The sequence below is a fragment of the Marmota flaviventris genome, chromosome 1 (genome assembly GCF_047511675.1).
Source record: "Marmota flaviventris isolate mMarFla1 chromosome 1, mMarFla1.hap1, whole genome shotgun sequence".
NCBI classification, from domain to species: domain Eukaryota; kingdom Metazoa; phylum Chordata; class Mammalia; order Rodentia; family Sciuridae; genus Marmota; species Marmota flaviventris.
Window position 1 is genome coordinate 137,694,716 of NC_092498.1, and position 143,276 is coordinate 137,837,991.

General features: G+C 41.1%; 5 protein-coding genes and 1 non-coding gene across 13 annotated transcripts in view; 3 read left to right on the forward strand and 3 right to left on the reverse strand.

The window, feature by feature from the left end:
- Positions 1 to 955: 955 nt before the first annotated feature.
- Vps29 (VPS29 retromer complex component) lies at positions 956 to 9,963 on the reverse strand. 2 transcript variants are annotated; one of them, XM_071616767.1, is made up of 6 exons: positions 9,880 to 9,894; positions 8,365 to 8,460; positions 7,548 to 7,626; positions 4,105 to 4,296; positions 1,844 to 2,079; positions 956 to 1,450 (listed from the first exon to the last, which is right to left on the reverse strand). In XM_071616767.1, exons 2-6 carry the CDS (start codon positions 8,442 to 8,444, stop codon positions 1,333 to 1,335), a joined length of 705 nt encoding a protein of 234 aa, XP_071472868.1. In that variant the 5' UTR covers positions 8,445 to 8,460; positions 9,880 to 9,894; the 3' UTR covers positions 956 to 1,332. The 2 variants fall into 2 exon arrangements, with proteins under 2 accessions (XP_071472868.1, XP_027805004.1); XM_027949203.3 differs by lacking the exons at positions 7,548 to 7,626; positions 8,365 to 8,460 and having other exon boundaries at positions 9,880 to 9,963.
- Positions 9,964 to 14,806: 4,843 nt separating this feature from the next.
- On the forward strand, positions 14,807 to 41,416 carry Rad9b (RAD9 checkpoint clamp component B). The gene is made up of 9 exons (XM_027949164.2): positions 14,807 to 14,878; positions 15,074 to 15,188; positions 22,197 to 22,296; positions 25,659 to 25,765; positions 32,652 to 32,758; positions 32,848 to 32,912; positions 33,534 to 33,656; positions 35,431 to 35,674; positions 40,952 to 41,416. The coding sequence occupies exons 1-9, from the start codon at positions 14,822 to 14,824 to the stop codon at positions 41,087 to 41,089; spliced, it is 1,056 nt and encodes a 351-aa protein (XP_027804965.2). The 5' UTR covers positions 14,807 to 14,821; the 3' UTR covers positions 41,090 to 41,416.
- Positions 41,417 to 42,870: 1,454 nt separating this feature from the next.
- Pptc7 (protein phosphatase targeting COQ7) lies at positions 42,871 to 84,437 on the reverse strand. Of its 3 annotated transcripts, XM_071616776.1 has the most exons (7): positions 83,911 to 83,992; positions 69,835 to 70,115; positions 59,950 to 60,129; positions 53,297 to 53,495; positions 49,572 to 49,695; positions 47,919 to 48,048; positions 42,871 to 46,682 (listed from the first exon to the last, which is right to left on the reverse strand). In XM_071616776.1, exons 2-7 carry the CDS (start codon positions 69,899 to 69,901, stop codon positions 46,624 to 46,626), a joined length of 759 nt encoding a protein of 252 aa, XP_071472877.1. In that variant the 5' UTR covers positions 69,902 to 70,115; positions 83,911 to 83,992; the 3' UTR covers positions 42,871 to 46,623. The 3 variants fall into 3 exon arrangements, with proteins under 3 accessions (XP_071472877.1, XP_027804995.1, XP_071472883.1); XM_027949194.2 differs by lacking the exon at positions 69,835 to 70,115 and having other exon boundaries at positions 83,911 to 84,436; XM_071616782.1 differs by lacking the exons at positions 59,950 to 60,129; positions 69,835 to 70,115 and having other exon boundaries at positions 83,911 to 84,437.
- A 20,694-nt stretch (positions 84,438 to 105,131) lies between these two features.
- On the forward strand, positions 105,132 to 133,503 carry Tctn1 (tectonic family member 1). 4 transcript variants are annotated; one of them, XM_027949195.3, is made up of 15 exons: positions 105,132 to 105,421; positions 109,717 to 109,837; positions 114,381 to 114,511; positions 115,816 to 115,967; positions 117,871 to 117,970; positions 119,665 to 119,774; positions 121,300 to 121,320; positions 125,399 to 125,533; positions 126,021 to 126,146; positions 126,510 to 126,595; positions 127,177 to 127,317; positions 128,786 to 128,948; positions 131,700 to 131,825; positions 132,484 to 132,628; positions 133,420 to 133,503. In XM_027949195.3, the coding sequence occupies exons 1-14, from the start codon at positions 105,178 to 105,180 to the stop codon at positions 132,625 to 132,627; spliced, it is 1,800 nt and encodes a 599-aa protein (XP_027804996.2). In that variant the 5' UTR covers positions 105,132 to 105,177; the 3' UTR covers position 132,628; positions 133,420 to 133,503. The 4 variants fall into 4 exon arrangements, with proteins under 4 accessions (XP_027804996.2, XP_071472890.1, XP_071472897.1 ...); XM_071616789.1 differs by having other exon boundaries at positions 128,810 to 128,948; positions 132,484 to 133,503; XM_071616803.1 differs by lacking the exon at positions 105,132 to 105,421 and adding an exon at positions 109,457 to 109,621 and having other exon boundaries at positions 132,484 to 133,503.
- On the forward strand, positions 128,567 to 128,639 carry Trnaa-ugc (transfer RNA alanine (anticodon UGC)). Its single transcript has one exon. It is a non-coding gene; the product is annotated as a tRNA-Ala (tRNA).
- Positions 131,979 to 143,276, reverse strand: part of Hvcn1 (hydrogen voltage gated channel 1) — a 30,131-nt gene continuing 18,833 nt past the window's right edge. For both annotated transcript variants that reach the window (XM_027949196.3, XM_027949197.3), the window contains 5 exons: positions 142,967 to 143,248; positions 138,761 to 138,865; positions 135,900 to 136,131; positions 134,163 to 134,275; positions 131,979 to 133,841 (listed from right to left, as the gene is read on the reverse strand). In XM_027949196.3, coding sequence (XP_027804997.1) covers positions 133,776 to 133,841; positions 134,163 to 134,275; positions 135,900 to 136,131; positions 138,761 to 138,865; positions 142,967 to 143,248 — 798 coding nt within the window. In that variant the 3' untranslated portion in view covers positions 131,979 to 133,775. The remainder of the gene's footprint in view (positions 133,842 to 134,162; positions 134,276 to 135,899; positions 136,132 to 138,760; positions 138,866 to 142,966; positions 143,249 to 143,276) is intronic.

The following is a 143,276-nucleotide window of genomic DNA, read 5'->3' on the forward strand; positions in this document are numbered from 1 at the left end:
AGGTGCTCAATAAATAGTTGCTACTTGATACAAGTTAAAAATGTACAGATTTGCCTTATCTTATAAAAATTAGGCTCTCAAACTAGATTCAGCTGGGAATAGTTGCACTTTTTTTTTTTTTTTTTTGAGAGAGAGAGAAAGAGAAAGAGAATTTCAGTATTTATTTTTCAATTTTTGGCGGACACAACATCTTTGTTTGTATGTGGTGCTGAGGATCGAACTCTGGTTGCATGCATGCCAGGCGAGCGCGCTACCGCTTGAGCCACATCCCCAGCCCAATAGTTGCACTATTGACAGGATTCTTTACATTTGCACTTTAGTGAGCTTCCCAGAGAAACTTGAGTGGTTCTTACCAAAAAAAAAAAAAAAAAAAAAAAAAAATGCTGGGGTTGTGGCTCAGTGATAGAGCACTTGCCTAGCACGTGTGAGGCCCTGGGTTCAATCCTCAGTACCACACAAAAAAAATAATAAGGGCTGGGGTTGTGGCTCAATGGTAGAGTGCTTGCCTAGCACGCATGAGGCACTAGGGTCGATCCCCAGCACCACATAAACAAATAAACAAAATAAGGGTATTGTGTCCATCTACAACTAAAAATAATATTAAAAAAAAAATTGTGAAAAAAGAAAATTTCAAAAATTACACCTTAAAAAAATCAATCAATAAAATAAGGGTATTGTGTCCAAATACAATTAAAAAATATATTTTTAAAATGTTGTTAAATCTTGAAAAATGGGAGTAGCAACAGTTTAAAGAATCACTGCTGATTTAATCAATCAATATGAGACATTATGTAGAAAATAAAATGTGAGGCCAACTTTATGACATAGAATGTCGTAAGAGAAGAGTGCTCTGAGAGGTCATCTCAACTACCCCTTTAATACTTAAATTTTGCGGTTTCATTTGGTCTTTCATTTTTATGTTTTTTAAAAAATTAAACACAGATTATCAAAAAAGTATAAATGAAAGGTAAACATTTATTACTAGAGAAGAGAAAAATGTATACAGAAAGTCTAAATTCTTTCTCTTCATGCACTACCTTTGCAATAAAGTCCAAATACTAACTTTGAAGATAGATATTGTCAAGGATAAATTTTTCTAAACACATGACTATCTACTGTGTCATGGACTTTTTTTTTCATAGAAACTATATACTGCAAATATATTCTTATAGTTTACAAGAAGCTCAGAGCACTTATGTATAAACAAAGAAGACATTTCTTACTGCAAAATATTACAGAAGTTAATACAACTGTGTGGCTCTTAAGCATTTAATTACTTAAACAAAGGAATGAAAAAAAACACAACCCACAAAATCATGAACAGGCATGGCTTTAAGATTTTTTGTATTCAATTCGTTCTACTTTCACATCATCTCCAATTAGCTGATAGACGTAAGTGACCACAGTAGATGCTTGGATATCCATCAACACAAATGAAGGAATAATATTTCTGAAAGAAAAAAAAAAAGTTAGTATTCTGTACTAAAGAGAAACAGCACTATAAATCTCAATTTAAGATAACAATTTGAGGAGCTGGGGTGGTGGCTCAGTGGTAGAGCACTTGCCTAGCAAGTGTGAGACACTGGGTTCAATTCTCAGCACCACATATAAACAAAAAAAAATAGAAGTTCTATCAATAACTAAAAAAATAAAATTAAAAAAGAAAAGATAACAATTTGAACTCAAAAATCTGATTATTACTTACATACTCAAAAGAATAATTACCAAAAGAAAACTGCTAAAAAGTAGTTATTTAAAAGATTACATGTCTTTTATGAAATGTCAAACACACAATCATTAACTTTACTAAAGCCCCCAAATTTCTAAATTGTATATTACTTACGTTTCTAAGGCATTATAAGCACCAGTGGCAGAACCTGGGTTAATGTAGAATTTATTTTCATGCTCAAATGCTTCAAATTTGTGTGTGTGCCCTGAGATAAGAATGTCCACATCAAACTGTCTCTGCAACAGGGCTAAGCTGGCCATATCTCCCCACGGAATAACTTGATGTCCATGGATCAGACCAATTTTGAACTGTCCCACAGTCACAACTTTCTGTTCTGGATAATTCAGATTCTAATATAGGAAAGAGATAAAGAAAACATGAATTTTATTTTTTGGTACTGGGGATAGAATCCAGGGGTATTCTACCACTGAGCTACATCCCCAGTCTTTTTATATATTTATTTTTTGCTACTGGGGATTGAACTCAGGGGCACTCGACCACTGAGCCACAGCCCTAGTTTGTATTTTATTTAGAGACAAGGTCTCACTGAGTTGATTAGTACCTCACAGTTGCTAAGGCTGGCTCTGAACTTGAAATCCTTCTGGCTTAGTCTCCCGAGCTGCTGGGATTCAGGCATGCACCACCATGCCCAGCCTCCATTTATTTATTTATTTATGTATTTATTTATTTATTTAGGCAGGGTCTTGCTAAGTTACTGAGGCTGGCCTTGAACTTGTGATCTTCCTACTTCAGCCTCCTGAGTCACTGGGATTACAGGTGTATGCCTGGCAAAAACATGTATTTTAGAAATGTTTTTTTTAAAAAAATCACTGTATAAATATTCAACCTTTTAAGGATGAGGAAACTGAGGCACAAATAGGTTAAAATAATTTGCCCAAGGTTACATGCCAGTAAGTGACTAAGATCCAAATTCTAGTAGCACGGCTCCAGGGTTTGTGGATCTAGCAAATCAGAGGAAAAAAAAAAAAAAGATTGAATTCTTGCTAATTAGACTTCTTTAAAATAACAGATGGAAACCCTGTATTTAATTAACCAGATCTATATTCTAATTATGAATAAGAAGTTTGCCCCTGTCCTTGTTATTACTCTGGTCTTTGACTTTTATACCACCTATAGTTTTTCCAAACTAAAACCACTAAAAAAAAAAAAAAATAGACCATACTATGTCCATTTCGTCTGGTATAAAAGAACCTTGTTAGAGAGTACCAACCAAGTTAGATATTATGAAAAAGCTTACATTCCCAGAAGTGCAAAATAAAATTTTTATCCCAGAATCAGGTTTGTCTTTAAGTTACATTGGTAAGGGCCTAAAAATTATCTATTCTAATCATATTTACTAAAAGTCAAAAAGGAGAAGTAATTTGTGAAAAATCTCATTAACTATTGGGCAAAATTGAAACTCTAGAACGTTAGAGTTAGATTTATTAAGGTATAATTTACATACAGTAAAATAATCCTCTTTGGTGTACAGTTTAATTTTTTCAACTTAATGGGTTTTGATAAATGCATACAGCTGTGTAAGTACTGCCACATTCAAAATATAGAATATTTCTCTCATTCCATTTTAATTCTCTTATGCTTTATAGCCAATCCCTGTCAATAGAGTAGTGATGGGGTCTTATTTTACTTAAAAAGGATCACTCTGGTTGCTTCTTAGAGAATAAACAGGAGGAAAGAAGGGTAGAGTGAAGAAAGTGGAACACAGGAAAGTGATGTGGTAGCTTGGAATAGGTCAGTAAAGGTGGTGATGGTGGTGGTGAGAAGTTCATAACAACAACAAAAAAGAAACTAAATGATGGCACTACAAAAATAGTAACAAAGCCACTTTACTCAGCATCAATTTATTTAGTAGGAATAATTATTTAAAGTGTTTGTGGGGTAGTCTACATCTGTGTAATATGGGTTGAGCATCCCTAATCTGAAAATCAAAAATCTGAATCTTTTTGAGTGACCCACACAATGACACAGATGGAAAATTCCACACCTCATGCCACATGTTAGGCTTTCCTGAAAATACAGACACACTGAAAACATTGTATAAATTACCTTCAGGCTATGTGTTTAAAGTGTGTATGAATGAAACATAGTGAATTTCATTTCTAGACTTGGTTCATATCCCCAAAGTAAGTGTATAGAAATATTCCAAAATTCAAAACAAACCTGAAATCCAAAATAATTCTGGTCCTAAGCATCTCAGATAAGTGATAATTGTAATTTTATAGTTGGAAATTTTTAAAAAGAGAGATAAGAGAAAAAGACCTTAGCAATATAGATACCCTAGTCTAAAGGAAAAAGCTTATGTAAGTAAAAATTAAGAAGGGGAAATATCTGAGAAGGAAAGGCAAATACATCACCTCATCAAAGTCTCCTCTCACAATGTGAACATCACCAGCCAGAGTCTTGAGATAGTCATAACTCTCCTTGGTGCAAAGGTTTCCAGTGCAGAGAATGTGCTGAATCTTTCCTGGTACCAGGAGTTTTTTGAATTTAGCAGGTAAACTGTTGCACCGATGTGGGATGTGCAGATCTCCTAATACCAACACCAACTTTAAAAGTGTCAAGATGAGATAAAGCATATTAAACATGATGTCAAAAAAAGACATTCTTGGGCTGGGGCCAGTGGCAGAGCACTTGCTAGCACATGAGAGTCACTGGGTTTGATCCTTAGCACCACAAAAAAAATAAATAAATAAACAAAAATAAAGGCATGCTGTCCATGTACAACTACAAAAAAATTTTTTAAAAATTTCTCCATAACTCCCCTTTTAAATTAAATTTATCAGAAATTCCAGAACCTGATAGAAGTTGTTCATATATTTCCTATCATGACTATTCAAATCAAAACACATAATAATACACTCTTTTCTAAATCAATCTTTTTTTGTGTGTGTGTGTGGTGCTAGGGATTGAACCCAGGGCCTTATGCATTCGAGGCAAGCACTCTACCAACTGAGCTATATTCCCAGCTCCTAAATCAATCATTTTATTTTGGTCATAAACAATTAAGTATACACAATACAGATAATCATTCTACCTATCAAGAATAAAATCAAGCATTCCAAAGTGACTTATTTAGAGATCTATAAATTATTCTGAATTAAACAAAACCACAAAATGAAACGTATAATACTGAACCCTATAGAACTGGGCATTTTGAAGGCTTATAGGGCAATTCATATTTCTGTAGTTGTAACGTAAAATTTATATCTTAATTCCAGAAGCATTATTAAAGGGGATTATTAAAAATTTAATGAGGGCTGGGGATGTGGCTCAAGCGGTAGCGCGCTCGCCTGGCATGCGTGCGGCCCGGATTCGATCCTCAGCACCACATACAAACAAAGATGTTGTGTCCGCCGAGAACTAAAAAATAAATATAAAAAATAATAATATGAAAAAAAAAATTTAATGAGAGAGAAGTTAATTCTGTAATTGATGCATATACTAGGTTGACAGTTTGGAGAATAGAAGCCAAAATTTACCATTTTTGTTACTTCCAACTATTAGCTATGCATTACAGAGGTACAAAAACAGCCTATGATTCAGAGTTACAATAAAGATGTGCTTATGAATTATAACCTTTTTTGATACTTTCACTTTCCTTCATTAGAAACTCTCACTATCATGTTTTTATTACCTAGATTAAATTACCTATGTACTGTCAGTATAATTCCCAAACTTAAAAAAAAATTCACAATCTTTCATGTGCATTAGAGGATTAAAACAAAAAAGAAAAGTCAGTTAAATAAGTGATGAATTTAGCAGGAGGTAGTTTAGAGTTGCAACATAGTCTCAAAGGACAAAATCATATTTTGCTCTGAAATATAAAAGAATAAAAACCCCCCCACTTCTGTAAAATTTCAAGATTTGACAAATAACATTATATAATTTAGTCATTTAACAGAATATTGTTAAAAAAGATAATTTAAAAATAATTTCTGTCCTCAGCCAGGCATGTTGGCACATGTCTGTAATCTAGCTATTTGAGAGGTTGAGAGTTGAGGCAGGAAGAATCCAAGTTCGAGGCCAGTTTTGGCAATTTAGTGAGACCCTGTCTCAAAATAAAATTTTAAAAAAGGCTGGGGATGTAGCTCAGTGTAGAGTACCCCTCAGAGAAACCCCCAGTTAAAAAAAAAGTAATAATAATAATAATAATAATAAAATCTGCCCTCAAAAAGACAACATAATCAATTTTTTAATGTTTTAGTTTAAGCACCTTCATTTCATACAGGATGTTTTCCCTTATAGACATCCTATCCATAAAGGTACATGCTTTTTCTCTGCCTTTTTTTCCCCATATATTTTTTTAAATTTTTGTAGTTGTAGATGGACAGACTGCCTTTATTTTTTATTTGTGTGTGGTGCTAAGGATCGAACCCAGTGCCTTGCACATGCTAGGCAAGTGCTCTGCCACTGAGCTACAACCTCAGCCCCCTTTCCCCATATTTTTAAATTGGTGCATTATAATTATATGCAATAGTGGGATTCTTTGTTACATATGTGTTTGCACATGATATAACAATTTGGTCAACATCCTTAACTAAGGCATGACTATTCCTCAATATTATCAAAGAAAACATTAAATACTTAATATGATAAAACAAAATAATTTTGCTCCGACAGACTTTATAAATTAAATTGAAATTAATCAAAAAACAAAATGTGTAAATTAAAATGATTACTAAAGCAAGTTTGATTCCTCTGGCAACAAAAATAAAAATGACTGCAAAGGAAAGGAACTGTTATCAGGACACAAGGTAACTGAAGTAACATGAGCACATTTTAAGAGAAACTGTTAAATAAGTTTCTTCTTTATAGCTTATAAATATCATTTTATAGTTTATAAATATAGTTTCAGTAGATATTTGTGCAATGACCTGTTTCAATGGAGAGCTTAGTGGACATAAACTCTGTAGAACTAAAAAACTCTACAAAGTTTCCACCCTCATTGGTAATCAATATAAAAACACCTTGATACAGAACAATCTTCATTCTGTTTTTTAATATTTATTTTTTAGTTATAGGTGGACACAATATCTTTTATTTTTATGTAGTGCTGAGGAGCGAACCTAGTATCTCACACATGGTAGGCAAGTGCTCTACCTCTGAGCCACAAACCCCAGCCCCTAGAACAATCTTCATTCTAAAGTGGAATCCTTTCAGATATGGATTGAAGTACATAGTTAATGTGGAAGCTGGCATATGAGAAAAAGATAAAAAACAGATTTTTATATTTAAAAAAGAACAAATTCATAACAGGGTATATGTCTATTAGAGGTTGAACATGTTTGGGACTAATAATGAATGAACCATTCAATCAGAATGTACTAGAAAGAAAATTAGTCATGATACTTTATGACTGATGACCTAAATTCTTCAAAGCACTCTGCATTATCCTCACGTATATCCAAGACTATTAATAGTCTAAAGCTACAACTGTATGAAGACCACACTGAAATTATTTCAAATTAATTAAGGATTCTTATTAGGGCAGAATCCTCTGGTTTCCTGCTGGTGACAAAGTTATAAGGGAAAGAGTGTCATATAATATATGTTCAGGAGTGTCTTTGCCAATATTCCACACTTTGACAAATTAGGTTAGATACAAATTACTGAGTCTTTTAAGACAGCAAAAGATCCTGGATATGGCAGTCTTGTTAAATTCATATAAAGAAACAACCCAAACAAAGCATGGGAATTTGGTTACTTCCTATTTGACAGATCTTAAAAGGGTGAGAAACTCAGTCAGTAACAGCCACCCAACCACCATTGTTAGTAGGAGCTAAGAGAAGAAACTTACTCTGTGCCCAGCCTTAGTGGAATGAAGAAGTTGATTGCAGACAGGGGGATGGGGGGGGGGGGGGGAGGATGAAACATGACTAATGTTAAAAGAAAGCAACAAAAGGAAACAAATAAAAAAAAAGAACAACAAAAAAACCCCACACCAAATGAATATGCAAAAAATTGTTAATGATTTCTAATTGTTAAGAAAGAAAATGTTAAAAATCAGCTGTGCTCAAAATAATAACCAAAGAACCATTTGCTGTACTTTAAAACATGACATGAATGCTCACTTTTTAATAAAATTGCCTTATCAGTTTTTCTACTTTTCTACTTGATTTTGTTCTCCACATTGACTCCCATCTCTTTTGTTTCTCTTCTGTTTAAAATTTTAGAATACAGTTTTTAATTTTTAGAAAACAATTTGGAAATTCATTGGCAATAGCCTAAAGGTTAATCTCTTCTGGATTCTTGGGCTCTAATTATCCTTCAGGTATAATGGCTTTAATTCTCTTATGTTCAAAGTTCTAGTAGTGAAAAACTATGCTGCAGCTGTTTTTTTCATAGAGGATGTATACAGTACCATAAATATGTATCAAGTGACAAAAATGTCAACAAAGATAATAAAGACAGACACATTAATCCAGTTAAAATTGGACCTTCCTGGTATCTAAATTTGCTGCCCACAGACTCTGGGCACTGTACAGTGTTAAATGTCTCTAAAATTCTTTGCCAAATAAAATGTTTTTACTCATAACAGAATTAGCTGATGATAAATTTTGTTCAGTTCTTTCTTTTTCATATGAAAAGTCCATCTACCCCCCAAAAGTGTTCACCTTTCTAAACAACTTCTGAAACATGAATTTGGAATCATGGCTGGGAAGTATTTCTTCTCCCTTGGATAATGTCTCAACATTACTGTAAATTGGAGTCTGTTTAGAAGCAAAAAGCCTTTGTTAATAACAATAATAATATTATCATTACATATTTTTGGTACTGGAGGTTGAACCCAGGGCTCCCTACAAGTGAGCTACACCTCCAGCCCTTTTTATTTTTTTATATTGAGACAGGGTCTATCTAAATTGCCAAGGCTGCCTCGAATTTGCCATCAAACCCCTGGGATTACAGGCATGCACCACCACACCAGGCCAGGATTAAAGCCTTTAAAGACACAATTATACAATTCAAATTTTAGACTGTCACCTTATAAACCACCTTTTGAAAGGTACTATTTGTTATAGAATAGTAACAGTATGAAAAATGTAATGATCAGAGAGAAGTTCCTCCAGTTAAACTCCACCAACACAAACATCAAGAATATCAGAGCTCCTCTGCCAACAGTTGACATTTTAGAGGGCCAAAGACACTTTAGAAAATCTGATTACAATTATGAACCCTCTACAGCAGCAGCTCCCCAGTTTTTATGTAGTTTGGTGTTTTGTTTGTTTTTTCGTTGTAGATGGACGTGATATCTTTTTATAATGTGGTTCTGAGGATCGAACCCAGTGCCTCACACGTGCTAGGAAAGTGGGATTAAAGTGGGAAAGTGCTCTACCAATGAGCCACAGCCCAGCCCCTGTAGTTGGGTTTTAAGGTTAGCAACCTATGGGGGTGAGGGGGGACAGCCTGAAGCTGGCTGGGGAATCATGGGGAAATACGATGCAGGAATGCGGTAAAGCTCCCTAAAATACCCCTTGGCGTCAACTATGGCTCTCTCCCCCACCCCAAAAGCATATGTCCACAAAATTTTCCAAATAATTTCATGGAATTCACACACCCATCAAGGAATCCTGCTCTAGAAATTCGCGCCAGGCGCTGCCTTCGGAGAGCAAAGGCAGCTGCGCGTCATTCCAGGGGCGGAGAGATCGGCTCTCGCTCCCTTTGCCTTGATGGCAAACTTGAACGGCCAGTGAGTTCTGCGGAGATAACTTCCCGCTAGGCATTGAGAGGCCAGCTTTCGCCACACAGGGTGGCGGCCAGCACACCCCAACCAGCTGGAAAGGAGCAGGGCACGCCTGGGAGCGCAGGGGGCCGCTGGAGGTGCAGGCCCCAAGGCCCTCCCCACTCCAGCGTGCCGAACTCGTGACAGGGCAGGCAGCTGAGGCCCTGTCCACCCGCGGACATCCTCTGGCCCCTGGGCCAAGGGGCGAGGCCAGCGCCGCCCGCACCCAGAGGTGGCCGCTCCCTTCCTTTCCTAGCCCTCCTCCTGGGCCTTCCCCAGGCCGGCGCCTCGGCCGCGCTCGCCAACGCCTCCGGGATGGCCCAGCCCTCGCCCTGAAATCCCCCACGGCTCCCAACGATGCAGCAACCCCGCCGACAGCCGGGCCTCGGTCGCCAGCGTCGGTCCTCACCATCCTGTCACCGGGCTCCGCTCAGTCACCAGAACAGCAGCCGCCCTCTTCCTCAGGTTCCTCGGTGACCCGCCCACTTTCCCCTCAACCAATGAAAAACGAGGTCGACTGGAGACGGCCCTACGGGGACCCGCACAGTCCTTTTACCGCCGAAAAGCGAACCTGTGCTTTGAGAATTAGTGGAGGCGGAGTGAGAGTGGGAGGAATTGAGGCGTATCTTCGAAAAACGCGGGCAACATCCGGGCATTTGGGGCCAGCAAGCTAACGTGCGCCTTCCAACCCTGCCTTTCAGCAACCGCAGCCATGCTGAAGTGCGGGATGAATGGCAGTCAGGTGAAAGGTGGAGCAGCCTTTTTTGCCTCCCTATGTAGAAGAGGAAAAGTCTAAAAAGCCAATGACGTGCCTTCATCTGTCGCTTCATTCTTCCCCTTTGCCTTTGTGCGCCAGCGCTGAAGTCGCGTCCTGACCACTGCCTGTCCCCACGAGGGCCCTGGGGGCTTCTGACGGCAGGATGAAGGCCCCTCTCCGTTGAGGCGTAGTGTTCAGTACTGCGCAGCGTGTGGGGAGGAGTGGGGAAAAAAATAATGTGTGGACAAAGTATTTTAGTGCCCAGAAAACAAATAAGCCTGATTTTTTGCACAGATTCAATCTTTTTTTTGGTACTGGGGATTGAACCCAGCACTCGACCACGGAGCCACATCCCCATCCCTTTTATTTTTTATTAGAGACAGGGTCTCACAGAGTTGCTTAGCACCTAGCTGTTGCTGAGGCTGGCTTTGAACTTGTGATCCTCCTGCCTCAGCCTTCCAAATCGCTGGGATTACCATGCCCAGCAGATTGTACGATTTTAAAACCACTAAATCACCTTGGGTCTCAGTTTCCTCATCTGTAAAATGGGAACCTTAGCAGCACTTTAGAAAAGCACTTTCATTAATAGGGTTTGTTGTAGGCATGAAATAGAAATTAATATAAACAAAAGGGAATGTATGGAACTGCTCTTCATTGTATATGGCCCTTTTAAAATGGAAGTTAATACAGAAAGCATTTAGAAAAGCAGTGGCTTTCTATAAATTGTAGCCTGAAAATGGTCATTGAAAACTATCTTGTATTGTGACTGGCTTCATTTGTGTTGAAGACAAATATAGGAAAATAATAATGAGCAGGAAAGGGAAGTACAAGTCCCCCCATTGTTACTTGTTCCCAGAGTACTAGGAAATTGTCTTTAGCAGTGTGCACCTTCTTTATTTTTTAGTTGTCAGGAATCTTTATTTATATGTGGTGCTGAGAATCAAACTCAGTGCCTCACACATGCTAGGCAAGCACTCTACCACTGAGCCACAACCCCAGCCCAACAATAGCCAATTTTCTGTGACTATTTAATTTTGCTTTCCTTCCTAGACTGTAAATGTGATGAGGGCAGGAACTATACTTGTCTTGTTCATTACTGTACCCCAGTGCATTGGGCTGTATTTGGAGTCTAGTAGGTGATCAATAGATATTCATTGGGTGAATGAAAGGTCTGCATCAGGCAATCCAGGAAGCAAATGTGAAGAGACACATGCCTTTTTTAAAATTATTTATTTATTTAGGTCATCCCATCTTTCGTAGTTTGCACACTTGTGATTCTTTAGCATTGCAATCTGAATTCTGGGATTGTTATTTCTTTTTTATGTTCTTCAGTAGATTGATAGGTCCATTCATTTATATTACAGCATAGTTTCCTCTGTCTATTTGGATGGTTTTTACTTATTCATAATTCATAAGAACATTAATGGTATTAACCCAAGCCAGATCAATATTTCATCCAGCCCTAGCCTCTCTTTCTAACAAGACATGTAAGTGTGTTTGATGGGAAAGTCTGACATCTTCTATGCTAAAATTTGGTATTTCCCCAGGCTAATCTCAAGCAGAGATGAATACTCTTAATTTCTCTCTCGTAATGCATTTTTTTAAAAAAATTTAATTGTAGTTAGACACGATACCTTTATTTTATTTATTTATTCATTTTTATGTGGTGCTGAGTATCAAACCCAGCACCTCACATATACTAGGTGAGCACTCTACTGCTGAGCCACAGCCCCAGCCCCTCTCGTGATGCTTTTTGACATGACCAGCTGTGGAGTTATTAAAACATTTAAAATCATCCTCTCCATGCCCTTTTTCCATATATTTTTTGCAAATAGATTTATTTAAACCAAGTTGAAAAAATTAATAGTATGGAAATTTCCTTGCCACAACAGCTCCACACAATACTGCAGACATATAGAAGAAAGAATGTCATTGAATTTTATACACTCATTCTGCAAATTTATTGAGCTCCTACTATGTGATGGCATTTTGCCAAAGGCATTATACTGTATTTCTTAAAGCAATGTATCATTAGTCTAGAAAATGCTATATGGATCAGTTGAACAATTTGTCTATCAGATATATTTAATTAAAGAATTTGTCCCTAGATATTTGTATAAAACATGCAAAAACCAAAAGTCAAAACATCCTATTTTGATTAAGGAAATTGTTCCAATATATGCAGGAGAAGGAATTCAAAAGCATTATTTCCAGGTCAATCATACCACAAAAATTCAGTCAAAGATGAATCCAACGTATTGCAATAAACCCCTTTTGTGATCTTGCACTTTGGTTTTCATTTGTTCTGATAGGACTTGACATGAAACAGAAGTTGAGATCATTTTGGCTAACTTGAGTTTATTGGAAACCAAGGAAAAGCTGAATGTTATTACCGTCTATACAGTCCATGAATTAGAATGAATGGTAGAACCAGGCTGAACTATGTGTTGCAAACTAGGCAACAAAGTGTGGGTAGAATCGTTGCCAACTATTTCCATATTACCAATAGTTGGTTGATGTGTATTATCTACAAAACCAAAAGCCTCCATTTCTCTCTCTAGGAATTAGACCCATAGGGCAGGGAAGAATTGTTCAATTGAAGAATCTGTTAAATAATTTGACCTGCAGGAACAAATTGTTCAGTAGATTCCACTGATCTTTATGAATTTATCTTGAGTCCTCTGCTTGATGAAGTAGCCCTGTGGTTTGTTTTTGTTATTAGAGAGAAGGAATGTAAACAGTGCTTTTCTTTTTCTCCATAGTGTTTGGGAAAGCAATCCAGGCTTTATCCCGAGTGAGTGATGAGCTGTGGCTAGACCCATCTGAAAAAGGTGTAAGTGTTACCAAAGTGAAGCTCATCCCACAGAAAAACCAATGTCCCAGAAACGAGTTGGGGAGAAAGAAAGGCTTTATTTAATGTCCAAGAATGGGGCAAGAGGGTGCTCTGCTGGCACATCAACTTCTCAACTCCAGGGGCTTTAGAAGTTTTGGATATAGGACAGGAATAATGAGGGAGAGAGGCTAATAAAAAGAAGAAAATTCATATCTTTTCTGGCAACAGGTAGAAATCTTCCAGGAACTTGGGGTGCCACCTCTTTTTACTTCAGTTATGGTCTGGTGTTTCTGGTGATGGTGTGTCTTTAGCCTTGAAATGGGAGGAAAGAGGCTACACAAGTCTAGTTAATCCTGCGTCATAGTTTTGGGCAAAGCATTTCTCAAGTGAACGACATGTCTACATGCAGAGCTGAGTGAAAACCTGATCCAAGGTTAAGGCAGCAAAGGAGAAAGACACAATTTGGAGGCAGAGAGGCCAGAATCTTTTCATCCTATTCCAGTCACCCATTGGACATAAGCAGGCCCAAGTGAAGAGTCAATGTTTTCAGCAAAAGTGGCCTTCAAGTCCCCGAAAGTAACCTATACAACCTATCATCATAACTCACATGTCAGAGATGATATCTACCCCAAAGCTAATGGAGGCTAATCATTTATTAGCTTTGGGGAGGCTAATAATTTATTTCCATCTCTGTGATCTCCAAAATGAGTGATTTTTTAAAAAGTCAACTAAGAGCAAGAGAATCTGGAGGGTTTATTTAGGTTTTTCTCTGGTAAAATAAATAAGAATCTGAAGTAACAGATCATGAAGTAAGACAGAAATGTTTAAAGATCCTAGTCCAGATTGAATGGAACCAGGAAATTCAGAAATTATCAGTTATCCCTTTCATTGTTCATCTTTATTTTATATATCTCAGTATACTTAGAGCACAGGAAACTTGAAATCATGAAGAAAAACATAATTTATTCAAGTCAGGAGTCATACACTGGTGATCAAGAGACTAGATGAGGCCTGTAGAAATATTCTGTGAGACCTACACCTTTTTTTTTTGGTTTTTCATGGAGGGTCTAGAGATGTAGTTCAGTGGTAGAATGTATCTTTTTCATGCACAAGGCACTGGATTCAATTCCAGCATACTCCCTCAAAAATTGAAATAATTTCTAACATTTAAAAATTGTGAGAGTCCACATAAATATCTGAATTTCCTGCTTCTTTTTAAAATGTAAAAGACCCAGGACTGGGATTGTAATGCAAACAAATAAATAAAATTAAAAGATCTGACAATTTTGGGCTTATAATCACAAATGGAATTAGTTAACCAAAACCAAGTAATGGTTTTCTCCCTTAGTTGAGGTATGAGACCACCAATTTACTATAACTCCTTCTTATATCACCTTCTGCCACTTCATCCATTAAAGTTAAAGCCCCTGTGGGCATTTTCAATTCCCCTGTGGGCATTTTCATTTTCAATTTAATATAGATACATACACATATGTATGTACATATGCAAATTCAATATACACTGAATGGTGTAGTCCATAGTTAACATTTCATGGTGTTATAATTGAACTTATTTAACTAGGATATTAAACATAATTGAATTTAAGTATTCAACTATCACTTAAAGAAAGTTGGTTTTCTCCTAAATAGCTCTCTTATTTTTCCCAGCTTGCTCTAAGATCAGTGAATTCTTCTCGATCAGCATATGGATGTGTCCTGTTCTCTCCTGTATTTTTTCAACATTATCAATGGTCAACCTCAATGAAAATGAATGATAATGACAGAGCATTGAATTTAAAATGCAAATTGGGAATGAAGGTAAATATAAGTAGCCCTGGGTTTCTCTTGCATTGGAGAAATATTTATTATAAAGGATACTTGGTAATTCAGATGGCATGCAGGACAATTCTGCTTATTTATGAATATTACATACATCCTTGTTAGTTTTAAAGAAACAGATAAAACAACCATATTAGGTATGTTCTTAATATGTATAATGTGTTTGTGTTACAGTCAATTCTACCCATCTTTAGATGTCTAACTTCTCTCGAAAGAAATGTAGAAAAGTGCAAAATATTCACCAGCTCTGATGAATGCAAAATAGTTATTCAGTTCTTCTGCAGGCATGGTAGGTGTTCAAAGTGGTTTAAATTTTTGTTCCCCCTCCCCCTCCCCCTCCCCCTCCCCCTCCCCCTCCCCCTCCCCCTCCCCCTCCCCCTCCTCCCCCCCTCCCCTCCTCCCCTCCCCTCCCCCCTCCCCCCCTCCTCCCCTCCCCTCCCCCTCCCCCTCCCCTCCCCCTCCCCCTCCCCCTCCTCCTCCTCCTCCTCCTCCTCCTTGTGTGTGTAGTGCTGAGGATTGAATCCACAGCTTTGTGCATGTGAGGCAAGCACTCTACCAACTGAGCTATATCCTCAGCCCATGTTTGCTTCTTAATATGATTCGTGTTTAGAGTATTCAGACTCTCAAGATGTCACATAAACATTGTTGCTTAGGATTTGTGCAGTTATGTGGTAGGGCAGTTGTATTATCTTAACTGTCTCTGTAGGAGTATTGTAAGATGATTGGTATTAATTATTTCCTTCTTACGACTTGTGAATGGCACAAGCTTTACCTACATACAAACTGCTATTTTAAAATGTTTATTTGAATTTAAATTGGTTACTCTAAAATTGACTGATTGCTCAATGGTATTAGTCACAAATGCTTCTAGGTAAGAACAGAAAAAAATAATGCCTGTTGATACTGAAAGTGTCTAGGAGTAGAATATTATCATAGCTGGGGCTGAGGGAGGCCCAAAGTCACAGAACTAATAGGTCACAGAGCCTGAATTTGAATCCTGCCCACTTAGGGAGCCAAAGCTCGCATTTATTCTCTCTGTTACACCAAGCTTTCACATTTCCTGACGTCAGGCTTATAAGCAAGATATTAAAATGTTGTACTGACAGGACTTTTGCATTCTTTTTTTTTTTTAATTTTTTTTTTAGTTGTTGATAGACCTTTATTTTATTTGTTTATATGTGGTGCTGAGGATAGAACCCAGTGCCTCACACATGCCAGGCAAGTGTGCTACCCAGCCAAGGACTTTTGCATTCTTAACATGTGTGGCATACTGATTCAGAACATGGACTCTGAATGCCACGAAGACTAGGGTGAAATCTGGTTCTGTCCCCTCTGTGGTAAGACCTACAAGAAATTATTTTATATTTTGTGCCACTTTTTCTCAATATGTAAAATGGGGCCATAATATGTGTTAGTATCAGCCTTCTATGATTTTTATAAGGATTCAAAGCTAAGTAAAGCATTCTTTTATTTAGAAGAGAGCCTGTATATTCTGTAAGGGATAGCGTTGATTATATTTATTAGGATCACTCCTATTTTCTTTTCAGTTAACAGGAAGAATTTTATGTTTTAAAAACATTTTGCCAAATGTGATGTTGCACACATGTAATCCCAGGTACTTGGTTAAGGCAGAAAGCTAACAAGTTCCAGGCCAACCTGGGTAATTTAATGAAACTCTACCTCAAATTTTAAAAACTTAAAAAAAAAAAAAAATATATATATATATATATATATATATATATATATATATATATATATATTTAGTTGTAGTTGGACACAATAACTTTATTTTATTTATTTATTTTTACGTGGTGCTGAGCATCAAACCTAGTGCCTCATGGGTGCAAGGCAAGCATTCCATCACTGAGCTACAACCCCAGCCCCCATACCCCTCAAGAATTTTTTTTTAAAAAAAGGGGATGGGGATGTAGCTCAGAGACAAAACATACAGGTTCAATTCCTAGTACTGCACACACACACACACACACACACACACACATCTCAACTTGTGATATTAGTCCAAATCTTTTTTTGTAATAGAATGACCTTAAGGAAGGTATCTTACTGTTACATTTTTCTTTTTTTTTTAACATTTATTTTTCAGTTGTAGTTGGACACAATACCTTTATTTTATTTATTTATTTTTATGTGGTGCTGAGGATGCCAGGGCCTCGCACGTGCTAGGTGACTGCTGAGCCACAACCCCAGCCCCTTTACTGTTACATTTTTCTTAAGTTTATCTTACGCTTATCATAACATATTTAAATTTCATTGTACATTTATAAACCTTATTTTTTCCTTAGAAATACCAATGGTTTTATATTATTTTCCCTTCTCTGAACTTTAGTTCATCTGATAGCAGAATCATGCAGAGAGCATGATACAACACAGAGCATGTCTTAGCATCCCAAAGATGGGGTATGAATTCATTCCACTTCATCTTAGCTTCTTGCAGCACATGAACTCTCCAAACTTTTGTTTTCTTCTCTGGAAAATGGTGATCATCTTGCCTACCCTCACATTACAGGTTGCACTGAAGCTGAGGTGAACTTGCATATGTGAAGCACAGAGCTCGGCAGTGCCTGGTGCAGAGGGAGTACTCCCTAGTTGCTGCTGTCTTTACAGCAGTCCTATTCCTTATCTCCAGTAGATTTTTAAATAGCCAAGTGGCTTGATTAATTTCAAATAAATATTTGTGATTGGTTAATTTTTAATACATTTTGAAGGGTTGTTGAATGAATTAGGACATTTTAGTAACAGAAAAAAGAAAAAGGCCCAGATAATCCAATTAAAACTGGTTTAAACAATAAAGAGGAATATTAGGCTTGTGTACACATGGAGTCTGAAATAGTTCACAGGCAAGGTTCAATCCAGGCTGCATTTTCTTCTGATTTTTTAGAAAAAATTTTTTCAATTCTACTTGCCTTTCCAGATTTTATCCTGAAGTGAGCTTCACTTATAAACTCAAAATAAGGTGACTTCCAGTAGCAGTAGGAGCTACCTGTATCCTCTTTTAGGAGTGAGTGAAATCCTTATCTTGCACATCCATTGAACATAAATGCTTGAATTCTCTAACTGAGCCAGGGGAGTCCTGTTCCCTAACTGTCCTGGTTTACTACAATATCTGGACCACATCCTACTGCAAGGCTAACAGTACATGGATTGGTTTGTGCTAGAGAGAGTCCACCCCTGGAGCTGAAAGAGGAGTCAGTCCTATCCAACCTCCTGGCTGCTACAAACTAGGGAAGGGAATGCTGCAGGAGGTAAGGGGGCAGGACATAGATGCTGCTACAGTAACTGGGTTAAGTAGTTGTACTCTCCAGAATTGTATTGCTCAGTGAATTATGCTTGCAGCTTTACATAAGTAACCTTCAGCTTTACATCAATAACCTGGTGAATCTAACCATAAACAACATTCAGAACAGTGATTTTCTACATTGTTTAGCATCTGCTAATAAAAACAAAGGATGACTTCTATCACCAGTCCTTCATATTTCCTTTTGCCCTGGCCCCAGAGTTGCTAAGAAAAAGTCAGTAGGTTGTCCCTAAAGAACATGCTGTATACAAACACCCTGCTGGTAATTCTGTCCTGGCTCTAGGAGCTAGATCTCCAGTAGAGAGGGGCTTCCAAAAGAGAATGTACTTTTTTTTTTTTTTTTTTTTTAGTTGAGGGAAAATAAAATCTGATTCATGCATGTATATTACTGAAGTGAAGTACAAAGGGCTGGACTCAAAGTCTTAAGCTTTCCTCAAAGGGTACTCTCCAAGTGTACTAATGACTCAAAATGATTTTAAAGAAAAAAAAACATTTGAATAACTTACTAGATTCAAAGGTGTTCCAGATTGTCCTCTGAAATTCCAAACTCCACAAATATAACATCTCTATCATAATGGTTGGTCCTTAGCTGTACTGTGTCAGGTTCAGAGAGTTCTCTGGATCCATTGAGAGAAGTTCTAAGTTGAGCTTATGGAGTAGCAAGAACTCCAGCATAGGATCAAGTACCCATGGACAGGAGCACTGGTCTTTAAAGTGGTCCAAATTATCTGTAACTGGTCTGAGTTCATGGCCTAATAATGAGCTTATGTCAGAATTTAAGACAAATACATTACTAAATCTTCTCTTTAGTTTAGCTGTTGTTTGTTTGATTGTTGTTTTTAAAGAGATGGGGACTTACAATGTTGCTCAAACTCCTGTTCTTAAGCAATCCTCCTGCCTTAGTCTTCCAAGTAGACTGAGACAGGTGCATGCCACAGTGCCTGGCTTTTTTTTAATAGTAAGATGGTATGTGTGTGTGTGTGTGTGTGTGTGTGTGTGTGTGATATGGGGGGCATATTGAGGATTGAGTCAATATCACACATGCTAGGTAAGTACTCTACTATTAAGCTATGTTCCCATCCCTTTTGTTTTTTATTTTGAGACAGGGTCACACCAAATTCCCAGGCTGACCTTGAACTGAGATCCTCCTGCCACAACCTCCACTAGCCCCTGCCAGTACCTGGCATTGCCTGGCTTAATAGTTAAGACCTTTTTTTTGGATTGAACTCAGGGGCACTTAACCGCTAAGCCCCATCTCCAGCCCTTTTTCTTTAATGTGGTGCTGAGGATTGAACCCAGTGTCTCACATGTGCCAGGCAAGTGCTCCATCACTAAGCCACAACCTCAGCCCCTAATAGTAAGATTTTCTTGATGAAGGAAGTAAATTCTGGTGAAAACTCCACACCTTATTATAGTACAGTACTTTGTAGTGTACTAAAGTTAATAAGTGACCCAGAGAGAAAACAAATTTTAAAATTTTTATCTCATTTGCATTCTATGAAGGAGAATTAGTATTAGACTAAAAGAACTAGTGCAGTGAAGCCAAATTGTTTCTAAAAGGACGTAGTGGAATATTCTTTGGGTGAGAGGCAAGGTGGAAAGATTTTCTGGCTAGTGATGTCTCATTTGGCAAGTTTCCAGCAGGTGGCAGTGGAAGGAGGAAGCAGTATGAGCCAAGGGGTAGGTTGAGAACATTCAGGGCCTTTCATAAGGAAAAGGGAAAGGAAGGAAGTATAGGAAAAGGTAGCCTCAGGGATAGCGAAAAAGACACTCCTCAGCCTGAGCCCTCTGCAACACCAGTGTTCACTTGATCCAAATGCTCTGTGGGTAAGAAGGTGGTTTGATACGCATGGGCTATTTCTCAAGACTACCTAAGACACGGTGATGGTAGTGGCTTCTGTGGGGGCCAAGGCAGGAACCAGGGGAGGGCAACTTCCTTTTCACTGGCTGTTCTTTGTTATCTTTGACTTTGATTCTACATGTACCTATTATCATCTCGCCATAAGTGACAAGAAAATATTTTAAAAAACAGGTAAGAGATGTTAGTTTTTGAGCTTTGTGCCTTCCTAAAAAAGCCACCATTTAATATAGGTCAGATTATATCATTCAAACTCAAAATTCTCAAATAGCTCCCGATTTTGCTCAGGGCAAAAGCAAAGATCTTAGAATTGACTCGTAAGTTTGTCCAGGATTCAAAAGCCGTGGTGTACTTCTTTCTGGGGGTGCATGTCCCCCTCCACAGCCTATTATTTTACACATTTATGTTCTTATTGTCAGTCTCCCTTACTAGAATGTAAACTGTGAGGACAAAGACTTTTGTCTGATTTGTTCTCTGATATTTCCAGCTTCTAAAAATCATCCCTATGTGGTATATTACAAAAAAAAAAAAATTCCCAAATTATTTGTAGACTCTTCTTCACAAGCTGGGGCATGTTTCCCCACTTTGAATCTTGGCTGACTGGAAACTTGCTTTGATACCAGAAGAACTCACTAGAAGTGATTTTGTGTGAGTTCCAAGCCGGGACTTCAAGAGGCCTGTCAGCTTCCACCACTGAGAACCTTTCCATCAGCATGAGAACAAGTGTGGTGTGGCCTCCTGGAGCACTCCTGGCTAGGTGGGGAGAGGCCTCACCTGTCCCAACTCTCCCACTTGTTCCTGCTGAGGCCCAGATAGGGAACAAGGCCATCCTACGTGATCCAACCACAGCTAAGCCCAGCCTAGGCCAGAAAAGCCCTCAGCTAAATTGTGGGAAGTAACAAGTGCTGGTTATTTTAAGCTACTAAATTTTGGAGTGATTTTTTCTCATGCAGTCAAAGCTGGTTAATACAGCCAGATACACACTCAGTAATATTAAGTTAATAAATATTGTTTTGTTATTAATTCAGCAATATAAAACAAAGAACAATAAAACACCAAACATATAAGTTAAGAAATGTTTCTAGTGAGCCCTTTGATTTTCACTGCAACATTATTTTATTATTATTATTTGGTACTGAGGTGCTCCACCACTGAGCTATATACTTGTCCTTTTTATTTTTTATTATGAGACAGGGTCTCCCTAAGTTGCTGAGGCTGGCCTCAAACTTGAGATCCTTCTGCCTCAGCTTACTAAGTCACTAGTATTACAGGCATGTGCCACTATACCCAGCTTCAGTGTAACATTATTATGCTATAAAATTATAGCCCCCCTGGATTTTATTGCATGGGTTCTATATGCAAATAGACTCATAGTTTTAATTGTAATTGTTAAAATTGTATCACCTTGAAAAGTCACTTAACCTCACTGAGATGCAGTTTCCTCTTCTGAGATTAAGCCTCTACACTATAGGGATATTGCGAGGATCACAGAGGATGTATGTGAAATGTGTGCTTCCTAGCATATTTATTTGAGGGTCAGACTCATTCTGGAGGAGCATCCCTAACCCAAAAAATCTGAAATCTGAAGGGTGCTGAGGTCTGAAATCCAGTTTTCAGATTAGTGTTGTTCAACCTGTAAAGTTTATGCAAATATTTCAAAATCCCCAAAACTCCCAAATCTGAAACACTTTTGGTCTCAGCATTTGGAATAAGGGATACTCAACTTATATTGCTACCTCTCTTTTTCCTCAAAAGGGAAAATAATTCACAGACCAGATGTGGAGGTCTAACTGCCAAAAGTCCTGTCTGAAAAATCAATCTGGATAAGAGAAGCTGAAAGAGATATGGTCTATAGTGGGCAGTGACTGTTTTACAAATTAAGGAACTGTCTTTCAGAGGATTTGGGGTTCTCCACTGCCTCCCTGGTCCTCCGTGTCATGTTGCCTGGTGTCCACTAGGGAGCGGTAACAGATTTCATTGAGGAACAGTGCTGCTCCGAACTTTGAGCACCTGTCATATAGCAAATGTTACTTTATTTTATTGGGCTGTCAAAGTTAAAGATTCAAAAAAATCTGTTTTTCTTGTGCTTAAAATGATTAAGAGTTCGCTTTGTTCTTTTTAAGGTATTAAAAGAACTCATAATGTGTGTTTTCAAGAAAGCCAGCCTTTGCAAGTTATTTTTGAGAAGAATATGTGTACTAATACACTGATGATTCAGCCAAGGTAATGAGTTTTATGTTGTTTATTTTTCTTTTTTTGAATATAGTATGGCCACAGGATGAAAAAATAATGCCCTACTTACAGGTTTTTATTTTTAAAGCTAAAACTTGACTTAGAAAAATCACTTTACAGGGTCAAAAGGAAATTTGATATAGTAGATGATAACTGCCTAATGGTAGCAGCAATAATTTAGTGGCCAAGAAAGTTCTAAAAATATCCTATCATGATTTTTTACATCAAGTTCTATCAAAGGAGAAGAATATATTATCTCATAATACTTACATTTATATGGTACCTATCTAAATCTTAGAACATACAGCAGCAGGAAACTTTTTAAACATTTTAAATGCAGACTGATTTTATCCCTAAGTGCTTTTTTTCTCTAGATAATGAGTGAAGTATTTTGTCAGTGAAACTATACCCAGTTTTTGCTGTGAGCCAAAGTTTATTTCATCCTTATTTGTGTGTGTGTGTGTGTGTGTGTGTGTGTGTGTGTTTGCGCATGCACTCACGTGTGTATGTGTTACTAAGGATTAAATTCAGGGGTGCTCTACAACTGAGTTATACCCCATCCCTTTTATCCTTTATTTTTTTTTAAGATGGGGTCTCATTAAGTTGCTGGGTCTGGCCTCAAACCTGTGATCCTCCTGCCTTAGCCTCCCAAATTGCTGGGATTGCAGGCATCCACTACTAAGCCTGACTTCTTATTGTTTTGGATTTTTTAAAAAATTTGTTCTGATTAGTTATACATGACAGTAGAATGCATTTTGACACATCATAAATAAATGGAGTGTAACTTCTCATTTGTCTGATTGTACATGATGTAGAGTTACACAGGTTCTTTATTTTTTAAATTACAAAAGTTACACCTATTCCTTTTAATACATCCAAATATATAGAAGTGTGCAAAGGTAAATAATGAAAGTATTCTCTGCCACCTCCTGTCCCACTTGGCAGTCAGGTCCCCTTTATTAACAATTTGGTATTTATCCCTATTATTATGAATATCTATTTCCTTAATATCACCTACTACACATATATAGTTTTTTTGTTTGTTTTAAGAAAATGTTCTACTCTCTGTATTGTTTGGCCACTTGCTCCCCTGCCCACAGTGGTAGAGATGGAACCTGTGGCCTTGTGCATGCTAGGCAAGCATTCCACCATTCAGCCACATCCCCCGCCCATGACTTGCTATTTTTTCTTTTTCTTCCACAACTTACTTTTTAAATTTTAGTATATAATTGTGAGCATATTTCTATATCAGTTCACTTAAATCAATCTTATTCTTTTGAATGATTACATAATTTTTCATTATATATCTGAGCCATGATTTGCTTACTCTAAACTCTTGGTGAAAATTTAGGTTGTTCCAACTTTCTGCTGTCATAAATAATTCTGCTAGCAGGACACAAGATAGTGTATTCATCATTTCCCCAAAACTTAGTGCCTTCAAAGTCAGACATTTTTTATTCTATAGTAACAAGTGTGGCTTAGCAGGGTATTACTGGCTCAAGGTCTCTCATGAGGCTGAAGTCAAGACATTGCAAGGGCTACAGTCTCATCTAAAGGCTCAGTTTGGGGAATTCACTTCCAAGCTCATTGCCAGGGCTGTTGGGAAGACGTGTGGTTGTTGGTAGGCCTGGGATCCTTGCCATATGTGCCTGTCTATAGCTGCCTAAGTGTCTTCACAAATGATAACTGCTCTGAGGAAGATAAAGAACACGAGTGAGAACACAGACAGTACTGGCAAGACAGAGGCCAAGGTCTTTTGATCCTGTAATTTCAGAATTGCCATCTCATCACTTCTTCCATTTTCTCTGTGTTAGAAATGAATGTAGGTGCTGGGGTTGTGACTCAGCGGTAGAGCGCTCATCTAGCACATGTGAGGCTCTGGGTTCGATCCTAAGCACCACATAAAAATAAATAAAATAAAGTTATGTGTCCAACTACAACTAAAAAATATTTTTTAAAAAAAATCTACCCCATGTTATTTAAGGGAAAGAGGTTAAGGGCGTGAACATCAGGAGCTGGCGATCACTGGGGCCATGTTATAGGCTACCTAACCCAGAGTCCTAGAAATGGAATTACTGGGTCAAAGGCTTATACAAATTTTAAATTTGCATAGATACTATTAAATTGCCATTGAATGGGTCAGTCTTCATTCCTACCAAAATATAGGAGAATTCTTCTAAGTAGAGGATGTAATAAATCTTTAAAATGTCTGCAAATCTAATAGGTAAAAAAAAAATGGTATTATTAGATATTCTTTATTGTTGTGTATTCCTTATTAGTAGTGAGCTTGGGCATTTAAAAAATATATTTATTAGCATTTGGTTCTTGTATGAAGATAGTTGGCTTCTTAGCGGCTAGGTGTGTAGCTCAGTAGTACAGCACTTTGCCTAGCACTTGCACAAGGCCCTTGGTTCATTCCCAGAACTGGTCGGGGGAAGGAGAGGAAGAAGAGAAGGAGTTGTATAACACCCCTCACCACCTCTCCCTCAACAATGAAAAAGTTCTCAAATGAACTTGGTTGGTGTTCCTGACATTTAGACATCAGTAAACACTGCTAAGCTAATGTCTAACATCAGGTTGACACCAAGATTGCATAAATTCTAAGAATTTCACTTTTATCTAACAACACTTCAATTTCAAAAGGAGAGAAGAACTTGTAATGCAATCTTTGAAAAAACAACCCAACTAAAAAATGGGCAAAGGATTTTAATAGACATTTCCCCAAAGAGGACATTCAAATGGCCAATACATAGGTAAAACAGATAAAAAGTCATTAGGAAAATGCAAATCAGACTTTAAATCTGTGTGTTGTGTTACCTGTGAGTTATAGCTCAGGAAAGCTGTATTGAGCACTTGGGATATCCAGAGAGCCTTGAAAGCAACAGACAATAGGTTGTCCAGGAAAGTAACAAAACAAAAGAAAATACAGGCAGCAGGCTGCTTATCAAACTCCACCCCCTTAACTGGGCCTCCAGCATAGTTCACCCCAGCTGTATTTAAACAGCTTCATTTTTGACTGTCTCCCTTTTCAGTCTGATCTCAGATCAACTAAACGAATGTACTTCTATATGTATATAAACACACACATAATATATGTAATGTGGTGTTTTTGTTCATGCTGCAGTTGTCAGATGTATTTTGCTATTCTCTTGGACTTCAAATGAAATTACAATTTAAAAATATACTAGACATAGGACAGTTGACATATAAGAAAGAAAACAGGCCTTTTGGGTACATCTTCTTAAGCGCAGGCTAATTATTAATTTCCAGATTAAAGATTCAAGTCCCAATTAACAAGGTTGTCTTTTGTTTGTTTTCCAAGTGATGTTAAGACATTTCATTACATTTTATAGACTGCTTGCTGAGGCGATTGTTCTTTTTACATCAAGTCAAGAAGAGGTCACCCTTGCTGTTACTCCACTGAATTTTTGCCTCAAGAGTTCTAGTGAGGATTCCATGGGTAAGGATAATATCTGTTGCCTTGCTTTGATGGATTCTCCTTCCTGGCTATCTTCATTGCTAGCCTTGCAGGGCATATTAATAGCATAATATATGTGTCTAAAAAGCAGTAAGATGTAGAAAGATCATAATTTTTTAAGAGATCCAGGACATTTAACACAATACTGATTAAAATATTTGGTTTTGAAATTCAGGTTATTTTAAAATGAAGAGAATGGTTACTGAGGGAAATATATTTTCAGTTAAGATTTTAAGGTCTATTTCTTGTCTTCTATCACCCTGTGTATTTAACATAAAGAAAAGCAAAGAGGTCAGCAATCCATAGAGATGATTTGTTGTTGTTGTTGTTATTGTTACTGGGGATTGAATTCGGGGGTACTCGACCACTAGGCTACATTTCTAAACCTATTTTGTATTTTTTAAATTTAGAGATAGGGTCTCACTGAATTGCTTAGTGCCTCGCTTTTGCTGGGGCTGGCTTTGAACTCGCGATCCTCCTGCCTCAGCCTCCCGAGCCGCGGGGATTACAGGCATGTGCCACCGCGCCCAGGCTCGTGGAGATGATCCTGACTAAGCAAAAAGAGACAGTAACTTTTAATTAGAAATGCTAATTACTCCATTTAGCAAATACACGAGGCAAAAATGTGTGACCACTCCTCAAGTCAGCTGTTCCTAGCGTTTCCTGGCGGCGTGGGGCGCCTTGCCTGGAGATGCGGCCGCGCTCCGGCCTCGGGTCTTCAACGCTGGGGCGCCCGCCTGCGGTGAGGTTTTGACCGTGAGTGAAAACCCGCGGGGTCTTGGGAACTTTTTGACCCTAGATCTTTTGTTTCCGGTGATGTGAAGGGAGGAACGGTATCATTTTAAGGGGAAAAGCCAGCAGAACCAGGCTTCCATGGGGTCGGTGTGTGCCAGGGTGGGTCCTAGAGCTGCCGCTGCGAATTCATTTGATTTTCCCAACAACTCTGATGTGGCGCCGTGGCCCATCAGCCCACCTGGAAATGGAAATCACCAAGAGGCACCCGGCACCAGGTGGGCGAGGCTTTGGAGCCCCGGCGCCGGGGAGACGTGCGCTAGTCGGGTGCGGGGCGGCGTTTGGGGGAGACATCGGCGACGATTTCCGCGCCCCACGGCGCGGCCCAGGATTCAGGGTTTGTGCCCACTTCTCTGGGCTTTGCCCTCGGCGCCGGGTCTGCGGCTCGACCTGGCTACTTGCTCACGTGTTCCGGGACTGTTTGCAGAGACGGTGAAGGGCTCAAGACTGCCACCCCAGGAAGGCCAAAGCTGTCAGAGCCGGGCATTCTGCGCAGGTGGCAGTCAGGGAGGGGCCCCTGGAAGCTTTAAAGAAAGCAGGTGGCATAACTGGGGCAAACCAGCTTATTGTTAAAGGTGAAAAACATGACCGGCAACTCAGGCCTTTCTTGTTCTATCTCAGTACTCTTATTGAAGTTGAAGTCCAGAGGAACTGTGGGACCGGCCTGGTGCTGCGTGCGGTGGTAGTGTCCTGTGGTCCACAAACAGACAGGCTTCAGAGAGCAAGCTCTCCCCCACTGTCTCAAACGCCTCCCTCAGGTCCCCCAGATTCTGATTTTAGCAGCTGGGAGTACATGATCTGGAAAACCCATGCTGGGCTAGTGCCATCTCTGAATAGTTGGCCATTTAGTAACAAGTGAGCACTGTCCCTCATAAGCAGCTTTCTAATGAGTAGTTATGGTACATCTCATTGTGTAATCTTATGGAACCTCCTCTATTCTGAAACACTGGGTGTGTGGGAGCCTTCCTGATTGAGATGAATGCATATTTAAGGTATTCGTGGGACCCTTTTAAAAATACATATGATTTAACCTTTGTTCTTACTGTGTATATAATTCATGTTCATTGAAGAAAAAAAAAAAAGCACAAATAAAACAAGTCACCTGAAGTCCTGCTATCCAGAGATAGTTTGGTGTATGTATCTTCTGTACTTCAGTTAGAACAGCAGAAGATTGAATGAAGGTACTGATTTCTAAGAAACTATAAAGTCATGTTATGTGTGTGTGAATTTTATTCATCTCAGATCACTTTAGGTAAGAACTCTGGTATTTTTACATAAGCAGTTTATGTGAAATGTTCTTGTAGTAGTCTCTAAATTGTGGAAGTCAGGAATGCAAGAGGAATATAAAAATATACTGAATTTCTCTTTTGAACAAAGGTACTTACAAAGAGTACACAGATATTGTCAGGAGGGGGAGGGGGAGGAAATGGGATGGGATTTGAGAAACAAACAAACAAATCCCTTTTCCCTCCAAATTCATTCTTCTTCCTCTTCCTTCTCCTCCTTCCCCTCCTCCTCCTCCTTTTTTCTCCTCCTCCTCCTTTTTTCCCTTTAGTACTGGGGATTGAACCCAGATGTGCTCTACCACTGACCTACATTCTCAGCCCTTTTTTACTTTTAATTTTTGGTACTGGGGATTTAACCCAGGGGCGTTTAATCACATCCAGCCCTTTTATTTTATTTTTTTAATTTAGAAACAGTTCTCATTAAGTTGCTTATGGCCCTGCTGGCTTGCTGAGGCTAACTTTGAATGCATCCTCCTGCTGCTCCCAAGCCGCTGAGATTGCAGGCATGTGCCAACACACCTGGCTCAGCCCTTTTTATTTTTTATTTTATTTTGAGATGGGGTCCTGCTAAGTTGTTAGGCTTTCCTTGAACTTCTGATCCTTGATCCTCCTGCCTCAGACTGTCAAGTTGCTAAGATTATAGGTAGTTCCTCCAAATTCATCATGAATAATTTTTAAAAAGATTTATTGAGATATAACTTATATACTATATGAGTGATTCATTTAAAGAATAAACTCATTTTTTATTCTATGTGGATTTGTTCTCATTTCCTCCCAGCCCCAGCCCTAAGTGACAACTAATCTACTTTCTATATCTATGGATTGCCTATCCTGGGACATTTTGTATGAAATATGGAATCATACAACATGTGGCCTTTTGAGTCTGCCTTCTTTAATTTAGCACAATGTTTTTAAGGATGTTCCATGTTATAATGTTTATCAGTACTTCGTTTTTAATTGCTGAATAATATTCTTTTCTATGGTTATGCCACATTTGATTTATTCATTCACCATTTGGTGGGCATTTTTTTTTTTTTTACAAATTATGCATTTCTGTGAAAACATGTTGTTTTTTTTTAATATTTATTTTTTACATGTAGATGGACACAACACAATGCTTTTATTTTTATGTGGTGCTGAGGATCAAACCCGGGTCCCACCCGTGCGAGGTGAGCGCTCTACCGCTGAGCCATAATCCCAGCCCCTAATGGGCATTGTTTTAGTCAGCTTATTCTTTGCTGACAAGAAAAGACCTGACAAGAACAATGTAGAGGAGGAAATGTTTATTTGGCACATGGTTTCAGAGGTCTCAGTCCATAGATCACCCACCCCAGAGCTCTGGGCCCAAGATGAGGCAAAACATCAAGGCACAGAGGAGGAAAACACCTCTGCCACAAGGAAGCAGAGGGAGAGCTCCACTCACTAAGGGAAAATAAAAACCCCAAAGATGCACCCCCAGTGACCTGCTTATTTCAGCCACACCCTATCTGCCTATGCTTACCGCCCAGTTAATCCATATCAGTGGACGATGCCCTGATTAGGTCAAGACTCTCATAACTTAATCATCTCACCTATGACCTTTCTTGTATTAACTCACACATGAGCTTTTGGGAGAAGCCTCATAGCTAAATCATGAAAGACATTTTTTATTGTTTCATATGAATAAGGCTCTTAGGAACAGAGCTAACATGAACATTCATCTACAAGATTTTTTGTGATTATGTGTTTTTATTTATCTGGGTATATAGTTAGGAGTGAAATTGCTGAGTCTTATAGTAATGTCATATTTAATATTTTGAAAACCTGCCATATTGTTTTTCAATGACGAGTGCCCCATTGTACATTCCACCAGCCACATGTGGGGTCTGATTTCTCATATCCTTGACAATACTTGTTATTGTCTGTCTTTTGGATTACAGCCAGCCTAGTGGGTGTGAGGTAGTGCCTCATTCCGGGTTTGATTTGCATTTCTCTAATGACTAATGATGTCGAGTATCTTTTCATGTACTTATTGGTCATTTCTTCTTTGGAAAAAAAAGTCTGTTCAAATCCCTTGTTCACTTTTTTTTACTTGGATTGTCTTTTGATTATTCTGTATGCTAGCTCATTATATATAGATTTGCAAATAGTTCCTCCAATTTTGTGGGGTTTTTTTTTACTTTCCTTCTTTCTTTCTTTTTTGTTTTTTGTACCAAGGATTGAACTTGGGGCACTTGGCCACTGAGCCACATCCCCAGCCCTGTTTTGTATTTTATTTAGAGATAGGGTATCACTGAATTGCTTGGCGCCTCACCATTGCTGAGGCTGGCTTTGAATTCGCAGTCCTCCTGTCTTAGCCTCCCAAGTTGCTGGGATTACAGGTGTGCACCATTGTTCCTGGCTATTTTTTACTTTCTTGATGGAATATTTTGAAGCACAAAAGTCTTAATTTTTTTTTTTTTTTTTTTTGTGGTGCTGGGGATTGAACCCAGGGCCTTGTACCTGCAAGGCAAACACTCTACCAACTGACCTATATCCCCAGCCCTCTATCACTTTTTTTTTTTAGTTGTTGGTGGACTTTTATTTATTTGTATGTGATGCTGAGAATCGAATCCAGTGCCTCATGCATGCTAGGCAAGCGCTCTATCACTGAGCCACAACCGCAGCCCCCCTCTATCACTTAAAAAAAATTTTTTTTAGTAGTTGATGGACCTTCATTTATTCATTTATTTATATGCAGTGCTAAGAATTGAATCCAGTGCCTCACACAGGTGAGGCAAGTGCTTTACCACTGAGTCACGACCCCAGCCCAAAAGTCCTAATTTTTAAAAATTTTTTTTAGTTATAGGTGGACACAATATCTTTATTTTATCTTTATGTAGTACTGAGGATCTAATCCAGTGCCTCATGCATGCGAGGTGAGCACTCTCCCTCTGAGCCACAAATTCAGCCCCACAAAAGTCTTAAATTTTGATGGAGCCAACTCATCTATTTTCTTTCATTGCATGATTTTTGGTACATCATTCAATTTTGGGGGTGGGTTACCAGGGATTGAACCCAGGGGCACTCAACCACTAAGCCACATCCCCAGCCCTATTTTGTATTTTATTTAGAGACAGGGTCTCACTGAATTGCTTAGTGCCTCATGGTTGCTGAGGCTAGCTTTAAACTTGTGATCCTCCTGCCTCAGCCTCCTGAGCTGCTGGGATTACAGACATGTACCACCATGTTCAGCCATCATTCAATTTTTAAATCACAGAAGAATATGTAATAGAGGGAATAATACATAAATCCTTGATTATCTTGAAATGTATATGTAAAATTCCAAACATCAGGGTGTGCTATGATAATACATTGTTGAACTAAGTCAAATCATCTTTTTTTGAATAGATGACATAAGATATGTCTGGAAGCTAGGCTCGGTGGTGCACACCTGTAAACCTGTTTTTTTTTTTTTTACTTTCTTGATGGAATTGGAGGCTGAGGCAGAAGAATTGAGATTTCAAAGCCAGCTTGAGCAACTCAGCAAGGCCCTAGGCAATTCGGCAAGACCCTGTCTCTAAATACAGAAAGGACTGAGGATGTGGCTCAGTGGTTAAGTGCCTCTGGGTTCAATCCCCTGTACCAAAAAAAAAAAAAAAAAGAAGAAGAAGAAGATATGGCCAGACACCATGGCACATGCCTGTAATCCCAGAAACTTGGGAAGTTGAGGCAAGAGGATCACAAGCTTGAGGCCAGCCTCAGCAGCTTAACAAGGCCCTAAGCAATTCAGAAAAGGGCTGTGGACTTAGCTCAATGGTAAAGCCCTCCTTGGTTTCAGTTCTCAGTACAAAAAAAAAAAAAAAAAAAAAAAGTAAGATGTGAAGTTTGTTTCTGTTTAAAGGAACATAAAATTTAAAAATTGTAGGGTATGTTATTTAGAATTATCTTTAAATATGAGTGGCAGAAAATAAAATAATAGTGGTTGATAATGATTATTCCATGTTCATCAAAGCACCAGGCTTTTTCTGTATTGTTCCTTTGCCATCTTTAGGACCATGAGCTCTGCCTCATGGTCCACATGAATATTCATAGGAGCATTACTCATAATAGCCACAGAATGGAAGCCAAATGTTTTCAACTCATGAATGAATAAAGAAACTGTGATCTCTCCATACAATTGAACATCATTTATCCATAAAAAGGAATGAAGTCTGGGTGGAGGCTACAGTATGGATGAATCTTGAGAACATCATGCTGAGTGAAAGAAACCAGACACCAAAGGCCACATATTAAATGAGTCCACATATAGGAAATATCCAGAATAGCTAAATCCAGAGAACAGAAAATAGATTAATGGTTGCCAGTGGCTGGGAGGAGAATGGGGAACGACGGCTATCAGATGGTGGCTGGGGCTGGAATCATTTGAAGATGTGAAGAAGGTGCACTCACGTGACTTCTGGTGGATGCTGGGAGCTCAGCAGGGCCCGTGACCATGCACCCTGGATTTCATATGGCCTGGTAGCTGAGTTACAAGAGTCAGTATTGCACAGACAGGAAGAGGAGACTGCCAGTCTCTTAAGGTCTGGACACAGAAACCGGTGCAGGTCTCTTTGCCATATCCTTTTGGTCAAAGCACTCCGGATCCTACCCTGATTCAAGGGGAAGGGACGTAGACATAGAACCCACTTCTCAGGGAATGTCAAAGACATTCCCTGAGAAGTGGGTTCTATGTCTTAACCTATCCTTTATAGTTATATTTTCACATTAAAATTTAATACATGCCTCTGGGACTCATTTTATTCTTTATTTTTTTCTGTGACATTAAACAGATTTGACAAATTCTGTGTACAGTGAGATGTCTTTTGGCCCAGATGAGTTTGACTTCTTTCAGATTGGATTGGATACAGAAATAACATTTTGCTTCAAAGAATTGAAGGTAAACAAATATTTGTGTCAAATTCAAATTCAGGTTTTTACTGGTATTTTTCATAAAGATTTAAAGTTTTTTTAAATTTTCTTCCTCAGGGAATGCTGACGTTTTCAGAAGCTATCCATGTTCCTATATCCATTCATTTTGATTTTCCTGGAAAGTAGGTCCTTGGGAACTTTTCTGAGTTTCACTCTTTTGTGATAATAAAACCCTTTGAATCATGGTGAAATTAATTAACACCCCAGGATTTCCTTAACTTTACTAGCTTCATGTATCAAAGTAAAGTTTTGAAAGATGCCAAATGGCATTTTTAAATTGGAACTTGATTGAGAAAGATACATGTTTTTGCAGAGTGAAACATTTATAAATTTGACATGCTGCTGAATAAATTGCCTAATTAGAAAACCATATATGGCTTAAGCAAGTTAAAATCCCTATGAAACTATGAGACTTTATATATTTCAGAGCAAAAATTTGTGGGGCTGGGGCTGGAACCCAAGGTCTCACACATTAGGCCAGTGCTGGACCACTGAGTTACATCCCCAACCCCTCCAAACTAAAATTTTAAATGGGATTGGGTTGAGGTATATTTATGAAATTGAATTTAATGATTTCTAAGGGATCTTTCAGCTCTTAGGACTGTGGTTATTTGAGATTATTAAAGATTCCCACATGAAAGGATAGGTACTATTTCTTTTTATTCCATAATTATCATCTTTAATGCATTCTTAATGACCACCAGAAAATAAATGTTATTTTTGCTCTGACTCTGCCCTTTTAGACCAATGGCTTTGAGTATTGATGACATGCTACTGGAAGCTAACTTTATTTTGGCTACCTTGGCTGATGACCCAAGTCGGGCATCTTCGCCACAATCACTGTGTCTCTCGCAGACACGAAAAAGGTAAATCTATGTTTTAAATTTGTTATTGGTTGGGGAAAGCCATGCCATCTTATTCTGAAATAATTCAGTGGCATTCACTTAGGAAACAACTGGGGAGTAAAACATTAGGTCAGAAATTTTGTCCCAATCTAGAAGAGCTAGAGTAACACCAAATCCTAATGTTGAAACTTCACCAATGTTGTATCAGATATTTGTTTTTTTCTCTTCTGATCAGAACTTAACAGGGCTATCTGATTTATCTTTGTTATCATTCAAAACTCATTTTCAATTTCCAGTGTCAAGTTTTGCAGGAAAGTATGTTATTCATTACATAAAACTCTTCTTTCTCAGATACAGGGATAACCATTTATCTTTTTTCTATTTTTCTTTTCCTTAATAACATTTTGGTGGGAGGCATAATTTGTTGTAAAGTCACACAAAGTTATAGTAGAAATTTTGGAAAATACATAAAAGTACAAAGAAGAAAATAGGGGCTGGGGTTGTGGCTCAGCGGTAGAGCGCTCACCTGGGATGTGCGAGGCCCTGGGTTTGAACCTCAGCACCACATAAAAATAAATAAATAAATAAATAAAAGTATTGTGTCCAACTACAACTAAAAAATAAGTATTAAAAAAAGAAGAATAAAATAGAATTCACCCATAATTGCCCCACTCAGAAATAGCTACTATTAACATTTTAACTCACTGAATTTTCTTTCAGACTCCCCCCGGCCCAATATACTTGTATTTTAAAACAAGATTGGGCTGGGCACATAGTGAGTTCCTGTAATCTCAGAAACTACGGACATGAAGGCAGGTGGATCAGAAGTTTCAGCAGCTTTGACAACTTTATGAGGATTAAACAACTTAAAGAATTAAAAATTAAAAAGGGCTGGGCACGTACTTGGCTCAGTGGTAAAGCACTCCTGGGTTCAATCCCTGGTACCAAAAATAAAAAGGAGTGGGATCATGTAATGTGTTGCTTTGTATTCTGGTTTTTCTCCATAAAATATATTGTGAATATGTGTGTTCCAGCATCATTGATTATGACTTGAAAATATAGGTTTTATTTATATTTTTAAGTTTGCATCTGCACTGAACATGTACAGCTTTTTTTTTTTTTTTAGTTGTAGATGGACACCATACTTTATTTTATTTATTTATCTTTATGTGGTGCTGAGGATCGAACCCACAGCCTCACTGTGCTGGGCAAGCACTTGACCACTGAGCCACAACCCCAGGCCCAAAACATAGGTTTTCATGACCTCATGATGTTTCATTCTACAGATTTCTAATAATTTATTTAACTTTTTTTCTCACTTGATCCTGTTAACATATAATATGAAGTCAAAGGAATTTCTAAATGATCATATACATAAATGGTAAGTTTCAACAATTAATTCTGTATTATCTAAGTACATCCTCTAAATCAGCACTATCATTGTCATTCACATTGCTCCATTAGTTATATAAAAGATATATTTCCCCAGTGACTGAGGAGGCTGAGACAGGAGGATTTCGAATTCAAAGCCAGCCTCAGCAATTTAGCAAGGACCTAAGCAACTTAGTGAGACCCTGTCTCTAAATATAAAAAATAAAAAGGGCTGGGGATGTGGCTCAGTGGTTAAGTACTCCTGGTACTTAAATACCCCTGGTTAAATATCCCTGGTACTCCTCAAAAAAAAAAAAAAAAAAAAAAAAAAAAAAAAAAAATATATATATATATATATATATATATATATATTTTTTTTTTTTTCCCAAAGAAACAGCTCATTTAATCTCTGTTAACATCTCAGGTCAGATATGATACGGTCAAATTCGAAGGCTGATAAAAGTGGAACCAGCCAGGCTCCAGAGTGTATCTCAAGAAAATCAGCACCCAAGAGGCTTTATCCTAGGGAAGCTGCCACCAAAAACTCTGCAGGGGAAAACTGTGGCAGCCCTCAAAGGAAAAGAGCAAGTGGAGACAACGTCTTTGAAGTACCTGAAAGCATTGTGAGCGACACAGAGGAAGGGCCAGGCTCTCCATACCTCAGGAAGGTAAGAGGACCGACTGCGTATCAGTCAAGAAGTGTCAGCACCAGTCTCCCTCGGCATCCTGTGCCACAACCCACCCCAGCCTCTTGTGAATTATTATTTTTTTCTTTCTTTTTTGTGTGTGTGGCGCTGGAGATTGAACCCAAGGCCTCATGCATGCTAGGCAAACTCTGTACCCTTGAGCTACCCCCGACCCCTGTGTTGTTTTATTATTTTTTGTTAGGGGAGGTGTGGAGCTAGTCTCCAATGAGAAAAGTCTGATTTATAAACTATCAATACAAATAGTTACATTTCTCAGTAATTTCTAACAAAGCATATTCTAAGTAGAGATGTGGGCATTTGTTTTCAAGAATAAATTAGGATCATCTATAGTATGCTCTATTTTAATTCCAACAACATGCTAAAGTCATAGAAGTAATTTTTTTGGTCACACTTACTGTGCTTACTTTTTCACAGGCAACAACACAAAATCATTTTCCTGGGACTTCAGGACCCTGAAATTCACCAAAATTGCCAGTTTCCTCAGTAGGGACAGTGATGTTTAGAATTGCAAGCTCCGTGACACCCATTTGAGCTCTCTTAAATTCTCTACTTTTAAGGGGAGTTGCTGGCCTCCACATGGCAAGGACGAGGCCGCTGCGCTCCGCCTGGCCTGCTGAGGGCCTGGCCGCCCCGTGGCCCTTTCCCCTCGGCCCTGGTTTTGCACGGTGTGCTGGGACACTTGCTTCAAACCTTAGGTGGACAATGAGGGGTTCAGAGCCCTGGCTCTAGAGTTCAAGTTCCTGCATTCAAATTTCTCTTGCCACTCATCAGCTGTACACCTTGGGCAAGTTACTGATATTTGCCTCAATTTCTTTGTCAGAAAAATGGAGATAATTATATCCGTTGAATGGATCTGTGAAAAACGCACTCACAGACATACCTGGCGTGTCAGTGCTCCGCAAATGTTCGTTACTACTCTCTCGCACTCTCCTGCTTTTAGGCTCTTGGTCATTCCACTTCCCTGTCACATTGCGGTGGAACTCCTTAGAATGGCATTCAGGGACTTTCCCTGGGGAACTTAACGTACACAGTCTTCACCTGGCTTTCCATTCTCCTCCCCGCCCCAAACAGAGCGTGCGTGTGCGAGGGGGCAGCAAATAGGCTGCCTCTCTAGCAATCCCGTGTCTGGCTGAGCAAGCTATGTGGACAGTGGCCTCAGGATGAACCTCTGCTTGGCTCTCAGCGTCTGCCATGCACACTGAAAACAGGTTTGTGAACCTGACAAGGCCAGAGCCATGTGATGCCTATATTTCCATCACTATGTGGCCCACCCTACTATTGGCTTATTTAACATTTTATTTTAAAGTAATTTCAGACTTTTGGAAAGTTGCAAAAATAGCATAAGAATTTCTATATGCCCTCCTCCTCCTCCTCCTCCCCCCCCCACCCCCACTGGGGATTGAATTTATGGGCACTTAATTAGAGAGCCACATCTCCAGCCCCTTTTTATTTTTTATTTCTAGATGGGGTCTTAGTTGCTCAGAGCTTCTCTAAGTTGCTGGGGCTGGCTCCTGCCACCATGCCTGGCTTTGAATTAGGTTCATCAGGGGTTGGAATCTATCTCTGGACTTTTTGTTCTGCTAATCTTGGCCTTTGCATGTGTCAGGGCAACACTGCATTATGACAGCTTCCAGGTGTGTTTTCATGGCTGATGGGTTAGTATCCCTTTGTGGATTGTGTCAGTTTTTTCCTGTTTTCAATTTTGTTTTGTTTTGTTAATACTTATTTTTTAGTTTTAGGTGGATACAATATCTTTATTTTTATGTGGTGTTGAGGATCAACCCAGTGCCTCACATGTGCTAGGTAAGCACTCTGTCACTTGAGCCCCAGCCTCTTAATTTGTTTTTAATTTAAGCTTTGATATCAATTTACCAGATCCATAAAAAAGGGTGTTTTGGGTTTTTTTGTTTGTTTGTTAGTATTTTTTAAGTCTTAATTTACTCTGCTAGGTAGACTGTGAGTTCATTAAGGGCAGACCTGAGTCTACTCATTTCTCTCTTTCTAGTGCATTGCCAGTAGTGTGGACACCTTCAACCCTGGTTTGGGACATCCTAAGAAAGTTTTTAAAACCCCTCTGGTGGTCTCACAAAAATTCCAGATGGTTCACCGTGTGTGTGTGTGTGTGTGTGTGTGTGGGTGTGTGTGCGCGCGCACATGCATGCACATATATGCTAGGTGTGCTACTTTGGGAAAGGGGATTTTCAAAATTAGCTATAACAGAGTTCTATATCCTAAATAATGACTAGTGGCTTCTTCAATGTAGGGAGTTATATACAGTTTTCATGGGCAGTAACATAGGGAACACACACATACACACACATAACATTTATACATATTTTTAATTCTTTTCTTGCCCAGTTCACATGGGATTTGAGGCTACTGTCTGGCTGCCTGGACGCTGTCAAGTTTTCTCACTTAAAGACATGGGGAAGTCTCCATTATCCAGCCATGTGAGATTTAAAGGCCAAAGAGAGATAGAAAATAGCACTTACCCCAAGCCAATGGCAAATTCAGGCAGCTCTCAAAAACCAAAGTCCACCTAAGCTTCCCGGTCTCATGGGGCACCATGAATGTCCCTGAGGGATATGTGCATACGATGATACACATTCAATAGTCCTTGGTCAAGGCTAGACCCATAAAAGGGAACTGAGATTGTGTCTGCAGTTATGGCGAAAGCCAGTGTGTTAGTTTCCTATGCTCCTTCCACAGATTTATTGAACCCAGGGCCTTGTGCATGTGAGGCAAGCACTCTACTAGTTGAGGTGTATCCCCAGCCCTGAATTACCATAAATTTTGTGCCATGAAAACAACACAAACGTATCATCCTACAGTTCTGAAGGTCCAAGTCTGAAATGGCTCACTGGCGAAGGTCAAGGTGTCAGCAGAACTGTGTCCGTTCAGGAGAATTGGGAGTCTGCTTCTTACCTTTTCCAGCTTCTAGAGGCCACTGTACTCTTCTCTCATGATCCCCTTCCATCTTTCTGGCCAGCGCTGGCTTGTTATATCTTTTCCTATTGCTCACTCGAACCCTCTCCATCCTCTTTCCGCCCGTAAGGATCTTTGTGCTCACCTTGGGCCCCCCAGCTGGTTCAGCCATCTGTTCGCAACCCTGGCTCCATCTGTGACCTTTGTTCCCCTTGGCCACGTGACATAACACCTTTACAGGTTCGTGGGCTTAGTCCACAGGGGCACTGTGTGGTCTACCATGCCACCAGCCCTGCCAAGCTGTTTTTTGTTTTTTTTTTTTAATCCAAAGTGTCCTTTGTTTATTGTAATCACTCATTATTAAGGTGTATTTGTGATTGAATTTCAAAGTATATGCCATTTGTACACATTGTACATTTGCTTATAGGGCAGGTGGGCTTAGCTGATATTTTAATAGTAAGTACAGTCTGAAAAGTATCAGGCTGCAGCAGTACAAACAGGATCCTAATTAATTGGCTCCTGGCTGGCCTCTGTCACAGACATCAGTCTATACTGACCCTTATTAAGCTGGAGTTTTCTATGTGGAGTGAGGAGCCCACACTGCTGTCAGAACTGCCACCTTACAGAGAGCATCCCCATCTTCTGATACAAAATTGAAGATGAGCCAAGAATGGGGCTTATTCATTCATTCATGCTACACCCATGGACTTCCACCAGTGTTTCCTGCAGGCAGGTGTCCTGGAGAGCACGTGAGGGAAACTGGTCAGCAAAATAAATAAGGTTCCCAAACTTGTTTAGAGACTAAAGAGGGTATAAGGCATAGGGACTAGATGCAGATATAAAAGTCATGCGACTAAAAATAGGGAAGTTTTTAAAAGCTGTGATAAGTTCAATGAAAAGTTCAGGGTGCTTTGAGATTTAAGGTGCTAAACAGCCTACTCCAGGAGGCCAGGGGGGTCTTCAGTGTGAAACTCGTGCTTAAGCTGAGCTGGAAGGGATAAGGAAGTGAGTTTGGGGAGGCAGGTGCAAAGGCCCTGCAGTTGGAGGGGCATTCTGGTTTTAAGAAACTGAAGCCTGAGTTCTGCAACTGGGAGCAGATTGCCAGAGGCAGACAATGCATTGCTCAAGGGGAAGCTACATGAGGGCCAGCTTATGCTGGGAGAGTCCTGTGGACTGTGTGTAAACAGCCTTATAAAGTACCTTGGTATTTGAAGTCTTTGAAAGGATTTAACAGTTGATGGTGTTGAATGTTTACAAGAGAACTTTAGCCATGTGAAAAATGGGGTGGGGTCAGGCAAGAAAGTTCTCTCAGTTACAGCCTCCGAGTTGGTCACTCCTTAGATGAGGGGTGGAGGGAGTGGTCAGGTGAGACAGCTAACTTAGGAGGTAACACTCTTGACATGGGTTGGTTAGAAGGGGTAAGGAAAAAGGGAGAGATCAGGGGTGACTTAGGTTTTGAGGACCTGGTTCAAGGCTTGAGTATGGCAACTGGTGACACCAACCAGGCAATAGGATGACCGAAGTTCAATCTTGAAGACTCCCTGGCACACAGATGGTAATTTCAAGAGGACAGCCCACATTTAAGGTGGTGGTTCTTAACCAGGGGCGGGCCTCCTCCCCTAGGGGACCTGGGGTAAAGTCTGGGGCCATTTGGATGATACAAGTTGGGAAGGGGGTGCTACTGGCATCTAGTGGGGAAAGGCTAGCAGCACTGCCCAGCATCTCCCAATACAGGACAGCCCACAACAGTCATCAGGTCCCAAATGCCAGCTGTGCTAAGTTTGAAAGTGAGCCCTGGTTCAAGGTTGGGTAGAAGAGGGTGAGCCTGCTGAGCGGCCCCAGGGGTAGGGTAGGGACTGCACTGGAAGGCAGTGTGAGGGGCGACCTGAGTGGATGAAGGCAAAAAACAGCCTCCAACTTTAAGGATGTGGCCATTTTCATTGATCACATCTGAAGCTTGTGAAGTGGTGGGGTCAGAAGCTTTTTAGACAGGGCTAAAGAGCAGGAAAATGAGAAGAGATGGCTCAGTTCACACAGCCAGCATAGGGTCTGGCTCAGCCTGGAGTTCTGATGGCTTCAGGGGAAGTCAGCAGCAGATCTCTGCCCCAGCTGAAGGTCATCTTGGGCCTCTGAAGTTAGGGAAGGGTCTGGTTTTAGAACTAGTTGGGCCAATAATGACATCCCATGAGCCATCACCAATAAGACAGGAGGACCACACTGGCAGCGTTCTGCAAGGGCTGTCACCTTGAGCATTAATTGGGCAAACTTTCACTTTGGAATAAACTGCAGTGTTTTTTTTTTTTTTCTCTCTAGTTTTCTTGCATGTTCTTTGGAGCTGTTTCTTCTGACCAGCAAGAACACTTCAACCGCCCTTTGGACAGTCTGGCAATAGCAAGTGACAGTGACGAGGATGTGATTAATGGCACTGTCTCCACATCTAAAGCTCAGTGATAGCCTCGCCTTAAGCCCCAGTCTTCATGCCTAGTGTACAACAGATATGGAAGTGCATCAAGACGTCTTGAAACAGTTTTGTGACTAGTAGTCCAGTATTTTGTATTTGTGAACATTTTGGAGTTTGGGACTCTCAGAAACTGCAAAAAGTTATGCAGGTTTTTCAAATAACATCACTTTTGTCCATTGGAAAAAAATTCTGATTTTTGAAGTAGCCCTTAGAAAAAAATAATCATTCCCTCACTTTGGAGTCTTTTTGTATTTTGTAAAAGATTTGATTAGCCTTCAGTTAGAACAGATTTTCAGGGATGATTTTTTATTTGCAATGTGATACAGGAAAATAATTTAATGGAAATGATGTCAAACTTTTGTTGTTGTTGTGGTGGTGGTGGTGGTGCTGCTGCTGCTGGGGATCGAACCCAGGGCCTGGTGCATGCAAGGCAAGCACTCTATTAACTGGCTACACCCCCAGCCCTTGATGTCAAACATTTCTGTATTATCTAAAATAGTGTAGCAACCTCCACACAAGAGAGCCTGGGTTTGGAATGGAATGTGGGATACAAATGTCTGTTCTTTGCCCCTTTAAGAATTAGCTTCTTACCTGCATAAACAAGACTAAAAATTTGGTACAAAAACACTGTTATGTAATACCTTATGGTGAGAGCCTCTCCCTCCCCAAGACTTGTTTGCAGTTCTATAACCCCAGGAACCAGCCTTCTGTAACATCTTATTGCTAAGTCTTTGGGAAACCATCAAACAATAAGGAAGTGTTAACTGGCAAGCAATTGTTCTTCAGATTTTGTGAGGAATTTGAAAAGGTGGCTGAGTGGATTAGTATGCTTCAGAACTGTGAACAGAGTTCTAAATGAAACCAGAATGAATTTGGCTCTTGTAGCTTAGTAATGAGTCATAGCTACCCACAATAACCTAATAAAAACTCAAGTTCATCCCAAGATGTTTCTCAGTGAATGAAAATGGGCTTTCACCAAGCTTTTTGTGGAAAGTGGCAATGCCCACATATTTTCAAAGTAGGCCAAATTTTATGTCTCTTATGCTTATACCAATGATTAACACTGAATTCATATTCGTAACAAATGCAGATGACTATAGAGAACTTTTACACACAAAAGTAACCCTGTAGGTCTCCTTGCTGAGGATGAAGTTTCTGATTTCTTCATTGAAATAGGCATCAGTCTCAGGCTGGGGTTGTGGCTCAGCGGTAGAGAATTTGCCTAGCACATGCGAGGGCCTGGGTTCGATCCTCAGCACCGCATATAATTAAATAAAGGTTCTGTGTCTAACTACAACTAAAAAATATGTATCTTAAAAAAATAGACACCAATCTCAGCAGCAGCCTTGATGCAGCATGGCCTGCAGAAGACAGTTATGCTGCTCCACTGTACACACTTTGGGTTTTAGAATTTTGATAGTGTGCCAAGAATACACACACCAGGTTTTGTTTTTGTTTGTTTTTTTGTAATTTCACTCTGTACCATTTAGGAGGTGCAAAGCCTCAGCAGAGAAAACCTCTGTATTCACATTCAGTTATGAGTCCATTTTGATGAGTTTGGAGGGAGCTAACGGATGTAGTAAAGCAGTGGATGAGAATGAGCTATGGCAATTAAAGTATTGTGAAGGACAGCTATGCACAGCCACAAAGTGCAGATTCACTGAAGGCTGACTAAGAGGCCTGGAAATGGAGAGCTTGGACAATGTTAAGGGCTGGTGCCTTGTTTAATTACCATTCAAACCAAAAGAAGTACACAGATTAGTATAAATACTATATTTATTAAATATCTTTACAGTTTATTTAAATGTATTTACAGAACTATTCCTGCATAAGTTATATTTCAGACATCCAATTCAGGTAATTGCCTCTTGGGTAAGACAAAGAATGATAGTCTCAACAGAAAAAAAGCAGCTTATTAGTATACACATATTCAAATTTGCTTCATTATTTAGCCATCTTTGCCACAAACTACCTGCTAACAGTTAAATTCTGACGTGGACATTTTTAGTTGAGAAGTTCAATTTAATTTAATTTTCTTTTAATAAATAAATAGAATCCAAATGTTTTCTGCTTTGTATTTTGTTTTATAAGCAGATTTTGTTTTTTTCTGGTATTGTAAAATTTGTTAAATATAAAAATGTGATTCAGTTTCCAACTGAATTTTGTAGCTTCTATCAAAGATAGCTCATATTAAGGTGACAAGGAACCATGAACTTATCCAGAGGTACAAACATTCACAGTTCTCGCCAATCTTACTGACCATCTCCAGAACACTCAAAACTGACTCAGTAAATTCTCACAATTCCTGCCTTGTTACATGATGTAGTAGGTTGGTGGTACTGAAGGTGGTTTTCATCTTCGGGTTACTCTCTATCCAGAACAAACGCAGCTGACAGGAGAGGACACTCCCATCTGCAAAGCTCAAAATCGCGTTTTTTCTACTCTAGACACAGCCCAAACCCCAGACATGCATACCTGGAATGGATTTCTTTAGGAGTTAGTACCCATCAACCATGTGAGTATAATAATTTGGGACAACTTGTTTTTTCCCCCCTCATTTCTTCTTCCAGTTTTTAAGAGCCTATGGACTCTTATCTACTTCATCTCCATTTGGTTAAAAAAAAAAAGTTTGTTTTTTGTGCGCAGGCAGCTTAAGTTCATAGGAAGAAACAAGGTTCTGATATGTTGAGTGCACATTTTAAAACAGAACAAAATAAAAATTTCAAGCATGTGATAAAAATATTGATTTTTATAATACAGTATTGCTTTATAAATATAGATGGAAAAGCTATAAACTTTACTGGTCTTTGGTGCATCCAGAGAGGGATAAATAATTTGCCATTTGTAAATTAGAAATCCAAATTTTTTCTTTTGTTATAAAAGTCCACTACATGAGGCAAATTGTGTGTGTGTGTGTGTATGTGTGTGTGTGTATGTGTGTGTGTGTGTGTGTTTACACTGCTTGATTTAAAATACAGTTCACACACACACACATCAGGTTCAGAATTAGACCCAACAAGTGGTATAGCTCAGCCACACCCCTGGAAGCTTGGGTGTAAGACTCGGAGAATTCTATTCTGGGTCCCACATAGCCTCTGACCAGTGAGAGGAGGAGAGTTACTTGCTAAGCAGCACTCGCCCTGACCCCTAGCAGTCATAAAATGCAGTGCATAACACAAAAAGGACAGGGGAAAGAAGAAAACAGGGTATTTTATGTACTAAACTACAAGCCAGGTCCAAAGTCAATTCCACCATGAATTCTTGCCCCATTATTTTCAGTGTCACTGGAACAACCACATTGACAGTTTCTAACAATCATTTCTCAAAAAAAGTAAGTTGATTAAACGAGTTGTATAAAACACCACCAATCTAGCTTTACAAAGATTGTTTGATGGGTTAAAATGAGAGCAGAGAAAAGCCAATAACCTGACCGTTACTGCTCCTACCAGGAAGTAAATGGAGGCATTGGAAAATTCATGCAAAATATATCCAGATCATAAGGCTACATACTTCTGACCAAAAGTAATTACAAACCCAAACAAAAGAGTTGAAGTCATCAATCCTAGTTTGAATGTATTCCTTTTAACCAACCCCTTCAGGATGCAACTTTCTTTACTTTTTAAAATACCCAGAGACTGCAAAGAGTTTGTGCAAAATAAATACCCCGCTTGCCACATATGTGTCCATATTCTAGCAGAGCATGATAGTTCCTCCTTATTTAAACAGTCTCCCTCCACATCCCACCCGCCCTCTATCTTCTCTACCAAAGAATTCTGTTTTGTCAAGTTAGGGTAGTTAAGGCATTCTGACACTTAATTAAAGGTGATTCAAAATAGGTATCTAACATTATGCCAATTAAGGAATAGTAGATAAATTATTGAACGGCTTACAAATGAATAACTCATTCTTATTATAAATGAAATGCCTGTTACAAGCATGATGCATTGAAATATAGTAATGACATGTACATGGTACATGTTAAACAATTTTAAATAAAACAAAAGCTTGACAGTTACTCAAATATACAGTACAAATTCACAAAACAAAATCTTTTAAAACAAGTTGAGGTAACCTCAAACGTAAGTTTTAATGCAATAAACCAGGGAGTCAGTATCTCCTCTCGAGAAAAAACTTTCTGTGTTCTCCTCAAGTAGATTCTCGTCAGGTTTAATTGCATTCTCATCTATACACCAATGTTACCTGACGTATATATAAAACATGGCTTTAATTTAAGGATTTCTAAGTATATATATTTTTCTACCACCAAGTTAATGAAGGAAAAAACTGACTCAAAAATATATATCTTTACAGCAGTCAACTTGTACATAAACCTTAAAAATAAGTTTGAGCCTGCAGGTAATGGGAAACCAAATTCAGGGTAGTTTTTATAAGGAAACTATACACTGCAAAATGGCTATTCGGAAACTGTAAACATTAAGCTTGATTCAGAAACCCCTACATTTCTGTTTGGGGCAATTGCAAAAGTCAGATCATCACTAGGAGTTTTCCCTGTGGGCTCTGTGCTGCTGCCATTGCACACGTGCTCTTGCCTGGTGGACGCAGTGATTCGGTGCATGCTCTGCAAAAGCAAGGCTCCTAGGGGAAGGTCTGAGGGCTCCATGGGCAGCACGACTGTGAGCCAGCAAAAACCCAGCTACAGCTGTCCATTCTCAACCTGTCAGCCTTGGGCCCAGAGAGCCCACCCAGGGCGCCTGGCAGACAGCGGGGGGAATTCCAGCCATAGCACTAAGTTTCTAGGCTTTAAGGACTTTTGCAATCTTGAGTAGCATTTCCATTAAAAAATTTTGGTAAGGATACCCCCTTCCCCCGGATATCAGGCAACCAGCCTGTGATTTGGACTAATTAATAAACTGCCAAAACTTTAATCACGGGAACACAATTAAGCATCTTTTAAAAGCACAAAATATTTGCATCCATAGAACTAAAATAATTACTTTTTTCTTCCAATGTGTAACAAAAAAGCTTCTGGGATCAAGATCTTATAACCCAGAGCATATTTATGAGCTCCTGGAAAATAGGAGTTTATAATGAAAACATAAAGCCACACCTGATCACCATAACCAAGATGGTGCCTGTGGAAAACATGTGACATTTCTTTTGATGAATAATGTATGTTTTCTAGCAGACGTATCATAATTTATGACTTGTCAGACTTAAAATCCCTTTAACACACTGTAATTTTGAATTCTCTTTACCAACATTACCCATTCTCAATACTTCAACTGCTTTTGAAAAGTAATAGCCTTTGAAAACCTCCACGAGAATGAAGGCTGATCTTCAAATCTTGCTTCTCTTCAACTGTTGCCAGCAGACATGAGCTAGTGAATGACAGTAGTGGTTCTCAACAAAGATCTCAATGGGTCTCAAAAAGACAGGCAAAAGGCTTACATCACTGGCCATTGAGATCAGTGGCAAAGAAACGTGGTCCTGCCAGCAGGATCAGCACACATGGCAGGGAAATTGGGACAAAGAAAGGAAAGGCAGGAGTCGACAGCTCGGTGAGTCAGTCTGTATACTCGGCCACTATGGAAAGAAGGACGGTGATGTCATCTGGCTTTCCACCTAAAACAAGAATGAAAACTGATCAGTACATTTTAAAAGGAAAAAAAAATCACTCAAAACTGTGGTCTTAAGTAAGTACTAGTGCTGGGTGTGGTGGCGCACTTATAATTTCAGGAGCTTCGGAGGCGGAGGCAGAAGGATCATGAGTTCAAAGCCAGCCTCAGCAACTTAGTGAGACCCTAAGTAACTCAACTTAGTGAAACCCTATCTCCAAATAAAATACAAAAAAGGGCTGGGAATGTGGCTCAGTGGTCAAGGGCCCCTGGGTTCAATCTCTAGTCAAATGCTTGCATTTCAGGCCTGTTTGGCTTATTAATAAGTCCTCACAGAAAAAAGTATTTGATAAAGAGAAACAGTTAAACAGAAAACACTCAAGAAATTTCACATAATTTAATTGAAGCTTAAAAAAAAAAAATCTCCCATGCTCTTTTACAACAGGAGCTCTATGAACACGGCCACCACATCTTCTGTTTACATCATCACAGTAAAGACAAAATCTGTTACAGTAACTTCAGCCTGACAAGAAAGTTACATGCTTCTACACAACCCTAATTTGGACAAACATACCCAATGCTTTTAAACTAGGAATAGCCTTGTACTCTAATCTGCCAAACTGCTATGGCATGTGTGCGTGTGTGTGTGTTTTCTCCTATTTTAACATTTCCTGGAGGGCTAAGAAATGCTCTACATGTCATAATATTACATCAGCAAGAGCCTGACCAATTCCACTAGCTCTGATATGCTAGCACCAACATGTCATCCCAGCTCCAAAACTGGCCTGCTCCCAAAGACACAGCATGCAGTAGATAGAAGGACTCTTCAGTCAAGGGCAGTTTCACATTGCTTCCCTTTTCAAAATCCGCTCTGGCAATTTGGCAGGCAAATACTGTCAACGCGTCCCACAGAGCCAGAGGAAGGGAGAAGAGAAATGTCAGACACGTGAAGGGCAGAATGTTAAACTGTTCGGAATGCACAGGCCCTCCAGGCAGAGCTCAGAGGCCTCTAGGGCTCAGTTCCAAGCAGTGCAGTGGTGGCAATAAAGGGCTTCAGGTTCCATTGGCTGCTGTAGCCGATAAAGTTCAGCTCTGAAGGGCACCCAGTGGGAGGACACAGGACGTACATTTGCTTGTGCTCAAAGGCACAGGCTCAAAGCTAGGAGAGGACACTGACACAGTCTCACCCACAGCCAGAAAGCTCCCACAGTTAGTCCTTATGACATTCCCAAAGAATGCTTACCTCTCACATTCAATCCGTTGTCACATGCAAACTGTGCGAAGGGTGACATATAATTTGGATCATAGGCCAGCTCGTGAGCTTGCTCAGCAATGCTCCTTGCTGTCTGTTGTATACTCTCATAATTTGAGTTCTGATATGAAAGGATAAGAGAGTTATTTTTAACCATAACACCTCACGTGACTTCTGCATGCAAGTATGCTTCTTGCAGACATCACTTTTTAAAGACAGTAACATTTATCTAATTTTCTACCATGTAAGTTTTATTCTGGTCAGAGAAGACAGTGAATGTGATGCTCTGATTAACATGCTGAGCCCATTGGTATTTCCTGCACATCTCTCACAAAGTCCTTTGCTGGGATGGTCTCTGGCCCTCAAGTTTAGGTTTCCATTTTTGCTTCCTCATTTGAAAATTTTAAGGTATTCTTGTTAAAATGGGATGGACTGAAAAGTGGATCCTGATAGCATTTTCATGATGACTTCAAAAGTCTCCCTGCTTGGGAATGCATCCCGGCCAACTATAGTTTGCTCTCCAAGTAAGTCACCAGTTGTACTACTGAAAATATCTTCAGGGTTTTACATAATGACGAAAGACTCTTGCCTAGCTGTGTAACCTTAAGCCATACCCTTGTCTTTGCTGTTTTCAACTTCCTCATCTGCAAAATTGCGATGGGAAAACAAGGTCCATTTCATCTGTAACATTCAAAGGGCTAAAGCATTTCAGTCTAACAGAAATAATAGGTCTCTGCTTTAATGTCACCTCCTCCAAGAGGATTTCCCTGACCAATTTATCTGAAGTAGTGACCCTCCATTCCCTCATCCTGTTGTGCATCATTACTATTTACCACCAACATTCCCTTCTTCGTATTACCTGCTCTCCCCTACTAGAACCTAAGCTTTAGCATAATTTCTGTTCACAGAGCACAGTGCCCATGACAGGTAAGCACCTAACAGTTACTGCACACACAAACATGGTATGATGCTAAGGATTCCCTTCACCTGGTCTGGGTAATTGTCCCAGTAACCCTGTAGACAGGACCTTTATTACTCCCCATTTTATAGGTGAGGAAACTATTGCTTAATAATTGAAGAAGTCTACTCAAAGTCACAATAGTTAGAGGTAAGAGCTTAGAAAAGATTAATTTTTCCCAGAGTTTTTACAAAGCCAGGAGAATAGGGACAGCCTGTTTTCACTTCCTGCCCTCTGTATGGGAGAAGCCTGAATTGTTCACCACTGCTGACAGCTCAGATCACATCAAGGCTCCTAGCTGCCTGCTTTCCTTGGCTGGTTTGGGATGGCTATTTCCTGTCTTTCCCAGTCTCAACACCTGCTGGGTGTATTATAAGAATAAAAAGAGAAAAAGACAACCAGTAGTCAACACCATTAAAATACAAACAGGAAATGTCCTCATCTGGACTTTTCCTACTTTAACCACTCCACTAAATGCTTGGGTAAGAAGCCTCTTATTCCCTTAAGTTCTCTTGTGAATATTTCCATTTATAATTTTTATAATTGCTTGGAATACTAGAAATATTATTTTCCTAAAGTTCACAAAATAGTCCTTTCCAAAACTACTGAGACAACATAAATGACTCAATAAAACTCAGCTATCCAGAGAGGGCCACTTTCCAGAGGCTAACCTTTGAGTTAATTACCTTTAACTTTTTTAGCTCTTGAAGGATCATATAATCAGGCATATTGTCAAAGAGTCCATCTGTCGCCGTCAGGATAATGTCTCCTAACTGGACGTCGAAAGATGTGCTATCAGCAGCATCCGGGCTGTAGCAAGGACAGGGTAGGGTAAAGTTAAGGAAGCCTTTTAGAGATGATATAATTCAAAGGATCCTACAGGCATCATTTATAATGCAATAAGGCTTTTAAAATGGAGTCAATAAAAAAAAAAAAAAAGTCATTCTGAAATTCCTAACTTTAAGAAAAATTAATGGGAAAACAAACTCTGATGTAAGTTTCCAAAGTTTAACCCAGTTAGTCCCGTTGTTCCAGATGTGGTATACCTAAAAAACTTAGTTGAGCAATAAATAAACCATTTATGGTAACTTTGAAATAATTATGTTTGTAGAACCAAAAACTGGGGACTTAATGGGTTAACTGAAACCAACAGAAAAACTGAGTCTGCTGATTAGTTGCACGTGGATTAAGAGGAGGACGCCTTCTCTTCTGAGTCAGACCTAACACGCTCTGCTCTATGACCTTGGGGAAGTGACTCTTCACTTCCTACTTCTTCAGTACCAAATTCCATCCTCTCTTACTCACTTGCACTTGTCAGTTCCCCTGTACACACTCTCAGGATGCTGCATTAGTCAGGGTGGGATGCTGGGCACCCAGGGAGAAGAGCGTGCCTATCTCTAAGAATTCCAGACACCTGCAGTGGTTCTGGCACAGTAAGGACTGTATGTCTCCCAGTGGTCACAAAGTGCTCTGGTATTTATGAGTACGACTGGCATGTACATCTTCAAGAAACATCTGTTAAATGACCGAATGAACAAATGATCAGAGAAACAAAGTATGTCAAACTGAGGAAAAAACTCTTCAAGATGTTGTTAAGGGAAGAAAGCATGGCACAGACAGTGTGTAGCATATGCAACTGTTTCTGTAACAAAAAGAAAAAAAAAGGGAGGAGACCCACAGATGTAGAGACTCCGAAATACAGAGAAACAATGTGAAGACAGTCAAAGAAACAGTGGCTGCTTCTAGAGAATGTGTGGCTGGGGACAGACAGGAGGAAGTTGTTCACTAAATTTTTTGTGCACAGCTTTTAAAAAACAGATGGAAAGCCAGACACAGTGGTGCACGCTTGTCATTCCAGTGACTCAGAAGGCTGAGGCCTTAAACAACTTAAGAGATGTCCTGTCTCAAAAAATAAAAGGGCTGGGTAGGTAGCTCAGTGGTAAAGTGCCCCAGTCAATCCCTAGTGCCAAACAAAGTAAGGAATAACACACACACACACACACACACACACACACACACACACACACACGTAGGAGATCTTTCTCATCACAATGTGTGATGAAAACAGACATAAGAATGGGAGAGAAGGGGGCTGGGAATATAGCTCAGTTGGTAGAGTGCTAGCCTCGCATGTATAAGGCCCTGGGTTCAATTCCCAGCACCACCAAAAAAGAAAAAAGAAGCCAATGGGAAATGTAAATCAGCCCTTTTCATCTTATTCACAGAAGCATTTTCAATAAAAGTTAAAAAAAAAAGAATGGGAGAGAAGCTGGTCACAGTGGTGCACACCTGTAATCCCAGCAACTCAGGAGGCTGAGACAGGAGGATCACAAGTTCAAAGCCAGCCTCAGCAATAGCGAGGTACCAAGCACCTCAGTGATGTGGGGATGTGACTCAGTGGATGAGTGCCCAAGTTCAATCTCTGGTCCAAAAAAAAAAAAAAGGAGAGAACCCCAGGTGGGCCTTTGAGGCTGATTCTCACCCTCTTCTCTGCTGAGAGCCACGGCTGAGTCTGTATGGCCCCTGGCATTTTGCCAACAGTATTGATTGACAGGCGAGGCATTACTATCCGCCTCTGCCGCAACTTTTGAGTTCTCGCACTAGTGCACTCAAAACATTTTTGGTCAATTCTTTGCTTGACTGAGGAAAGAAGTGGCACTTCTAAAGTTCTGCAATGTGCTTTTGTAGGGAAAACTTACACATTTATGTAACAAATATTCTGTAAAAACAGTCACTAAAGGAAAACCTCTAAGTTAAGATTAAAATACTATTTTATGGAAAGAGCGCCCAATAACTAAAGAGATACATGCAGTAGATAGGAAACACACACACTTGTAAAACTACTGGAAACCAGGTTGATTCCTATGCAAGACACTCATCTGCTCAGTCTTTGAAAACCAATCAGGTTCTAGAAGTGTAGATTAATGACCAGGTTGGCACTGATGCTCTATTTTATGCTGAGGTTTTTCTTTCCCCAGGAGTGGCCTTTGCTATTCTGCCTGTGAGAGACTTGCTCCCATTGGACAGTCTGTCCTCTGCTAATACTCCCACCCATGAGCTTGGTGTTCCGCCAGCTGCAGTTCTGCCCATTTTGATTGAACATACTGTGCCGCTGGGAACTTTTGACTGCATTGAAACATGAGCTGCAATCACATGCTAGCAGGCTATCTCTGGGCTCCAGGGGAAGCCACCTTCACCTTGCTGGCAAGCCGGCAGAGTGCGGCTCTAACCAGGGTGTCCCAAGGATAGCATGTGTGATCCAGCAGGGCTGCTCCAGCACTCAAAAGCCAGAACAAGCAGCAGCAAATAAAGGAGAGTTAAAGTGCCATTCTCCAAAAACTATTAGCTGAACTTGGCATCTACTGAGGCGCTGGAGGCTCTGAGGTCTCCCCACTCCAATAAAACTAATATCACTGTGTATTATAGACAATTGAAGAATATTCTTCTAATTATGGTAATCTGCTGAAATCTGAAGGTAAAAAGTACTTCCCATTCTCTAGAAGTCTGCAACAGACATTTTAAATGGGCAACATCAAATACCTAATTATATAATGTGTTCTTTTCATATTTGAAAATGGCAGAAATAATCATTTTATCTTAATTTGGACTTAACATCTGGTTAAATAAGAGCTAGTGAATAGGAAAAAAAAAAAAACAACCTAACAAAAAGGCACTTGGTAGAACGGTTCTATGTTTACAAAAGGTTCATTACCTATTTATGAAGTGCCAGTGTTTGTGCCAGATCCTACAAGTTTGTTAACACAGTGAAACCTGAGACTGTCTTAACCTTACTTCAACCTACAAAAAGATGTGAAAGTTAACTAAAAAAAAAATTCTAACTGTATAGGAAGGTATTAACAATTTAAACATGAACAGAGAGAAGATGTCAGAAAGAAAAAGAGAACACCTCAATGACATTATCATAGACAACATGCAGGACAAGACCACTTCTGACTGTTTCCTGCAGTTCTACTGGATGCATATAAGAAGGCCTGAGAATGAGGAAGTTATTCTGACAGATACAACATTATGTCTGTCTATAAGCTTCCCTAACAATATACGCAAAACCTTGTACAGGCAGTGGCATGTATGAACAATGACTAATGACTCATTTTTCTAACACAAATTAACAGACAAACTGCATGTACTAATGCATGTTGGTATTAAAAATTGATACCTGAAATACTTCATAGTCTTGTCAAATTATTGACTATCGGAATTCAAGTTGACTGTTGTAACTAGTTCAAACAAAATACCTTTCAAAGTCCAACTAGAAGGTCCTCATTATGAAAGCATTCTGAGGCTTCTTTTTTCATAGGAAAATGCCTGTTCCCTACTGTATACAAGGTGTGGGAGGGAACCTGTGGGTGAGAAATATCCTATTCAAATGTAACGGCTGAGGGGAGATTACCTGTCACTTAACACGACTCCCTCGGCTTCTGGGGGAGCAATTGAGAGCTGGAACGGAGTGTTGAAGTAATGCTGCTGCTCATCTGATCGGTGCACAACTTCACCGCCCCTGACAACCAGAAAGCCTGAGTCACCCAGGTTCGCTGTGTGTAAGCGGTGGCTAGTTCTGTCCAGCACCACGATGCAGGCAGTGCTGCTACCTGGAAACAAAATGGATATCATTTATTTTCTTTCCCTAGGGTCTCTACATACACATTTTTATCACAGAACTCCAAAGAATAACATGTCATAATTTGAATGCCTTGCCTAAATAGGATTTTCTTTTTCTTTCTTTCTGTAGTGTGGGGAACTAAATCTAGGGCCTCATGCATGGTAGCCAAGTGCTCTATTCCTGAGCTATGCCGCTAGCCCAGGATTTGTTTTAGTTATGCTCTACACCCCCACAAATGTCAACTAATAATCTGATCAGGGTCAACGTGGTGGGAAAAGAATGGATTATAGGATGGGAGTTTAGCTCGGTGGCAGAGTGCTTGCTTAGCATGCATCAGGCCCTGGGTTCCACCCCACCACCACAACCACCACAACAAAAAAGAACAGATTCCATTATACACAGTAGATGGGTCACTGAGGATCTTCATTCTTCCTTTCGCAGAGATAGGCAAAGAAAAAAATGACTGGTATTTAATCACATCATTTCATTTCACTAGTGCTATCTATAATCTATGCCAAATGCTCAAATGGATGTTGTTATTAAGTTTTAATATTCAAATGCCAGAATCAAAATGTTACACTTTCCCAACACTTCTCATGAGTCACTCAGGAAGCCTTCTTCACAAAATGCACTAACATTTAAGACAGGGCACATAACAATTTTAAACCAGATTTCCATCTGTTGCAGTCATGAAGAACTTTTATTGAAAACTAATAACACACTATGAAGTAACAAGACCAATTTTCAGAGGTAAGCTTGTAGAATCAACCTGTTCACTTTACAGAGACTAGCGTTTGATGGGAAGAGGCCACATTCCAAGCAGTTCCCACAGAGCTCTGTTTACTTCTGTTGCACACAGAGGCTTATCCCTCCTCAGACCAAAAGGCTAACAGTACAACTAGAAAGGACCACTTTCAATTACTACAAGTTAAACCTAGACCTATCTCTACCAGAAAAACATGCAGCTCACCAAAAAATAAATGTAAATGGTCTGTAACATTTGAAAAAATGATCAGCTCATCAGTACATTAGCTTAATAAGAGTTAAAAGAAGGTATTGCATAGTACTGGCCCAAGTGCAGGGAACATGATCACTCTTATTCTGTGATGGTAAAGAATAAAATTAAACCACCTTTCTGCGGGCAATATAGCCCTGAAAAATGTACATGTTTGGGCTGGGACTGTAGCTCAGTGGTAGAGCACCTGCCTTGCACGTGTGTGGCATTGATTCAATCCTCAGCACCACATATAAATAAAGATATTGTGTCCATCTACAACTAAAAAAAATATTTTTTAAAAAATGTACATGTTCTGGGATGGGGATGTATGTAGCTCAATTGGTAGAGTGCTTGCCTTGCATGCACAAGGCCCTGGGTTTGATCCCTAGCACTATCTCACACACACACACACACACACACACACACACACACACAAAAAGTATATGTTCTTTGAGCAATTTCATCTGTGAGAATTTATCCCAAGAAAATAGTAGGAGATGCAAGTAAAACTTAAGTACAAAAAACAATGTTTAGGATCAGAAAGAATTAGAGGAGCACATGGCACATGTAATCCCAGCTACTTAGGAGGCTGAGGCAGGAATATTTCAAGTTTGAGGCCATTCTTTTTTTTTTTTTTGGAGAGTTTTGTTTGTTTTTATTTCACCTTAGAAAATTCATGTTTACAAATCCTGGCTTGGGTTAGAAACATCCTAACCACCATCCTGTTGAATCAGTCTAAAAAATTGAGGCCATTCTTGAAAATTTAGCAAGAAAAAGAAAATTTAGCAAGACCCTGTCTTGTGTGTGTGTATGGGGCGGGGCGAGGCAGGCGGGGGACAACGATTAAGAAACAACTGGAAATAAACTAAATATCTAAAATTAAGAGACTGCTTAAGTTACAGTACACTCACATAATGCAAGGCTATATGCCATCATGTAATACTTAGAGGAACACAGATTCTAGATTTAGCCGGCCTGCATCTGAATCCTAGCTCTGCCACTTACTAGTTATGTGACCTGGAGCAAATTACTTAACCTTTCCATGCTTTAGTATCCTCATTTACAAAAATATGAATGACAGTAACTACCTTATAGAGTTGTCTCAAAGGATTAAAATTAGTTAAGTCATGTCAACACTTAAAACAGAAACCTATTTGATAACCATTAAAATTGTTAAAGAAATATACATGGAAAGGAGGGGCTGGGTTGTAGCTCAATGGTACAGTGCTTGCCTAGCACGCATGAGACACTGGATTCAATCCTCAGCACCACATTAAAATAAATAAAATAAAGATATTGTGTCCATCTACAACTAAAAATATTTTTAAAATATAAATGTGGAAAGGAAAGATTAGGTAAGTTAGGTAAAATAAGTAGATTATAAACTAGTATTAAAGTTTCCTTTAAAAAAAGGGAAATTTAAAGAACTCCATCAAAGATTGAAACTTACTATAAGTAAATTAAAAAACGAAATGCAGCAGTAGGCAAAGTCTAAACTACTAAAATCACAGTTAAAGAGCAAAACAAAGCAAACAGGCTGTGGAACCTGCTGTGTGAAATCCCAGTGTGCCATCGTCTTCTAGCTGTGTGCCCATGGGCAAGCCACCTGTTCTCTGTAGGCTTGTTTCTTCCTAACCGAATGGGGAACAAAGTTCCTTTGTACCTACTTCATGGGGCTTTGTAAGCATAAAGTAAACTCAACTGCATTTACTATTATTCTTTGCATAAATGTGAAGAAAAAGATTTGAGCATAATCATTATAATCTTAAATTTTCTTAGTGGTATTATGGGTATCTAATTTTTGTTAATAATGTCTTAAATGAAAATATATAACAATGTAAACAACTTAAATATAAGCATGCTTCTCATCCTAATGTTCAGAAATTCTATTTCCTTGTTATTTATAGTACATGTGTTGGAACTAAACTGACATTACTGTTAGACCACAAGTCCCTATCCCTTAAATGTCAAAGAAAAAAAAAAAGGGTGTTGTAACTAATTAAAAGTATTGTCAAAACCTACTCCGTAGCTTATAGTAGAGCAAGATCACCGATTTGTTTTCCTTCCTAAGATTGATTAACAAAAACTATTTAACAGTAGTAGAATGCCACAAAAAAGATCTTCTGAAGGTTGATGGAATTAGATCCTAAGAATGAAAAATGACGGAAGAGTAGCATAGTCTTGGAAATTTTACTGCAGGAAGGACTGATGTTGACTCACTGACAAAAACAGGCTTTTTGCTACCCCCATGGCAGTAGTCCTAGAGGTTAAAATAAGTCCTCCTGAGCAATGGAGCTTTATAGTATTTGAAGCAACAGCAACAAACCCAAACTCAGTCTTGCAGGTTTGCAGTGTATACTTCTCCTTTGCCTCCTCAACAGCCTAATATTGGGAGAAGAGCTTATCTTCTTGTGTGTTTGGAGAGAAACAAGCAAGGGAAAAAAATGCAAAAAAAGGAGCTGAGAATGAGTGCTGGATGTTCAGACAATTGACCCACAGACAGGCACTCAGGCAAATCCCTCAGGCTAAAATAGAAATATTTTTATCACTCAGCCCTTATTTTGTAATCTACTACTAAGCCTTTGTGCAGCAGAGAAAGGGATAACCTTATTAGGACTGACCCCTCAAATTCTTCAGATACATTGGCTTCTTTTTTTTTTTAAATACTTTTTTTTTTTTTTTAATATTTATTTATTTTTTTAGTTCTCGGTGGACACAACATCTTTGTTTGTATGTGGTGCTGAGGATCGAACCCGGGCCGCACGCATGCCAGGCGAGCGCGCTACCACTTGAGCCACATGCCCAGCCCTACATTGGCTTCTTGAGATCTCTGCATATGTACTTAAGTTTTCTGAGGAAGTATAACCAATAGCCTGTGATGCCAACCCAGCTCCAAAGCAGCTAGAAATTCAGATAAATACGTGATTCAGCCACTGGCTTGCTCTTTATGTTGGGTTTATTTTGTAGGCTTTTAAGCAATTGCTGGATTTTTTTAAAAAAAATTACTTAATATTGTAATTGTCACTATTTACAAGTACATCTGAGTTTTAGCAAAGCTCAGCAGCTGGTCTTTGCCAAAATTTGCTTGAGTTTAGTTACAAATAGCCCAGAGATTGGGGGGGGGGGGGACGATGACAACGACGATGACAAAAATGACAACAAAGGGCTATTTCAATGCATCTTTTAGGAGAAAAAAATAATCACAATATTCAATGTAGGTAAACCACTTAAAAAGTGTCCTTAAAATTTATTTGACTATTATCTCCATGTTATATGAAGGTAAACAGGAAGAGAAGCAGAGGTAGGAAAAAAGACCTGCAAAATCTCAAAGCTTTTTTTGGGGGGAGCGGGTGGGTATCAGGGATTGACCTCAGGGGCACTTGACCACTGAGCCACATCCCCAGCCCTTCTTTGTATTTTATTTAGAGACAGGGTCTCATTGAGTTGCTTAGTGCCTTGCTGTTGCTAAAGCTGGCTTTGAACTCGTGATTCTCCTACCTCAGCCTCTGGGATGACAGATGTACGCTACAGTGCCCCAAAGCTTCAAGCTTCTTCTTCTTCTTCTTTTTTTTTTTAAAAAAGAGCAGGTGCCCAGGGCTTCATGGTTTTTTTTTTAGTTGTTGATGGACCTTTATTTTTATTTATTTATTTATTTACATGCGGTGCTGAGGCTTGAACCCAGTGCCTCACACATGCTAGGCAAGTGCTCTACCACTGAGCCACAACCCCAGACCTGAGCCACAACCCCAGTCCGCCCCAAAGCTTTTAAAGTACAGAAAAAAAAAAAAAAAAAAAAAAAAGAAGAAGAAGAAAAAGAAAAACAAGATAGGGGCTGGGGCAAACAAGATAGCTCAGTGGCAGAGCACTTGCCTAGCATGTGTGAGGCACTGGGTTTGATCCTTAGCACCAAATAAAAAGAAACAAAGGCATTCTGTCCATCTACAACTATATTAAAAAAATTTTTAACAAAAAAATAAAAAAACAAAACAAGATAGCTGTTTTGTAATTGGCTGTCACAAATCAAAATGAAGGATGGGGGTGGGGGTGGGAAGGTGCCAGCAGAGGCACTCATAGGAACATAGGAGTCAGCAGCCCCCTGGAATTTCTGTCTGGGTGTTCTCTCTCTCTCTCCATTTAAACTTTGAAGGCAATGGGTCACAGTTAAATGCTTTGCCCAAAGTCATATAGCAAATTGACAAAGAAATACTGGAAATAAATCTACAATGTTTTGCTGTGCCAAGCATTTTCCAGATTGCATGTTCAAAACAAGAGATATTAAGAAAAGCAGTATATATTGAAACTGCAAGACATGATTTCTCTTCAGTTAGAAGGAAAACAAGCTATTTAAGCACAGCATGGAGAACACTGAAGATGGCAGAGTGATTAAAAGGAACCCTCCCTAAAAAGGATTTAAACTGAAGGCAAATTCTACAACAACATGGCAATCTTCAGAAACACTGAATAGAGCCTGATTTTAAGTGTGGATGGTGACTGGGTGGGAGGTCTTCTAATAACCACAAAGTGCTGGCAATAAACAGAAACTTAATAACACCCTTTCTGAGAACATGCTCCAAAGGCTAAGTTCCCAGGAAACCATTTAACAAACAAATGCAGAAAGCTGGCCAAAAGATACTACATTAGCATACTAGATAATCAAACGAGAGGTGTCTGTTTTTAAGTTTCCTAATATAAGGTTAACAGGGATCTAATTTGTGCCAAACTATTTCATGGACTAATCAAATGTTAGTAGCCTGGAGGTTCTACAACTTCCACTCCCCACAGGCAATCACCTGAACTCTGCAGGCCAGATCCTAGACCCTTTCTTCCTTCCTAGGACAGAATTATATTTTAAATTTTATAATCTCTTGCTTTTCTTTCTTCTTTTACCTTATTTTAGAATCCATGAACAATACAGTTCTAACTTTTTGTGTTCTGTACATGAAATACATGGAATAGAACTAACTGTCAGGTGGTAATTTGCAAAGTCCTCTTTAACCTTCACAATGTGTTTCTGAGTACTGCAAGCAGCTTTAAGTTGTTCCTTTTCACAATGCATCTTTCTACTACTGATGCATTTTTAGGCTGTTTCCAGTTTTCTGCTATTAACAACAATGCTACTAGAACATCCCTGTATCTAGCTCTTGGCATACAGTTGCACAGGAGTTTCTCACATCTATCATAAATACCTAAAAGAATTGCTGGGGCATACTGTACATTCATGATTAATTTTATTTGATAATACCAAATTGTTTTCCAATGTTGCTAAACCTTTTTACACTCCCTTCAAGCAGTATTCTGAATTTTGGTTAAACCAAAGATTCTTTATCAAACTCTGCCTAGTAGGAAGAGCCTTAGAACGAAGTTAGACTGGTAAATCACTCTCTTGATTTTACTTTTAACCATATAATGACTCTTTAAAGAGGTAACACAAAGGGTATCTACTTACCAAGCAAAGGTACTTTATTTTGCAGCAGCTCACAGTAGCTTGTGGTGAGAATTCCAATGGGATTACTTGGTACAAACCTTCCTTCTTTTACCAAACGTTCACACGTTCGCATTAAAGTCCCTGAGAACTGAGATGGGTCAACTCCATAGTCTCTCCATCCTCCTACACCATCTGCGACCCCTAAAATAAATTACATTTAAAGAATATCATCACCAATTTCTTAGGAACTATCACTCCATCTTCTCCTAACAATTAATTTTACTATGCACTAATACATGCTTACTCCAAATTCAGAATAAAGTGCTCAAGTTTAACGTTTTTATATACTAATATTCCTAAATCACATTCTCTGTTTAAAATTTGGTCTTTCATATATTGATGAATAAACTTTTGAGTTACCACAGGGTGGCAATGCCTACCTGGCAGGAATTCAATTTCAGCAGGATTACCTTGAGTTGTAAGTACTGTTGATTTTATAAGAACAAAAACTGATATTTTAAAAGTGCTGACGCTAGTGATAATACAATTGAATCAGAGCTGGCAATCACTAAGAATACCAAAAGCAGGGCTTGGGTATAGCTTAGTGGTACAGCATTCAATTAATCTCTAGCACCAAAGACAAAAAACCACAAACAACAATTTAAAAAAACATACACACCCAAAAAGCAGTTATTGACAGTGGTCAATAACTGTGAAATTAAAAAAAAAAAGAGAGAAAGAAAGAAAGAAGAAAACAAAACCAAATTTTACACCCTTTCTTCCTTTTTCAGAGACACCACTAACGCCAGCCGGAAGGAAGGAAGGAAGGAAGGAAGGAAGGAAGGAAGGAAGGAAGGAAGGAAGGAAGACCGAATTTTACACCCTTTCTTCCTCCTTCAGAGACACCACTATGCTGTCCCACACAACAGCCATTACCATTTCAAGTGCCTGTGGAACACTTGAAATGTATCTGGTCCACACTAAAATGTGCTTTTGAAAACTTAGGATGAAAAAATAAGAGTGAGGGGGAAGGGAAGAAAAAAAAAAGAGAGAGATAAGTGTCACAGTAGAATGGGTAGAGAGAGGTGAGGGGGGGAGGGGAGGGGAGGATAGGGAGGGCAGCAGAATACAACTGACACTAGGATTGCTGTATGTATACACATGGTTGTATAACCAATGTGAGGAAACTAGTGTTCAAGGACATCAATAAAACATCAAAGTTGGTATCATATAATCTCTTCAACCCCTTGCAAAACACTAAGCTAGTTATTCTTCTCGACATTAAAATCAATTCTTGCCTACTAAATTCAAGGGAACTGAGAGAATACGTCAAACATACATATTATTAAGGCTTTAAGTGTTTTTTTTTTTTCTGGAAGGATCTGTAAGAAATATTAATACAGTTGTTTTGGAAATAAGGAAGTGAACGCAATCAATGAACAAAAGGAAAATATCTGTCTTTATTTCATAGCATTTGGTATTGTTTGAATTTTATTTTTACCATGAGCACCTATGATTTTCTTTTTTAAAACTTAAAAAAGAATTAGAATTTTCTTGTGCTCTATTACTATGTTACACCCTCCACAGGAATTTATTTATTTATTATTTATTTAAAAAATTTTTTTAGTTGTAGATGGACATAATACCTTTGTTTATTATTATTTTTTAATGTGATGCCAGGGTCGAATCCAGTGCCTCACACATGCTCAGCAAGCGCTCTATCACTGAGCCAAAACCCTGGCCCCTCTCCATAGGAATTTAAAACATTTTTAAGACTTCGTGAGCACAAAACTCCTTAACCATAAAAACATTTTTTGTACATGCAACTTTCATATACGTCTTTTTTTTTTTTTTTTTAATGGGAGTGGGAGTACTTGGGATTGAACTCAGGGGTACTTGACCATTGAGCTACATCCCCAGCCTTTTTGTATTTTATTTAGAGACAGGGTCTTACTGAGTTGCTTAGCGCCTCACTGTTGCTGAGGCTGGCTTTGAACTCGAGATTCTCCTGCCTCAGCCTCCCGAGACATTGGGATTACAGGAGTGCGCCATGGTGCCTGGCTTCACATACATTTTTAAAGAGTGCATTTGGTACAAAAGTTGCTTAATATGAGGGCTGGGGATGTGGCTCAAGCGGTGGCGTGGGGTTCGATCCTCAGCACCACATAGAGATAAAAAGTGGAGATGTTGTATCCACCGAAAACCGAAAAATAAATAAATTCTCTCTCTCTTTAAAAAAAAAAAAGTTGCTTAACATGAAACACAAAGCTAATTTTTCTGGTGATAGCAATTATCAAACAAAAAATGGAACACATCCTGAAAAAGAGGAACCAGAACTGGAAGATGAAAAATAGGGTGGCAAAGAACTTATTACCAACCTTCCCCACCTTATGTGGTCAACCAGTAGGCGAAATTTCACTTTGGGGCAATTCCAAACTAGCTGATTAAATGACATGAAGCTAGGATTTGTTTCAAATAACTCCACAGGGCTGTGGGTGATGGAGGAGTAGATGAGACAAGCCTGGCCATGAATGGATCATTGTTGGAGCTGGATGAGAGATACACTCATCTCTCTACTTTGATATATATTTAAAACTTTCCACAATATGAAATTTTGATAATAAAGTTTAAAAAAGAAAAATCCTTCTGAGTGCTGTATGGAGTAAGAACAGAAGGAGGAGGGCCTTAAGAGGGACCGTAAGCAATCAGTTTCCACCTGACTCCTGGACAGAGAAAGGCTTGCAGACATTTGGGATCCAAGAAATGCACAGTGGACTAGGGACTAGAAGAAGTAAGGGAAAGAACAGCATCAGGGATGTCTAGAAATCTACATCACCAGGAAAATATATCATATTTTACTTTGTTTTTCAAGTACTTGTATGGAGATTTGGGCCAACTAGTAAAAGATCTTAAGGTAATATACTAGAAAGTTCTTTTGAGGAATTTTTGCTTTACTGGGGTTAAGATTTCACCACAATTTAAAATACAATAATTTATGTTAAAACAAGGAATTCAATTATAGTCCTTGTAACATCATCTGATGAATCATTCTTTTCTGACTACTGCCTGCTCAAGGGAATAATTTCTTCTTACGCAGTCTCTAGTCCAACAGTCACAATTAACTTTAAATACAATTTGATTTCATCTACAAATGCCCTTCACAAGAAAACCATTAAAATCTGAGATAGCATTTAGAGTCAATCTTGGCACTCGCTAAATAATCTGTCAGCAGGTTGAATCTGACCTGACACAGCCCTAATCAGATTTCTCCCAGAATAGAGCACAACCTTTCAGGCACCTGTTTGCTTTTTACACAGGCAAAGGATCCCAGGCAAAAATTCACTGGTTAAATCTCTTTAGGAGAACAGAAACTCAAAAAGTATATAAACTTTCCAAAAAAGATACAGGAGAGGGGCTGAGGATGTGGTTCAGTGGTAGAGCACTCGTCTAGCATGTGCAAAGCCCTGGGTTCAATCCTCAGCACCACATAAAAATGAATAAATAAAATAAAGGGATTGTGTCCAACTACAACTTAAAAAATTAAAAAAAAAATATATATATATATATATATATGGGGAAAAAAGCCTTAGTATACATCTGCAATTTACGTACAAAAAACAAGTAATATAATAGAAAGAATCCTATTCAGGATCAGAATCTGGTGAAAGCCAGAATAACCTACAGCACATATACATTTGAAATCTAGTTTTATCTGTATTTGGCAGTTAGTTCTATCCAGAAATTAACATGTCCTCTGTTGCATAAGCAAAAGTTCTAGTCCACAAAGAGCAAGAACATTTTTTAAACAGTAGAAATGATCAGATGTAAAGGAAATTTCATTCACAATACACTTCAAAGGCAATATAAAATAACTGTTGATAGACTGCTTAAGATCCCAAAGATGTCAGCACAGCACCTGTCCAACAGCAAAAGAATATCACTAAGAGCAAACAGACCTAGCTTGCCTGAGCTGCTCCCCTCCTAGTGGGGTGCTTGACTACTTGCACAGGAACCAAACTAATGGCTCCCACAAATGCTGCCATGGAGTGTCAAGAATAAGTAGTGAAAACTGGGGGTATAACTCAGTTGGTAGACTGCCTGCCTTGTATGCACAAGGCCCTGGGTTCTAATCTCCAGCACCCCCCCCCACACACACACACAATGTGGTGAGGGCCATCAGGACACCATGAGAAGTGGCATTCAGCAGGCCCTGGAGGGTTGGTCAGATTTCCACAGGCAGGGAGAGTAATGAGAAGCAAAGAATGGCAGGCAACTAGGTGTGGCTAGGGTATGAGTAAGCCAGTAGGCACTGAAAAATGCAGGGCAGCGGCTGATGTTGGAGAGAGCCTAGAATGTCAGTCCAAAAACCTCAGAGTTTATGCTATAGACCTGTACTGTTGAACAGGGAGCTGCTAGCTATTTGAATGTGAAGCATGTCTGGTGTGGACTGAGATATGCTTGCTGTTAGGTATAAAATGCACTCTGGATTCCAAAAACTTAGTACCACCAACAAAAAATTGGAAAATATCTTACTATGTTGAGTATAAAACAAATATAATAAAATTTACTGCATCAGTTTCATGTTACTTTTAAAATGTAACTTCTAGGAAACTTAAGATGACCTATGTAATTTGTCGTACATTCCTATTGTGGACAGTAGAAAGTCATCAAGGTTTCTGGGTAGAATGATATAAACCAATTGATATTTCAGAAGAATAATCCTGGTAGCAAGTGTAAAGGATGGGTTGGGAGAAGAGAGAGGTTCAAAAGTCAGGTATCAACTGTAAGATTTTTGGGGTTGAAGGTAATCAAAAAAGCAAAATAGAAAATGACTGGGCTGGGGTTGTGGCTTAGTGGCAGAGAGCTTGCCTTGCTCATGTGAGGCATTGAGTTCGAACTTCAGCACCACCATAAAAATAAACAAATAATGATATTTTTATAAAAGAATAAACAAATGACTAGAAATACAAAGAAAATAATAAATTTAAAAAGATAGCTGTTCAATATGTCCTATACCAATAGGTTTCTGGATTTGGGGAAGCTGGATGAGTATTGGTTAGATTTGGAAACACCTTTAGAAGACTGAGTTGCAGGTGCCAGCAGGATATTTTTGTGGAAGTGTTCTTTATAAAGTCAGAAACTTCTGAGTCTGCAGCTGGCAAAGCAAGTCAGGGCCAAACATCTCTGGATCTGAGAAATGATACCATACTGGTGGATGAAATGCTCAGGGAGGATATAGAGAGTAATTAAGGTTGGGTGCCCAAGTATGCTTGCACTGACTTTATCTTAGAAATGAGAATTCCTGGCCAAATAACTCATTTGTGAATTTTATCTTGTTCTAGACATCAAATTATAACTGTAGATATGATAAACTGATCAATTTTAAGGAATAGCCAAGTATCCAGTTTGTCAGAATGTCATAATCTCTACAGAGGTAGAGAAGCTGAAAAAGCAGGCTGAATTAATAACTAAAAAGGCCTTGAATGCCAAGATAAAGAGTTTGCAATGAATGTACAAACTACTTTCTTTGGGCTGGGGTTGTGGCTCAGTGGTAAAGTGCTCGCCTAGATGCATGGGTTCCATCCTCAGCACCACATAAATGTAAAATAAAGATATTGTGACCACCTAAAACTTAAGAATAAATATTAGAAAAAACTACTTCCTTTAATTCACTGTAATCATCTTATGTCTCCATTAATAACATTCTGTGAGCACACATCTAGCTTAAGTGTTTCCTTTGACCCAAAATCCAATTACAACTATTATTAGATTAAGATCATGGTTACATATCCAAAATAGCTGAGTGAAAGGCTAAGAAGAGACTTAAGGCACAGAAAATTTCTTTAGTTCTATCATTTAAGTGGAAATGTAGTTTTTTTGAAGTAGGAAATGATCAAATAGCAAATACTTACGATATTTACGAGTTTTTTAGAGAGAATGTGATTAAGTTTGTCATAGACTGCTTTCTAAAAGTGAAGAGTTAAGAGAGAGAAAAGACTAATGCTGGTATGTTTCCTATCATTTAAATGTTATCTTTTTGAGAAGAAAATTCTAAGTAACAACAAATTGCTATTTTTCTAATTATCAATGTTCTTGTTTTGCCATAGATATAACCATCTGAAAATAAAGTTTTAGGGGTGGGGTGTAGATCAGTGATAGAGTGCAAGCCTAGCATGCATCGCCACTGGATTTGCTCCCTAGTACTTCAAACTAACAACCAATCAATCAATCAATCAATCAAAGTTTTGCTGTACTTTAAAAATCCTTAGCTTTTTATTAGTTTCATAATTTTACTTAATAGCTTTGTTCTAGGAAAATTGGTTGAAGAAAAAAAGGTTTGGTAAGCAAACTCAAATCATAGAATTTTTAAAATCCCATCTTCCCAGTTACACGTGGCCACTGACCTGTGTAGCTGCAAAAGGCTCACCTTGAGAAAGACTTCTAAACTAACCACTGTCCTCCATTAACAGCTGTCAGTATGATGTTGCCGTCCTTCTTGAGCCCTGTCTACTACACTCATCTCCAGACGGACATACAATAACTTACAAAACATTTTTTAAAAGAAAGTGGTGCTCAGAGAATACTAAAATTCAATTTTAATATAAATATCAATGAAGAAAACTTAGTTTTCTGTTTTTTTTGTGTGTGTGGTGCTAGGGATTGAACCCAGGGCCATGTGCATGCGAGGCAAGCACTCTACCTCTATGTCTGCAGCCCGGTAGCAATTTTATTATATAAAAACATTTTTAGCACATAGCATCTGAGGTAGTACCTCTCTATTCCTTACATCTTGAAGTGTTTTACATGGAGCCTCACACTCCAAAGAAACAAGCTGGTTCTACAGGGATTGTTTTTCCGTCAGTAAAACACATCTTATCTGCTAGGATGAATACTTGATAATGAACTCAAACTCCAAAGGAGAAACTGACTGAGGATCTGGCTAGATCACGAGAGTTTAGAAATAGCAGGAGTCACTCTGCAGCAAGGTTCTAATGAGAAACTAGTTACATTCTAAGACTCTTCTTCAAATACTACCATCTAGCATTCTCAGACTGAGCCTTAATTGTCTAAAGGGATCACAACATGAAGCATTAAAAACTGGAGAAAAATGACACCTGAGGATAAATTCAATTTGCTACCAAATGGAATAGGTCACCTTTATATTAATATTTTTTAAGCCTCAACTATTGGGATACTTAAGAACGCTCCTCTGTGATTCAGGACTGTGAAATGTATCTGCAAATGATTATCCCAGGGAACAAAAAGCAGGATATTAGGGGCTGGGGATATGGCTCAAGCGGTAGCACGCTCGCCTGGCATGCGTGCGGCCCGGATTCGATCCTCAGTACCACATACAAAGATGTTGTGTCCACCGAATACTAAAAAATAAATATTAAAATTCTCTCTCTCTTTAAAAAAAAAAAAAAGCAGGATATTAAAAAATGTATATTCAACAGTCAAGTTATTTAGAAGTACAATGTGCTTTGACTAACAGTGATTTCAGTTTTGTGGAGATGAAATTATATAGATTATTCTGTTCTGCCTGCTTTAGTAAGCAAGACGTATTTACCCCAACACAAGCGTACTGCATTAATCACTATGAAACCTGCATCTTTTGATTCACCAGAGACTGAGCCTATGTCAAGACCTTTAAATCTCTAAGCAGAACAATTAACTCAAATGAATCTAAAAGGATGGAAAGGAAGAAAGGCTCGATCATATAATAAAATGTGTTAAAATGAAACCTAAGAAATGGAACTCCCCAGGACAATTGATGAAAAATAACATTAGAGTGGAAACAAATGGTCAATTTTATGTTTTAGAATCCTAAACAAAATAGCTATTTACTAGTTAGTAAATGTGAAATTACTTAACAATTAATCAAATTAAAGTGTACACACACACACTCTGACACACCCCTCTCTATTATCCAGAACACTCATTAATTTAAGAGAATTTTTTTTTTAATATTTATTTATTTATTTATATTTTTTTTAGTTTTCGGCGGACACAATATCTTTGTTTGTATGTGGTGCTGAGGATCGAACCCGGGCCGCACGCATGCCAGCCGAGCGCGCTACCGCTTGAGCCACATCTCCAGCCCCCAGAACACTCATTAATTTGAGAAAATAATTTCTGGACTGTCTGAGCAGTTTCTTTGCCTTAAACAGCAGTGAAAAAGGCTTAGAAAACAGGGGCAAAGAAACTTAAAATCGATTTTAAAAAGTTCTTCCTCTAACTTTACCTCTTCTCTTTAAATACCACAGCCTTAATGTGAAATTATCTACTGTGGCTTGGGGAACTTGTAATTTATAGACTTGGCACATTATCACTGGCCTTCTCTCCATAAACTGCAGAGTTGAAGGTTAAGTCACTGAAAGGGTCACTTCATTCCTATCTGACCTGCAACAGTATCTTCTTCACATGATAAATGCTGTTAGCAATGCTGTCTGGATAGGAATAAGCAACAAACCATTTAGGAAGGGGGCAGGGTGTCATGTTGCATTTTAAGTTATAAAGTTATTATAATAAATGACAATACACGAGTTACCAAATTAAGGGCCTCCATTAAAGCTGTGTGGCTTCTGTTAGTTTTTAGGCATTAGGGAATGTTATACAAAACCAAATAATTTAACATTTAAGGAAGTAAAAAGCAATGAATTGCAAGATCCACACTGGCTCTTTAAGCTGAGAGAAAAGTTCTCTCTTTATAATTAGATCTTTCTAGATCTAATCTTTCTGGTCCTTAAGATTAACCTAATATTAGTAACAATTAAGCTGTATCACCTTTTTCTTTTTAAACACGAGGTTCTGCTGTCACCCAAACCCCCTAGGCTCAAGCTACCCTCTTGTCTCAGCCTCTGGAGTAACTGGGACTGTAGGTGTGCAGAACCACATCCAACCTCTAAATTGTACATCCCGACCTAACATCGAAGAGGCTACTATTTACCCTGTTTTTCTTCACCCCTGTATAAAAATAAGGGCCTTGAATGAAATACCACACTCTGAGAGTCACATGTAGCCCTGGCACATGTTCTCTGCCCACCCCAAAAGAACATAATTTCTTTGGATAAATCTGCCAAGTGGAGGACTATCTCTTAATTTGTGAACACTAATCCTATTTTTACTCTACATTTTCAATTAACAATCATTGAGTGGTAGGACAAAGAGTAATTTTTTTCTTTTTATGTCTCATACTTTCCAATTTTTCACAATGAGTATATGTTACTTTTATGGGAAAGATAACAAGAACTAATTAAATCTACATTCTATCTTTACATTCAATATTAAAGTTATCCAACCATGTTGAGAGACACTGTAGTGAAAGACATAAAGGGATTTACATGTGCTAAGAGTTCTGTTCATGGGAACATAAAATCAAGGGATTATGATTGTGGTAGTGGCGGTTTAGAGAAATTTAAGATCCATGACTATAATAAAACAAAATATGAACCAATAAAAACAAAAGCAAGGAGAATCAGATCATATCTAGCTGAAGGAATTAGAAAAGGATTCATGAAGAAGCAAAGGGTCTGAAATGAGCCTTGAAGGATGAAAATGAGTCTGGAAGACGTTGAAGAGGAGGCATTTTGAGTATTTCCCTATGATTTAAACTAAGGATAAAGCACAAGTCAAAAAGGTTAGGTAAGAGCTCTGCTCTAAGCAGAGAAACCTGGCCTCCAGGTAAATGCCTATTAAATCCATGCCAGAAACCTCTCACCATTAATCAGCTGAACAATTCACAGCATGGCTTAGGGCATTTGGGAGGTCCCTTGGAAGGAAAGGCAGGCCTGAGGCCACAAAAGTCAACAACACTTCTATTTGTCTTAATTAAGGGTCTCTGCTCCACTATTAGCTTAGGTATAGCTCATAACTAAATAGTATTCAGACTCAGCAAAAAAACACCTTTATAAAAGAAAGTCTGAAGATCGCTTCTGACTTGAAAGGCAGTGTGTACACAGGTCAAGGGCATAGGCTCTGGAGACAGATCTGAGCTCCAGCTCCAGCTCCAGCTCCAGCTCCAGCTCCAGCTCCAGGATGAGGTGCACACTAGGGCGTCCTTTGACAGCTCTCTGAGCTTCAGTATCTTCGCTTGCAAATGAGAATCTTATCCTTCACAGGGCCGGTGTGAGGAACAGCAAAATGTGTTCCAAGTGTCTGCCACAATGCTCAGCTCAGCAGACATTCTGTAAATGAGAGTTATGCCTATCAGTGAGGAAGTCCAACTAGCAGCACACAGATTAGGCTAGCCTGTAGCAATCAGAAAAAAGGAGTCTTTGACCCATATCTGTATGCCGCCAGCTCTACAAACACTGGTCTGTGGTCACAACCAAAAGACAATGACCACTCACAGAAATGTATAAAAGATGAGTGGTATATTCAGCTTTTCCAGTTACACATATACCACTATGCAATATTCCATTAACATTTAAAAGTAACATTTTCAAGTTCTAAACAATAAACATGTATCTCCAAAAAAAAAAAAAAAATGCAAGGAAAAAAGATTCATCTATACTTTGCACAGATGAATTTTTCCTCCTAGAAGTGACTCTGAAGTAATCTCAATTACCAAACATCTTTTCAGTGCATGCCACCTACTATATGTCAGAATTCAAACTTAGAAAGTCCTCATTTAAAATGGAAATCTTAGGGGGCTGAGGAGATAGTTTAGTGGTAAAACACATGCCTAGCATGCATAAGGCCCTGGGTTCAATCCCCAACACCACATAAAAAATAAAGAACAGGGCTAGGGGATGTGGCTCAAGTGGTAGCGTGCTCGCCTGGCATGCGTGGTGGCCCGAGTTCGATCCTCAGCACCACATACCAACAAAGATGTTGTGTCCACCGAAAACTAAAAAATAAATATTAAAAAATTCAAAAAATAAAAATAAAAAAAAAATAAAGAACAGAGGCAGGGATTATAGCTCAGTGGTGGAGCACTTGCCTAACACATGGGAGGCACTGGGTTCCATCCTCAGCGCCAAATAAAAATAAATAAAATAAAGGTATAAAAAAAGCCAACAAGAAAATTTAATTTAAAAAAAGAGAAATAAATAAATCTGAATAGGGCGCAATGGTGCACACCTGTAATCCCAGCAGTTCAGGAGGATGAGGCAGAAGGATTGAGAGTTCAAAGCCAGCCTCAGCAACTCAGCAAGGCTCTAAGCAAAACCCTGTCAGTAAATAAAATATAAAAAGGTCTGGGGATGTGGCTCAGTCTTAAGCACCCCTGGGTTTAATCCTTGGTACCACAAAAAAAAAAAAAAAAAAAAAAAAGAAAGAAAGAAAATCTAGTTAAACATAAAGTGGACTATTTTCTTTTATCACTACAATAATCCAAGTGCCTCAAATGATTGTTTCATCCCCAGCAGTTCTCAATCCTTGCCACACCTAGAGATGATGTGTGGAGGCCCAGGCTTAGCCTTATAGGGTAAGCCCAGTGTGGGCTAGGTGTTTGGGAACAGGTGACTCTAACAAGCCTCACTGCCCCAGCACTTAGAACTCAATCCAGGTTAGCTGTATTCAAGCACCCAACAAGCCTGATGATTCTGCCTCTAAAATGCCTTTTGCACCAAACCTGTCTTCTATTTTCAAACTTGAACCTTTTCTTGCATTTCCTGGATTGCAACCACCCATATTTCCAGGACAGAAGCCTTAAAGAGTCTGCCAGGTGCAAACCAACTTCAACCTCCCTTTCATCCTTTATGTCCTATTACCACCAAGTCCTATTGATTGTTTGCAATATGTTTGGAGCCCAATGACTTTCCACTGGCCAACTAAAACCCTTTCTAGCTCAGATTATTTCAGTAGCTCCCTAATTGGTCTTTCCTTCTGTTCTCCCATTACACCTTTTTAAAATATATATATTTATTTATTTATTTATTTTTTAGTTTTAGGTGGACACAGTATCATTATTTTACATTTATGTGGTGCTGAGGATCGAACCCAGTGCCTCATGCACGCTAAACAAGCTCTCTACCACTGAGCCACAACCCCGGCCCCTCCCATTACACCTTTTATATCAACTTATCTTTTCGCAACATGGCTATGTCCATGTTACTCCTCTAAACACCTGGCATGTACATGCTATCCTTATTTGCTTGTATGTGTTTAAAACATTCTCTCAACAGAAACATAAGAAACTAGTAATACTAGTTACCTCCTAGATGAGGGACTTTGTAGCTAGCAGACAAGAGTGAGGAGGAGACTTCACTTTGTACCATTTTGATAACCATGCTGAATCATTTGAATGTGCTGCTTCTTCAAAAATAACCAAATCAGGGCTGGGGCTGGGGCTCAGCGGCAGAGAGCTCGCCTAGCATGCATGAGGCACTGGGTTTGATCCTCAGCACCACATAAAAATAAACAAAACAAAGGCATTCTGCCCATCTACAACTACAAAAATAAATAAATAAACAAATAAATAACCCAACTCAACAAAAGCAAAAATATCTTTTATAGCTTCCTACCAAAAAAAAACCCAATATTCCTTAACATAGCAATTGTGGCCTTCAACAATTTGGTCTCAGTCTATTTTTTTTTTTGAGAGAGAGAGAGAGAATTTTTTAATATTTATTTTTTAGTTTTCGGTGGACACAACATTTTTGTATGTGGTGCTGAGGATCGAACCCAGGCCGCACGCATGCCAGGTGAGCGCGCTACCGCTTGAGCCACATCCCCAGCCCAAGTCTCAGTCTATTTTCTAACAGCAATTGTCAATAGCCTTCCTTATCCCAGCTTCAGCATTTAAGACAGCTGTAGTTTGGAGCTCAGCACTCAGTCTCAATCTGAGACAATCTGGAGAGTCTCACCATTCTTCTCATTTACCTCAACTTACAAAAAAGCCCGTCTCTCTAGACCTGACTCTGTGCTTCACACATCTAATGTATGTTCTTTTATACTGTCCTGTCCATCTATTTGCCTTCCCCTATAGACTTTGAAACTTGAGGGTTGAAATCTTTTTCTTTTTCCATCTTAGTCTTTTCACAGCACCTGTTCAAGGTCTAACAGGAAGAAACCAATAAACCATGAATTCAGTTGATTGCAAAGAAAAGTTATAATACCTACACTTTGTGAGATGGGGTTGTGGCTCAGCGGTAGAGCGCTCGCCTAGCACGTGCGAGACCTCGGGTTCAATTTTCAGCACCACGTAAGAATAAATAAACTAAATAAAGGTATTGTATCCAACTACAACTAAAAAGTAAATATTAAAAAAAAAAAAAAGAATACCTACACTTTGTTATGTGAATACCTATGCACTGGTATACAAACTGTCACCTAAAAACTCCAAAGAAAAGGAACCCAGCCTCAAATTCTGGTATTACACAAGGTATTTTGTCCTGGGTGGAGTTCAGTGCGAGATCCTTCACACATGAACTGAGAAAAGAGAAGGCTGTCAAACAGAACGCTGAAGAGAGGTTTGGAGATAACCCCACTCTCTGCTTTCTTTGCTACCGAATGAACCCAGGGCATTAGCCAAATTCTCTAAGCTTTAGTTTCCTCCTCTGTGAAATGAGGGACAAGAGAACAAATTCTCTCTTGAATTTCTTTGTCTAGGTCTAGATTCTGGGACTCCAAATCACACTTAGAGAAAAAGGAGCCTGTTTTAGAAACTCCTGATAAAATAAAGGTTAACAAATACAACTATATATTTCATACAAAATTATATTTATTGAGCTGGGATTGTGGCTCAGCAGTAGAGCGCTCACCTTGCACAAGCCAGACCCTGGGTTCGATCCTCAGCACCACGTAAAAATAAATAAGTGAAATAAAGGTATTGAGTCCAAGTACAACTAAAAAATAAATATTAAAAAAAAAATTATATTTATTGCATGAGCTAGTTTGAAGCAAAGGCTTCATTTCAGACTTTCCAATTTATCCTTTGCCCTTATTACACTGCAACATGTACATATTTCAGAGAAACTTTGATAATGACTCATAAAGCAGAAACACTGTTCCTTATTCTTTTACTTCAGTTACAAAACCTGACTAAAGTGTTGAAAAAGTTTATCTCCCTTAAGCCACTAAGAGTCAAGTCAACTATTTTTCAATTTAAAATCCTGATAAAAGAATAAGATGGTTACAGATAAGTATTAATTGACTTCACTGAATTCAAAAGATCTGTAAATAAATTAATATATATGTATAGGATGTATTTACAACACACCCTATCATTCAAAGACCTTTGATTGTCCAGTGAATTCAGTATACATTAACGAGAAAAACAATGATCAGATCAAAGTGGCAGCTCAAGAACCAAGAGAAATGGTTTTAAAAACAATGCATGAAGGCTGGAGTTGTGGCTCAGTGGTAGAGCACTTGCCTAGCATGTGTGAGGCACTGGTTCAATCCTCAGCAACACATTAAAAAGAAAATAGACAAATAAATAAAATAAAGTTATTTTTTTTTTAATTTTTTATTGTTGGCTGTTCAAAACATTACATAGTTCTTGATATATCATATTTCACACTTTGATTCAAGTGGGTTATGAACTCCCATTTTTACCCCGTATACAAATTGCAGAATCAAATCAGTTACACATCCATTGATTTACATATTGCCATACTAGTGTCTGTTGTATTCTGCTGTCTTTCCTATCCTCTACTATCCCCCCTCCCCTCCCCTCCCCTCCCCTCTTCTCTCTCTGCCCCCTCTACTGACATTCGTTTGTCCCCCTTGTATTATTTTTCCCCTTCCCCTCACTTCCTCTTGTATGTACTTTTGTATAACTCTGAGGGTCTCCTTCCATTTCCATGCATTTTCCCTTCTCTCTCCCTTTCCCTCCCACCTCTCATCCCTGTTTAATGTTAATCTTCTTCTCATGCTCTTCGACCCTACTCTGTTCTTAGTTACTCTCCTTATATCAAAGAAGACATTTGGCATTTGTTTTTTAGGGATTGGCTAGCTTCACTTAGCATAATCTGCTCTAATGCCATCCATTTCCCTGTAAATTCTATGATTTTGTCATTTTTAATGCAGAGTAATACTCCATTGTGTATAAATGCCACATTTTTTTAATCCATTCATCCATTGAAAATAAAGCTATTTTTTAAAAAGTGGAAACTTGGGCTAGGATTGTGGCTCAGCAGTAGAGCGCTCGCCTAGCACAGGCGCAACCTGGGTTCGATTCTCAGCACCACATAAAAATAAAGGCATTGTGTTGTGTCCATCTACAATAAAACAAAAAAAAAAAAGATTCTCCCTCTCTCTCTCTCAAAAAAAAAAAAAGCACTTTATTACCAACTAGTGGTCAATCTAAAGGTCATGAACAGTCTTCCAGCTGTTATGCAAATAGCTCAAACCTGTTTTCCTATCCAACACTGCTATTCAAACAATGAAGTTAAAACAAGCATTTTTGTTTACTTCATTCAGTGCAGCCTTTTGCATCAACCTCAAATGACAGCACAAGTCAAAAAACTACCAATTCAAAAACTTGCTAGACGACGGTATTCTTTAAAGATCAAAATGTACAGTCACAGCAGTTCATAAGGAGATAAATTCTCTTTTTTTTTTCAGTCTGTTAATGAGTAAAAGAAAAATCAGTGCAAAAATGTGGAGGAATTGGCCTGAGTAAAAACAGTACTGGGTCCTTCAACAGAAAGCACTCTTTGTAGGAAGTCACTTTTGTAGTCCCTGGCAAAGTTTTTGCAGTCATTTAGTAGTCCTTGGGATTCATACCAACAATTCAGTCAATTCTAGAACTGTTTAACAAAAATAAACTATTCACACCTCAAAATAACTGTTTAAGAACCTGGAAATTTTGTAAAAGTTAAATGTGACAAACTCAAGATGTACAATAGGCTTACTAATGAAAGAAAGCAACTGAATATCTAATAAATAGCACAAAATAGTCTAAGCTGGAGGGGAATATTTACATCAAAGGCTTCACAAATGCTCATTGCCTTTGACCCAGAACTCCTCTTCAAGGAATATACTCTAAGGAAATATTCAGATTTAAAGAGATATTCACCTGGTGTTATTTATAAGAGAAAATTGGAAACAATCTAAACTAAAAATAAAAATAGAGGATTGATTTAATAAATTATAGACTATACATGCAGGAAAAAATGACCCAGATATGTTTATCAGCACAGAAATACTGCCAACTTATATTTCAAAAAGCACGACAGGGCAGAATACATGTTAATCCAATCTTGTTTAATAGTGTACAGACGTACAATTACACACACAAAAGCTGGAAGGAATCACACTGATTATAGCTGAGTTATGAGTTATAGGTATTTTATATGGTACTTTTCTGAACAGGTGTTACTTTTATAAGCACAAAAAAGAACTGTTCATTTGAAAGCACTAGACATGCAAGAGGATCAACTAGGATCAAGTCCAAACTATGGACATGTACCAATCTTACTGCCAGTTAACTTTATAGATGCAGAAACATTCAGATTAAAGATAAGAGCAGCTACTTCAAAGAGTTATAAAGACTTAAGAGCTGGGGTCGTGGCTCAGTGGTTGAGTGCTTACTTACCTCACATGTGTGAGGCACTGGGTTCAATTCTCAGCACCATATATAAATAAATAAAATAAAGGTCCATCAAACAACTAAAAACAAAATTTTTAAAAAAGATTTAAAAATGTACAACATAAAATATAAAGCACTACATAATGTAGTGGTTGACATGTGTTTTGAGAAATTTAATAGCTGGCTTAGAAGAAACAGCATGAAATACTTTTCACTCTTTTAAAGTACCTATCCCCTCTCCTCAATCCTGTTTGAGATCTTATTCAAAAGTACTTAGCATTTTTTTACCTTTTTGAAATTTTTAAACTGAATTTAAAAAGCTGTTCCAAATGCCAACTCAAGTTTAAATGTTCATTATCAGTCTAATACCCTCTGCAGGAGGTTGGGCTTTTGCAAAAAATCTGAATTTATGTTGTGACTTTGTGAAACATCTAATAGGAAACAAATAATTTTAGATTTCAGGGAAAGAGAAAACAACACTCAAATAAAAGACAGATCCATAAATTTTACTACTAATAAAAAAAATTAGGATCTTTTTTCTTCATAAAAAAAGACCAAAAGGTATCAGCTAATTTTGAAAGGCAAACTCACAAGTCACACTATTTTCAACTGACTAAAGTTAAATTTCATTAGAAATAAAATACTGATAACTTATTTTTCCAAAGCAGTTTCCTGAAAATTCTGAATGTCAAGCCCTAGGTAAGGTCTCTCTAAAAGGCATGGAGATCTATATAAAATGAATTTGACATTTAGCTTGAACTTGACATAAGTTTTTGATCTACTCAAAGGACATAGTTGTAGGTCATATGCTGACCTGGTGTAGTGTTTCTGGAGTACAAACTCCACTTGGACACTGTTAAAACCATTCAGGCTATGGACTGCCTGGTTTCATAAAGCCATGCTAAAGTTCAGGGAACTGCCTCCTACCACCCAACACTCCTCCCCCGCAAATCCTCCACAACCAGCTTCTATATGTATTCTACCTTCTCCAGCAATTTAAAATCTCTTTACAAAAGCGTATCATCTAAAAATTATAAACAGTTATGCTTTTAAAATCCAATTACTTGCTTTACAAAAAGATTAATCCAGTTGGATGCATGAGATGCACACTTGTAATCCCAGCAGGGGAGGCTGAGGCAAGAGGATCAAAAGTGCAAAGTTAGGGCTGGAGTTATGACTCAGTGGTAGAGTGCTCAGCTAGCACGTGTGAGGCCCTGGGTTCCATCCTCAGCATCACATAAAAATAAGTAAATAAAATAAAGGTATGTGTCTATCTACAACTAAAAAAAAAAATTAAAAAGAAAGTGCTAAGCTAGCCTCAGTAACTTGGTGAGGTCCTGAGCAGCTTAGCGAGACCCTCTCAAAATAAAAAAATAAAGTTAGGGATGTGACTTAGTAGTTAAGCGTCCCCTGGTTCAATCCCTGGTATCCCCAACCCTAAAATGAAGATTCATCCAGAATCCTCTAGAGGATTCAGATTAAACAAAGATAAGAGAGAAGCAGTAAAAATTAAGAAAATTTTAACTAAAGCAAACAATCTCTAGATTGCACATTTGTGAAGTAGCTCTAAACAAATAAGAAATAACAAATAAGAAAGTTTAAAAATAAAGGTGCCTTATAAGTATTTTATTTAAAAAAAAAATACAATATACCCATGTAGCAAAATTGAGACAAATATCAAGGAGCAGGAGTTTATTTATTTTGGTACTGAGAATTGAACCCAGGGCCTCATGCATGTTAGGCAAGCACTCTACCACTGAGCTATATCCCTTGCCCAAGAAGCAGGAGTTTGAAAAGCAAACAGCAAACTTCTCTATCCATCAATCCTATAATCTTATTACAGAATAAAAGAACATTCAGAAGTCAGAAAACAACTAGTCAGTAGCTTCCTAGACCCTGTTCTTCTTTTAGTACTACATGGTTCTTTTATTAAACCCAGAATTCTTATACTTCTTAACATTCCACAATTTTCTCTTGAAAACACATAGATTCTTATAAAATCAGGAATATTAAAAGCACCAACTTATCTCAGAACTTAAATATTTGATGACTGCAATTTTAAAAAAATTTCCCTTATATAAAAAAATATTATACATTAAAACAATATGCTTTGCAAAGTTAAACAGAGTTACCATATGACCCAAGAATTTCACTCCTAGGTATATACTTGAGAAAGTTAAAAACTTTTCCACACAAAAGCTTATACATGTGTGTAGAGCACTATATACAACAACCAAAATATGAAAACCACCCAGGGGCTATCAATGAATGAATGGATCAACAAACTGTAGTATATTCACTTAATGCAATGTTATTCAGTCATTTGGGGGGAAACAAAAAGTTTTGACACATGCTCCAATATGAACCTTGAAAACATCATGCTAAGTGAAAGAAAACAGTCACAAAGTGTAACATATTGTGTGATTCCATTTATATGAAATGTCCAGCATAGGCAAATCCAGAGACAGAATCTACTTTGTGTTACCAAGGATTGGGAGACAGAGGACTGGGGAATGACTACTAATGGGTAGTGGATCTCTTCTGGGGATATGACAAAGTTCTGGAATAGTGATAGTGGCTGTACACTGTAGTGAGTGTAAAACTACTGAAATGTATACTTTAAAGGCCTAAATGTTATGGCATGTGAATTATACAGCCTAATTTTTTTTAAAACTTCCAACAGGTAGATCAAACTGAAATTAAGACTTTAAGAAAAATATGACCATGAGAATGGTTTCCTAACACGATTTGAAGTATCAATGAATTCCAAAGCCATCTTCAAAGACAAATTAGTGTGCACACACTCTCCCAAAATGGTTACTTTTTATAAAAAGACAACTTACTTTCAGATACAGAGGTTCTATTAAGTATATTAAAATTATCATAGTTGTCTATAAAACCAAATTCTATTTCATCCTTCCATATCCTAAATGTAATTTAGATCTGTTTACTGCTTAATCTCACATAATCTTTATACCTTAAGATTATTTTTAAGACTGGCAAGATTCAAAAAAACATTTCAAAATCCTGGCCACAGTCAGACTGGAAGGCTGGAATATGAAATTGTTTTATTTTCATGTTTAAGTTCCAAGTTAAATCAAGCTTAAACAAACATCCCACAGTTTTGTAAGAATTGCTTTATAACTCAATATTCAGAGGTCAGATTTTACATGGCAGACCATGCTGCCATTTAAAATAAGTGGTTTCTGTAAACTGTGGTTTAGCACGCAGAGGAGTTTTGGTTGCATTCTGGTATGAGTCAAGAGTGAATAAAGAAGTTACACACACACACACACACTTACTTAAGCGGGAAAAGTAGTACTTAGAGACAGACTGGTTCAGAATTCACATATTTCATCAAGAAAACTTAACAGTGACATAATAGAACAAGAACTGGGATGAGAAGAATAAGGTGCTATCATGGTTCTGTCAATAACTAGTGGATAGAGTACCTTTAAAGTAATTTGACCTGTTTTCTCATTCATAATATGAAAAAACTGGATTCCAAGGTTTCGAAATCTTGCGATTCTCCAGTCTTAGATTCTATTGTTAAGTAGCTTAGTGCTGTGGGAAGCCCAGAGATTACACTAGGCAGCTCTCATATTTTTGTGTACCTAGAAGCCATGCCATATAGAATAAGAAAACTTAGGACTTCCCATAGGAAAGAAGGAACAAGAAAAGTATACAGAGCTCCTGCTGGTACTGATTTACTCCTGTTGAACCTAATAAAGAGAGTACCTTTGCCAGTTTTCCAGGGGATAGGAGTGGTCCTTATGTCTCACCACACCCACCATAGTTAGTTTTTCCTAAAAGAAATCCAGTGGGGACTACAAAAATGGTTGTGAAGCACCAATACTTTTAGTCACTGCATGACTAATAGGACAAATCTATTTTAAATTAAAGAAACAAAACAGCATTTTCTTCCTCACACAAAAGAAATAACTTTCATTCCAACAGTAAAGGAGTCCTAAATGACCACAATGAATAATTTGAGTTGCAAATACTTAGTGTCAGTCCAAAGAAAATAAATTATCTATAGGACTTGAAAGGTTTAAAAGCACTGAAGTTCAACATAAATCTATTATTATTCAAGATAGCCTTTAATACCATTCTGTTTATAACTTCAACTTCTAGAGTAGATAGCAGTATTAAAGTCTCACTGAGGTCGGTGACTACACATGCCCATAATCCCAACCACTCAGGTGGTTGAGGCAGGAAGATTCAAAGTTCCAGGCTAGCCTGGGCAATTGGTGAGACTCTCTCTCGAAATAAAATAAAAAGGGCTGGGGGAGTAGCTCAGTGGTAAAGCACTTGCCTAACATGTGCAAGGTTCTAGGTTTAATCCCTAGTACCACAGAAAAAAATTTTCTTAAATAATATTGAATTCACCATCATATGAACTGGTTCATGGCAGTCAAGGATCAAATGAGGTCAACTTAGGAAGCTATTTCAGATGACTCCCAAGACAGCTTTTCAGAAGAGCTCCTACACAACAGGACAGTCCTGGAGAACTTGCCCCTTATTTGTTCCCCTCCCCTCCCTATTTGCACTTGTGTGTATGCACAATCTTTGTCAAATCTGGGTGATGTCCACTGCTCGATCACATTAAATAACCATCTGTTTGGGTGTGCTTAGTGACATTCCATGCAGGAAAGGTACAGAGCTGGGGATCTCAATCTGATACCCATGTATGGACCTGTAGGCAATGCATGGACAGACTACATGCACTTACTAAAGTTGCTGAAAGCCTATGCAGACTTTTGTCTTTCTGCACATTTTCTGGGAAGAGGAGATCAAAGATCTTCTGAGGCTGTAAATCAAGGAAATTTAAAAACTACCAACTTACTGCTAAAAACAAAATGGAATAAATCCACCAAGAGCGTTCATGTGAATGAGATAGGAAGTAATACATATTATTAGAGCTGCAAAATTATAAAGGGTGCCATCTTTTCAAAACAAAGGAAAATATGATCTTTTGGTCAGAAGCTGTTATTCTACAGGGGCAGGTAGTCCACTCCCTTCATCCTCTAGTCTAGATAAGGAAAATGAGACTAGAAAGGCTCCACCCAAGACCACAAATCACAGAGTTACTAAGTGGCAAAGCTGAACCTCAAACTAGGCCTGGCTCCTGCCAGAATGCTAGCACATGAAATTAAGTTTATACTGTTTTAGAACGGGTTTGAACAAAATTTCCCATATCCTTATAAATATGCCTCTCCACTAAAAAGGCTACATTCTAAAATTTTTAAATCAAACTTAGGCATAGGAATTTGATACACTTAAATACAGTAAATACAGTAGTCTCTCTTTCTCTTGGGGAATACATTTCAAGATATCCAGTGGAGTCAAGAAACCACAGATATACCAAACCCTGTGTATACTATATTTTCCCTCAGACATACCTACCTATGACAGTTTAATTTATAAACTAGGCATAGTAAGGGATCAACAATACCTAATAATAAAATAGAACAGTTAAAACAATATACTGTAATCAAAGTTATGTGACTAGGTCCCTCTCTCTGTTATCTGATAACTAAGATGGCTACTAAGCGACCAACAGGTGGGTAGTGTATACATTGTGAATACAATCAATGAGAAAATCCTTGGGTAGAATGTACAAGATTTCATCCTGCTTGCTACTCAGAATGGCATGTGCTTGAAAACTTACCAACTGTTTATTTCTGGAATTTTCCATTTGGTATTTTTGGACCTCAGTTAACTGAAACCATAGAAAGTGAAACCATGCATAAGGGGGGCTACTGTACCCTTAAATCATTAATGAAACCACATACCTCTCGCAAAAGCCTATTTCACAAGTAGATTTATAAGGTGAACCTTAATGTCTCATTATCTCCTCAATGTCCTGTTGTACTATTGACTGCAACTTTACACTTTTTTTTTTCTTTTCTGCAGTGCTGGGGAAATCCAATGGAGGGTCTCATGCTTGTTTGGCAAGCGCTCTACTATTAAGCTATACCCCCAGTCCAGCTTCAACTTGAAAAGCAGCACAGGTAGGTTAGGGATATGGCTCAATGGTAGAGTACTTCCCTACATGTGCAAGGTCCTGGGTTCAATACCCAGCAACAAGCTAAAAAAGGGAAAATAAATAAATAAGTAAAGCAGCACAGGTTACAAATTCATTGCATAAAGCACTTCTAAGTGTAATAGGGAAAGACAGTTTTTGATAGTCTTTGAAAAAAAATATACTGAATTCCTCATGCTGCCTCCAAGAGTGGATCTGTACAATTTCAATCTGTGAGAACCCTGACCCTAAAGAGTTTTCCTCTCAAAGGTTAACATTGATAGTGTTGCCTAAATGCTAAATGATTTTATTTAATCCAGGTAATTCATAAATTAAACTGGAAACCTTTCCAGTCTCCTGTTCACAAACACTAGAACCAAAGTTACTAGGCAGTTATTCTGAGATTGGATTAAAAATGACTGCTGTCATAAAAAACTCACAGAACCATTTGTTCCAATGCCAAACCTTGCCTTAACATATGACATACTTTAGAGTAACCAAAAACTCAATCTCACTTGAGAAGCAAAATGAAAGTGACATCTGAACCTAAATCCAATGACAGCATGTCCTTCAATTTCAAAGGAAGTACTTTATTCTCTAAAAGAGCTTTAATGACACACAATTCTGTGAAATACACAAAATCTCCAAAGACAGACATTACAGTAGTTTTTGATTGCTTATGAATTCTACTTAGCCCTTTCTGCAAGCTCTTTCCCTAACCTCCTACTCCCCAAAGGTGGAACTAACTGCAACAGGCCTTAGGAAGCACCTGTGGCCTGAAAAGGCTGTGACCAATTCTCAAAGCCTTCTTGGCTGCAGGTTCAACTAATCTATTTTGGGTCAAGGAGACTCTCCGCCACCCCAATGACCTCAAGTGGACAAGATCAGTTTGGGAGAATGCACTAAGAGAATTTTTTTTTTTTTTTTTTTTTTCACCAGGCCAGCAGCCCCGCTACTGGATGGAGATTTGGTCCAGCACGATGCAGACGGTGGAAGAATGCGGCTGGGCTGTCGGGGACTCCCGACACGCAGCTTGTGGCCAGGCCGTGGTGTCAGAAGCACGCGAAGCAGGGATCCTCAGGGCACGCAGAGGGAAGGAACCTGAGCGAGGATAGGAGCCTGCAGGTGTCGCCCAGGGAGAGGACGAGGTCGCCCAGGGCAGACACAGCCAAGTGACTAAGAGTGCGGCTCTGGACTGGAACAGACTGGTCACATTCTCAGGCGGTGACCTTGAGCACCTGGCTCGACCGCTCTGCGCCTCAGTTTCCTCATCTCTAAAATGGGGGGTGGGGTGTTCAAACGGAAAACGCGCCTCGGAGCGCTTGGCACGGCGCCTGGCTGCTAGTAAGCGCTCCCTGCACGCGAGCTCCGCTGGCTCCTCTCTCCACCCGGAGGAACTGGGGAAGCCCCGCGCAGGGGAGTCCCCGGGAGGCGGATCCCGGGCCGGGGCGGCGAGGACCCCCGCCGGACTCACCGAGCACGTCGGCGGAGCGGTGCCGGGCCACGAAGCACGCGTCGTCCCCGTAGCACGCGCCCTTCTTGAGGAGGCCCTTACGGAAGTCCTTGCCGAAGCCGCAGCCCGCCGTCACCAGCCCGTAGTCGCCGCCGCCGCCGCCGCCGGCCCTGGGGTCGGTCTGCGAGAGGCCGCCGAGCACGGCGCGGGCCACCAGCCGCCCGTACGAGAGGACCGAGAACATCGCCGCCGCCGCCCCCCCGAGGAGGCGGGGGGTCGGGGGAACAGGAGGACGCGGAGGCCCGGAGCCGGCTCTCTCCTCAGCTGCAGTCGCACCGCCGCCGGGGCGCTCCTCAGGGCGGCGCGCAGTAGCCGCCGCCGCCCCTGCCAGCCGCGCAGGGCCTCGCACACGCTCCGCCGCACGCACCGGAGCCAGAGCGAGGTCAGAGCCAGCAGCTTCTCCGCCTCAGCCCAAGTGGGGTCCCGGCTGCAGCCGCCGCTGCCGCCGCCATCTTCCGCTCCACTAGCGTGTTCCGGGCCGCGCCGGCAGCTCCGCCCCCTCTCCGGCCCCGCCTCCAGCCACGCCCCCGATTCGCGGTCCAGGTCCAAACCCCGCCCCCTCGGGCTCGCTGCCCTATGCAGTCACCCAGGTCGAGCGTGCGCAGAGAGTGTGGACACAATGTCTCCTGGGAGTTGTAGTTGCTTTGGACTTGGCTGCATGGGGTCCAGGACCTAGGACAATTCACCAGATGTGGGACTTAGGTTGTTATTGAGAATTATAGGTGGGCTACTTTGGCGTTTTCTCCCGTTTTAACAGTATTTCTAACAGTATTTCTCCCGTTTAACAGTATCTTTTAAAGGCTATTTAAAAAATAACAGCAGCATCCCTTTCAACAAAAACCTGAAGGAAACCAGAATTGGAGTCACATTTTGTCTTATACAATACATAATGAAAAACAAGAGATATACAGACCTACTGATGCTTCCACAATTAATATGCTTTAAGGGTTTAGACTGACAGTCTATTTTCAAAGGAGAGTTTTGTTTTTGGCATAGTGGGTCCGTCCCCCGTCCCACCACCCCCCCCCACCCCCCCACCCCCCCCCACCCCCCCCCCCCCCCCCGCTTTAGGAAGAACAGTGTGTTAAATATCCCTATCAGGGTACCCAGGACACTGATAGAGAAAGAAGCACTGCCACTGTGGACATGTCATCTGTAAACATTTCAAACTTTGCAGATGGTTCTGCCTAACTGGGAGTAAAAATTCCAGGCTCCAAATTTCTTTACCCCAGATATTAATTTTCTTGACATTCTCTCTGGCCAAGCAGGTATTTTCCCAGCTCTGGTCTAGGGAGAAGAGGGAGAGCCAAAGCCTGGAGAAATGGGCCCTCTTGCCTCTCTCCTGCCACAGCTGCCACCTCTTCTCATAAGAGGGCAGCGGTTACCAAGAAAGGCAACTCTCCTTTCTTTTTAAGCTCTCAGCTCAGCTGTAACAAAGATATCTTGTAGCTTTCCCCAGATATTGACTATTGTAAATGACTCTCTTCTGAAGTCATTTAGTTGAGTAACAGTTAAATCTAATGGGAAGTTTGTAATCTAATGGGAAGATACAATCCATTTGTAGTGAACATGAATGTATAAGCACCCAGGTTAGGCACCATGCCCTGCAGGGGTAGTAATGTAATTCAGCCCCTGCATATCTTTACCACCACATTTCGTGCCATGTCCTTTTAGCTAACTGGCCTCCAGCCATGCTCACAGCTGCTTGAAGATCTTTACCCTTACTCTTCCTTCTACCCATTATGGAGTAATCCCATTATCTGAGGGCCCTGTGCTTTTCGTTGCTGTATTCCCAGAACATCTGGGCACACAGTAAATACTTCCTTCAATAAATGAAAAAAAAAAAAAAGAAGAAATAGTTCACTATAATCTAAGTTCCCCCAAGGGCAAGGATCATTTGCCATTGTAGTATTAGAATCTAATGCAATGCCTGGCACATAATGGGAAAATTTGTAATTCTTACTGAATAAAAGAAGGAATAAGGAATAGAACCATATGATAAAATGAAGTTTGTTGAATAACAGAATGATTAAATAAAAGAAAATTGAACTTTGGGGCAAATTATCTAATTTGAAATAATTTTTAGTTTAATTCAAATATAAATATATATCACCCAGGAACATTGGTCCTTTTCCAGTTGCTTTTGACAGGAATGCAGTTACTTTAGGGATTCCCATCTGAGTTCTTTAAATTATTCCTTTTTATACTTTTTAAATATACCTACAGTCCTGCCAACCATCCACTCAACACGCATTATTCTGTTATCCTAATTACTGTCATCATTAAACACTTTTGCAGCTCACAGGGTGCCAAGTACTCTATATGTTCTTGTCCTCAAAAAATTGAACTGAGTAAATCACTCCACACAGTGAGTGGGATTTTGTCAAACGTATAGACCAAAAAAAAAAAAAAAAAAAAAAAAAGTTAATTTACCAGATAAAAGGCATACCAATTCCAATAATGTAATCACACCTTGCAATTTTTTATGGCACAAGAATTGGAGAGTGCCCAAAACAGCTGAGGGGGGTGGGCGGGCACCTCTTGGATTTCTCTGCTGAGGTATTTCTGTCTCTGCCAGCTGCACTAAAGGTTGTCCTTTGAAGCATGCACACCACCAAAAAGTCCCAGCAGGCCTGTCAGGTAATTCTACCCCAAGGACAATTTTTTCTTAAATAATGGGTCAACCCCTATTCCTTGCCTTGTCAAACTCCTCCAGACCTTTAGTTTTTAGGGCATATATTACCCAATTTCCATGTCGGATTGGATGAGTAGGAACATAAGATGTGACTGTAAACCGGTAACCTCAGCTCTGATGGGGCTGCTGTTTTCAGTCAAGTGATCTGAGTGCCTTGAGTTTCTGGCAAATGAGATTCTTGCTAATGGGTTGCTCACCGAAGCAAGTGGCAAACAGAATCCTCTCTGAAAGCTTCCTTGCTCTTTTTTGGAAAGGAGAGGAGACAGGGCGTCAGGTTCCCCTGAATCATTGATTACAGGGTCAGCTCTGAAGTTTCAACAGGGTGCGGTGGCCAGGAGAGGGGACTTTTAAAAAAAAATACCTCTTCTGCCCTCGCCTGGGAGCACGATCCATGTTTGACATTTTGCTGGACTTCAGAAGCCCTGAGTTTTCTTCCTTAACGGAGTTACATTCCTAGCACTTCAAGGATTCCTGGGAGGTCAGCTGCCACTCTCAGAGGAGAGCAAGTGCAAAAAATACCATCTGTGCTCCCAGGACACCTCTATGGCATTAGGAAAGAGGTTTGCACTGGGGTCACCACAACCTCAGTTCCTAAAAAAGAAAAGGAAAAAAAAGCATGAATTTTCTGCCACATTAATACACTGATCTCTTCTGAGTTTTTTGCTAACCTAATCAAAAGGATTCGTCTATGAAAAGGCTTCTCAACTTTGACACTATTGACATTTGGGGCAGAATAAGTCTTTGTTGTGGGGAGGCATCCTGTGCCCTTGGAGGGGGCTTAGCAGCATCCCTGCCCTGTACCCACTAGATGCCAGTAGCACCCTCCTCTCCCATACTCACTCCCCTGGAACAACCACAACTGTCTTCAGATGTTGCCAGATTCCTGAGAGACAAAGTTGCCCCTGGTTCAGAACCATCGTGTTATGGCAATGCTAGGCAAGTGGAAAAATACTTCTGAATCTCTTGCTATGTTTTAGGCATTTGGCTAAGGATAAAATAACCATTGGTGACTCTGTGGCAGCTATAGTGTAGTTGGGATAGTAGGAGGGTTCAAATTAAGTAAATGTAGAGAAAAAAATAAGTGCCACCAGTGGAAATAAAAGAGGTATTTGGAAAGGAGTCCATGGTGGGTAGAGAACACTGGGGGCACTTCATCAAGAGGAAACATTTGTGAGAGACCTTAATGGACATCCAGAGGTCTCAGACAGGGGCCTAAGCATTCTAGAAGGAAACAATGTAAATTCAGAAATGTAGAGTGGGATAGGAGAAGGGCAGGCAGTTCAGTGCAGCTCCATCCTAGGATCAGAAAGAGGAATAATGGAAAATGGAAGTAGGAGGTTAGGATTTATTTGGTCATAAAAAGGGATGAAGTACTAATACATGTGATAACATGGACGAACCTCAAAGTCAACATGCTAAGTGAAAGAAGCCAGACACCAAAGGCCGATATCATATGGTTGCATTTCATGAAATGTCCAAAATAGACACATCCAAACAGGCGGAGAGCAGATTAGTGTTTGCCAGGGGCCATGGGGAGTGACCACTAACAGGTACAGGGTTTCTTTTTGCAGTGATGAACATGTTCTGGAATTAAATAGTGGTAATGGTTGCATAACCTTGTCAATATAGCAGTAACCATAGAACTGTATACTTTAAAAGGGTGAATATAATGGTATATGAATTCTATCTTAATTAAAAAGACACAGTAGAGGATCTTATACATCAAGCTGAGGGTGTTTAATGCTGGAGACTCCAATGGGTCACCAAATGCTTTTATTATGCCAGATAACAGCAGTGATGATAAGGGTAATGAGAGATCAGTAGATGTTACAGGCTGAGGGCTTCCCTGTGCTTTGCTGATGCCATCTTTTCTGATTACCTACTGAAACCACCCCCACAGTCCTGTCTGCATTTTTCTTCATAACATAGCATTTTCTTATTTTCTCTGATGCTGACTAAAATGCAAGTTTCATGAGATCAGGGACTATTGTCCATTTTATTCGTTATACTACTTTACCTCTGAAAGGGAATATAACTATTCCAAAAGGAAGAAATGGCAATTCTCACTGTCCAGAACAGTGCCTGCCATATAACAGGTGCTAAATAAGCAATGCTATTGGATAAAAGAACCTTAGTGATCACACCAAACAAGCAACTTATTTACAGCCAAGGGGGCGGAAGTGCATCCCATAGGAAGCCAGGGCTGGGCTCAACTGCAGGTGTTCCTGAGCCTTGTAATGGCACCCTGCAAAACCCTTTGGAAGAACTAGACGTAGATGATTCTTTCATCTTGTGTGATGTTCATATTTTCTCCACCCAGAATTCACTCCCCTGAATCTCTGATTATAATATTTTGATTTTCCTTGAAGACATAATCTACCCTTCCCCAAAACACAAGGTTTGGGTGGAACTGGGCTAAGGCACCAAGAGTGGTGGACCCCTGACCCTAGCCTGGTCAATTGCATCTGATTCTCCTGGTCATAGTGATTGGCCCAGAGAGAAAGCACATGACCCAAGACAGACCAATAAAACCCAAGTATGAGATTTTTTTTTTTTTTTTCTCTATCTCTGAAGTAGATCCTTAGCCAGTGGCCTCAGCCTCCCAAGTCTCTGGGATTACAGGTGGGTGCCTGGCTATGAGATTTTGCTGAAAGTATTAGGAAGGAGAAATTCTCACCAGGGTTCCTCAGATTGGTAGAATGCAAGCTTGGGACCCCTGCTGGTGGTCTTTGCTATTTCTTGGGAAGAATCTACCAGAAAACAGTCAATATGGAGAGCAGCAGAGTCTAGAGATGGTAAGACGCAGAGGCCTGGTGACACCATTCAAACCCCTATATTCAGCTTTGCCTGAGCAAAGATCAGTCTCTGAATCATATGAGTTCCCTATTGTGCTTAAGCCTCTTCTGTTTTGGCTTGCAAAGCGACGAATCCTGACAAACACATCATGTGACCTAGGTACCATGGCTACCATTATTGAACCAAGAATAAGTTCCCAAACCAAAGGCAACTATTAGAAGGGAGTTTATTCTCTTCTAATTTACGTAGAGGAGAAGGAACTTTCACTTTTCAACAGAAAAACCACTGAAGGGAATTTCTGACCTCTTTCTTTTGTCTCTCCATAAAATGAGGAGTGATTGGCTGGTGGGCTTGGGAGAAGATGCTCAGCCTGATGTCTCTCTCTTTCTCCTTTTTCTTTTTGCTGTAGCCTGACCCTTGGACACTCATGATCTCCTCCTCCACCATGGGAGCCTGTCCCTATGGAAAAGGCTTGCAGTAAAAACAGCCTGCGACTGGGTAAATGAACTTGATCCAGAGGGAGATATGTGTACAACTAAGCCACGGTCTCTAATGCTAATTCTTTGGAGCTCTGGTTTCTGGATTCATGCATCTGCTTCTTAGTGGACAAGTATAATTAATGATCATCCCACCAAACTCCAAAATGTTCATTTAAATTTTCTCCTCAGAAAATTTTGAGAGGCAGATACAAGGGCTGACATTTGGGTGGGCTAAAATAACAGGTAGAGATCCAATTTCTGGTGCAGACGGGGCTCTGGGCTTAAAAGTAATTGTGGGTCAAGTGGATTCTTGACCTGGGTGGTTTGTGATAACCAGAGTTGTTCAGCAGGATTTTAACTGGCAAATGCCTGAGTACAAGGGCCTCTGGGGCTGGCCTTGACCTAACCGCTGTGAGCACAGCTTTGACCTCAGCAGGCAGCTGGAACAGGGATTAGATCACTGGGGAAAAAGCCTTTCTGTCCCAGAGAAGGCTTACCTTAAAGCGGGCAGAGCTTCAGCTGACAAACGGTTAGGCTCTGTTGAAAAAACGGTTAGCCTCTAGGAGGCTTTTGCTTCCCGTGATACCTCTTCGTAAATCATTCAGCTGGGCAGGTTGAGTCTGATTTGTTTATTGGTTATGCAACAACCTGATCACCTTGAGTTTGAGAAAACTAGACTCTGACTTCACCCATAGAATGGGAGTATATTTTATTAATGAGTGAGGGGACGGAGAGAAAACAGAGCCCTTAGGTAGAAAATATGCTTTTTTGTGGGTGGAGGTAGAGGAAATGAATGACAGCTGAGAGGACAGTTCATGAGACTTATGCTTAAGAGCTTGTATCTGGGGGAAACAGGTTTGCTCAGGAAATCAAAGAGGACCTGGGTTGCTTTTGAAAATATGCTTCTGTCATATTACCAGGACAAAACTTGAAGAAGAGTGAAAGACAAATAAAGGAAGATTGGCTCTATCAACTGGAAGAAGGCAGATTTTTTTTTTTTTTTTAAGTTTAAACAGTGGTCTCTTGGGGCTGGGGTTGTGGCTCAGGGGCAGAGCACTTGCCTCATACATGTGAGGTACTGGGTTTGATCCTGAGCACCACATAAAAATAAATAAATGAAAAATAAAGATATTTTTAAAAACCCAACAAAACAAAACTGTGATCTCGGTAGATAGACCAGACAGATTGGAAAGGGAAATGAGTTTTTGAAGTCTCAGTGAGGTAGAAAGAAAAGATCCATGATCGTATAGAAACCTGAGAGGAAGCTGAGGTGATATTATAAATTAGTGGGAAAGTTAATTATTTTCAAACAGTGTGATAAGATTGGTGATCCCTCTAGGGGAGGGGACTTTAAATCAGATCCCTAACTTATACCATATACAAAAGTTAAATTCCAAAAAATAAAGGAAGAAAGAATAAATTTGAGGAGTGAAGAGCAAATTGTTAAGACTTTGAGAAAAAAAAAATAGAGACTATAGGGATGAGAAGTAATGGCTTCAATAATTTTGAAAAAGTGCACAAACTGCTAAGGGAAGTTGTGACCAAAGTAATTTACAACATTAAAATAAGTTTATCAAAAAAAAGATCAAAGGCCTCTTGTAAGAGCTAAAATTATGAAGCTCTTAGGAGAAAACAGGGGGAAGCTTCGTTGGCATTACATTTGGCCATGATTTCTTGATGTGATGCCAAAAGCACAGGTAACAAAAGGAAAAGTAGATAAATTGGATAACATCAAAATTTAACACTTCTCTGCACATCAAAGGATAGAATAGAGTGAGAAAGGCAACCCACAGAACTGGAGAGATGTTTGCAGATTATGTGTCTGATAGGGGTTGATATCCTGAATATATAAGGAACTCCTGCAAATCAACAAACACAGCAAAAAAAGAAAAAGAAAAAAAAAAGAAAAAGAAACACCAGCCGGGCACCGTGGCTTATGCCTGTAATCCCAGTGTCTGGGGAGGCTGAGGCAGGAGGATCCTGAACGCTAAGCAACTCAGTGAGACCCTGTCTCTAAATAAAATACAAAATAGGGCTGGGGATGTGGTTCAGTGGTCAAGTGCCCTTGAGTTCTGGTACAAAAAAAAAAAAAAGAAGAAAAAGAAAGAAAGAAAGAAAGAAACACCAATTAAAAAGCGGGCAAAGAACTTGAATAGACATTTTTCCAAACAAGATGAACGAACAAATGGCCAATAAAAAATGCTCAGCATCACTAGTCACCTGGGAACTGTAAATTAAAATCACGATGAGCTCCTACCTCACTCCTATTAGGAAGACTGCTGTCAAAAAACAGAAAATAAGTGCTGATAAGGATTCAGAAACGTTGGGAGGCTTGTGCTCTGTTGGTGGGATATAAAATGGTACTGTTGCCATGGAAAACAGGATGGTGTTTCCATGAAAAAAACACTGAATTACTGTGTGACCCAGTAATTCCACTTCTGGGTGTGCACCCCAAGGAACTGAAAGCAGGGGCTCCAACAGATAACTGCACACCCATGCTAATAGCAGCATGGTGCACACTAGCCAAAAAGTGCATATGATCTGAGCATCCGTTGACAGGGAAAAGGATGGGGCAAATGCAGTCAAGCCATACTACAATCACCAATACCAGAAAGAAGAAGAAGAAGAAAGAAAAAAAGTAACAACTTAGTAGAAAGACATTTTTAAATGCCTAGCAGAAGCCATTCAGAACAGAAAACTGTACTAGCTGGTAAACATGAAAAGAAAGCCAGTCTCACTAGTAATCAGGGAGATGACAGAATGGGAAGGCTAAATTAGATAGGGCGGTGGGGTTGAGGTGAAGCCCTCTGAAAAGGTGTCTTTTGAACTGAGATTTACATGAAAATTTGAGAACAGCCAGACATTCAAAGTTCTGGAGGAAGAACATTCCAGATGAAGGCAATAGCTGCTGTAGATGTCCTGGGGAAGGAATAAGTTTGGCTTGGTCAAGAAGCAAGAAAAAGACCAGTATGGCTCAAGCAGGTAGGGAAGGAGGAGGAGGTAGGTGCTGAGGTTAAGAAGATACAAAAGCAGATCACGTAGGGTCCTGGAGGTGATGGTGAGGGTTTGGAGTTTTATGCTAAGGCAATGGAAAGCCATTAGAGTGCTTTATCAGAGGAAAGATATAATTAAAGTAAAAAGAAAAGTCTGTTCCATATAAACAAAGACACGAACATGTATTTGCTCAGTGCGCCCAAAACTTAAGAGCTCTGTGTGGGACTTGCTTTGGATTTCAAGAGGCCAAGAATTCAGGACTTCGATGCGGAAGTGAAATCCTAGAGATTAAATCTGAGATTGGATAAAACAGAATGCCGCCTTCCATAGGCCATTTTTGGAGATATAAAGAATTATGCCTTATTTGGGGCGGAGAGGAAAGGAATGTAGGGAGAAATCATATGGGGTTTTCTTTTTATTCCCTGCCAAGGCACAAAAAAACTCTGTCCCCACTACGGAGGGTTTCTCTATTTCTGTCCTTTGATTGTGACAATAGAGTGGGAAGCAGTTCCTAATTCCCCCTTTCTTTTCCACTTTCCAGAACACAGAGCTCTTTGTTAGTTAATAGTTTTACTGCGAATTACTAGGGGACAACAAAAGGGATCATAAACTATAACAACAAAAGTATAACATAAAGCTTCCACAAAGTGGAACAGCCCAGGATGTTGGAAATTAAAACATGATTCATCCAAATATAGAATGAAGGCAGGTCAAAGAGTTATTCAGCTTGTCAAAGAACAAACAGTAAGATAGTGAAGTTGGTTCAGAAAGCATTCTGAGGAACTAGTAACTCAATGAGATACAGAACTGGTAATAAAAACTATAAATCTACTGGATTCTTTTGTTGTTGTTGTTTTGTTTTGAAGAGAAATAATTTAAAAAGCTACTGGACAAGAATCTGAGTTGCTAATCAGTAGAAAATAGCAAGGCAAACACAGGTATATGTCTTTGTCCAGATATGTGGCTGGTGGGCCCAATTCAGCCCTGCCATTTGTATTTTTAATAAAGTTTTATTAGAACACAGCTATATCCATTTGTTGACCATATAAAGCTGCCTTTGCTCTACAGTCACTGAGTTCTAGAATCGCAGAGTTGAGCTGCATATTGTCTGCAAAGCCTAAAATGTTTATTCTCTAGACTTTCACAGAAAAAGTTTGCAGACTCCTGCTACAGAATTAAACAATTTGGGGTGAGCTTTTAAAACGATGTTCTAGATGATGTTGAAAGAACTATGCTGCCCTGCTCCTGGTTTTATTTCCAAATTTAGGATAATTCTTCCTAAAAAGGAAATGTTTGGCTTAAAAATTTGGCAGCATTTTGAGAGTGTTATCTCTGGCCCATAATTCCTAAATCCTCCCTCCACCCCCGCACTCCCCCACTCCCTTTCTGCATCGGTGACAATCTCAATGGCCCTCACCATCCCAAACCTTTTCTCTGAGGGTGGAGCTTATGAAAAAGCTTATGAACTTCTCTTTAAGTACAAGTAGGCCTTAAAAAAAAAAAAATCGGCAGTAAGTGATGTCAGCATTGTTTTTGCAAACTCACTGTGAGTGAGGACTCCATTGAGAGGTGGAACCAAAAATAGCACTTAATTGAACATAAATAAAATCTTGGAAACTGTTAGACCTTAGGGCTCTGCTTCATAAAAACACACTTATGGGGAAGGTTTTTTTTGGGGAAAGCCCGCAGCTTCTCTGAAATTCTAGAGCCGTTGCCAACGGTAAGTTCTGCGTGTCTGCTGATGACTGGTGTTTCCCAAGTTCCTGGCACATAATAGTTGCTCAGTAAATATTTGGTGAGTGAAATGCAGCCAGTGAACAAAGAGTTTTTCTCTCAGGGTCAGTCCTGGGAGAGGAACCAAGTTTTGGTGACAAAGGCTGCCACCTGCAGGTATAAGGTGGAACTACAAGATTCGGAACGGCTAACCCCAACAAACGCAAGGCCAAGATTAGCACAGAATTTTTCTTTTTTAGCTTTACATGGATTCATGCACCTTTTCTTGTCCTTCTAAGTTATGGAGCTCTTCACCCTTCCTCCAGTAACATTTTAAATTATTTTTGAGGGCTTATTAAGTACCTAGTGTCACGTCTTGCTTGCTCACATACACATTCTGCAGCAGGCACCCCTGTAATCCCAGAATCGCTCAGGAATTGAAGATCCCAGGTACCTGGGGTGACAGGTGGAACCAAAAATAGCACTTAATGAACATAAATAAAATCTGGGAAACTGTTAGGCCTCAGATTACCCCCGGCCCCCATCCCCTTGTGACTCCCTCTCCCAAATCACTGAGAATACAGGTATCTATTCTCTGGAGAGCTTGAACTAGGTAAGTCCTGGGTTCAAACACAGCAGTAAGAGAAATGAGTGGAGGTGAGCAACATCCTAAAAACAGGGATCAAACAAAAAGTGTGTAGCTATAATAATCTTACCCTTTTTGTTTTGTTTTGTTTTTGTTTTTTGGTATCTGGGGATTGAACCCAGGGTTGCTTAACCACTGAATCATATCCCCAGTGCCCCCATTTTTTTTTTTTAAATAAGAAGCAGGGTCTCACTGAATTGCTGAGGGCCTCACTAATTGGCTGAGGCTGGCTTTAAACTTGAGATCCTCCAGCCTCAGCCTCCCGAGCAGGTAGAATTACAGGTGTGCACCACTGCATGTGGCTTAACCTGTTTTTAACCATCATATGACTGGTGGTAGTATTAATATTGTTATTCTGTTATTGACATTGTACTATAGCACTATGATAAATGTGTATTTTGGGATAAAATAACAAATTTTGTTGGCTTTGCTAAGAACCTAGCTTTATGGCATGGCAAAGAAGAGGCACACGGGTGAGATCCGCTTGGTTAAGGAAAACCCCTGCAGTGTTGATTTTAGGTAGAAACATCGGTACGATGGGCCTGGCACAGTGTGCACACCTGTAATCCCAGCTACTGGGGTGGCTTAGATGGAAGGGACCCAAGTTCAAGGCCAGCCTGGGCAACTTAGCAAGACCCTATCTCAAAACAAAAAAATTAAAAAGGCTGGGGATGTAGCTCAGTGGTAAAGTGCCCCTGGGTTCAATCTCCATCACCGAAACAGGAAAAAGGAAAAGGAATATCAATCTGATGGATTTTATCTTGAAAGAATATGTATTTATTAGTTGTATCCACTGAAATAACCTATAAATAACATAAAATTGTCAGATTTAGCAAATAAAAAAAGGGAACCAGTTAAACATGATTTTTAGGTATTTAAGTATGCCCTATGTGGTGTTTGGGACATGTTTACACTGAGGATGTTTATTGTTGATCTGAAATGCAGCTTTAGCTGGACATCTGTATTTTATCTGGAAACTCTGCAATTTAGGAGCATAGATTTTCTGTTGTGCCCAAATTGTGGTCTCTAACTATCATTTCTGAGTAGAAGAAAGCAGGACTCCTAGGAGAAGTGGTTGATTCCAGGTCTGAAAGTACAAGAATATCACAGAATTTTTTTTTCATACCAGAAAGTATGAAAAAAACCTATTTTAAAACCTATTAGGGTGATGTTAAAAGATCTCAAGCAGTTGGGCGTGGTGGCACATGCCTGTAATCTCAGCAACTCAGGAGGCTAAGACAAGAAGATGGGAAGTTCTAGGCCAGTTTGGTCATCATAATGAGACTCTGTCTCAAAATAAAAAATAAAGGACTGGGGCTGGGGCTCTCGCTCAGTATCAGAGAGCTTGCCTAGCATGTGTGAGGAACTGGGTTCAATCCTTAGTGCTACATAAAAATAAACAAGTAAAGGCATTCTGTGCATTTACAACTATATATATTTTTTTAAATAAAGGACTGGGGGTGCTGAGGATATGAGTTATTGGTAGAACTCTTGCCTAGTATGCACAAGGTCCCAGGTTCAATCCCTAGCTCTAAAAAAAAAAAAAAAAATTAATAATAAGGGACTTGGAATGGAATGTGACTCAGAGGTCAAGTGTCCCTGGGTTCAATCCCCAGAACCATACACATATAAAGTCTCAATCTGAAAAGGCTCCCACAGCCAAACACGGGACAAGATGAACGTCAATAAAGATCAAGATCAAATACATTTAAATCAATATATTCATAATGCTTTAAAAACTCAACTTGTTGATCATCTTTGGAGGATACAAAGGAATTAACTCATTATTCTGAAACCTGGCAAATAATAATTTCAAAATTTTGATTTCATGTCAAACTGATAACATTTTGCATTTATTGGGTTAAATAAAATACATTATTTAAATTAAAGCTGGTCACAGTGGTGCACACCTGTAATCCTAGCTACTTGGGAGGCCAACGCAGGAGGATTGGTTGAACTCACAATTTTAGACCAGCCTGAGCAACATAGCAAGATCCTGTTTCAAAAAAAAAAAATAATAATAATAACTTCTGTGGTTTCTTTTTACATTTTAAAATACAGCACTAGCAAAAATAAATAAATAAATATTAAAAAATTTAAAAAATGCAGCACTAGACAACTTAAACTTAAGTGCTTCTCATTTGAGTTTTGTATTATATTTCTATTGGACACCGTTGGTATAGACGACGATCATCAATCACACCCACTAACATCCCAAGAAGAAATCAAGACGTAGAAGTGAAGCTTAGAGAAGTTGTAATAACTCCATCTTTGAGTGCTCTTTTGGTGTCGGTCATTTATTTGAAGTTGGGAATACAAAGACAAAGTCAGTGTGCGAGGTGGTGTATGGGAGGGACACTTTCAATCCACTATTTATGAAGCAGATACATGCTGCCAGGCCCTAAGCTAAGTGTTTGTGTACCTGAATCTAACTCTTCCAGCTACTCTCCGTGTAGGCATATTCTCTATTTTTCAGATGAGGGATTGAGATTCAGAGAGGTTAAGTAGCTTGCTCAAGGTCACTCAGCTGATAAGGGATAGAACAGGATTAACCCAGATGGTCTTATTCCAGAGCTGATGAAGTTCTGCCTCCTTGGTGGGTGATGGAGGAGGTGAGATTTGAAAGACAAGTAGCAGCAATAAATGGGCATCTCTCCTCTGGTTTCTGGAAGGTCTCCTTACCATGACCCAATATCTTGGGCTGTCCTAGAAAGGTTTTATTTCTGTAACTTCAAAACTGAGGGCCAGACCAATCATGGTGATCAGCAAAGAAAATCATTCAGCCAAGAGATGTTACCTGGGCAGCCAGCTGGTCTCCTTCTGTGCCTTCTGCTTAAAAAGCTTTAATAGCTATATTTTCACTAAGTCTTCAAAGCAAACACTGTCTTACTGAGCAGCTGTAGAGTACTATAGTAGTTGAGTCTAATTTTTTAGAAAGACTTGAAAATAATTCACAAGTTTTTGTTCTACATTTTTGCTTTTAACCTAATTTTAAGCAGATGATGTTGGACAAGATGGGGGTGAGGGGTTGCCCTATTTTCAACTGTTGCCCTTAACGTAACTGGGAGTGCTACCCTACAAGGGAGGGAAGATGGTTCTTAAATTTCATTTTATTGCTGTGCTTATTTAATTTTAAAATTAACTAATTTTCAATTGACAAGTAATACCCCCATAATAAAGAATGATGCCCTTTTCCTCCCCAGAAACTTACAATTACCAGCTTCTGGTGTGTTATAGATAACATTTTAGAAGGACTCTCCCGGGTAGATCACACCTGGAGGGGACAGGTGGCAGATGCTTTGTCCCCCTGTAGTGGGCCTCTGACTTCTGCAGTAGAGCCTGTGGCTGGGGTCCGGTGGGAGAGGAGCTCCTCATTCCCTTTGAGGGATTACAAATGACGTCCACATAAAAGAAGCAGCAATTTGAGTCTTTGTCTGAACAGACCTATCTAAGCCTCCTCTTCTCTCATCAGATCATCTTTTTATCCTCTCATAAGTTGACAATAAGGTAGGGACTTGGAGACTTTGGAGGTTTGGAATTAGGGTTTGTTCCATTCAGATTTCTCATAGCTATGATCACAATAATTCTGAAGTGGCCACAACAGTCCAAATTTCTTTTTTTTTCCCCTTTCTTTTCTTTTTATTTTGGTACCAGAGATTGAACTCAGGGGCACTCAACCCCTAAGCCACATCCCCAGCCCTATTTTGTATTTTATTTAGAGACAGGATCTCACTGAGTTACTTAGCACCTCACTAAGTTGCTGAGGCTGGCTTTGAACTAGAGATCCTCCTGTCTCAGTCTCCTGAGCCAATGGGATTACAAGGGTATGCCACCACACCCAGCAATTCCAAATTTCTAATTGTCTTCATAAATATATCAGACCAGGGCTGGGGCTGTGGCTCAGTGGTAGAGTGCTTGCCTAGCATGCATGAAACACTGGGTTCAATCCTCAACACCACATAGAAATAGAGATGAAGATATTGTGTCCACCTGAAGCTAAAAAATAAACATTAAAAAAATTAAAGGAAATATATAAAGATAAGTAAATGTATCTGACCACAGGGCCTGACTTTTGGGTCTGGAGAACAGGCTTCCTCAAAAGCTGAGGTTTTTGACCCATGTCCAAAGATGGTCACCCTGTCTTGTTTTTGCCTTTTTTCACTCTTTGCCTTCTTTCTAACAAATTTGGATTCACAAAAGATTTAGGCTTTAAAACAAGGTGTGGCAGAAATGCCTTCCCCCAAGACAGGGCCAATCCATGCAGGTTCAGGGCTCAGCAAGAATTCACCAGCAGGTTGCTAGTAAGAGGAGGACGAAAGGGCAACAACTGGCCCCAAGGACACGGGGACAACAAGTTTACAACACAGAAACTGAAACTGAGGTGGGGGAGGACAGAGCAGTGGTCCCACCAAGTCCTCATGAGCAACTCAGCGAGACCCCATCTCAAAATAAAAAATAAAAATGGCTGGGGGTGTGGCTCCGCAGTTAAGCGCCCCTGGGTTCAATCTCCAATGCCAAAAAAAAAAAAAAAAAAAAAAAAGAAGTCATTCAGGAAAAGACTTGGGCAGTTTCTTTTAATTCTAAACATACATGGACATACCATCCAGAAATCTTGCTCTTGGGGATATACCTGAGGGAACTGAAAATGTGTGTTCACACAAAATCTGTGTAATGGCTTTATCTGTAACCACCCCAAACTGGGAGAACCAAAATTCCTCAGCTGGAGAATGGATAAACAAATCTCAGTACATCCATATTTGGAATAGTTGTCAGCAATAAAAAAGGATCAGACTGGGAGAAAACAGCAAACAGGGCTACATGACTGTCAACAAGGGTTCTAAGACTACACAAAAGGGACAGTCTTTTCAACAAATGATGTCGGGAAAACATGCAGAAAAATGAAAGTGGACTCTTACCTTAGAGCCTGAGCAAAAATTAAAATAGATTTAAAACCTATGGTACATCATTGCCCAGCATGCACAAGGCCCTGGGTTTGATCCCTAGCACTAACAAAGGCAGGGAAAGAGATCAAGGTCCTCAATGTAAGACCTAAAACTACTAAACTCCTAGAAGAAAACCTGGGGAAACCTTCAAGACATTGGGTTTGGCAATGGATACAACATTACAAGCACAAGCAACAAATGATACAAACTTCATCAAACTTAAAAAAACTCTGTGTATCAAAGGAAACAACACACTGAAGAGCAACCCATAGAAAAGGAAAATATATGTGCAAATCATATATTTGATAAGAAGATAATATCTAGAATATATAAGGAGCTTCCACAATTCAACAACAGATAACCCAGTTTAGAAATGGGCAATGGGGGGCTGGGGATGTGGCTCAAGTGGTAGCGCGCTCGCCGGGCATGCGTGTGGCCCAGGTTCGATCCTCAGCACCACATACAAACAAAGATGTTGTGTCCGCCAAAAACTAAAAAATAAATATTAAAATTCTAAAAAAAAAAAAAAAAAAGAAATGGGCAATGGGCTTGGATAGACATATCTCCAAATAAGATATGCAAGTGGCCAATAAGCACATTAAAAAATGCAAATCAAAACCAGAATGAGATATCACTTCATACCTGTCGGGATGGCCACCATCAAGAGATCAGAAAATTGTAAGTGTGGGCAAGGATTTGGAGAAGTTGGGACCCCGTGCACCATTGGTGGGAATGTGAAATAGTGCAGCCATCATGGAAAACATTATAGCGCTTCCTCAAAAAATTTAGGATAGAATTACCATATGATCCACCAATACCACATCTGGTTAGATACCCAAAAGAATTCAAAGCAGAGACTTGAGGCCCGTGTTCATCAAAGCATTATTTACAATGGTGGAAGCAGCCCAGCTGTCCATTTACAGATGAATGGACAAAGAAAAAAGATTGTTTTACACCCACAGAGGAATGTTCTACAGCCTTAAAAAGAAGGAAACCAGATATTGTGCTAATGAAATAAGTCAGTCACAAAAGAATAAATACTGGCTGCTTCCACTTATCAGAAGTATCTAAAATAGTCAGAATCATATATTGCCCAACAATGTGAATCTACTTAATACTACTGAACTGTATACTTAATAATGGTGAAGATGGTAAATTTACAGCTGTGTTTTTTCACAATGATAGTAAAAAGGAATGTACTGTTGATAAATGTGACGTTGATGAATCTCAAGGGCTAAGTGAAAGAAGTGAGGCTCAACTCAACAGCTACATACCATGAATGTGACATTCTGGAAAACGGAAAACTGTAGAGACAGAAAATGGATCAATGTTATCAGGACCTGGGACAGCAGAAGAGACTCATTATTCTAACAAGTTAGTTGGTTTTTGAAAAAATGTTTTTGTTTGTTCGTTGGAGACAGGGTCTCTAAGTTGCTGAAGCTGGCCTTCAACTTAGGATCCTCAGGCCTCAGACTCCCGAATAGTTGGGGCTACTCATGTATGCCATTGTGCCCAGCTATAGGACAGGCTGATGGTAAAGGGACATGAGGGAACATTTTGAAGTGGTAAAATTGTTCTATATCTTGATCATAGTTGTGATTATATGACTGCATGTGTTTGTTAAAACTCATAAAACTATATACTAAAAATATCTACACCTTGATGAAAAAGAAAAGCCATAGGGCTGGGGATGTGGCTCAAGTGGTAGCACGCTCACCTAGCATGCATGAGGCACTGGGTTAGATTCTCAGTACCACATAAAAACAAAATAAAAATATTGAGTTCACCTAAAACTATATATATATATATATATATATATATATATATATATATATATATATATATATATAAAGAAAGCCATACACAAAAATTTTATACTGTATTTAAACTATCCCTCAATAAACTTGACTGAAAAGAAACAAGGGCCAGAGTGACACCACGTCAGGATCTGAATAATCCGTGTATAGTGTGTTCTTTTCTACATCTTTCATTGTGATTGGAATGTTTCCATCTGAAAATATGAAAAACAGAAATGTTTTTTTAGAAAAAGCCAGCCATCTTATTTGAGCTGCAATTCAGTCCGATAATAGGATGCAAGTAAAATTATATGCACAACAAAGAATTCTTATTTCAATCCTGTCAGTGGAGGCCCACAACTGTGTGTATGAGAAAAGGTCAAATGTAAATTTGAGACCTTTCAAAAATGTGAATTCTGTGCAAATAGCCCTACTGCCCCCATAATGTTTCAGAAAACACTTGAACAAGAATGGTCCCTGGTTAATGAGGCACCCAAGAAGTGAGAGAGATAGAGTTGTCAAGAGTTATTTTCTTCTGGGCGTTCCAGGAAATCAACTAGATACTTTAGTCAAGTGGTAGGGCCAATCCTTTAAGAGCACACAGCCTTGATATCCCTGTAGCTCTAAACAATCCCTTTACAAAGCTTGGTGATTCTGCCTTTCTATTTGTAACCTATTTGGGTATGATAAATAAAGAAAGGTGGCCACATATAGTGGTATAGTGGTGCACACCTGTAATCCTAGCTACTCAGGAGGCTGAGGCAGGAGGATTACAAGTTAGAGGCCAGCCTGGGCAAATCAGTGAGAACCTATCTCAAAATCAAAGTTGCAAAGGGTTGGGGATGTAGCTCAATGCCCTAGTTTCAATACCCAGTACCAGAAAAAAAAAATCATGTCTGTAACAACAATAATAACAACAATCATTTCACCTCAAGCCACACCAAAGAGCAAAATAGTAGTTGACACTGCCTCGTGAAGTCGGTCTTAGCTTTTTTTCTGTCTAGCTACTCTTCCAGTCTGACTTTTCAAGCTTCTCTGATGTGGCAGTTTCTAAGTGTAGAACTCCAAAGAGCTGTATTGTCTTGATTCCTCCCAATGTTGGCACAGACTCAAGGAATTGTGAATGCCAAAAATCCTAGAGTAACAGATGGACATTTTAAATCACAAACATTTGTGCACAACACAAATGCTGGGGCTTTGCGCAAAAAATGGAACTAAGTCTTAGCCAGTCCTTATGTCCTTCCATACTAAGGAGGGAACTTAAGAAAAGCCAGGGCAAAGGAGGGGAGGAAAAAAATGCTTTCATCTGAAAGATGAGAAGAGCCTGGCAGAAATGGGTCTTTTGTTACGTGAAAAGTTACAATGTTCCTAAAATTTGCAAAATGTATCTGAGTTTATACAATTTTCATTTGACTTTGTAAGAAGTTGACTGTCATAAAATGACTTTTGGGCCATCTACTAAGAGTTTGAAGTTGGACAAAAGAGGGTAGTGGGATTATTTCCCAACTCTTGTCATAGCATGGTTGGAATCGTGGGGAGGTAGACTTGAAGAGGACCTTAAAAATCACATAATCAGAGCTGGGGTTGTGGCTCAGTGGCAGAGTGCTTGCCTAGTATGTGTGAGGGATCAGGTTTGATTCTCAGCACCATGTTTCAATAAATAAAATAAAGGTCCATTGACAACTTTAAAACAATTTTTTTTTAAATCACATAATCTTAAGAACAAAAAATGGTCGGGCTGCAGGGCACTTTATGGAAACATTAATCCAGCCCAAATGAAGCCTAATTTAATTTTAGGCTTAAAATTTCAGAAAAGAATATAAGACAAAGTGATTCATAGACATTAAAGAATTGAAAAGAGGGCTGGGGATGTGGCTCAAGCGGTAATGCGCTCCCCTCGCATGGGCGGGGCACTGGATTGGATCCTCAGCACCACATAAAAACAAAATAAAGATGTTGTGTCCACCAAAAACTGAAAAATAAATATTAAAAAATTCTCTCTCCTCTCTCTCTCTCTCTCTCTCTCCTCTTTCTATCTTTAAAAAAAAGAATTGAAAAGAAAGTAGATGGCTGGAAGTAAAGAGAAGGTTTCAAAAACAAAACAAACAAGTCCTTGATTTAGAAGTCATAAGATGAAAGTTTTGGAAAATATAGTGTTTTTTAAAAAGAGATGTATTTCATCAATTATTAAAAGCAGTCCAGAATTTCACTCAGATGCTAATGCAATCCTTTGCAGAAAAAAATTGGAAATATCTGTAATATACGTTTGAGTGATCCAATTATATATTTATACACTTGTTTCTGGAAGCCATAGGAAGGTGTTGAACTTGTCACTTTGATTATTTCACTTTGTCATATAAATTTAATAAACTTGGTATACGTACTGTTTGGCATTCTTCTCAATGGGTAAAGGAGTTTCTTGAATAAATACCGTGATATGTTCAGCATTTTGACATCTATTTCTTAATTGTAAAGTGGCAAAGTATAGCTAACATTCCCGTGTTTGGATATCTCCTAAATAAGTCATTTTAGAATGGAGCAGCTTTCCTTAATCTTGAGTCTCCAGGTCATTTCATTTGATTTTCCCTTTAAAACTTACAAATTATTCTACTTTATTTCCTTCCAAGTTTATCATCTGTAAAAAAGTTGCAACACGGAGACAGAAGCTAGCTGGTGATCCTCTGAGATGCATCTAAAACCAAAAAGGGAAAACTGGTGCCCACAGAGTCTGGGATAGAGAGAATTCAAGGACGATTGAGCCCCATGCTCTTGGGAAAGACTCATAGTCACGTTAGGACAGCGGTTCCTAAATTTTTGTCACCCACAAGCTGCATCAGGCCATTTGTTAGAAATATTGATTCCTGGGCCCTACCCTGGCTCATTGACTTAGGATCCCGTGAGAGCGTAGCTGGGGCTCCGTATTCTCTTGAGCAAGCTCCGCAGACCCACCGAGAACCCTAATTGGGATTTACGCGCCCCTGAACTCCGCCCTCACTCAGCCCCGCCCCTCTACCAGGCCCCGCCCCGCCTATCTTGTCCAAGCCCCGCCCTCTCCTCGCCGGTTCGTGAGGCCTAGCAGGCCTCTTCCCGTGATCCCTCGCGCCTGGCTGTCGCGGTTGCTGGGCAACCGGCGCTGGCGGCTGGCGGCTCCGGGATCTGCACCACCATGGGGCCGCCGCCGGGCCTCGCGCCACTCCTGCTGGTCCTCCAGGGCTGCTGGGCCTCGATGAGCGCCCAGGACAGGGCCACCCCGGCGGTGACTACTGAGGACCTCAGCTCCACCGAGCCAGCCCCAGCCATTCTTGGACCCTCTCTGTCGCCTAGGACCCCGGGGGCCCCCAGAACCCCGGAGGCCTCCAGAACCCCGGAGTCCTCCGCCTCTGGCCCCAGGCCCACCCCGGTTACGGACGGTGGGTATCAAGTGCTAACTCCTGGGGTTCTACAGGGATCCAATCTGGAAGGGGTAGCCGGGTGAGAAGGTAATAATAGTGATAGCTGAGGCTGCTGTGTGCTGACATTGCCAAACGTTCCATAGGCTTGGATCCCCCAGCAATAACCCTAAGAGGTAATTCTTATTCCTGTCGCACAAATGGGGAAACTAAAGCTCAGAGAGCGTAAGTGGGACAGTGTCAAATCCTTGAAAGTATGAGCAGTGGCCCTGGACAACGTGAATGCTAATGACAATGACGAACGTGTCCCTGCAGCTGAAGTTGAAATTAAATAGAAAGTTTTAAGACAGTGGTGGAAATCAATGCTGAAGCTGCATTGAACTTTTCACTTGTATTAAGAACAGACGCCAACGTTGTAGCTTATTAAGTTTGACTAGGTGAAGGCCTTTGTCAGTTGATTCCAATTTAAAAAACTCAGGATTCCTCCTGCATTTAGTGGAGGTGGGAAGGTAAGGGATGAAGGCTTATGCCTACTTCTTAGGATTTACATTTAGAGATAACTAACATATCTCTTAAAGTGATCTTCTAATCCTGGAATTACAAATTTAGAGAGTATTTTTTATAATCTAATTTGATTCATTTCTTCAGGGGATGTCTGTGATCCCTTGAGATTGAGGGCAAAATTGGGGAATATGCATTTTTCTGGGGTGAGTGTTCATAGCAGTCGAAGAATCTCACAGGAGGTCATCTCAAAAAAAAAATTTTTGTTTTTTTAATCCTTTGTCTGGATTGAGAGTATGCCCAGTAGGTATATATGTATTTTTGTCTCTCTCCTCTCTTTTTTAATATTGTAGTTGGACAAAATACCTTTATATTTTTATTTTTAAATATTTATTGATTTTTTTTAGGTGTAGATGGACACAACAGAATGCCTTTATTTTTATGTGGTGCTGAGGATGGAACCCAGGTCCCGTCCGTGCTAGGCCAGCACTCTACCGCTGAGCCACAATCCCAGCCCCTATAACTTTATTTTTATGTGGTGCTGAGGATCAAAGCCAGCGCCCTGCACGTGCTAGAGCACTCTACTGCTGAGCCACAACCCAGCCCCCTTTTGTCTCTTTTTGAGAGACTTTTAACTAAGGATGAGTATGCGTATATAAAAAAGTTCTTATTAGCCGACATCCTGAACTCTAGAACCTAATTTCAGTTACTGAACCATTATTTCGTGAAAGAGCCTCTTTTGTAAACTAGGAGTAGTCGGTAAGAGAAAGGACAAGGGCCCAGGCTCAATGGTAGAGCAGGTATTTAGTAGGCACGAGGCCCCGGGTCCAATCTCCAGGACCAACAAAACTCCTGGGGGTAAACAGGGATTCAATCTGGAAGGGGTAGCCAGGTAAGAAGGTAATAATAGTGATAGATTCCTTACTTCAATATATAAACAAAGCTCTGCTTTACATTTAACCTGTTGATCTAATAAATTGATAGGGAAGTTAAATCAATGACAAATTGGGACAGAATATAGCCAGGTATTCAGTTTCTGAAAATCTCTAGGGTTTGTGGACTAGACTTTCATTCACATAAGAACCTCATCAGTTATGTACTTTCTCCCCAAAATGAAACAATGCTTGGATCATTATGACTAGGACATATATTCAAAGTTTTTCTTCCAGTCTGGGTGATGAATTTGAACTTGTTTTGATCTTTCTAAAGGACCCTTTAGGCCCCTGACAGTAATAACTAACTGCTTCCCGTGTGGTAGGCACTATGTTATGCATTTCACCTGTGATATATCTTATTTAATCTCCCAATGTGTGGACACTGTTATCTTCATTATTCAGGTAGGTGAATTGCCTAATTTTAGGTTGCACAGCTGCTAAGATTAGAGCAGGGGGCTGGCTCTAGAACTAGATAGAGATTTGCAGAATGGCCGCAGGCTGTGCTGGTGGAAGAGTGATACTGTTCATCTTAGTACCCTGCTCTCCAAGCTAAGCATGCAGATGATAAGAGGCGTGGAAGAGCAGCTGAGTGCTACTTAGGTCTAGTGAGTGCTCAACAGATACTTGCTGGGTGATTAAGTGCACTTGCATCTTAGATGAAGACTTTTTTTTTTTTTAATTAAACACTATTGCTTTATCCTTCGAAGTCTTATAGCTACCTACAAGGGTTTTGCATTTTGAAAACAAATCAAGATTGTAATTTTAAACGCCAAAGGCAGGGAGCCTAGCTACTCTTATTATTTTTTACATTAGTGATTACTGGTTACATCATCATCTTACTCAGCACATAAAGGAGTCCCTATCTAGATATGAGCACATAAACTTAAGGCAGAAAACGTTTGTAAGCATTGTGTATTTATTTGCTGACAAAACCTTTCCCTTATATACTTTTTTTCCAGTGTATACCTTTTTGGGGGCTACATTTTTTTAAAACTCATTTTTACCATGGAATAATTCATATATACAAATAAGAAGGATGCATGGACTCTCTACCAACATTTGCTTGATACCCTTTTTTTTAAAAAAATTTTTTTTTAATATTTATTTTTTAGTTATCGGCGGACACAACATCTTTGTTTTGTATGTGGTGCTGAGGATCGAACCCGGGCCGCACGCATGCCAGGCGAGCGCGCTACTGCTTGAGCCACATCCCCAGCCCTGCTTGATACCCTTTGTTTGCTTATTATTTTTAGGGTTGAGATCCTTTTCTGAAAAAGAAGCAAAACATTATAAGTAAATTCTTGATTTTATTCTTCTTTTTTGTGGTACTGGGGATTGAACCCAGGGGTGCTTAACCACTGAGTTACATTCACAGCCCTTATTTTTAATTAATATTTATTTTTTAGCTTTAGGTGGACACAGTATCTTTATTTTATCTTTATGTGATGCTGAGGATCGAACCCAGTGCCTCACACATGCCAGGTGAACACGCTACTACTTGAGCCATATCCCCAGCCCCCACAGCCCTTTTTATATTTTAATTTTTAAAATATTTTTAGTCATTGATGGCCAATACCTTTATTTATTTATTTTTATGTGGTGCTGAGAATTGAACTCAGTGCCTCATGAGTGCTAGGCAAGCACTCTACCACTGAACCACAACCCCAGCCCTTATATTTTATTCTGAGACAGAGCTTTGTTAAATTACTGAGGCTGGCTTTGAATTCATGAACCTCCTGCCTCAGCCTTCTGAGCCACTGGGATTACGGTGATTACACCCAGCGATTTTATTCCTTTTATTTCTTCCTTCCCAGCAATAATCTCTACCAAAAATTCCGTGTTTTTATTCTCATGCTCTATTTCTTTGAAGAGGATTTTTCCCAGTTCAAAAGAGAATGAATTAGTAGAGAAGTTAAATTGTGATAAACTGGGACAGAATATAACTGAGTATTCAGTGCCCAAAATTCTCAGGATTTTTGGATTTTTTTTCTGATCCTCATAAATACTCAATCTGTTAAAATTGGATCTAAAAATGTAGTGATTACAAATGCAGATAATCATGAATTAATTTAAAATTGCTGAATGGGGAGATTCCTAACCTCCCCCATTTATTGTCTCAATTCCTAACACTCATCTAAGTACCTGAGCCCATCCAACTTTTGGACAAGAGCCTGTAAACATGCGTTTAGCTTCAAAGCTGCAGGTTACATATGAGGAGAGGGACAAGATTGCACCTCCTTTTCCTAGAGGCCTTAAGTAGGCCCTTTCTCTGAATCATCATCTCTAGGAAAGGGCTTGAGAATCTTCGACTGAATCAGTGGGCCTTTTGGTCAGTTAAAGAACTTAGGTGTGCTGTCCTTAAACCTGTGTCAATTATCAACATCACCTGAAAAATTTTGAAAACTGCAGGTGTCTGGGTTTCACGTTCAATTTGCCAAATCAGAGTCCTTATAGCTAGAGCACAAACAGGACTTTCCAAGCTAGTCAAAAGATCAGCCATTTTGGGGAAATCTCTGATGTGGCATCAAACTGACTAATTTCTTTTTTCTTTTTTTTTTTTTTAAAGAGAGAGAGAGAGAGAGAGAATTTTAATATTTATTTTATTTTTTTAGTTATCGGCGGACACAACATCTTTGTTGGTATGTGGTGCTGAGGATCGAACCCGGGCCGCACGCATGCCAGGCGAGCGCGCTACTGCTTGAGCCACATCCCCAGCCCAAACTGACTAATTTCTACTTCACAAATTCCCCCCGAAGTGCAATAGGAAGAACAAAATGGAACTTTTGTATGTTACTAATTTATGGCACATTGTGGTGGCAGGGGGCAGTCATTGCCTGCTGATTGTGATGCTCTGCATCCTACCCCTCCTTTTTTCTGTAGTTGCAGCTCTGTGTGTCTGTGACTTGTCCCCAGCACAGTGTGATGTCAACTGCTGTTGTGATCCTGATTGCAGCTCCATGGATTTCAGTGTCTTTTCTGCCTGCTCAGTTCCAGTTGTCATGTAAGTAGATGACACCTCGTTTGGATAAAATTTGAGCAGGATAATAAAATGTGGGGAAAGAAAGTGAAAACTCACCCAGGCCAAAAACCCCAAACCTGATTTCCTGTGTTTTGCATCGTACAGAAGGGAGACTGTGCAAAGCAGTATTTCCCTCATTTGCATCCTGCCCGGTGATAATGCAGGCCAAAGAGAGCTCACGTTGCTTCTGGGGAGAGTACAGTGCAATCTCCCAGTGTTCAGAGATGGAGTCACATTTCAGTTTCAGTTGTGAACAGATATCACGTCCCATTTCCCTAACAGTGAATGTCTCATGCATCTCATGCATACCTACGTGAAGAATGCAGTTTAATTTTACCTCTTTTGTTGTAGACATAGTACTTGCAACAAAAAGTTAGAAAGATAATCAGCAGTGCTTTGTTTATACTTTTCTGATATATAAATCTTCCAGGAATTCTCACAGTTCACATTGTATAGAACAATGGGAAATGACATTCCCAGCAGATTACAAGTGAAGAAATCATCTAAAGGATTTAATCTCATATTTCAGAGCTTTTGGAAAAAAAATAGCATTTCAAAAAAGGTACATTTATTCAAGATGGAACCAATTTACTATTTAGAGGGAGCTAATTTAAGTTTAGCCTTATAGCACCTTGTAACAATTGATACATGATAGTTTGAATTCTTTTTGGAAATACAATGGATTTTTTCCCATGAGAAACCATTTTATCAATCCAGTGGGATATCAAATAGATTTCTAATATTGTTTAAAAAAAGACTGGAGAATGGGTGTTGTAGTCTGATTACTTTTCTCTATACCTGGTTGTCCTTGTTAAAAGTCATCATCTAAGGAGGCTGGCTCAATGGTAGAACACTTACCTAGCATGCGTGAGGCACTGGGTTTGATCCCCAGCATAAAAATAAAAACAAAATAAAATAAAGGTATTGTGTCCATCTACAAAAAAAATAAAAATAAATAAATTTTTTTTAAAAAAAGTCATCTGCTCTCCTGCTTTGTAAGTATAGGAAAGTTGATACCATTTTCTCAAATGAAATTTTTTATTAGCTAATATGGCAATTTTAGATGTAGACTATAGTATTTAGGACAGGGGTCAGCAATTTTTTTTTCTGTAAAGGACCAGATAATAAATACTTTAGTCTTCCCAAGTCTCTATTGCATCTTCTATATTTTACCTTTGTTGCACAAAAGCAGTCAAAGATAAGTCATTGGATGGGCATGACTGTCTTAGTAAAATTGATAACAAATGGTGTGTTTTGTAGAACCCTATCATAGAAGTCAAGACTAAATCTCTAATACCCTTGAGAAAGGATCTCATTTTTTTTTATGTTTTGTGATTTTCTCCTAAATATAAATAGCCAAATCAAAAGTCCTCTTCCTAATTAACTGAGCATTCTCGTTATATAGGTCTCAATTCAAAAAGTTTACTTACATTTACTAAACTATCAACAATTCTTATGTGTCATCTAATAACTCGTAAATTTATTCATAAGCTGATTGGATGAATGTTTCATGAGCACAAGAAGAATATATATATTTTTAAATCTTTTTTTTTTTTAATCTAAGTCCTGCTTCTGCCACATAACCAGACCTCATTGAAAAAGAGTTGGCTGGGGTGCAACTCACTGGTAGGATACTTGATACTTGACTTGCCTGCCTGCACGAGGCCCAGGTTTGATTAAAAAAAAAAGTGGACTGGATGAATGGATTTCTCCCTGCCACCCCTAAATGTATCCTGGAGGACCCCTGCCACCCCTAAATGTATCCTGGAGGACCCCTGCCACTGCCTGGCCTTCCCTGTGCACTAAGCAGCCTTTGATTCCTTATCATTGGGGATTGAACCCAGGGGCTCTTTACAACTGAGCTACACTCCCAGCCCTTTTTTCTTTTGAGACAGGGTCTCGCTAAGTTGCCTTGAACATGGAATGCTCCTGCCTTAGCCTCCTAACTCTCTGGGATTATAGGCGTGCACCAGTGCTCTTGGCTTCACCATGCCTTTCTGGAGCACTCCTGTGTGCCAGCACCAGGGATATAAAGATAAGTTCAGCCTTATCCTGCCTCTGAGAACATCCCAGTGAGGGAGAGAGACAAATGAGTACATGCAGTTTCTGCTCCTGAATCCTGGGAGAACTCAGAGGACTGGCAGCTCAGACACTAGGCTGAGAGGGCTTTCTACAAAGATGTTGGAAGCTGAGCTGGGTCCCAAAGAACAAGTTAAGTTGGCCAGCATGAGTCTGGGGAAGGACATTCCAGGCCCAGGGAACTGCCCGGACAGAGTCCTGGGGTGGAGGAGGATAGCCTGTGCAGTTATCTGCAGGCAGCTCACGTGGCTTGGGAGGGATGTGGCACAGAAGGTGTGGAGAAGAGCTTGGGACTCAGTCCCGAGGAGCCTGTGTGTGTGCTGAAGGGTTCTGATGTCCTGAAGTCCCACCTCATGTCATTCAGCAACAGTGTGCAAAGTGGGTCACTGAGGCCAAGCCTGGTGGTAGAGAACTAAGTAAGATACCACTGCGGATGCAGGCTCATGGCTCCCGCCCTACCTGGAGGCTGGGATAGTGGGACTAGGTGGAGGTATGAGATGTGAACTGAGATACTGCCCAGCTGGAGGCTGGCCAGCTGGAGGAGTCAGGGGCATCATTCCTTTGAGTCCTCAGGCACCAGAGCCCTGAGTTTGCCCATTCCTACTGACTTCCCTTGGGAAACTCCTGCCTCATTCATTGCTAAAGACACTTCAGACGCTCTCATTACCTATCGACCCCTTAGCCTGGACTCATATTCTTCCCCACCTTCTTCCAGGTCCAGTTTATGGCTATTCTGCATCTCCAACCCTCTGCTCCAGCCAGCCATGCTACACCAGGTTCCCAAAGACCATCAGTTCCCTACTTGGTGAATGCTGTAGCGCTTCAATTAGCTTCCCATTCCCTCTGCCTGTCTGATTCCTAAAACAGTCCTTTAAGCCCTGTAAAAAGTAAATGATAGTTGGGTGCGTTGGCGCATGCCTGTAATCCCAGGAGCTCTGGAGGCTGAAGAAGGAAGATTGCGAGTTCAAAGCCAGCCTCAGCAAAAGCAAGGTGCTAAGCAACTCAGTGAGAACCTGTTTCTAAAGAAAATACAAAATAGGGCTGGAGATGTGGCTTAGTGGTTGAGTGTCCCTGAGTTCAATCCCTGTACCATAATTTCTAAGCCTTAAACCTTTCAAAAAAAAAAAAAAGTGAATGATAATATTCAATCTTGAGAGGGGCACAGGAAAGTAAGCATGCTTGTGACAGTGTTGATGAAGATGGATGTTTTACTTCTCTGGAGGGCAACCTGGCAATGCCACAGAAGCCTTGAATAATGAATCCTCCTTTTGACCTGGCAGTTCTACTCCCAGGAACATGGCCGAAGAAAATAACTGGAAACATTATGAAGATGTTTGTATAAGGATGTCATTATAGCTTCATATTGTAATTGGGGAAAATTAGATACAACCTAAACCAACTGTAGAGGATTGTTTATAATTTTTTTTTTGGGGGGGCAACTAGGGGTTGAACTCAGAGGCACTCAACCACTGAGCCACATCCCCAGCTTTTTGTATGTTTTATTTAGAGACAGGGTCTTGCTGAGTTGCTTAGGGCCTTGCTAAGTTGGGATTGACAGAAGACTTGACTGTACCATAATTTCTAAGCCTTAAACCTTTCAGATGATTCCTTTGAAGATAGCTTTACTCTGAAGACAAGTAATTTTGGATCCAATCTGGGTACTTAAAAAGAATTTGAAGTTCTACAAAATTTAATATAATTTATACTTTCAGAATTTGCAAGGTTTGTTAACATTAAAATTATACCCTGATCTGTTATCCATACTTGACAAGATTTCCTTAAAGGTTGTTATACCGACTTAATTTTTCCACTAGAGGAAAGTTTCAAATTCAATTCTAACATCATGGTTTTATAAATGTCTTCCAGAACCCCAAACGCTTCTTCATCTTCTTGAAATGTATTTGTATATATTTTGGTTTTGTTCCCTTGTGACTGAAAATATAGGTGGATGTACTGCAATTTGTTATCTGAATTGACTGCTGACCAGTGACTGTTACTTTCTCTGCCAAAATGAAAATTATTTGTTTGTTTGTTATGGTACTGCAGATTGAACCCAGGGGCACTCTACCATTGAGTCACATCTCCAGCTCCTTTTATGTTTTGAGACAGGGTCTCACTAAGTTGCTTAGGGCCTCGCTAAATGTTTTAAAATATTGCTGAAGCTGATTTTGAACTTGCAATCCTTCTGCCTCAGCTTCCCGAGCCTCTGGGATTATAAGCATGTGCCACCTACTCAGTCCCAGCTTTTTTTAAATTTTGAGACAGGAGCTCACTAAATTACTGAAGCTGGCCTTAAACTTGAAGTCCTTTTGCCTCAGCCTCCTGAGTAGCTGGAATTACAGGTGTGAGCCACCCCAACCAGCAAATATCTGATGGCTTTAAAACATCTTCCCAAGATCATATATTTATGCCTTAAATTTTATATATTATTTTTTTTAATTTTCAGGGGTGATAGCCAGTTTTGTACTCAAAAAGCAGCCATCTATTCATTGAATTTTAAAGCAAACCCACCTGAAAGGGTATTTAAACTCATTGACCAGATCAATCCATCTATTTTCTGCATTCGCATTACAAACTGTAAGTATTTGACGTTGATATATTTTGTGAAACTATAAAGTTTTTATTTTAAAGTTATTTTAAGGAAAAATATCTCATTCAGTTAGATTTGATGTGATCATTCTGTTTTGGCCATGTGTATAAAGTATATTTTCTGAGGCCATTTTACAAGTAGTGGAAAGTAATTTTATAGACCTGTGACCTGAACATTTTCTTTGAAAGTGATCATGCTTATATACCTGTCTTTTCCATTCTCACTCTTGATTTCAAGGTGTTTATGTTATGTAGACAGGCGTGGGAGTCCAGATTTATATAACACACACGTGACTTTTTCAGCGTATTTCCTCCTGGCATAATGGTTGAAAATCAGGTTCAGTTTTGAACATTACCTGTGGTTTCTATTTCCTCTTTCTTATTTTTGTTAAGTACATTTGCATGAAAACAGGATCTTTATTTTTATTTGAGTATTTAGTTCAAGTAAGTGTTTCTATCCAAAGTACACGTGAGTGTGAATGTTATCAAAGTGTCACAGTTCAGAGACATATTTATGGTTTTATCAGTTAAATCTCCTCATCATCTTTTTTCCTGAAAAATTTTTTTAGTTGTAGATGGACAGCATGCCTTTATTTTATTGGTTTATTTTTATGTGGTGCTGAGAATAGAACCCAGTGCCTCACATGTGCAAGGCAAGTGCTCTACCACTGAGCTACACCCCGAACCCTTCTTCATCTTCTTGAAATGTATTTGTATATATTTTGGTTTTGTTCCCTTGTGACTGAAAACATAGGTGGAGGTACTGCAATTTGTTATCTGAATTGACTGCTGACCAGTGACTGTCACTTTCTCTGCCAAAACATGAGCCCAATAAATATGCCATCCCCTCTTTCCCTTTTGTTCTGTACACTGCATATTTTCCCCCAGGCTCTCAGCAGTCCCTGGGCTGAAAGTGGGGAGAAAGTGATGAATATTTTTGGCTTCTGTTGTGCTGTTCACCTGTGTGCATACAAAACCATTACTACTACTTCTTCTTTTTTAAAACAGTAGTTTGTCAATGAACCTTTATTTTATTTATTTATATGTAGTTCTGGGAATCAAACCCAGGGCCTCACACATGCCAGGCGAGCACAATACCACTGATCCACAACTCCAGCCCGGGACCCTGCTTTTTTAACAAGCCTCTGGGAATTCTGGAGGAAGTGAATATGTAACAAGACACTGTGTCTTTTTCACATCAGCCTTAATGTTTCTAAAATCTACTTCCAAAATACTGAAGATGTCATATATACACATAATTTATGCTGATTTAAAACACTTTTTCTAAACAGATAAACCTGCATTATCCTTTATTAATCCAGAAGTGCCTGATGAAAACAATTTTGACAGATTGATGAAAACAACAACTGGTTTTACATTGAATGCAGAATCAGATGTTTCTTTTTCAACCAAATTGGATGCTCCAAGTACTACTAAATATGAGGTGAGCCAAGAACTTGACTGAGCCTGCTCACTGTGTCACAGATACCCTGGCCTTATAAGTTGATTTTTAATGTCACCAGCAAAACTGACTTTCTGGAACACAGAAGAATTAATATAGACTGGAAAAAAAATGAATGTTTATGCCTCTAAGTCAAAGATCATGAAAATTAAAATTGGATGTTTAGATTCTGAATATGGTAGTTAAGGTTGTTGATTCTGTGATAAGCTTGTGTTTTGTCTCTGCAGAATTTGTTTTTCTCAACCTTAAAAGAGGCAGCAAAATGCTTGAGGCTTGCTGCTGGGGACATGAGTGGATTGGTTGGTGCCTGGTCCTCTTCTCAAAATTGTATTTATTTTATTTGTAGATTTTAGGAGGTTGTGTGCTATTTTATAGTAAACCTTTAAAATGTGATATTTATTAACATTGAAAAAACTTTTTCAGAAGCATCTTTTTGAAAGGAAAGTATAAGATTAATATGTACTGGTTCTGAAAGTTAGAAATATAGAGGTACCTAAGTAAAAACCAAAATGCCCTTTTGTCTCTGTTAAAATTCACACTGCTGGGATTGGGGGGGTGCAGCTCAGGGGTATAGCATGTGCTTAGTATGTGTCAGGCCTTGGGAGTGGAGAACAATTCATGCTGAAAATCACTGTGAAAACATTGGTGTGTATTCTTCCTAATTTTTAAATCCATCTAAAAAACATACATAATATTATATAGAAGTGAGATTTATAGTTACCTACATTGTTCTAGAAAATTCTTTTTTTTTTAGTAACAAGTCTTTTTTGGTACTAGGGTCACTTTTCTGGTACCCAGGGTCACTCGGCCACTGATTCACATCCACAGCCCTCTTTTGTATTTTATTTAGAGTCAGGGTCTCACTGAGTTGCTCAGTACCTCACTGCTGCTGAGGCTGGCCTTCAACTCGGGATCCTCCTGCCTCAGAGTTGTTGGGATTACAGTAGTGCGCCACCAGCTGGGCTGTGCAGAACTTTCTAGGTAACAGCCTGGGAGGAATGCAGTATTGTCTCATTTATCTGTGTACAACCTGGGCATAGGAAAGTAACTTGTGAGTTAGTGTTAGGGCAACATTTACAAAGGATTCCTGTGTCTATATTTGAGCTATTCCATTCTTTTGTGGAGTTGGGATTGAACCCTTGGACTCACACATGCTAGGCAAGTGGCAAGTGCTGTACCACTGAGCCACATCCACAGCCCAAGCCATTCCACTCTTAACAGACATTTGTTTCCAATCTTTGCTATTATCATCCACAATGAACATTCCTGGGTGTATGTGTGTGTTTGATTAAATTCTTAGGAGATATTTCTATAAATGACTTAGGATCAAAATAAATGGAAATTTTAAATATTGATGCACAGGTATATCATTCAAAAAGATTACAATAGTTCCTGGCACCAAGGTATTTGGGTAAATTTTAAATTTAAGACAATTGTCTGTATGCTCAGTAGCTGTAGATTTGAATTTTGAATGTTGGGGAAGAATTTCATGGGGCATTTGGTTTGGGGAAAGAAGGCATTTCTTCATAAAATTGATTTATGAAAAATTTTTATATGACTTAATGTATACTGCCACTGCTGTTTAAGTAATTAATGGTAGTGGAACATGATTCTCACCCCTGTGCCCAGCCGCCTAACTTCTGCCTGCAGAGGCAAACACTATCAGCTCCTGGGTCCTTCCAGAGGGATTCCAAATTCAGAAGCCAAGCACAGTGACACGCATGCCCAGAAGCACACATCCTTTAAAAGAGGGCGAGACAGCTAGATGTCAGTTCCCTGTGGGCTGGCCACAGTGTCTCTGATGCCTGCGATGCCGATGGCACCTAGCAGGTGCCCTCTGGGTGCTGAAGGAGCGCCTTGGGCGATCTTGGTTGTGTGTTTACAGTATGGGGCTCAGCTGCAGACTTCAAATGACTCTTCAGCTCCATTTTTGAGATTGCCTTCACCACTGATGTCATCCCTGTGCGCTGATGATAACCCTGCAGGTAAGAGGGTGGCCCTTGTTCTCTCTCTGCAGAGACTTTACAGTTATTAGTTTACATTTCTGGTAGTAATACACAGCAGCCTTTGTACCTGCAACAGGAGTGGGCTGAAGAGGCCTGAGAGCACCTTGGCAAGGGCGGTTGATTTCCTGCCTTGGGGGCCTTTTCTACTCCACACGGTTGCTGCCTGGTTCCTTGTCTGATGAGATGAGCTCCCACCACCCGCAAGCAGCCCACTCACTTGTCAGACACTTCCAGGTAGGCTTTGGAAAGTTCCAGAGCTTGTCAAAAGCTAACATTTATTAACACTCACTGTAGCGATTGCATGTGTTTTCCCATTTAATCTTCATTGATCCCTTGGGGTCAGGTTAATATCTCCAATTTTTATTTTTAAAATTTCTTTTTCATTTTTTAAAAAGAGCATTCTCTATTTTTTCCCTATTCTTTCTCCCTCTTTTATTGGTGCATTCTAATTATTCATAATAATAGACCTTGATACATATTCATATATGCACATGATATGATGTAACAATATAATTCTATCTCTATATTACATCCAATTTTTTTGACAAGGAAGCAGAGAGGCAGAGGGTTACTTGCTTGGGCCTTCTCAGGCGGTGGTGGAGAGGGGCTGGCCTGCAGCCGAGCCCGCTTACTTCCCAGTGAGTCCTGCTTCTCCCTTCAGGAGCGCGAGAGACCCGCTGACTGGCCCCCAGGTAGAGGAGGGTGGCAGCCACGGTGCTCTGAGGCTTCAGCTAGCCTCTCTGTGGAGCCATCTAAGCAATGGATGACAGGGAAATGCATCCTATTGAGAAGATGGGACACACTAGAACAGTGTCAACTGAAACCAGACACCATTTTCACCTATCGGTTTGACAAGGCTCAAAAAATTTGAAGACATGGGGAATTTAGCACTCACCTACACAGCTTGTGACACTATGAACTGGTACTGCCCCCCCAGAAGGTCAATTTAATTTATATATCAAAATTATGAAGGAATGTTTGGTCCTCCACATAGCTGTTAACCCCCAGGAGTTGATCCTGCAGAAATGCTGGCCCACATGCAAAATAATAGATCGTAGTGTTGTTGGTGATGGCAAAAGCAGAGACAGTTTAAGTGTCCTGTAGTAGGGAGCTCAGGGAATAATTATGCCACCTGTGTATCAGGATGCTAATTATAAAAGGAGGAAGAAACTCCTCCTGTACGGAGATTGCCTTCACCACTGATGTCATCCCTGTGCGCTGATGATAACCCTGCAGGTAAGAGAGAGCCTGACCTCCAAGATATATTCATCATCTAGTGGAAAAAACAAGGGGAAGGATGGTATATCCATTGTGTTATTTGTTTCCAAAAGGGGAAAAATGATTTTTAAAAATGTTTGTAACTACATATTTTTGTTTGTTTGTTTGCATACACCATTTCCAGGAAGAAATATTGGAAACTTCATCCTGGTTGCCTCTAGAGAAAAAGAATGGTGGGAAGACAGGAGTTGGAGAAAGACTACTCAGTCTTTTTTTGTGCCTTTTGAATTTCATGCATGCCTTACCTAGTTGAAAACTAATTTTTAAGCACAATTTTAGACATAGTGTATATCCGTGTTGTAACTTATTTTTGCAGTTTTACCTAGATTATAGTTTTCTTCAGTTGGAAATTTTCTTCTCTTTTTTTTCCCCCATGGGAATGTTATGACATCCAGCATTTCTGGTGAACCAGGCTGTTACATGCACAAGAAGGATGGATTTAGAACAGTGTGAAGAAATTGAAGCCCTTAGCATGGCTCGTTACAGCAGCCCTACAATTTTGAGGGTAAGAATTATTTTGATGTGGAACTAACTTATTAGTTATGTTTTCTGTTCTTTGTACCCTTTTAAAATATGAAAAGTATGGAATAATATCCATACATGATTCACACTGAAGTTTAAATTTGTCTTCTCCAGTACTCTGGTATAGATGATTATTGAAATAATCCTTTAAATAATTTTTTATTTTTATATAGTTAGCTCATATTTTGATTTCATTCATTTTGATGATAACCAATGAAATCTTTTCTGTGACAGAAATACTCATATTAGCATCAAAAGCGTTCTCTTTCTCATAAACAGACTGGAAGAAGAGAGAATTCACTTTCTGGATGGCAGATGAAATAGGCAGGAGAGGACAGGAAGTGGGATTGTTGGAGCAGGGAGGAACGGTCACAAGGCCAGGGCCCCCTTCTCTCTGGTGGCAGTGACTGAACTGGAACTGAATACAGGAGCCAGATGGGGGAGGTTTGTGAGAGGAGAGACATTCTTCAATGACAAAAACCGAGATGATTTTTTTCCAAGGGCCCCCTCCTAATTTCCTTTTTTTGTGGGGAAAGCAGAGGGAGGGCGGTCCATGGCCCCATGAATCATCTGGGCTGTAGACTCAAGTTAAGTTTACCCCTTCCTTTCCCTTTTTAAATTTGATTTTATATTTTTGATACTGAGGATTGAACCCAGAAGTACTTTACCACTGAGCCACATCCCCAGTCCTTTTTATTTTTTGTTTTGAGACAGAGCCTCACTAAGTTGCTAAGGCTGGCCTTGAACTTGTGATCCTCCTGCCTCAGCCTCCTGAGATGCTGGGATCACAGGTGTGTGCCAGTGACAGGGTTAACCTTTCTTCTGCCTTCCTCTTTCTCCCCCTCTCTCGTAAGCCAGCCCTGCATGTCCCTGAGTTCTTCCAGTTAACTTCTCAGAGTTGTTGGCAGTAGTCCCTGAGTGGCCAGGTACTGTCTGTCTCAGCACAGGCCTCCCAAACATCCCTCTCCCCAAAGCTCTCAGTGGCCTAAAAGGTTGTCTGGTGATGAGGTTGGGAGTGAGGATGACAGGAAATGGAGGAAGGTGGAGCCCTTCAGCAGGAGAGCTGCAGCCATGCTTGGGGGTAGGAGCTGACACCAGGGGGCTGGGGCTTGCTGCAGGAAGACTGGGAGGCTGAGGAAATCTCCTGGGCGAGCCGTGTCTCCTTGCAGTGAGAACCTGTGCAGCGAGTAAGCAGGAGGGCAGGGCTGTGCCTGCCTTCCCCAGTGTTATGGCCACATGGAAAGATGCAGGAATGATACGGAGGCCTGGAGGCTCCCTGATGCAGTCATGAGCTGGCCTGTCATGTTTCAGCCAGAGATGATCACAGAAAGTGTGATCACTGTGGTGTAGATACAGACATGCAGATGGGACAGCTTGATTCAAGAAATTCTGTTGTCCTCTGTAAAAGTCTTTAATAGGATGAACATGGCCTTTATTCAAGGTCTGAAAAAGCTATGAAACTGTATCTGTTGTACTTAATGAAATTTGTATGTTTTCTTTTTATCTAGGTGCCTAATTCAGGAAAAAAGGTAAGAGTTGTTTATTTATTTTTTTAGTTGTAAATGGACACAGTATCTTTTATTTATTTATTTTTATGTGGTGCTGAGGATCCAACCCAGGACCTCTTGCATGTGAGGCAAGTGCTCTTCCACTGAGCTACAACCCGGCCCCTGTTTGTGTTTTTGCAGTGCTAGGGATGGAACCCAAGGCCTCATACCTGCTAGCAAGTGCTCAACCACTGAGCTCACCCAGCCTCTCACTTTTTCCCCTTTAGACAACAGAGCGGACTTGACTGACAGGGTGCTGTGGACTTCCGTCCTTTCAGGGTCTCCTGCTGTCATCTTGGTCTCTCATCAAGGAAGCTGCGAGCTCAGGGTGCCAGCTCCCAGTGTAGCAGCTGGAATACCTGGCTCCCAGTGTAGCACACACCTGGGTCAGACATACCTGTGAACACAGTCCCCAAGGAGGCCTGAGATGGTGGCTTGTCACAGCCTCCCAAAGCCTATGGAAGTGGCCAGTTCAAGAGTCACCTTGGTGGTTATTTTTTTGTCTGCCATGTACCTCTGCCTTCCTGGGTCAAGTGGACGATCAGGGTGGAGCCTGGCACTGTGTGTTGAGCAGCCTGTGTGTGCAAGGTGCGGGCGCAGCGTCTGCACACAGGTAGCACCTAGGATGCTGGTCCTGGCTGCAGTTGATCTGGTCAAGTCTTTGGACACAGACACGTTTGAAAGGAAATAGCTCTGGACTTGGCCTTTGGACTTCATACTATGTATGTGGGCCTGGAGGAGCTTGTTTTCCAGGTGCAGTCTCGGGCCTGCCAAATATGCAACACGAGTGAACCTGGAGCCCTGCGGCTTCCTGGGGGAGCATGGTGGGTGCCAGAAGCTTAACCAACCCCCTTCCTCTTTGAATCTTCCAAAAAACCTAGTTTGAAAGTCATGTTGAGAACTCGCCCATTGCTCCAGCCACTGGAAAGTGCTCTGATTCTGCCATTCCAAACTCTGCCTCTCGTGTGCTGAATCCTTCGTTCAGGGCAGCGCCCGTGTGTACGGGACGCTTGGTGGGTTGGGCTAAGTGATGACTGTCTGGCTGGGAGGGCGGTTCAGTTTCAGGGAGAGCCATCATGAGGAAGGTGTGTTTCTGAGAAGCACCGAGTGGGTTCCGGTGCGTTCTGAGTGTGAACAAGTCTGAAGTCCTTGGGTGCCTCCGCTGTCCCAGGAGGCAGGCCCTATTATTATCACTTTGCGGCAAACGCGTCACAGAATTAGCTTTCTGAAGGCCACAGAGCTGGGAAGGGGGAGAGCTAGGATGGGATTCCAGGCTGCCTGGTCCCAGAGACCTTGCGCTTTGCCAGGGACACTGATTTTGTGTCACCAGCTCCACACACTCCCTAAGTGTCCTACAGACAGATCGGGATTTCTGCCTCGGGTCAGAGTGACACCAAGACTTGTACTCTGAAGGGCAGTCATATAAACCAATAGCAAGGATTCATTTACATTAAAGGAAAAAAAAAGCATTCGGGGTGTGTCAGTGGATCAGGAACATAGATTTTGGAGCCAGTCTCCCCTTTAAGGGAAGCTGCTGTTATTCCCCAAATTCTTGCCACCATCTGCTGTCGTAGCCAGGAAAGGCTGAAGTTTGGTCCTGAGTTCTCATGTTAGTGTGTGCAGTTCTTTTTTTTTTTTTTTTTAGTTGTAGATGGACACAATACCCTTTTAAAAAATCTTTGTATTTTTTTTTGGTACCAGGGATTGAATTCAGGGGTGCTTAACCACTGAGCCACATCCCCAGCCCCTTTTATATTTTAATTTAGAGACCAGGATCTCCTTAAGTTGTTTAGGACCTCTCTAAGTTACTGAGGCTGGCTTTGAACTTGTGATCCTCCTGCCTCAGCCTCCTGAACAGCTGGGATTACAAGCGTGTATCATCATGCCCAGCAATGCCTTTATTTTATTTATTTATTTTAATATTTATTTTTTAGTTATAGGTGGACACAGTATCTTTATTTTATTTTTATCTGGGGCTGAGGATTGAACCCATGTGCTAGGCAAGCACTCTGCCACTGAGCCCCAGCTCCTGCTGTAGTTCTTTACCTGTGGGGAATCTGGGGATAGCATATGACCAGTGGGACACCGAGATTAGACCAGGCCTTCTGGTTTGTCCTCAGGATTGTTCCACTGAGGTTTTGATGGGTGAGTGTAACTCCTGAGTTTTGAGCTGGGCCTTCACTTGTTGCCTGCTGGGTGCTCGCCCCAAATGGCCCTCCATCAGAGGCTGTTGTGTGGCTGGGCACGCGCTTCTTGGAGTCCAGTCTCTCCACTGAGCCAGGAGCCTGTATGTTCAGAGGAAGGAATCTAGGGTTGTCTTTTTGATGACTTAAACAAGAGCTAGTAAATTCTAACCCAGGGCACCCGACCTGGCTCTTCAATCCAGCAGTGCCCTTGTGAGGTGATTGGTTTTGTCTCTCTGCCACACTTGTCACACAACAGCTCACTTTTTTGAGTAAACTGTGGCATGTTTTTATATGAGAGGTTTTGCCCCAGGACAGTTGCAGATTTTCTTGGTCATGGGAGCAGATACATAAGGAGATCTGGTTTATCTAAAATGACAGCTTAAGTACTTACCAATTTAAAATTATGAATAGGTTGGCACATGATTGAGGGCAGAGTTCAGAGCAATTTGAACAACTGGATATATCAGGTTCTTTCCTAAATAGTGGTATCCAAGAATTGAAATGTAAAGCATGTGTCAGATTTGCAAAGAGCCCCAGCTGTCTTTAGAGGACTGCTTGCTCTTTGTCACTCTGCTAGTGATGGCCACAAATGACAAGTGTTCTTTAATAGCATCAGAGTCACCAGGGATTCTTGATGTTGTTTTAAAGGTTTTTCTGTCTGTTTTGTCTTGTCCATGATCCCACCATCTACCAGAGATCACCACTGTGTGTGTGTGTAAAGCTGTATATCATTTGAGTCAAGAGTGTGTTCAGGGCAATTGTGAGGTTTATGGATGTGTACCTGGGGGCTGTGTATAGAAAGTGCACGTGTGTGGATTCATCAGGAGGAGCTGGGTTTGGGAGATGCAGGCCTTTGTGTGCACTTGTGTCTGATGTTGTCATGTGTTGTGTATGTGACATCATTCACATACCATAAAACTTACCTGTCTGTGTGTATGCTGGGATCGAATCCAGACCCAGTGCTTGCTCACCACATGCTCTACTTCTGAACTAAAGCCCCAAACTTGCCATTTTGAAGTACAGTTCAGTGTGGTTTTTTTTTTTTTAATTTTTTTTTTTGGTTGTAGATGGACACAGTATCTTTATTTATTTTTATGTGGTGCTGAGGATCAAACTCAGTGCCTCACACATGCTAGGTAAGTGCTCTGCCACTGAGCCCCAGCCCAGCTCAGTGGTTTTTAGGATATTCACAAGGTCATGCCACCATTACCATTTTCCAATTCTAGAATATTTTCATCACCCTAGAAGAAACCCCCTGTGCTCATTAGCAGTCACCTCCCTTCTTTCCCAATTCTCTCCCCTGGCAACCACCATTCTACTTTTTTGTCTTTATGGATTTGCCTGTTTGGACATTTCATATAAATGGAATAATATAATATGGATAGCCTTTGCTGTTTGGCTTCTTAGCATGTTTTTGAGATATATCTGTATTGTAGCGTGTAATTCATCATCATTACAGTATATGCCATTTTTATGGATGAATAATATTTCCTCAGAAAGACCACATTTATCTATTCCTTAGATAGTTCATTTGGGTTGTTTTCAGTTTTTAGCTATCATAAACAGGCAGCTGGGAACATTCATTTAGGAGTTTTTGTGTGAACATGTTTTCAGAGGTAATAATTTTTCAAGTTTGGATCCTAGCCTCCTCTAGTGTTTTCCTTTTGAAATGTGTACATCATGCCTGTACATGGGAATATCTGTATTTTTGCAAGTGAGGAATTATCCTGTGCGTATCATTCTATCATTCAGTAGCAAGCCTTCCCAACTTGGCAGTCTAGATCTTCAGAGGTTCATTTCAATTTTGTTGTTGTTATTTTAACCCTTGGTTATGGAATGTAGTGTCTCTAATAATCCAGTTCTTTGCTTTGCAGGTCTTTATCACTATCCAATCCATTGTCATCCAGTCTCTAAATAAAACATTGACCCCACTGGAACACACTGACGTGCTGTGGCCAACTCTCGTGGGCTCTGGGCAGGAGAAAATCTGCATTCACGTTGTTCTCGAGGTAGGCGCCCAGTGTGGCCTGGCAAGCTCTGCTTGTGTGTGGCAGGCTCCAGCCAAGTGCCTTGGGTAGGGCATCTGAACTCCTCCAGAGTGGGCGCCGCTCACTCTGTGTTGGCATTTTTCTTGGCTTGGCCTCCTGCTTGCTTTTATGCTGGTATCAGAGGGTGTTTGTCACACAAACCCAGCGACTTGCAAGAATCATCAAAGTTTCGCTGCTGCTGCTCTTGCCTTGGTGTGGTGTTGCCAGAGGTGAGCTGGTTCCATTCTACTTGGACCAGCTGACTTGGAATCTTACAGAAGTCAGGCAGAGTCTCAGGTGACCCCATCCATGGGGCTGATACCAAGGGAACACCTCCTGTAATCCAGTTGGACAACAGAAAAGTTGCAAGAGATGGGAAAGGATTTTCTCCCTATGGATATGCGAGTTATTGATATAGTTAGTGAGATGCAGTGGAGACAGGTGTATTTGGAGTATCCTTCTGTTTTAGGTAAAGTACAGCCTCACATACACAGAGAAAGGTGAGATAATGAAAGCCGCTGTCTCATTCCTTCTGGGGACAGTGAGCAGTGCGGTGATTCCCCTGCAGCAGAAGTTTGAGATTCACTTTACTCAGGTAAGTTTGACCAATTTTGTTTAAGTATTTAAGTGCCAACTTAAGAACTCCTAACTGCTTAGACAAAATCAGTTTAGAAGTCTTGCTGCATCTGACCATTTGCACTGAAGGGCTGTGTGAGGCCTGTGAGGTTTGTAATGCAGCCAAGCAGGGTCCTTGCAGTAAGGAATAAGGCTGCGGTCGGCCTCAGCTTGTTCTTTTGCAGCCTGGTGCACTCCCACACCCAGCAGATATATTTATAGTTCTGAGTAGGGGGAGAAATTCTTTAATTGGTTGGCAATTATGAAAGGCATTTCATTTTCTCCCTGTTGTTTCCTTATTAAAATGAGGATCATCTGGGGGCATTTCTTCATTGTCTTTCAGCAAGGTACAAAGCCGGTTCCTCTCAGTGGAAACCCTGGTTATGTTGTGGGGCTCCCGGTAGCTGCTGGGTTTCAGCCTCAGAAGGGATATCCTTTTTGCTCCTGTGGGGGTTGATGTCCCTGTCCACATGCCTGGGCCATGCTCCTCTTTACTGCTGAGGTCCTGTGGTAGGAGAGACCTGGCAGGGCCAGAGCTTCCTCAGGACAGCCCTGTGTGCGTGCGTGTGTGTCTGTCAGTCTGTCGGTCGGTAGGTCGGTCAGTCTGTCTGACTCTCTGTCTCTCTTTCTGGCTGTATAGCCAGAGGAGCTGAGCGGAGACAGCAGGGCTTGGAGAAGTGCTGGTGTTTTGAAACTGAAATCTTCAGATGGAAAAGTTGATGTTTGGATGCATTTAATTTTACATTTAAACAGAGGCTCTTAAACAAGCTTAATGATTTTGAAAATTTGGATTTAATTTTGAAGGGCAGTTTCTGAGGATTTATTTTTCCTGAGGAACACAGTTATAACTATTTCGCCCCTTCCTGGGAAATAACTGTCAACATCCCCGCAGCCTAGAGAAGGGAGTTTGGGAAACTCTCACATCCCTTGTCACAGGGACATCATCTTCTGACTGACGGGAAACAAGGCTGCTCTAGCACCAGGCGACTGTCCCTTAACTGTCTGTGAATGTCCGGGATCATTCAGACAACAAATAGATATGGACAACTCACGATCCTCCGCAGCTCGGCTGAGCAGGACTGCTTAGCTGTTGAGGGGACCCGGACCCCAGTGTTGTTTGGCTACAACATGCAGTCTGGCTGCAAGCTACGGTGAGAGTGACCTGTTTCTCTTTGAACTTGTTTGTGTTGATCAGAAAACAGAACATTCCCACTCTTCCCCATTTTAAGCATACCTCTGCCTCAGCAGATGAGCACATATGAAAGCCACCATAGTTTATTATCATTATTAATGAATAGAAGCAAAATGATCACAACCATTTTTCTTACCAAATATGGCAGACTAAAAATGGCAAAGTTTTGTGTGTTTCATGTTCAAGGTCAGATGCACCTGAGTTCAGAGCAAAACGTTCTCTCGCTAGTCCTTCCCATGTTTCTGAATTTTAATGTGCACAGCACAAGAAAAACAGTGAAAGGAAGGCTGAATGTGATCTCTTTTTAATTTATCTTTTTATTATCAAATATATGTACATCATATGAAATGTCAATCAGATCTGTACAACTTGTTATAAAACCAGCGGTTCTTTTTTTATGTATATTTTTTAGTTGTCAATGGACCTTTATTTTGTTTATTTCTATGTGGTGCTGAGAATCGAACCCAGTGCCTCAAAAGTGCTAGGCAAGCACTTGGCCCCTGAGCCGCAACCCCAGCCCAAAACCAGCAGTTCCTACCCTCATTTGCTCCATCCCAGATGCAATCCTGTTCAACCCTTCTAGCTGGGTTTTTGGGAATCCACCTCCAGATCTTTAAATAATCTGCACATAATGTATTTATTGATTTTTGGGGGGGCTTTCTAAATTTTTTTATTGCGTCCTCCCTCTGGAAGAAGGAGGCTTGGCTCTTTTCCCTTCGCCCCGTGCCCCACCACCCACACACCTGCCGAATCTCCTCAGGGTCATTTTGTCATTATTCTGGTTTGGCTACCATTCACCATTTACATTGTTCTGATCCCCTTAGACTGGATTTCTCAAAGGGGGTCCATGGAATACTATTCTATAAGATGTCCAAAGGCATAGGTCTATGATTTAGTAAGTTTGGGAAATACCATATTATAGTTAAAACCGTGATTCTTTCCTATAGGACTTCTCAGAGGCTTTCATATGCCAATATGCTTCAGAAGGGACAGGGGGACATAGGGAGGCAATGTGTCCTCAACTTTTGTCCACAGCACCCTTCCCATACAGAGAATTGTAACACAATTTGAGAAACATGGTTTTGGAGCGTCTCCATTGCCAGGATTCTGCAAAGTTAGGGACACTTTGGCTTGTGTCCAATTATCTCCCTCTGGGAAGTGAGAAAATAAACTGGAGAGGGATGTGTATCATTGAAGCTTTTGGGGCTGGGGATATAGCTCAGTTGGTAGAGCGCTTGCCTTGCATGCACAAGGCCCTGGGTTCAATCCCCAGTACACACACACACACAAAAAAAAAAAAAAAAAAAAAAAAAAGAAAGAAAGAACAATAGGAACTCCTAAATCAGAAAACAAAAGTGATAAAGAAAAAAAAAAGTGACGCTTTTAAACATTGGTGGATGACTGTTGCCTCTTTTTCCTTCCCAAAGACTGACCAGCGCCCTCCCATGTAGGTTAGTGGCACGGAAGGTAAAGGACCTGCTGAAGGGCCAGGGCTTCCCAGATTATGTGGCCCCATTTGGAAATTCCCAGGCCCAGGATGCGCTGGACTGGGTGCCTGTCCAGTTTGCCACCCTGTCATCCAACGTGAAGGTAAAGGGGAGGAGTTGAAGGCTGTCTGCTTGCAGTCCCTTTTTTAAAAAATATATATATATTAAAAATTTATAAATAAATACTTATATATTTATTTGTATGTGGTACTGAGAATCGAACCCAGTGCCTCACACATGCCAGAAAAGTACTCTACCACTGAGCCCCAGCCCCTGCTTGCAGTCCCTTTTACTTCTGGGTGGGGTGACAGGCAGCCGGGGCTATCCTTGTGAAGAAGATGGGGTGCTCTGTTATCAGATTGGCCTGGATATTGAATACTGCTTGGCCCTTGTTGACATTGTCATGATAAGTCAGCAATTTCATGGGCTTGAGCCTATTTCCCCTTCTGTGGGATGGGAATCATGGTATAGACCTCATGGGGTTGTTGAGAGGGTTAAATGAGGCCCTTGGCAGGGTACCTAGTGTCCCTATATAAACTGAAACCTTGACAGTCACCATCTTATTACTCCAGGTGGAGCATCTCTGATCCCAAACTCAGAAATTCTAAGTACTCCAAAATCTGAAACATTTTGAATACCAACGTTACTATGCAAGTGGCAAATTCCACACCTGGCCTCATGTGATGGTCACAGTCAAAACCGAACACACTAATTGCCAGATATGGTGACACTTGCCTGTGATCCCAGTGACTAGGGAAGTGGAGACAGGAGGAGAACAAGTTCCAGGCTAGATTCAGCAGTTTATGGAGTCCCTGTCTCAAAGTAAAAGGCAATTTAAAGGAGGTGTAGGCCAGGGGTAGAGTTCAACCCAGCAAAGTACTGATAGGGAGGTAGGTAGGGAGGGAGTCAGCACCAGTCTGTCTATGTGTATATGAAACAAGTTCACATTTGGGCTTGGGCCTTGTCGCCAAGAAATCTCACTCAGGCACATGCAGATATACCAAAATCTGAAAAACAAAAAACAAAAAAAAACCACTTTGGGTCCCAAGCATTTTAGATAAGGGATGATCGACCTGTACCATTATTGTGGGTACTGCACATGCCCTCCCCAGAATGGGGACCGTCTCAGCCTTCCTCCGTCCTCCCAGCTGTCCCATCCATGTTCCCTGGTCTATAGAGGCAGCCCACAGGAGTGCTTTCAATTCCAAAGTTCCCCAAGGAGTTTAATGGAAGTTGACATCCTACAAATAGGTTCCTGGTCACATGTGACTCTTCCACCCACTGTTTTCTTTTGTCTTAGCAAAGTGTGGGCCGTGCGTCATGGAGGCGTGCTCCCCATCTTCTGCCCTAATTGCCCAGCTATTTCTTGTCATGCTTTCTTCAGGCCCCTCATTACCGGCTTTGCATATTTATAGCATGGGCATAATGGGGTGAGGAGGTTCACAGCTCTGACCCCGCCCTCCCTCAGCAGAGACCCAGGATTACTCCGTGCCTGCTGCTCAGCTGCTCAGCCTTGGCTAAGCTCAGCTGCCTAGTGAACCCTGCAAATCGCTCCTGGCTTCTTGGTGCTGGGTGTAGACACCCAGTTATTACTGCCCCTCCAGTGGGAAGACCCTGGGTGGGAGCAGAGGCAGCCATGCGTGGGGAAGCAGCCCTGCCTGGGGCTGTGTGGGTCCTGAGCCTTCAGCTGGGCTGGGGCACATTTATACCAACTAAGCAGGAAAACAAGTGGAAGGAGCTGGGGTCCCTGCCAAGCTTGGTTCACACCAGTGGCGACTGCTGCAACGTCTCCTCAGAGCAGAATGTCAGTGAGGATGGCAGGGTTTCTAAAAGGCAATTCCAAGCTAAGGAATTCCATTCAGGACTTACAGCAGGTACCAAATTCAGCAGGCTTGTAGCTCTCCATGCCCTGAGAGATGCAGTTAGAAATATGTTTTTATCATGGAAAAATCTCCAACACACAGGAAAATAGCATAAAACAGTGGGATCCCCATCTACCCCTCAGGCAGCTTCCATAGTTATCAGATTTGCCAACTGAAAAAACTTTAAAGGCAGGAGAAAGGTCTGGCAGGCCCACTTGCCCCTTTTTCTCTTGGGGCTGACCAAGCAAAGGTCCTGGGGCAGAGGAAGCTTCCAGCCTGAGCCAGGGCATCTGGACTGTGGCCCCCGTGCTCTCAGTGCAGAAGATGTGTTGCTAATATCTTTGACAACACACATTGCCTGAGTACCCAATGTCACATCTTGATTGCTAATGATAGAGTTAAGTAAATAAGAAGAATTCTCACATTTCCTCTCCTTTCCCAACCCCCTGTTCTGGGGTCAACCCCAGGGCCTGGTAACTATTAGCTCTCTCAGCCCTTTTTATTTTGAGAAGGCCTTCGCTGAGTTGCCCAGGCTGGCCTTGAACTCTTGATCCGCCTGCCATAGTCTCCCAAGTAGCCTCTCGGTGCATTCAACATGCTGTGCAATGGAGCTTCATGGTCTCCCCCTTCCTCCTCTCCTCTGGCTAGTTTCTCTCCCACATTCTGAGGTAGATATAGATGCCCTTAAGTCCCTGAATGTCCCACCACTGGGGAGCAAGATGGCCACAACTCCCAGCGCTGCCGGCCTCTCCAGAACCAGCAGGGAGGCAGAGGTGATGCGAGGTGTTACGCTATTTTTGGAGCATTGAGTACTTTAATAATATGTGCTCTTCAAAGCTGTTTTTATCTGAACTTCTAGAGTCTATTCATTCTCTTGTTCAGAACATTTTGTAATATGTGGGACATTTTGTAATTAAAACTTTGAACTGCAGATTAAGTTTCACTTGGAGTTGTGTAATATTCAGATTGATTAATGGAGCTATGTTTTGCAGGATTCCTGCCAGCTTCCAGTGGCTTTGGTTATAGAGGTGAAGTGGACTAAGTACGGGTCCCTCCTGAACCCACAGGCCAGAATAGTCAATGTAACTGCAAATCTCATCTCCTCCTCCTTTCCTGAGGTAGGCCTGATGGAGTTTAAAGGTTCAGGTTGGGTCTGGGGTGTATCTCAGTGGTAGAGCCCTTGCCTAGCGTGCGGGAGGCCCTGGCTGTGATGCCCAGCCCTGCAAAGCACAACACAACAGAAGAGAGTTTAAGACAAATCCAGACAAAACTCAAGTATGACAGGTAAAATTTATTACTTGGTAAAAAGAGATTAGCTTTTAAACAATCTGGATTGTTAAAACAATTTTGCTGTGGTTATTTACTTAGAGGGAGAAACCCACTGACAAAGATTTTATTTACATTAGCAGTCTTGTTTAATCTTTTTTTATAATCATTATTATTTTTAAGGTAGACACAATATCTTTATTTTATTTTTCTGGGAACCCAGTGCCTCATGCATGCCAGGTGAGTGTGCTACCACTTGAGCCACAACCCCAGCCCCTAGATTTAATCTTTAAAACCCTCATGAAAATGAATTGTTGATCGTGGTGTGTCAGGTGAGGACAGCCGGGGTAAACTCTGCCTGTCAGCCGAGGCAGTAGCCGAGGGACCCCAGTGAACCTGTCATCTTCATGAACTGACAGGAGTCATGGCGTGAGGAAGAGGAGGAAAGAGGTCTCATTTTGTCCTGGCCACACACTGGAGGGGGGTCTTGCTTCTGACTCTTTATTACAGACCAGCGCCGGAAATGAAAGGACGGTTCTCATTTCCACTGCGGTTACTTTTGCGGCTGTGTCTGCACCTGCAGAGGCGGGCTTCAGAGCGCGGCCAGCCATCAACGCCAGGCTGCCCTTTAACTTCTTCTTCCCATTTGCTTGACGTAAGTGGTCCCTGGAGGAAACCGAGCCCCACCTCGGTCTGAGGTCTTTTCCTCTGGAACGCGTGCACGTGGGGCTGCAAGTCCCTCAGAGGCGTCCCACTTCCTCACGCCTCCCACGCCTTGGTGTTGCCCCCGCACCAACTCGCTGCCCCGAACCAGCTTCCAGCTTTCTTGTCCCCTTCTGGAAGTTTCACTCTGCTTGGTTTGGATTTAGAGTTGGTCATAGATGGAAGTGGTCTTGGGGGCCGGGGCGGTGGAAAAAACAGCCCTTGCAGCAGCCCACTCGGGGATCTCTCCAGTTCATCCAGCCCTGCTTTAATGAGAGTTATTTTTAAAATGTTCATTGTTTCTAGCTCAGGTTTTCTTTCAAGTCCTATTGAGCTAAGTACAAAAATAGCAAAATACTGTATAAAATCATGCAAGTCGGGTGCAGAGCCTCAAGAGGGACTCTTAAGAGATCATGTGAATTACAGGGCAGCCTTGGGTCTAATTGCCACCCTGCACCAGGCCCTGCCGGAGCTGGCTCTCCAGCTGGTGGGCTGCGTGGGAGGCCCCGGGGCGGGCAGGGCAGGGAGGCGGCTCAGGGGAGAGGTTATTCTATACGTTAATTGTAGGTCATTGAGAACCGTGCTGTCAGGTGGCAGAACGCTGGATACCGCAGAGGAGGGTCCTGGGTACCTGGAATGACATCCCCGTGGTGACAGCAGAAGACTCTAGAACAGCGTGGGAATAAAAAGGACCTTTCTAGGATGGGCTGGAGGCTAAGGCGGCTGCTTTTCTTTTTCTTTCAGAGTGAAAGGACATGCCGGTCCCAGCATAATCATGTGAAATTTGAAAACTGTACATTAGATGAGATTAAATTTTATATACAACTAGTCATCATCCAACGTGTCATATTTAAGCCAAGAGTGCAGTGTCCAACATGAGGAAACAGTCTGATCTGGCTGCTGTGCGTGGCAGGGTGGCAGCTCTTGGGTCATACCGAGGAAGAACGGCCTCCGGTGGTTGCTTCCAACACAGCCCCGGTGGGACCCATGGGCGAGGCACTGACCCAAGCCCCTCACCACGTGACCAGGCAAGGTGGTCACTCTTGGGCACGGGCCAGCCCAGGGAGGCAGGGTCCTCTCTGGGGCCGGGCTGGGGGAATCTAATTCACCTCGCTGAGAAGCCCGTGCTGCCTCAGGAGCTTGTTGAGTCTTTCAATTTCTTGTTCCTGTTGCAAAAGCAGACAGAGGGACTTTCTGAGCCTCTGTAGGGATGTGACAAAGAGCCAGTGAGCCCCAGGGACACAGATATGAATGGGAGCTACACTCCTTGTGGAATTCAGGCTACTGAGGCGACTGCCAGAGTCAGGAGGGTCCCCAAGCTGCAGCAGTGACAGCAGCAGGCAGGTGACTGGTGACTCAGGGCAGGGGTGGCCGAGCCGAATCTGAAAGGATGGGAATGCGCGAGGGAAGGGCGCTCCCGGCCCCCCAGGAGCAGAAGCACCATGCCGAGGTGGGAACTGCAAGTGGATGTTGTCCCCAGGTCTTACCTTCTCAGAGCAGCTAAATTCAAGGTGTTGGATTTTGGCGACCAGCTGAATATTCATCTGTTTTAACCTTAAGAGCTGCCGTTCTGAACGTGTCTTGACCGAGATGATTATCCCTGAAAATGGGGAGTCACAGGATTCTAGTTTAACCACTGGGGGGTGGAGAAGTGATTTCTACATGTATAGAGTTGGGAAGAATGACAGTGGTAGTCATCACAGAGTGGCCTCCAAACTAAGAGGGCCAGGTATTCCCTTGGGAGCCTCCGTTTCCGGGTGTGTGGTGTCTCCTCGGCTCATGTGGCTGAGAGCTCTTTTAAAATAGCCATAACCACGAAGCTCCTTATCCAGAACCTGTCCAGGACAGTGGCCCTGGTCCATGGCAGTGGGTGCTGACATGCCATAGGAGCCCCTCATGGTCAACCCTCAGCAGAAGCAGTGATGACCGAGCCTCCACTCTGCCCCTGGACAGAATCCAGGCTCTGTCCTTCCCGGGTTTTGCTCTCAACGCTAAATCTACACTTGCTGGTGACCAGCCGCCCCCACCCCGCCCACATCTGCTGCAGCCAGTTTCCCTGCAGGTCCTGCTGGAGCTCAGGGGGCTGCGGCCATACAGGACTCACCAGGCCACCAAGGGAAGCGGCTCCACGCAGAGGGCCTGTCCCTCCCTTAGCGCCCTGAACCATGGCCCATCCGTTCAGGGATTCCCAAACCTTGGCTGGACACCTGGAGAGCTTCCGAGGTAGACCTACACCCAAGCTTATCAGGCCTTCTGCTGCAGACTGTTTTAAAAAGGTCTGAAGGTGACCACTGTGGCAGGTACACAGGCAGGCCATTAAGCAACCAGCCAGCTGTGGTCACTCTCCACATAAAATCCCTTGGCCTGAAGCGCCTGTGCACGGGGTGTGTGGGGGGAGGGCTCTTCTCGAGACAGGCACAGAGCGGCTCCTTGAGCTCCCAGAGCCCATCTCTGGATCTCTGGTGGGTCATCAACACCACTCAAAGGCTACCACATGCTGTGACCTCCTCAGAGCTCAATTCCTGCATCCCTGCTGGATGGTGCCTCCTGGGTGGCCTGGCTGGGGTGGGCTTCTCTTAGGAGACACCCAGTTTAGAACCGAGATGCCCTGGGAAAAGCCTGGAGAGATTCCCTGGGCCTTAGCCTAACCCTTTCCATGAATCAATCTTTTGGGATGGTACCGTTGAACTTGGGGGCCCCTGAGCCTCATCCCCAGCCCTAGTTTGTATTTTATTTAGAGACAGGGTCTCACTGAGTTGCTTAGCACCTCGCTTTTGCTGAGGCTGACTTTGAACTCATGTTCCTCCTGCCTCAGCCTCCTGAGCTGCTGGGGATTACAGGTGTGTGCCATCATGCCCGGTTCCATGGATATCCATGAACCTTTTTTTGTGTGTGGTACTGGGGATTGGACCCAGGACCTTGTGCATGCGAGGCAAGCACTCTACAACTGAGTTGTAGTCCCAATATCTTTCGATAATCATGAAAACAGCCCGAAGGAGAGAGGTGGTTCCCAGAGCAGGTATCCTGGTCTCACTCTGGCCTCTGAAGTGGCAGTCAGTGGCCAAGTCGCATCCTGCCCCATGTTTTTCTGGACTTCTGGGAGGAGGCAGGGGCTGTGATGGAGACTATGTGTATGTGAGCTCAGGCTCCTGGGGTGACTAAACAGCTGGCCTTGGCACCCTCTGTCCTGTGCCCTCTGCAACCCAAGGGTGCTGGGTACCTACCATTGATGATCCGGGCCACCCGCCATAGCCTGAGCAGGATCAGCAGGCCTAGAGCCTCAAACTCATGCTCCCAGAACAGGAGGACTATGTCGAGGATGAAGGAGACCACCACCACGACAGCATCCAGGATCTCAAACTTGTGGTGAAAGAATTCCAGGCGGAAGACGAAGATTTTAAAGAAAATCTCCATCATAAAGAAGATCAAGATGGCGATGCTCATGTAGTGGAACACCTGGAGGGGAGGAAGAGCCACAGTCAGGAGATGGTGCCACTGGCCACAGGGCAGGTCACAGAGACTGACCTTGAGTACCCCTGCTAGTTACCAGAGGGAGAATTCACTGGGCTGACAAATACTGAACTCCCAGCCCAGGTGCTGTGCTGAGGGTCACTGGCATGGCAGGTGGGCAATGCCAGAATTCAGAGTCCACTCCCCACCCCGCCCCTGCAGCTTGGCAGCCCCACTGCTAGGAACACACCCCAGGGCAAAGCTTGTGCATGCTCAACGACATGTCATGGGGTGTTTACAGCAGTGGTTCGCAGAACCTGCGATCTTTGCCTTGTCTGTGAACAATGTCAGCGTCATTGGGACCACCCAGCAAGTTCTCATGGCACTCCATAGACATCCTGCTCCACTGTTAGGGCCTGGGCAGAGCCACCCACATGAGCCCACCAGGAAAGACCACCAAGTGAAGAGGGTCCCCAGATCTCAGTTATGAACACCTCACTAGGGAAACAACCTCTGGCTCTGGAGCAGAGGACATAGTAAGTGAGCTGGGCTCCGTGTGCCAGGAAGGACATGCACAGGCTTAAGGGCGTCATGTCAAAAGGACACAGTAATCAGCCTGAAGAGGCTCACAGCGGCCAAATTTGGGACAATCTGAACATCAGAAAGGCTGACCGAGATTGATTAACACACCGAATAAAAAATAAAAATCTCAGGTCCACGGCGGGGCAGGCACACAGGCTTCAAAGACAGCGCCTGGTTATGGAAGGGTGGCCATTACTAAGGGTGGGGGAGAGAAGGAACTAGAAAATCACATTCTGTACCCCTCAGTGTTCACTGCTCGGGCAAGGGTCATGCCTCTAGGGAAGGGGACATTTGTGTTGTACCAAAGTATCACTAGGCAGGCTATTTATAACTGCAAAGGGACACATGTCCCTGGACAGTAGTATGGTCCAGCATTTACTGCCTAAATTGAAAGATCTAGCTGAGTATCGCTGAGTGGGAGACCCAGCTTTATGTGGAACTCCTGAAGGCGCCACATAAAGAATGTGTCCCATGAGAACACTTGCTGATGGAGCCTCTGGACCTAGGGAACCAACTAATGGGTCTCTTTGTCCGGATTTATCCAGACTAACCTAGAACCTCTGACAGCCTACAGGACAACTGACTGGACAATTCAAAAAGTCAGTATCATGAGGAGGGGAGAAGGCCGAGTGCTGGCTCTATGTTACAGAGGACATCTTGGGACAAGCGAGGAGATTCAAGTGGTAATGATATATCTGCTGACCACTGAATCGGGTCTGACGGTTCTGCAGGGCAGGTGAAAGACCTTATTCCTACACTGCTGAAGTGTTCAAGGGGGAAGTGTCGCTACATCTGTGACTTATTTTCAAATGGCCAGGCAGAAATACCTGTGCCCGTGTGGATGTATACTGATGAAGGAAATTGCGTATTGGCCATTTTTCATAATTACAAAATTTTGGGAAAAGACAGTATGGCAGATATGTTATTGATCCTATTAAGAAAGTGGGAGAACTGGGCAAGGTGGTGCACGCTTGTGATCCCATCAGCTTGGGAGGCTGAGGCAGGAGGATCTCCAGTTCAAAGCCAGCCTCAGCAAAAACGATGTGCTAGGCAACTCAGAGAGACTCTGTCTCTAAATAAAATATTTTTTAAAAGGCTGGGATGTGGCTCAGTGGTTCAATGCCCCTGACTTCAATCCCTGGCACAAAAACAAAAAAAATCAAAAAAACCCAAAAACAAAAGCCAGAAAGTGGGCGAGAGAAGGTACTCCTCGGGCTAGGGATGTGGCTCAGTGGTAGCGCGCTCGTCTGGCATGCGTGAGGCACTGGGTTCAATCCTAAGCACCACATAAAAGTAAAAGATATTGTGGGGGCTAGGGTTGTGGCTCAAATGGTAGAGTGCTCGCTTAGCAAGTATGAGGCACTGGGTTTGATCCTCAGCACCATATAAAAATAAAATGAAGATATTGTATCCATCTAAAACTAAAAAATAAATATTTAATTTTTTAAAAATAAAGATATTGTTCCACCTAAAACCAAAAAATAAATATTAAAAAAAAAAGGTACACCTCCTTCCTTGCAGACCAGGCCAGCCTAGGTGACAACAGAACGGAGTTGCCTCTGCCCTTTTACCATTTATAAAGATAGGCATTTAATAGGGATTCCATTTTTCCCCCAGAAAGCACATGGGGAGATGTCTTTGAGGCTTGGATTTCCTCCTGTGTTTCCACTGCCTGTTGGGTGAACATCTGGGTCGGGCTCAGCCTTTAGTGGATGTCACTAAAGGGACCAGGAAAACACCAACAGAAGACAGGAGGAGAACGACACTCCTGCCCCCGGAAGGGGAACGTGCCTCATGTCCCTGATTATATAGGCCTGCAACCAGTGACTGGCTCTGGCGAGCTTCAGTGAAATGAGCTTCCTCCTTGTACTAAATGCTTCTCTCTCAAATCTGGAAAGGCAGGCCTCTTCTCCAGCCGTTGACTAAAACACCCAGACTACTTCCCAGCAAGCCCTGTGGCTCCAAGAGGGGTGGTAGCCGCCCCCTCTGCCCCCAGTGCAGATAACAGAAGTGACCCACATCAGGAGCACCCCAGAGAGCGGAGACAAGCTACCTGGGGCGCATAGTTGTTCTTGACAAGCTGGATGATCTTCAGGTCCAGAATGAGCTCAGCGAGCACCAGGAGAGCGTCCAGAATGACCAGGCAGATGATGACGACCTGCGGGCAGTGGGAGGACAGAAAGTGTGAGCCTGAAACAGGGCCCTCCTCCCGCCCTTAGGAGCTGCCTGGAAACATCAGTGAGACCACCAGGTACAGGTGCCGAGGAGGGAGAGCCACTGCCAATACCTTCCTGGAGGGAGCCTGCAGGGGCAGGTCCCCACGGTCACAAGCTGCCACCTGCCCACCACCTCTCCCCCCAGCCTCTCTCTGCCACTGACCCACTGCCCCTCCACGACACTAGGCTCTTCCTTGCTCCTTCACCTTTTCCCTGAGCTGGCTCAGACCAAGTTCCACTTCCCAGATGGCAAACGTTTTTTAAAAGTTACATTTTTCTATTTCTGGGGATTGCTGTCGCCACAGGGTGCACAGAACAGATACTGGAGAAGTCATCTGACACATCCCGCCTCAGGGCTCTGGGATCTGGAAGGGGGGACTCCAGCAGCTGCCTACTCTTCAGATGACAGTGATACCACTGTACACAGAAACCAGCTCCTGCTTGTCGGGGACGGAGAGCAGGCCTGGGTTTCCTGGACAATTGGGAAGAGCTGAGTGGCAGAGTGGGGCTCTGTGACTTGCTACAGAGGGTCAGTGGGTGCCAGAGCGAGGGGTTGTCTCATTGATGGCAGCAGGGATGCTGCTGGTGAGGCCACTAATGGCAGGGGTACATTGACAGAGTTCTGACAGTCCATGGTGGCTGTGGAAATGGCAGCAGTGGGGGAGCCCCAAGGGACCCCGTGTGATACCCCTCTTTCCTCAGAAATTCCAGACCTCAGGCCTTGCCTCTCACGCTGTTAGATCCGTTGATTTTGACCTCTAAAACGTAATCTGCTGTAAACTGGCAGTTTCACATTGAAATTCAACAAGTTGGGGCCTATGAAGAAGGGACTGTTTAACTTTTTGGCCATTTCCACCTGTAGTTAGTTGTTGCAATAAAGTGTCTGATGATGTCTTGATGACGTGGCAAATGGCTCTGCAAGGAAGTTTCCACACACATCCAAATTCAGCAGCTTAGTAAAGATTCAAGCCTTGGGTGTTTTCTTTTTCTTTCTTTCTTTTTTTTTTTTTTTTTAATTTTTGGTTTTATTTTAGGACCAACGGGATCTGAGAGTTCTTATAGTCTTAAAAAAAAAAAAAAAAAAAAAGCCAGGCACAGATATTTAGACCTAAGATCCAGTATTCAGCCCTAAAATGGAATGAAGGGCCGCACGTGCTACATCATGCCACGTGAGGGGCCAGACACGGGAGACCACGCATCGCATGCCTCCTTCCACACAGTGTCCAGACAGGCATGTCCAGAGGGACAGCACAGACAGAAGGCCTTGGGGAGACTGGGAAGTGATGGCTCAATAAGAACAGGGTCTCTTTGGAGGGTTGATAAGAACATTCTGGAACTAGAGAGTGGTGGGCTACATAACACTGACTATACTAAAAACACCACAGAATTACTTCAAAATGATTGATTTCATATGAATCTCACCTGAGTTTATAAAAAGCAGAAACAAAAGTAAGAGAAAGATTCAAGACCAAGAAAACCATAATGCCTGGACCCCAATCCTGGCTCCTGTGAACCCTCAATCTGCCACTCACCAGGCAGCACTGTCTGGAAGAAGCCGCGTCACAGAGAAAAATGCAGAGAATCTGGAGAAGCCCTTAATCACCAACCCTCCCCTGCAGAGCTGGGCCAGGCCTGTGGCTGTCCCAGGTCCCCACACCAGCACCTTCCAGTGCTGTAGAGCCTCCATGAGCTGACGCTTCAAATCTGAGAAAGCGGAGTTGGCCACCTCTTCTGCCCCCAGGTGACCGGGGAGTGTGGTGTGGGACAGAGGAGAGTGCAGGGCAGAGTTCTCCCGCCCACAGGCAGGAGTAAGAGCAACGCTCCCCACTCCAGGCACCCCCCTTGGTGGCTTCCACAGAGACATGGTAGACCCACTTTCTCTCCTAGGTGAGCTACCCCATGAGAGAAGGGACAGCATTAGCTGTCATCTCACCTTGGCCACCTCAAACCACCCAAGAAAGGGATTCCAGGACCTTCTTGCATGCTACCATCAGAGAGCAACACCCCTGATTTCCTGTCCCCTACTCCATGTGGCTACCCTGTCCTACCACAGCCCCTTTCCCCATCTGATGAGTTTGCGCCCCAACCCTGTAGAGAACCCTCTGCCTGCCATACCCCTCCTGCTGCTGCAGGGTCGCTGCTCACCACGAGAGTCAAGGCCTCCTGGCAACCCCTCCAAGGCACTTGGCTCTTTCCCTGCTTGTGCCCTTGAAAAAAACGGCCCCTGTACTTGGAAAGCGTCCCCCTTCCATCCACAGGGCTCATTCCTGCTCAGCCCTCCAGTGTTGGGGGACACATTACCTCCTTTGATTCCCAGTCCTCCATCAGGCCCTGGGCCTCCCAAGATTTCTCAGAGACCCTTCTGTCCCCTGTCAGGGGGCTTCTACCTGGGCTTATTATCCTGTGATTCCTGTCTGTCTGCAGACTCTCAGGTCCTCTTCAGTGAGGGCAGGGATAAGTTCACTGCTGTATTCAGTAGATGCTCTTTAAATAATTGTCACATGACTGAATAAACATCTTGATTTATTTTGTGACAGTTATCAGTTGGCTTTTCCCCAATAATGTCTGTGGAGGTCCTGGCTCCAGGTGTTAGTCCTGATCCCCAGCAGGCTGAGTGGACCAGTGGTCCATTCAGGAGGCAGGGAACATCCTGAGGGGGTGGTCCAGGGCTCCAGGGTCCCCTTGCAGCTGGAAGGAAGCTGGCTTCTTCCTTCAGCTCCTGAAATTGAGGGTTTGGAATTTCAACCCCAACAAGTTAATACCATGTTTCTGTTCCCGTCACAGCCACAGAGCAGAGCTGAGGAGCAGCAGACGCTGGGTGGCTTCCCTTCTGTGAGCCACCCAAGAATGGATCAGATAAAGACCAAGCTGTTTGTTTCTGTTTTACTCTAGAACAAGGCGGGTGATGGCAGAGGCCAGGGCTGTCTGCCTCTCTGCTTCCAGAGGCACAGGGCTCCAGGGAGGATGTCTGCGGTAGTGTCCCCAAAATGCTTCCCTCGGGACCTGGACCTTCAAGGAGCTGTGAGCTTCCCTGACGTCTCTGAACTCCCACATTCTCCCAGGACCCAGAATGTGCTTCCAGACACCAGCCTGCCCCCCTCAAGGCAGAGGGTGGGGTTCCTGGGGCTGAGCAGACTCAACCTGCATTTGACTTTCAAAATCAAAATGTCCTTGTGACCCCATAAAGCTCAGTTCCCGCTGCTCTTCTTTGAGGCCCAGGCCTCCCCGTCTCCACATGGCCCCATCGGGAAGGCAGCCATGGTTTCAAGCCTGGCAGACACTCTTGGCTTCACTTCACAAGAAGAGGCTGAGGGTGATGGTCTCGAGCCCTGGGAGGCAGGGCCCCCTTTTGGCCTTGCTCAAGATCAGGCAGACTGTTTGCTGAACTCGCAGATGAATTTTTTTTCTGCCCCCAATGATTACCATCTAACTCGCTGTGTGTGTTTGTGTGTGTGCACGAGTGTGTGTGTGTGTGTGTGTATAAAAATTGCTATAGTGATCATTTTTAAATTGGAGCAGCTTGGCAGAGTTAGGTATGTCCCAAAGGTGCAGCTGGCCACTCACTAGCTCCTGATATCACCATTGCCCCTGTCACCCAGCAGCCACTCCCCTCTCCTGCCCCTCACCTGAGCACTACCAACTTGCTTTCTGTCTACCTGGATCTGCCTGTTCTGGATGCTTCCTATCAATGGCTTTGTACACCTCGTGGCCGGAGCGCTGGCTCTTTGACCTGGCCTTAAGGATGGTCCTTGTGTCATGAGTTAGAGCCTCATTCCCGCCCAGGGCTCAACTGCGGCCTGTAGTTCGGATAGAGGTTAGACCACATTTTGTTTATCCATTCACCTGCTGATGATGAGGATTATTTCCTCCCTGACAACATGGGATGGGCCCATGGCACCCCAGTGAGCCCGGGGCTCCTGGCACATGGTGGGCATCTGTGAAGGAGCAGTGGAATGGCAGAGGTGGGTCCCTCCCTGCAGGCCTGGTGACTTCCACAGGAGGCCCTTCCCCGCCTGGGGCCTCTGGGCCTTTGCCCCTCCTACCTGAAATCTGTGGGAGCTGAAGAGCTTCCTCAATATGCTCCTGAAGTCGCGGGTAGGCTTGGGTGCCGACCTGGGCGCAGCCTCGGCATCCCCCGCGCCACCCTCCTCGCCTGAGGCTGGCACGGCTGGCGGCTCCTCCTCCTCCTCCTCCTCCTCCTCGTTCTCCCATTTCTTGTAGTTGATGTTCCAGGTGTGGTAGTCGTCCCCGACCACGGTGAAATGCCTCAGGAACTTGCTCATCCTCTCGGCAGGAGTCCTGCGTGTGGCCCTGCGGGGGACGACCTGGAGGGCGGGACAAAGGCAGAGCTCA

Bases quoted from the DNA above. Each gene is read 5' to 3' on its own strand.
- Tctn1 (XM_027949195.3), top strand. From the start codon at position 105,178: ATGGGGCCGCCGCCGGGCCTCGCGCCACTCCTGCTGGTCCTCCAGGGC. The intron at 119,775-121,299 runs GTAAGAATTATT...CTTTTTATCTAG, and splicing joins GCAGCCCTACAATTTTGAGG to GTGCCTAATTCAGGAAAAAA. The intron at 131,826-132,483 runs GTAGGCCTGATG...TCTTTATTACAG, and splicing joins TCTCCTCCTCCTTTCCTGAG to ACCAGCGCCGGAAATGAAAG.
- Vps29 (XM_071616767.1), bottom strand. From the start codon at position 8,444: ATGTTGAGACATTATCCAAGGGAGAAGAAATACTTCCCAGCCATGATT. The intron at 7,627-8,364 runs GTGAACACTTTT...TTTTAACATTAG, and splicing joins TTCAGAAGTTGTTTAGAAAG to TCATGTTTCATCCTCCCCCC. The intron at 4,297-7,547 runs GTAAGTTTCTTC...ACACTTTTAAAG, and splicing joins CCACTAAGGCTGGGCACAGA to TTGGTGTTGGTATTAGGAGA.
- Pptc7 (XM_027949194.2), bottom strand. From the start codon at position 84,133: ATGTTCTCGGTCCTCTCGTACGGGCGGCTGGTGGCCCGCGCCGTGCTC. The intron at 53,496-59,949 runs GTAAGTAGATAC...TTTTGTTTCCAG, and splicing joins AAATAAAGTACCTTTGCTTG to GTAGCAGCACTGCCTGCATC. The intron at 46,683-47,918 runs GTAAGCATTCTT...TTCTTGTTTTAG, and splicing joins CAACGGATTGAATGTGAGAG to GTGGAAAGCCAGATGACATC.
- Rad9b (XM_027949164.2), top strand. From the start codon at position 14,822: ATGAAAATGAATGATAATGACAGAGCATTGAATTTAAAATGCAAATTG. The intron at 25,766-32,651 runs GTAAGGATAATA...GACATTAAACAG, and splicing joins TTCTAGTGAGGATTCCATGG to ATTTGACAAATTCTGTGTAC. The intron at 35,675-40,951 runs GTAAGAGGACCG...TTTTCTCTCTAG, and splicing joins GCTCTCCATACCTCAGGAAG to TTTTCTTGCATGTTCTTTGG.